Source organism: Urocampus carinirostris, chromosome 9 (assembly GCF_059441175.1).
Source record: "Urocampus carinirostris isolate Australia breed hairy pipefish chromosome 9, RoL_Ucar_1.0, whole genome shotgun sequence".
Taxonomy (NCBI): domain Eukaryota; kingdom Metazoa; phylum Chordata; class Actinopteri; order Syngnathiformes; family Syngnathidae; genus Urocampus; species Urocampus carinirostris.
Genome location: NC_142357.1, coordinates 25,066,267 through 25,179,370, shown reverse-complemented (window position 1 = coordinate 25,179,370; position 113,104 = coordinate 25,066,267). Strand labels below are relative to the sequence as shown.

Here is a 113,104-nt window from a genome sequence, read left to right as displayed (position 1 = left end):
TATCGGCTCCTTTTAGGTGAGGCTCGTGTTGTGTAATAATTTCTCAGTATTTTTCAAAATGCACGATTAAATTATGGTATATATATTTTAGCTTGTTTTCTGAATCAATATTGTTTTTTCTCTATGAATGAAGTTTTTTTAAACCACTGAGAGGCGCCAAATAATACATACTGTCCCTTTAAACTAATTTTTACTATCTAATACCTATTTTTGTTCTTATTAATTCCATTAAATATTTCTTATATTTTTTCTCTTATTTTAAGAATGACTTTTAGTAAAGTTGGTAAACGAGCAGCAAAGTAAATAGAATTATAAAATAAATATTGAAAAATTATCTGTCAGCTGAACATTTTTACTTTGAAAGATCATTATTTGACTCCCTGTTTCAATACAATTTTTTAGAAGTATTGTTAAAATGGCATCTTAAGCAGTGAACGATTGAAAATGTTATTTGACATCTGAGTCATTCAGTCGTCTTAACGGCCAACTGAGTATTGTAATTCTGTAATTCTGTTCTGCGTTCATAAAGCCCCCCATTTTCGACGTTCTGTTCGTTTAAACACGTCCAGATTTTCAAATGTTTGTTTCCTTCCTGTCTCACGGTTTATTTTCAATTTTGCCGCTGTGGATGTCATTGACCTTTAAAGAAAACACTTTTTTAAATAACGTTTTTTGTCGCTTTCATTAAAAAATTGATTCCAGATTAATATCATGTTTTCCAAATATAAATAAGTAGCAAAATACTCTTGTTTCTTCCACCATGTGTGGAAAAATCAGTCAAGTAACGGTAAAAGCTCAGCAGGCAAGTCAGCTGGGATAGGTTGTTGAGCTTCTTTTGATTATGTCATGACTGCGTAACAGATTAAAAAGGGGGATTTAGCTAACTCGTTTACCAAACAAACATATAGTTAGGTTTTTTTTCTTTTTTCCAATCAGACCCCCCCCCCCCAGATAAAAAGTAGCAGTTTTATTATTTACTATTGTACTGTTTTACAGTCACTTCTGACCAGTGTTAGCCTTGTTACTGAAAACCAGTATTTAGTTCCAGTTACTAGTAAATTCATGTAATAGGTAATTCCGTATACCCCTAGATTACAGACACCCAAAGTTGTGTGTTACTCTGAAAGGAACTATCTAGTTTCGAATTACCGTATATAGTCCCATTGAAGCCGACCGCCTAAAGTGCTTTCAAAAATCAGAAATAGCCGCATAAAAAATACAGGGAAACATGTACACCCACAGTTCAGTATAACAAAAGTAATACAAATATTTCTATTACAACTGTTTCAGAACAAGAGAGTCAAACCAGAATGGAGCAATGTAACAAAAAACAAATACTGTAAAACTTAACCATTCTACATGAATAACAAGCTGCGACCCAAATCATGAAAAAATATCCCACTTCTCTAATGTATCCCATGAAAAGATTGTACAGTTTAACTACAGATAGTAGAATCTCATTTCAAACATCAAACATTCCGGTTGTATCCAGCAACTCTGTTTGACCCTCACCCCCCTCATCAACAATTTTACCCTTCATACTTGCAAAAAAGCCCTACATCGTATAAAAGCAACCCCCAAAAACTGCTGAAAAAAGCCACATAATAAAAGAAATTCAAAATATTAAAAAGGCTGTAAGGTGTAAACACAGAGAATTATTTAATTATGTCTTTAATAAAGATTCAAATACTGATAAAAAGCTAAAAATACAACATTTTCATACAATTTACTGTACTTTCTACTAGCGCTCTTACACCAATTTCGTATTTCGCAGTCATTTCCTTCTTCGACTCGATCGTTGTTGTCACGGTGTTCCACTTTTCCTTCCCCTTATCACTAACTTTCTTGGGACCCATTATTACAGGCGCCAAAAAGGGAAATAAAACCAATCAAATTAGATGTGGTCCCTCTCAAAAGGACCGATTGACTGGACAGGTAAACGAAATTGAGCAGGACATCACTGCCGACCACTGTTAAGAAGTGTAATTCACCCTCAGTTTTTTTATTCTGCCAGGGAAAACGCCCACGACCCACTTTTTGTTCCTGACACCAGTTGATGACACCGGTTTAAATGATGTTAAACATTTCTGTAGAGGGCGCTCCAAAAAAAAGCAACTATGTTGCATATTGCAGCTGCCAGCTTTAAAGGCAAAGTGACTGGAAGGTTTTTAGATTAGCATGTTACCGCATGTTCTCATTGGTGCAGTTCTTTCTAGCACCAAACCACACAGACATCACCACAAGTTTGTATTATTTTTTATTGTAGATTATTTTTAATGTACCAACTAATAGTTTGCTCTGTCACACTGAACTGTAAAATTGTGTATTTTTGAAAATCACGTGACATTGAAAGAATAAATCGATTGAAAATATTTTTGACTGGATGTTCTGATGACTAAGGCTACACTTTCAACTGTGTTAAAAAATCTTAAAGGGACAGTGTTTGCGATTTGAGTACTAGATGTAGCTTTAATGTGTATTGCAGGGGTGCTCACACTTTCAGCATGCGAGCTACTTACAAAACGACCAAGTACGAATGATCTACCCACCTCAAAAAATGGAGATTCAAGAGAAGTCTAGTCATTGGAAAAAAGCGGCCCGGTTAGTAGAATTGAGTGCTCACAATGTTTTCTCACGCCTAAATAAATCAAATATGTTTAATCAACATCAAAAATGGAATACAATAGTTAATTAGTATTAAGATCTGATATAAGTTGTTTGTTTTTTTTTGTTGCCATTGTTTGTTGCCTATGCTACTCTTAGGCCGTACCCACCACCTTTGACTTTGAAGTACATGAAATAAAAATATTGTTTATTTTATGTTGGAATTGTGTTCATAGTTTTCAATAAATGATTTGAGAACATGTCAGGCAAAATTTGAATTTCTAATCAAAAATTAGGAGTACACGTCACACCCATATATAGTATTTCCTTCACACTCTTCTCAACTATTTAAGCCCAGACCCGTTTTCCATCCATCCATCCATTATCTGCACAGCTTATCCTCAGTAGGGTCACGGGGTTGCTGGAGCCCATCCCAGCTATCTCCGGGCAAAACCATGAATGTCACAGGCGAATTTGTAAGAAGTGTCGGGAAGGGAAAGAAAAATTCTCTGCCCTTCTGTGCCTAAACAGTGCAGCAGTAGTGCGCGTTTTCGTTTGTCCGGCATGTCGTTTGCATCGAAGATAGCTGGGATGAGCCCTAGAACCCCGGGGCCCTACTGAGGATAATGCAGATGATGGATGGATGGATGGGGGAAAATGAAATAAAATAGGTGTTGCAAAAATATTGGCCCCCTGTTCTCCCAACTTAGGCAACTAGCTTCAGAAGTTAGTCTGAATGACATGTCAACCTAAATGACCGACAAGCACAAACAAGAGCGCATTTATGTGTCATTAAGTCTCGGTTTACATGCACCTGATCTGTGATGGGCTCAGATGGCAGTGAAAATGGAACATGGGAAACAGACCGCATTATGAAAACCAAAATATACACCTTGGACATGATTGCCGATTCAGAGCATCTGTGACTGCTCCATTGGCGCCAACATCCCTCAGAGCTGATTGGCTGATGAACTCCTTTTAAACCCCCGGCTGTCAAGAGATCCCTGTCAGATCGTTATGCGAACCGTTGCTCCCAGCTCGGCAAGCTCTCACGTTCAGACTCTGTTCCTGCCCTGTTTTCTCTGCCTGATCCTAGTTGCCAACCTGTTTCCGGACCTGACTCTGCCCCGTTGTGCCTTCCCGTTATCCGATCTGTTTTGCCCCGCTACCTGCCTGACACCCGTTGCCGACCTCGTTTCCGAACTTGACACCTTCCTTATCTCATCGTCCCGGCTAACGACTTGTATTTCCTACCTGTCTTCTACCATCCTCGCTTGACACGGAAGTGCCACTTTCGCGTCTCCTGCTACCCATGTCCGTCGACCATCGGATCGCGGAAGCAAGACCTACTCTCCCTCTTTATTAATAAAAACTGAGAAAACGAGCGCTATTGGGTCCTGTGTCTGTTTCTTGTCCGTGACACACCTGCCAGGTTGCGGATAAAGATGCGGAAAAGTTCAAAGCTGGAAGGGGATACTGGACAATTCCGCAACATTCACACATCTCTGGGAGCACTGTGCAAGCAATAATATACGAAGAGAGCATAAAACCACTGCAAACCTACCAAAAACCGTTAGGTGTTTGCAAGAAGCTACACGGGGACACAAATAACATCTAGAAAAAGGTTCTCTGGACACTTGTATCCTGGAAGGGGAATAATCATGTGCGGTTCCTTCTCTCTTCATTTTCCTCATGTTGAGGTTTTTGAGTTTTTCCTTATCCTCATGTAGATTTTAGATCAGGGGATGGTATAATAATAGCCTGTGGTGTGGGCAGCCCTTTGAGACTCCTTGTGATTAAGGGCTATACAAAAAACATGACTCTACCTAGTGTGAGTTCTGGGTGTCTATTTGTGCTGCATTTATGTTCTATTTTTTGCAAATATTCCTAACTATACGAGAGGGCCAGAGACATTCTTGCTTGCCCTTGGTGGGAGAACGCGTCTCCATCCATTGATCCAGTGTGGACTCTGATTTTTACCTTTATTTTGAAACTTTGTATTAAATGTCCTCAACTGCACTTCTTCAAAGTCCAAATACTCGGTCTGGTCCCGGAAAAAAACATGGGAATGTCCTTTCACCTTCAGTAGGTAGTGTTAGGAAATAAATATTAAAAATGTACCGTTTACCAAATTGTTCTAATTAGTTATCTTACTCCATTAACCAAACACAACCTGAATTCACCTAACAATGCGTGCGCGTTTCTTGATGGGGGAATATGGACATTTCCACACAGGGGCAGATTAAATTTCTTAGACAATTTAACTGAGTGAACTCCATCGAATATATGGCAGAATTAGCCGAATTAGTGTCGCTCGAGTGTCTGTCAAGACTCCTCTCTTGATCTTCTCGCTACCTTCTCCTGGCCCACAATTTCCCCCCTGCAAGCTGGTGTGCTGGCTCCTCCCATGGGCGTGCCAGGAAAGCCCCCTCGCCTCGATGTCTGAAATGGTCAAAACATCCCCGAGTGTTTCTACGTCACCAGGGCCATCTGCGTCGAGAAGTGCTGATTATCTTATCAGCTCTTTGTCCCAGTTCCCCGCTGTTCCTGTAAACATCATTCTTCACTAGGTTGCATTGACCTCACCCCACAGCTCAGCCAGTGAATATCTTTTGGATTTAAAGGTAATTTATATTTGATCGTACAAAATCCTTTATAGTCAAATGTGTAAAAGCCTTCAGTAGGTAGGAATGTTGGTAGGCAGGCCCTAGGTAGATAGGTCAGTATGTTTGGGCGGTTGGTTGGGTGGTTTGGTTTGTGTGATTAGGTGGGCATGGAAGTAGGTAGATACCATAAATTCCGGACTATAAGCCGCTACTTTTTTCCCAAACTTTCAACCCTGCGGCTTATTCAGTGATGCGGCTTATTTATGTAATTTTTCTAACGGCCGCCAGCGGCGCTCGAGTACAAAAGGTAAGATTTAAACTCCAACTTCTTAGCTTGTGCACAAATTAAATTAGCGTAGACATATCCTCATCATGCAAATTGCAAAGAGAAAGGCACATGGCGCAACTTTCAAGCTAAACGCAATCGAGCAGTCCGGTAAAGAAGGAAACAGAGTTACGCACGTAAACTTTACTTTGCGAGCGTGATGCTAGCGTGTTTTTGATTAAGGGAGTGTGGGACGACATCTATATGCCAAAGTCTCTTTCCCATACTGAAGGAAGACGTCTTTGAGATGTCAGTTATAAGGAGGAAGATGAGAACGGTTTACCGTGCTTACTACAAGCACAGTAAGTTTTTTTAACAGAGCTGTTTACTGTATTGCGAGCGTTTTGCTAGTAGCGTTTTGCTACCCTTCACAAGCACGGTTTGAGATGACAGGTATATTATTATTAAAGCTTCGAAAACTCTCTCGGTGTAGCGTCTTTCTTTGTAAATATGTGTAACCATGTATAATATGTATTTGCAACTGTATATTTTTGTAATGTATTTATTTTAGAAACTTATTCTGATATGTTTTGTACGAGCAAAGGAGAAAGAAGGGGCGGGGCAAACGCGGGCTGACGGGAAGTGGAGTAAAGGTGAGACGTGTTTGTGGACGCGGCCGACAATAGTGGATATATATTTTTCCCACCCTTACCTTTGGAAATATACACTTTTTCCTTAGATTATTTTCAATGGGCACCTGGACTCTGCAGGTCTGCATTAAATGTTAAGTACCGGTATCAATTTTTGTTCTTTTGCCGGCTGTGTTTTTGGACTGTATCGGGTTTGAGTTAATTTCGTGTTTGCATTGCGTTTTTTTCAATGTGGGCGCATGCGGCTAATATACAGGTGCGGCTTGTGTATGTACAAAATCGGTTTTCCTCCCGAAATGTGGTGGGTGCGGCTTATAATCAGGTGCGCTCTATAGTCCGGAATTTACGGTAGATATTCTCTGGGGTTCCGTTTTTACAAAGTTTTCCATCAAAAACATTGAAAACAAATCAGTCTCTTGATGTTTTATTGATACAAAACAAAATGCTGGTTTTACAGATTTACTAACGGACCTTATGCAATTTGAACTCTCCTCAAACGTGTTTGGTCTTGCACTCAGTCGGATGTCCTCTTGCTCACTCGCGTGAAAGTCACGCCCTTTTCTCCTGGAGTGGTACACTTCTGAACAAATAAAGAAGGGAGAACAAAAGCTCTGGGAATGGTTTGATCCGAATGTCTTCATCTGTTTCGTCATCTGATGTAGTCTGAAATTTAAGTTGTTAAAATGAACGATACTCACCATGACCAACTTATCGTTCACCATTTCAGCTGAGAAGAGATACTGAGGGAATTGGACTGAGATCTTACCACTTTCCATACTGACAGGAGCCTGAAAAAACCCAGAAAAGGTTTTTTGTTCTAATTCTGAATAGATTGTCTTAGAACAGGGGTGGGCAAACTACGGCCCGGGGGCCACATGAGGTTATTAGGGCTTTTTCATTCGGCCCGTGAAATGAAAATTGTCAAAATATAATGTGTGTTTATATATATATATATATATATATATATATATATAAATAGAATACTACTAATACAAATATTTTTATGGTGCCAAATTGGTTCCTATTGTCCCTTTATGTGTGTGTGTGTGTGTGTGTGTGTGTGTGTGTGTGTGTGTACAAACAAAAATACTAAAAAGAAATACTGCAAAAATGCTACAAAACCACAACAAGACTTCTAATTTAGCGCTAAAAACAGGGACTGCATATTTTATTTTTCATTAATTTTGAAAAGAAAAAAATATACAAAAATACTACTACAGTAGTGCAACTAATTAAAAAAAATACTACTACAGAAATATTTAACCAGAATTAAACTACAGTAATTTTATAAAAATACTGAAGGAATACTACAAAAAATCCAACTCAAAAATACTTCTACAGAAATATTAAGACAGAAATACTACTAAAATGCTATGACAGAAATACAACAAAATACTACTACACAAATATTAAATAAAAAATTCTACTGTAGTAATACTACATATATACTACAAAAAAATCTACTAGATCCTACAGAAATGCTGCAAAAGTACTACTATGGAAATACTACAAAATACTACAAAAATAAAACTACAGTAATGCTACAAAAATACCACAGAAATTCGACAAAAATACGACTGCAGAAATACCACACAAATACCAAAAAAGTACAACCAAAGTAACACTAAGAAACTATCCAATTCAGTGCTTTAAACGGAGACCTTTTATATTGTTTTGCTTGAATTGTGAGTCTTTCAAAACCAATTTGATGAAACCAATCCATAAAAAAAACTATTAGAAATACAACATGTAGATGTTTCCATGTATATTTACTATAAATGGAAAAGTTGTATAGGGCTCCAGGTTCGGCTCCTCGGCCAAGATTTCCCACCCCAAGGCGGCCCACGACTCCAAATAGTTGCCCACCCCTGTATTTGAAAGTCCCACCTTGAACTTGGATCCAGTCATTGTCAGCAGCTCACATTCCTGACCAGTAGTGAACTTATTAGACCAAGTCCAGTTGGGGAGGCTTTGAGTCCACAGAAAGTTGTTCCCATCCTGAAGAACTTCAGTTACGACTTTACTGTCAGTCTTGGCACTAAAAAGTCCTAAAATCCAAAACAGTAGTATTGAACAAAAGGTTAGATTCTTATATTCCAGATGTAGGAAAAACTGAATCCAATACCGATTGCTTGGAGGAATTCTTCATAGTTTTCCTGACTCTCTAGCTCATACTTGCCCGTGAAAGACATTCTGGTGAAGGAAAAGAAAAGCGGAAGTGTCAGAAGGTGTGTACAAGACAATTCAAAAACAGGAGTGGCCGTCGACAGATTCTCCACTCTCGTTGAAACACGGCCAACTAAAACGGCATTGTGCGTACTGTGTCAGTCAGACAGCCAGGGAAAACAAACATATATTTGTATTTTTTCGTTTCTTTTTAAACATGTCGCATCAAACATCACTGTTATGATTACCGATGTGAATCACCTGTGCCCAGTCATTTGACGCCAGCCGCTGCAGGCTCTAATTGGCTCCCTGTCCCTATTTAAACCCCAGTCCTGTCACTCTCCGGTTGTCAGTCCGTCTGTGAACCTCTGTTGATACAAGGTAAGCCTTTTGATCCTGACTCCCGCCTGTCCCGTTTTTCCATCTGTCCGTTCCTGATCTCCCCGTCTGTCTCCAGCTTGACCTGTTTTTGATCCCAACCACGTCTGTTCTTCCGTCCTGGCTCACGACCCGTTTCTGACCCCGACCACGTTTTTGCTCTCCTGTCGACCTGTTTTTCCGTCCCTGACACCGCCATTGCCCGCTACGGAAGATCCACTTCCGTATTCGGATCACAATCCGAGAGCGACTTGCCTGCCGCGTCCAGCGAACACTGGATCGTGGGCGCAGCACTTCCTCTTTCTTTCAATAAAACTTGTGGTAAACGTTACGCAATTGGGTCCTGATTCCTTTCTGGTCGTGACGATCACATCACAAAATGAACAAATCACCTAAAAAGGGAAAAAGGGGATGACAGGTTAAAGCCACAGGCGTATCAGACTTACATTCCAAAAATAAGTTTGGACGCTTCTTTTATCAATTATACTAACAAATTATTATATCTTATATCATTAGAACAACCCTTCCTGTAAAATTCTCCTAGAATCCAAATCCAAGGCATACCCGAAGTAAATTGAATGCTGTTTTAACGGAAAAATATGCACGGTTTAGGCCTCTTTTGAAAGGTAACACTAAGACGTTTTTCGCAAACTGAAATAATCATTGCACCGCCACTAATAATGAGAAATCTCAATGAACAGAAACAGAAGGGTGTTATTATCACCCGATTTTCTTCTGCAATGAGATGTCCGCAGATGAGTGTAGCATGCGCATCTTACTGGAAAACATGTAAGACAATAGCTTGAAGGCATAACGAGTACCTTGTCAAATTTGATCACAATCTGAAAAACGTAACATTGTATTTTACACTTATTGCTAATGGTAAGTCTAGGTGTTTCCAAAATTGGCCATTTCGAGACGACCATTTCGAAGCTTGAACCAAACAAACGGATTTCTTATAACCAATGTTCCCTGTAATTTTCCACGGGTCTGAGCGTTCACACAAAGTCTGTGAGCAATGCTTGAAACAACAGTGAGCAACAGCAATCCCAAATGTGGCAACTAATCCATTATCAAACATGTCCAAAACTTGACATCAAGTGACATTTTGCCGAGTTTCCGGCAATGCAAAATGATTTTTCTCTTTTGAATGAATTGACTCATGTACTATTGCAAAGGTTGTACAGCCTACAAACGTCATTTGTTCTTACAATTCTTTCACAAGATATCCATTTCTTTTTATTTCCTGATATATTTTGTCGCATAATATTAACATTTTTGGGGGCTTCTTTAGTCTGTTGTAAGATACAGAACTGTACTTAATCACATTTTTTAGTGGAAGTACAATGTTGGCAACAAGATTCACTTGATATCATTGGAAATTATTTGAATGCAACACAAACTTTTTATTCTTTTTTTCCGTGGTATTTTTCTACTTTTTTTAAAATTCCTTTAAAAAAAATCTCATTTTGTTTATTTTTTCAGAGCTGTTACTTTTTTCTTTTTGTTCTCTATTTACCCTTTTCTACATTTCTTTCTTTTCTTTTTTTCTGGCTTTTTTTCTAAATTCTTCCTTCTTTTTTTCTCTTCCTTTTGTTTCTTTTTTTCTCAGCTTTTCACTACTTTTTCATTTTGGTATTTTTTTTTCTTTTATGTTTTATTCCCCCCTTCCTTTAAGTCATTTTGTGCATAATTTTACATAATATTTGGTCATGTTGGGATTAAAGAAGCAAAAATAACCTGAAGAGCCGTTTAGGACCCGAAAGAGCCGGTTCTTTTTAGTGAGCCGAGCCGAAGAAGCCGGTTCTTGACAAATTCTACTGACTTTACTTTTCAACTTCGTTCGACATTGACTTCAAAATACCGCATTTAGGACACAACGTCAGGGGAACCTATGTATTTTTACCTTCATGCACTGTAACTTTGACTTAAAAGCGACTTAAGTTAGTAAGTTAAATAAGTAGTTTTGAGCCCTCATTTTTTTGCGCTGGCTAGATTTTCTTGTGCGCTGAGAATGCGCAAGGAGTGCGGGAACACTGCTTATAACATACACAAATTAGTGCTACTCTTAACAGTCACTCCAAAAGTGACTGTAGCTTTCAACCAGGAGAAGATGTCATCAGGTGGTGTCCAACTGTGACTGGGCGTTTTGACCCTAAACCACAACGCCCTCGAGTTGGCGGGCCTGCAGTGATGGTCAGTCACTGGCCTTCTTCTCATGGTCCCCAGCTAAACTTCTCCCTCCTAATCCAGAGGCGGCTTACCCCACCAGGGTTGTGTAACAGGGGACTCTGTGGTCGAGGGGGTGCGGCAGATGCGGAGAGGTCTCCTGTACTGTGTGGTGCTTCGTGACTGGAGTCCTCCTGCGTCTTACTGAGTGTTTCCACCATGCGCTGCATATATTTTCCCCTTTCCCACAGATAGTCCTGGGTTGATGTAGCTTGAGGCGCCTTGCGTTTTTAGTGATTTTCCCGCAGTGGCACTTTGCTTCTAACATATCGCCTGGTAGTGTGGTTTGGGTTTTCCGTCTCGTCGTCTGTATTCGTGCCATAGCCGTTGCCATTCAATCCGTCCTCCTGAGTCTCTCCGGAAAACAACTCGAAAACGCAACTGCACAATTTTTGACTAAATGGAAATAAAAGTAAAAGTATATAATATCGTATAAAAGGCACACTCGGACCATAATTTTCCTTACAACTGCGGTTCCTTCTTAAGGTTTCTTTATTTTCCTCATGCTGAGGTTTTTTTTCGAGTTTTTCCCTGCCCTCATGTAGGTTTCAGATCAGTGGAGGGTATAATAATAGTCTGTAGTTTGCAATAGTCTGTGCAGCCCTTTTGAGGCTCCTTGTGATAATGGACTATACAAATAACGCTAGACAATGCTACCCAAAAGGCAAAACATGCTGTCACAATGAACAAAAGAAAACGGAAAAAAAAAAATCTGTGGGGGCTCCGGTGTATTACAGTTAGAGTATGTTATAAAGTGGTTGTATGAAATATTTTACCACCCAATATCATGATAGTAGTCTTCATTTGAGCTGCATTGAATCAAATGCAACAATGATTTGTGTAATGTGATGTTCTCAATTGGAAAGAAGTGTCCACTGATCCTAAATCACTTTAAGTCAAGTCAAGTCAAGTCAAGTCAAGTCATTTTTATTTGTATAGCCCTAAATCACGAAGAGTCTCAAAGGGCTTCACAGATTGTTACACTATATTACACAAACTATTTTCAACCGACAAGAGGAGTAGGTTATTCGTATGCAATGGAGTAGAAGTGAGTTTTAAGTTTAGATTTAAACATTTCCACTGAGGTTGCAGATCGAATCTCAGGGGGAAGAGCATTCCACAGCACCGGTGCCCGGATGGAGAACGCTCTCGAACCAGCAGAAGACTTCTTTGCTCTCGGGATCATCAGAAGACCAGCACTCTCAGATCGTAGGCTTCGGCCCGGGACATAGTGGCAGATCAGATCTGAAAGATAAGAGGGAGCAAGTCCATGTATGATTTTGTACAATACTAAGAGAACTTTGAAGTCACATCTTTGGCTAACTGGGAGCCAATGCAGGTTAGCCAAAATCGGTGTTATGTGATCGTACTTTTTTGTCCTGGTTAAGAGCCTCGCTGCGGCATTTTGTACTAGCTGAAGAGACTTGATTCTGGACTTCGGGAGACCGGAGAGTAGTGCATTGCAGTAATCGAGACGGGAGGTAACAAATGCATGAATTATTGTTTCCGCATCAGACTGAGACAGTATTGAACGGATTTTAGCAATGTTGCGAAGATGGAAGAAGGCAGTTCTAGTAATTTGTTTTACATGCATCTCAAAGGATAGTTCAGGGTCAAATATGACACCTAAATTTTTAACTGAGTCACTCTGTGTGATGTGACATTTGTCAATGTTCACAGCAGTTTTTGAGAATAAGTCCCGGCATTTAGAAGGACCAATGACTAACATTTCAGTCTTTTCAGAGTTAAGACGCAAGAAGTTGAGTGACATCCACTCTTTTATCTCAGTGAGACAGGCCTCCAAATTTCCACAGTTTAGTGTGGAAGATTCCTCCAACGGAAGATATAGTTGAGTGTCGTCTGCATAGCAATGGAAGCTGATATTGTACTTGCGAAAAATATCACCTAACGGAAGCATGTAAATGTTGAAAAGTAGGGGGCCGAGCACTGAACCCTGCGGAACACCGCAGGTAACATTAAAGGGCTCAGATGTCGTTTCACCATATTTAACACAGTGTGTCCTATCTGAGAGGTAGGATTTGAACCACGAGAGGACAGCTCCTGAGAGACCAATCCATTTTTCCAACCGTTCTAGTAGGATATTGTGGCGCACTGTGTCAAAAGCAGCACTAAGATCCAGCAGCAGCAAAAGTGATGAAGCGCCAGAATCCATTGACATTAGGAGATCATTTGTTACCTTGATCAGAGCTGTCTCAGTAGAGTGGTTAGCCCTGAATCCTGATTGCATGGATTCAAAAAGGTTATTCTCAGATATGAAAGCATTCAGCTGCTGTGCCACTACTCTTTCGAGTACTTTAGAGAGGAAAGGTAGGTTTGACACAGGTCTGTAATTACTTAAGATTTCTGGATCAAGGTTGGGTCGTTTCAGTGTGGGTTTAATAACGGCGGACTTAAAAGCTGCTGGAACTACACCTGAGGAGAGTGATGTATTTATAATATTTAGAACTGAAGGCCCAAGGACGCTAAAAAGACTTTTAATAAGTGAACCTGGGAGCGGGTCGAACTGGCAAGTTGTCGGTTTGGCCGCATTCACCACTTGTTTGAGATCATCAAGTGACAGTTCACTAAAACCGGCCATTTTCCCAGGGCAGCCACCCTGTCGTGCATCTGTAAATTTCAGTCCTTTAATACGTGTGGTACTAACAATATCTTTTGCAATTTCTTCCTGTATGCATTGAATCTTCTTAGTGAAGAAGACCATTAAGTCCTGAGCAGAGTGTGTCGAACTGTCTGCGATAGGCTGTTGCCTTGTAAGCGATGCTACAGTGTCAAAAAGGGCTTTGGGGTTGTTCTTTTGAGACGCAATCACCTTCGAAAGGTAGGCCGATTTTGCAGAGGCAAGGGCCGCTTTATACTTTAACAAGCTGTCACTGTCATGATTACCTAAGTGGAGCCACCTGGGGTAATCATCTGGAGTGCGCCTTCTGATTGGGTTATGTTCGCTATTTAAGCATTCTACACCGAGACATGGGTGTCTGAGGATTACTCCTGTATTCGAAAGACACTCCCGATTACCTGCCTTGTTGTTTACTTGATTCTGCCTGTCTGCCTTCGATCCGACCTGCTTTCGTCCCACGCTACGATCTTCTCTTCAGTCCTGGTAAACTCGACCTGCCTTCGTCCCACGCTACGATTGATCACGTCTCCCGCTAACCCTTACGCTTCCCCAAATAAAGAATTGTACGAACGCTCTGGGGTCTCCTGCTCTGTTCTGGTAATCCTCGTGACAGAATCCTCAGACCAGAATGGACCCCGCGTTCGTATATCTGCCCCCTGACGACAACGAAAGCCAGGACCAGCAGCCCAATCCCCCTTTAGAATGTACAGTTCGGCAAGTAATTTCCGACATGGCGAAATTGGCTAAGCAAGTGAGTCAGTTACGGCTCGAGTGGGATCAGTTGGGTCAGGACTGGTCCTATCTCTCCAAAGTAATTACCCATCAAGCCACTTCATCGGTGCCCAACACTGACAGCCCACCTTTGGCCTTTCCCAGTTCATTCAGCGCAGGTTTTGCTGAGCCGCGAGTGGGCACGCCAGAAAAGTTTGGGGGAGATCCCGCTCAGATCCGCCCATTCATAGTAAATTGTAGATTAATATTTGATCTCCAGCCCCGCAATTTTGCTACAGAAGCGGCTAAGGTAGCGTTTGCCATTAATCACCTCACAGGAAGAGCGCGTCTTTGGGGAACAGCCGCCTACGAGAGAGGTGCTACGGCTTGCAAGTCATTCAACCTCTTGGCTCAAGAGCTGATTAAGGTATTTGACTCTGGTTCCTCATCGGTTGACGCCGCCCGTTCAATCATGAACATCCGCCAGGGGAGACGTTCCATTGCCGACTATGCTGTTGACTTTCGTACGCTAGCAGCACAAAGTGATTGGAATGAAGAGGCGCTGGTCGATGCTTACCTCCACAGTTTGTCTGGTTATCTCAAGGATGAATTAGTGTCCCACGCTCCTCCGACAACACTTGACGAAGCTATTGACTTGACCGCCCGGATCGACCGTAGGGTTCAGGCGAGACGCCGAGAGAGGGAGGGCCCCAGCCAATCCGTCACCAGGCAAGTTCAAGAAGCTAATAATGTACCAAACCCCCGGGTTCTGTTCAGCCCCATCGTAGAAAGGATGGAGGTGGACCAGGTCCCGGTCATCCCCAACGAAGAAAGGATGGAGGTGGACCGGGTCTCTCTTTCCCCCGAGGAACGCTGGCGAAGATTTGTCTATCAATTATGTTTATACTGCGGTGGTAAGGGACATCGCGTGGCCACCTGTCCGGTAAAAGGCCAACGCTCGTCGGACGTAAGGGGCGTCCGATTGAACTCAGTCCTTGTATCTGCTCTCAAAGACGCTAGACCCGTTATCCAGGCTTCTCTCTTCCTCCCCGATTCTACGCAGACATTCCCAGCCCTGATTGACTCTGGCGCTGAGGTAAATATCCTTGATCTGTCCCTCGCACGCAAAATGGGGATACCTGTTAAACCCCTTCCTAATCCGATATCTGCTCGGGCTTTAGATGGTCACCTGTTAGGCACCGTGTCTCAAATAACTGAACCCATAGAATTACAGCTGTCTGGAAATCACCAAGAGAAGATCCGATTCCATTTACTCCACTCCCCGAGCCAACCCCTCATTTTGGGTCATCCATGGTTGGTCCAACACAACCCCCATTTCGACTGGCGCACTGGGTCAATACTGGAATGGGGCAGGGACTGTCACCAAACCTGTCTGCGAGCTGCTCCTTACCCAGGTCACTCCACTTCCATAAGAGCTTCACCCAATCTGTCCAAGGTCCCAGTTCGTTACAACCACCTACAAGAAGTCTTTAGTAAAGCTAAGGCCCCTTCCCTGTCACCCAATCGGCCTTATGACTGCGCAATGAGTCTCAGGCCTGCCTGTTTGACTCCCAAGCCTGCCTGTTTGACTCCCAAGCCTGCCTGTTTGACTCCCAAGCCTGCCTGTTCGACTCCCAAGCCTGCCTGTTCGACTCCCAAGCCTGCCTGTTCGACTCCCAAGCCTGCCTGTTCGACTCCCAAGCCTGCCTGTTCGACTCCCAAGCCTGCCTGTTCGACTCCCAAGCCTGCCTGTTCGACTCCCAAGCCTGCCTGTTCGACTCCCATGCCTGCCTGTTCGACTCCCATGCCTGCCTGTTCGACTCCCATGCCTGCCTGTTCTACTCCCATGCCTGCCTGCTCGACTCCCATGCCTGCCTGCTCGACTCCCAAGCCTGCCTGCTCGACTCCCAAGCCTGCCTGCTCGACTCCCAAGCCTGCCCGTCTGACTCCGACTCTCCGGCCTGCCACTCCGACTCCGCTGCCGGCCCTGATTCTGCCTGTTCTGATTCTGTCTTTTCTGCCTGTTCTGTTTGCCGGTTCGTATTCTGCTTGCCCTGTTTTTGCTGGTTCTGATTCTGCCTGTTCTGTCTCCGCCTCTCCTGTCTTGCCTGATCTGATTCTGCCTGTCCTGTCTGAATTGCCGGTCCTGATTCTTCCTGTTTGCCCTCCGGACCCACCCTCTGCCGCCCCTTCGGATGCTGAGGAGGGGGCTTCCCTCCATTCGGAAGGATTCTGAGAGGTACTGTGCTGTTACATAGTTCCCCGATTACCTGTGTTTCCCTGTGACGTGTCTTGGGTTAAATTTGTTATTATTTTTTTTCTGGGGGACTTCTGGAGCCGTCCCTTGAGGGGGGGGTTCTGTCATGATTACCTAAGTGGAGCCACCTGGGGTAATCATCTGGAGTGCGCCTTCTGATTGGGTTATGTTCGCTATTTAAGCATTCTACACCGAGACATGGGTGTCTGAGGATTACTCCTGTATTCGAAAGACACTCCCGATTACCTGCCTTGTTGTTTACTTGATTCTGCCTGTCTGCCTTCGATCCGACCTGCTTTCGTCCCACGCTACGATCTTCTCTTCAGTCCTGGTAAACTCGACCTGCCTTCGTCCCACGCTACGATTGATCACGTCTCCCGCTAACCCTTACGCTTCCCCAAATAAAGAATTGTACGAACGCTCTGGGGTCTCCTGCTCTGTTCTGGTAATCCTCGTGACAGTCACACCAGGTTTGATGGAAAACCTCAAGCTTGGTAGCGCGCCATTTTCTCTCCCATTTCCTGCATTCTTTTTTAAGGGTTCTAGTTTCATCAGTAAACCAAGGTGTGCGTCTTTTAGGACGTGATTTTAGTTTTATGGGCGCTATTGAATCCAGCACACTAGTCAGGGTGGTATTGAACTCATTCATGAGTGAGTCAATCGAGCCATTGTATTTAGGAAAGGACGCAACTGCTCCAGGAAGGAGTTCAAAGAGCTCAGAAACTGTGCCAGTGCTTATATTGCGTCCGCTAGATCCCTCAGCTTTATTAACTCTACATTTAGTTAGCACCTCAAATGTCACTAAATAATGATCAGAGATAACAGTAGTACACGGTAGCACCATAATTTTTGAGGTTAAAACTCCTCGAGTCAGAATCAAGTCTAGCGTGTTCCCATTTTTATGGGTTGGCAAGTCAACCAGTTGAGTAAAACCAAATGCATCAATTAGAGAACTAAACGCAATAGTAAGTGAACTGTGTGGGGAGTTCATATGAATGTTAAAGTCTCCCATAATTATAATTTTGTCTGCATAGGTTACTAGTTCAGACAAAAGTTCAGCAAATTCGTCTAAGAAAGTTGTGTATGGCCCAGGTGCACGATAGATAGTTATTACATCAATTGACAATTGAGGGGACCGCATCACAAGAGCCTCAAACGTTTTGTAATTATTAGAGGTACGTGTATTAAATTTGAGCGATTTTTCAGAGATTAGCGCAACACCACCACCCCTTTTCAGTGTGCGTGCTATATGACTACTCTCGTAGTCTGGGGGAGAGGCATAATTTAGCGCTAAGTGCTCATCCGGGCGTAACCACGTTTCACAAAGACCCATACAGTTAAGTTTATAATCACGAATAATGTTATCAACAAGTAAAGCTTTTGGAGCAAGCGATCTAATATTTAACAGACCAAATTTCAGCTTTGCTGAATCATTTGACTTAGCTGAACTCTTTGTAGTCTTTGTCGAGATCTTCAAAAGCTCCCGGCGTTGTGGCCGCTCGTGAGCGCTGAGTTCAAAGCGTCGGTTGTCCGGCGAGGAATGAATGGTGGAATTAGTTACATCCTCGCGTCCATCTTGCTGCTTGGACTTCACACGCTTCACACATCTACCTGCACGGCAACCACGTTTCTGTTTCCTTTCTTTACGGGGCCGCCGCCGCCGTTTTTTAAGAGGAATAGCTGTCCACAAGGATGCCGGGTCTCTTTGAAGTTCGCTCGGTATATCATGGGCGGTATAAAAAGTGCCCGAATAATCGAAATTTAGACGCCCACCCAACCGAATAAGTTCGTCCCTACTGTAAGTGTTTTTGGCCACACATGTGTCCAAAAGTGAAAGCAAAAAAGACAAGAGAACGGCAATAAATAGAAGATTAGCTGGAGAGCTCGCCGCAAGCATGTATCCATGCGCAGCCGCCATCTTGAATTTGTTTATTTGTATAGCCCTTAATCACAAGAAGTCTCAAATGGCTTTACAGACTAGTAATACACCATCAATAATAATATTTATGACAACAAAAAAAGAAAAAAAATACTATAGAAAAACTACAAAACTACTACTACAGTGGTACTATAATAAAAAATACTACTATAAAACTACTAAAGAAATACTACAGAAAACTATGATATTAAAATACATAGGGAGGTCATAATTTTATGACAGAAATGGTACAAAAAATACTATGGAAATACTACAAAAACACTACAGAAATACTACGAAAATACTACTTTGGAAACACTTCTACAGAAAATTGTACAAAAATACACTACAATCATAGTATTATACAAAAATACTACTAAATAATTACTAACAAAATAGTAGTACATTAAGACTGAAAAATACTATAAAAGATGAAACTACAGTAATACTAAAAATACTGTACTACAAAACTAGTAAAGAAATACTACAGAAAACCATGATAATAAAATACACCATCACAAATTTTATGACAGAAATAGTACAAAAGATATTATGGAAATACTACAGTAATCCTACGAAAATGCCACTATGGAAACACTTCTACAGAAAATTCTACAAAAATACATTACAGTCAAAGTATTATACAAAAACATTACTAAATAATTACTAACAAAATAGGAGTATATTAATACTGAGAAAATACTGCTGCAGAAATACTGCAGTACTTCCTCCCACGTTCCAAAAACATGCATTTCAGGTGAATTGGCCGGTCCAAATTGTCCCTAGGTGTGAATGAGCGAATGAGTTGTCTGTGTGTGCCCTGCGATTGGCTGGCAACCAGTTCAGGGTGTCCCCTGCCCACTGCCCGAAGATTGCTGGGATGGGCTCCAGCACCCCCGCGACCCTACTGAGGATAAGCGGTGTAGCTGATGAGATGAGACTATTAAAAAATGAATGAAAAACTATATTACTACAAAAAGATACTGTACTACAAAACTACTAAAGAAATACTACAGAAAACTCAACTCATCTCATCTCATCAGCCGTACCGCTTATCCTCACTGCGCCGCCGTGCTGCCCACTACAGAAAACTATGATACTAAAATACACCAACACAAATTTTATGACAGAAATAGTACAAAAATATATTATGGATATACTACAGAAATACTACGAAAACACTTCTACAGAGAATTCTACAAAAATACACTACATTCATAGTATTATACAAAAATACTACTAAATAATTCCTAACAAAATAGTAGTACATTAACACTGAAAAATACTATAAAAAATGAAACTACAGAAATACTAAAAATACTGTACCACAAAAATACTACAAAAATACACAAGCCAGTAGTATCGATGCACCACAGGCTCCTTCCCTGTATCGACAATATCGATATTTGAATCGACCTTTGAATTCGTCCTCTCTTCCGTCGCTATCGCGAAGCGGTCCTTCAAGTCGGTGAGCAGCAATGGCTTCAAGTTCGGCCAGAGCAAATCTATTACTGTCGACTTTGGAAAGCGACGAGTTGCAGAAGATAGTCCAACTATTGCGGAGACGAAAATTGTTGTTAGAAGGAAGGTACGGTTCGAGACAGGAGCTCCTGGCTGGCTTAACTTCTTTGCTGGGCAAGGAAGAAGCTTTCACCGTTATCAGTACTTCGCTGGAGGAGATACGTCACCCGGCAGAGGAAGAAAGTATTGGTAAATACTCTTTTGGATTTTAGCGAGTACATTAAGTCACAGCGTATTACACAATTTATTATTACTATTTTTTGGGTAGTTAACGTAATTCTTATTTTTTGGCGGTAGTTTACTTTCACTTTCGACTACGTGACGTCACTCTGAACATTGTGAGGTGGACATGAACACCGGAGATCAAATTTTGAGAGCTATTTATCAAGTCAAGTCATGTTAATTCGTATAGCCCCTGATCAAATTATCTTTGAGATGGCATGAAAACAAGCGTCATCAAGACGCCTTTGATGCTAGGCCCTTAGCTTTGCCTTGTTTTTGGACTGTGGCTTTGATGCTATGTCAGTCCTTAGCTTGGCCTTTGCCATGACCTTTGATTTTTGCAATCCGGAGATGGAATAAGAGCTTGCTCTGTCCACTCCACGCATCGGCCCGGTATTGCAGTACCTCCGGGAACGGTGCATTCGCAATGATCGCAACAAGGCTATAGGGCTAGGACCTTAGCTTAGCCTTTTGGCTGAGAGTAAGTGTCCCGGCTCCTAGGCTTTGTAGCGTATAATGAACTGACCGATAACGGATAATGGATAATGAATAACGAAGATAGATCAATAACCCTTAAACCCCCCCCCCCCTGATCTAAAACCTACATGAGGGCAAGGAACAACTCAAAAACCTCAACATGAGGTAAACGAAGAAACCTTGAGAAGGGACCGCACATGAGGTCATCCCCCTTCCAGGATACAAGTGTTTATCAATTCATTTGACAATAAACATAAAAACATGGAATTGTATGCTATACAACTACAAATATGTCTTTTCCTACCACTTTATCAGAAAACCATTTTAAATTTGGACTTACCATGCAAACAAAAAAGAAAGATCAATACATTTCAATTCATTGTAAAAAGAATAGCCACAAAAATATATGAAAAAATGTAAGCAAACCCACTTTTCAAAATTGTCAACACATTAGTTTTTTGGGTTACATTTTGGAATGTGGTCAACATTCCCAATATGAAAATGATATATGCTCATAATTTTTTTTATTTTTAAATGATTGCTCCCTCATATCTTTCAAATTTGATTTCCCCCTATGTTCCGGTCCGGAGCCTTCTCTCTGAAAATGCTGGTCTACTAGTGATCCCAAGAGCCAAGAAGAGATGGCTTAAAACACACTCATATTCTATAGATTATGAATGACCTGTATTTCACGTTGACAATGTCTGTGTATTATTTTTTATTGCAACATCTGTTGCAGCCTGATCATCCTGGAAGCGGGATTACCTTATGTGGGTCCCTTCTCAAGGTTTCCTCATTTTCTTCATGTTGAGGTTTTTGAGTTTTTCCTTGCCCTCGTGTAGGTTTTAGATCAGGGGATGGTGTAATAATAGTCTGTAGTTTGCAATAATTTGTGATCTGTGCAGCCCTTTGAGACTCCTTGTGATTTAAGGGCTATACAAATAAACATAACTTGACTTGATACAATCCTCACTGTTCCACGGTTGAATTATATTTTGTTGTGTCTATATGTGACGGGTTGTGCCTCCAACTATGGTGTGTGCAGCAACACAACGCGGTTGAGTTTGTTGGATGGATGACAAATTTCAGGTGAAAAGCACATGTTCGTCTTTTTTTATCTACAGCAACTCTATTTCCAACACTAAGTAACATGAAATCTAACGTTGTAACAATATAGTGATCGAATAGTGCAAGGGTGTCAAACTCAACTGCACAGAGGGCCAAAACTCGAACCACACATTTGGTCGCAGGGTAGAACAAGGTAAATGTTTATGGAATACGCTAGAACTTGAGTTTTTTTTTTTTTAAACATGAACATGAATTCATAACAGGAGGGCCCAGCGGCTGGGTGGTTAGCGCGCAACTCCATGTACAGGGGTTCAGGGTTCAAGTCCAGCTACCGCAACCTCCCCATGTGGAGTTTGCATGTTGTCTGTGCGTGCGTGGGTTTCCTCTGGGTACTCGGGTTTCCTCCCACATTCCAAAAAACATGCATGTCAGGTTAATTGGCCAGTCCAAATTGTCCCTAAGTGTGAATGAACGAGTGAATTGTCTGTCTCTGTGTGCCCTGTGACTGGCTGGCAACCAGTTCAGAGTGTCCCCTGCCCACTGCCTGAAGATGGCTGGGATGGGCTCCAGCAACCCCGCGACCCTACTGAAGATAAGGGGTGAAGATAATGGATTGATGGATTGATAACAGACAGGAATATTATTGCTGAACAAACAAAATTAAACGTTAAATAACTTAACATACTATGTTCTCCAAAGGAATATATTTTGTCAAAACTAAACAACTTAAAAATATGACCGAAATATAAATACAAATAAAATCTGCGCTTTTCACCAGAAATGTCTTTAGTTAACATGAATATGAATTCAAAACAGACAAAAATATTATTCCAGAATAAACAAATGTAAAAATTAAATAACTTGACATACTTCTCCATAAAATTACATCCTATCAAAACTATACAAATTTGAAATATGAAGGAAAAAAAACAGAACTACAAATACAATTTGTCCTTTTCACCCAAAATGTGTGCTTTTAACATGAACATAAATACAAAACAGACAAGATTATTATTCCATAATAAATGTAAAATTGTAAACATTTAATAACTTCACATACTTTGTTCTACATAAAAAAATGTATCCTATTGAAAGGTTCTGTTTTCTGCATTCTTATCTCTTTTGGCCAGTGTAATGGTTTAGCATCCAGATTATCCATGCCCCGAGAAATGCCCCCTGCTTGTCTCTTTTAGCCTTCCTTTGCAACGTCATGTATAGATGCTTGTCCCCGGACATCACGTTGCAGCTCCCTGACACTTAAAATTCACTTTTAACGGCCAACGTGTTGTTTGATAGTAGATTAGTTTGTTAGTTCCAACAGTTCGTCGGGCTCAAGCTAATCGATCGATGCGTGAACGTTTCCGGGAAGTCTTGGGGCGGCATCTTGCAAAGACAACAGGAGAGAACCCAAACCTAAGAGAAGAAAATTCCAACCTGTTCGAAAAGACATCCCCTTTATAATAATAATAATAATAATTTCCTTTTTATTGTCATTCTTTGTAACAATGTACACAGAACGAAATGTCGATACACCTGACCCGTTGTAGCGAGCTGATGCAGCCGCAGCCAACAGAGGGCGCCGCCATTTTAACCAATGTTATAAGTCTTAGGTATGACTCGGCCGAGGCGCGAACCAGCGACCTCCCAGTCTCAAAGCGGGCGCCCTACCATCTAGGCTAGCCCTGTTTATTAAATTTCCTAGGTTACAAAAGCAGATCCGTCCTGAGGAACATCAACATGATTGGCTGACAGTGACAATGACATGAACAGTGCATAATAGTCAAAACAACGGACAACCATGAGGTTAAATAGTAAAAATAACAAACTGGCATGCAATGCAAAATGCTTTGCAGGTTTCCAATATTTAAAAACAAAATCCACTTATCAGGGTTTGGCAAGCTAAAATGTTAAAAGAGCCATATTCGACCATAAAACAAAACAAAAAAAAAAATAGTCTAATGAATGCAAAGCATGCTGTCTGTATCTATATTACCAATATTAGCCTCCTATCAAAATAAAGTTGGATGCAGCACTTCCTGTGGATGCACTTCTCGACTACTCTGTTCTAGATACCGCCTCAAGTTCAACTTCATTAAGATCTTGATAAATGACACTATGTTTCATTGCTTTGATAAAATTAAAGAAATGCAATAGAAAAATAAATATTTAATGTCATCTTTATTTTGAAGATTCAAAAAACAACAAAAGTTAAAGTGCAATAAAACGCAGCATATATTTATAGAAACAAAATGGCAAAAAATAGCAGCTTGTGATGCTGCCCCTTTAAATGCACAGCTCTTTGAACATGGGACAGTGAAGAGAGAGGAAGAGGAGTGCAGCCCCGTAGTTTAGCATTACATCTAAGTTCTCCAGGCAGGAGTTCAAGCCAGAGAACTACGACTTCTCTTCACAATATATGACTTTGCTGCATATGAGGGGTTAACCAGGTACAAGTTGTTTGGTTTGGTTTGATTTCATACTAAGTTTGCACTCCAACTTGTAAGTTACAACTCAGTCTTTTTCCCTTCTTTGTTTTTTATTGAAATTTAAGGTGGGATGAAGGGGTTCCCGGTTGACAGTAATTGACAGGAAATTTATCAGTGGGTTGAAAGGGAGTTATCAGGTTGAAAACATCAAACACAAGAGCGGAAAAGCGACTTGTTAAGAGTACAACTTGCTTCAAGTTATATAAAAAAACAAATACATTGCTAATTATTGTAATTACAAATAACCACAAATGAAATAGATTGGCATCCAAAGCTTAGCATCAGGTGGGTTCATGGCAGACATCTCAGGTTTGAGATTGAACTAAACTAGAAGGCAAGTAACTCAAATAACCATTAAACATAAGGATTACTAATTTAACCAAAATGTACATTGAAGTAATTCAATTGATTATATTTAAACATGAGCCAAACTACAGCACGGCGGCGCAGTGGTTAGCGCGTGTGCGGCACAGTTCTGAGGTCGTGGGAACCTCCTGCGTGGGTTCGAATCCAGCTCCCGGCCTTACTGTGCGGAGTTTGTATGTTCTCCCCGTGCTTGCGTGGGTTTCCTCCGGGCACTCCGGTTTCCTCCCACATTCCAAAGACATGCATTTCAGGTGGATTGGCCGGTCCAAATTGTCCCTAGGTGTGACTGAGTGAGTGAGTTGTCTGTCACCGTGTGCCCAGCGATTGGCTGGCAACCAGTTCAGGGTGTCCCCTGCCCACTGCCCAATGATTGCTGGGATGGGCTCCAGAACCCCCGCGACCCTATTGAGGATAAGTGGTGCAGCTGATGAGATAAGATGAGCCAAACTAATATCTGGCCTCAACTTTCAAGGATCCCAAATAATCTGAGCCATCAAACAGTATTAGTTCTTCAAACTAAACATGTCAGTAAAACTACAAACCAAAGAAAGTGAAATATTTGTAATATTTAACTTAAGTAACCAATTGCAAACACAACCTGAACACACATCTTCCACATAAGTGATTAAAAGCAAAATAAAAGCTCTTAATTTTGTCATTCATCAACAGTCAATCTGAGGATTTTGCTGTTAGATTCTTCAAGCTGTGCTTGATAAACTTTTGGTTGCATTGTCTCTCGAGCACATGTTGGGTTTGAAGTCTGTATATGGTGGTTTATCAGGACGTTTCTGTCACCTGACAAGAAGTTGGGAACTTTTGTTCACGGTTGTACTGACCTCTGCAGGTCCGGATGAAGACATAAGTGTTGTGAATGAAGATGTGGGGAGTTTTCCTTGTTCAGCCAGTTGATGAACTAGTATTCCATGTTTTTACAACCCGATACCAGGAAAAGAGCCAAACAAAAATATATTTCCTAGCCCCATCTTTTTCAATTTGTAAAACTTTTCGAGAAAAGCGCCTGGGAGCCACTCAGTAGCTGCATGCGGCTCCTGAGCCAGTCGTGGGTTACACACCAAAGTACTAACCTAAATACTTTAAACATATTTACCTGCTAACTTAATTTTTTGGTTCATAATTTGTAAATGTCTGTTTTTTTGGGATGAGAAGCAGGCACCAGTGGGACCAGTACTACAAGCAAAGCCAGCGGCTGTAAGTTTTATTCGTTTTCTTCAATGACTCTTGCTGAGCAATCATTAAAGTGAGATCACATTTTATTGACATTTTATTATAATAAAGAAGTTCAGCCACATGTTTCAAATTTTGAGTCAACAGGGACTTGGTAAGGAAATCCCAAAACACTAACCGATTCGGTGCTGTATAGCAGTGGTTGGCAACCACCGTGCCGTGGACCGATAAAGTTCGTGTGCGCGTCAAACCAAGCTATATCGGGGAGAACATGCAAACTCCACACAGGAGGTTTGATCTCATGACCTCAGAACTGTGCCACACACGCGCTAACCACTGCACCGCCGTGCTGCCCTCTTGTAAGATTATACTTACATTTTGAATTTCTAGTTCAATCCAATTGTGATTTCATTTTATTTGGACTACTGATATTGTATCCGAATATTGTGCAACAAAAAAATGCCATATTTTTTTCACGATAAGACGCAACAAAAGTACCCCATTGTCAAAAATCTTTTCATATATTAAGTTGCATCGAACTATAAGGCAGATAAGACTTAAACAGATGATAAAAAAATATAATTCATATTTAAATATTAGGGAATAATAAAATTGATTTGGTTACTTCTTAAATGGTTATCATGTGTGGTAACATTTCATTATAATTACGCATCGCCGAATTTATTTACCGTTTTTACAACTGTGCAGTTCTTTGAGACATTTTGTGATTAAGGGTTATACAAATCAATTTAACTTGACTTGATTGAAAAGCGACACTTTCTGATCTCAGGCAAAATTGGAGTTTTCGTGTGCACATCATAGTCCAGAAATTACAGTATTTTAGTTTGTACAGTTTTTATATTATTTGTTACATTGCTGTTTGTTTCAATTGTTCAATGATCGGGACATTTCCAAGCGAAAAGAATCTCAAACCGATCATTATACCACCATGCATTTACTTTGTTCCTAAATTTCCCAGTATCGCCCACTCCTAGTTGTCATGAAGCATAAACGGAAAGACTTCAGTCAAAACAACATTGTTCAACGTGGGTCGGTGTGATGATGAGATAAAATGTAATGCCTTTTCCTGTTTTATCTAGATCCCTGTGGTCTAGTGATTAAACAGTGGATTTTGGGTGCTTCTTCTTCTTCTCATTATTGTTGTCGTTGTTGTTACTAAAGATTATGGGGCCTGGCAGCATAAATATGGTCAGACATTAAACCTGTTGGTAGAGAAAAGGTTGCCGATTACTGTTGAATAGAGCTACCAACATTAACTTCAACAAGTCTGTGTTTTCGATTGTTTACAAGCACTCGGAAGATTCATATCTAACTATCTAAGATTCTCTGTTGGACTTTTGTTTTTATTGTTATGCTTTTCAGATGACTACGTACAAATGCAACTTCAACGCTTGAGGCCGAAGATTTCATCACAGTTGTCTATGTCAGATTTACATGAGCTCATGGGTGATCTTGAAGGTGCCCAGGTCTTGAACTTCAGTGAAATATATGAGATGATGCGGAAGAATCCTGACCTGACACAACAAACAGAGTGCCTGATTGATCAGATTCTTCGGAAAGGCTCAGAAGCAAGCAGGAAAATGCTGTTTTTTCTCAAGCAAATAGATCCTAGTGTTTTTAAAGCGCCCGGTGAGTTGACACTTACCGTTAATGAGCATGCGTATTCATGACTGAGCCGATATTGTCATTATTTACAAAAAAAGCAACTGCAATGAATTTGTAACTGCATCTTTTTCAGTTCAAGAACCAGGCACTAGTGCAACCAGTGGAACCAGCAGCCCAAGTGACACTAGTAAGACCAAAGGTAAGTTTTCCGAATGACTTCAGCTGGGCAAAATATAAAGTGAATATATATTTGTACAGTGTTTTACAAACTATTTGGCCCCCTTAAACTTAAGATAAATGCTGTGCCACATTTCAGACTTCAAACATAAAGATATAAAACTGTCATTTCTTGTGAAGAATCAACAATAAGTGGGACACAATCATGAGTGGAACACACTTTACTGGATATTTTAAACTTTTGTAACAAATAAAAAAACGAAAAAGTGGGTGTGCAAAATTATTCAGCCCCTTTTCTTTCAGTGCAGTAAACTCTGTCCAGAAGTTCAGTGAGAATCTCTGAATTATTCAATGTCTATCTAAATGACTAACTGAATCTGTGTGCAACCAAGTCTCTGTATAAATGCACCTGCACTGTGACAGTGTTCATTTTACCTCTAAAAAGTGATGGGTCCCGGGGACTCGCATGCTCAAAAATCTATGGGTCCCACCAGAGATCTATGGGTCCCTAAAATTTAGTGTTATCGAGGTTGAAATTGTAAATTGGCGACAAATATATAAATAAATATATAAATCTATATATTCATTCAGTTGTAATCATCACACTTAATTGGTAATACAAAGAAAGCAGTTATCACTTCAAATTCTTCAGTTCACAAAAATATTGTACATTATACAAAATAATATTGCTGAAATATTAGTGTATATATTCATGCAGTTTTAAGCACTTCAGATTTTTCAGTTCATAAATTCTTTGTGGTTTGCTGTCCCGCCACAGTTGTAATGCCCTCTCAAGGTCCAAATGCAGCAACGGAATTTCCATAGCTAATTTGTGGTTTTCATTGTCGTTGTGCCAATCCAATGTGCTTTTCTGAAAGTTCGTATTGCGAAATGACTTATAAACCAGTTTTTTTTTGTCACGCTGGGTACACGCATCACAGAACATGTAGCCTCCATTATCATCCTCCTCATAGCTTAACCAGGAATATAATTGAGTCCATTTTGGCAGAAGAGTCCTTTTCTTGCTAGGAGTATTCTTTTGTTTCTCTTTCGTCGAATCGTTCGCTTCAAAACACGTGTTTTCTTTGCCTTCGCGGTCTTCTGAAGAATTTCTCCGACGTTTTTTCGTGCCGGAATTATTGCCGTTGTTACCACTTTCTGTATTGTGTTTCGACTTATTACCGACACTGAAGAAATTACCAATTTTTTGTTGATTTGCACCTAATACCAACTGTTTTTACGGAGGCTTATTTCTCTTTCACTCGACAACCACCAAAACAATGACGTAATCTCGAAGCAACGAGATCTCGTTTGCCGAGATCGGAGCGAGACCAAAACAACAATGGCGGATCTGCCTGACGAAAAGTTTGGAGTGCGGTAAATCTTTGTTAAAAAAAAAGTAATAATGACAATTTGGTGTCAAAAAAGTTGCATCCCGGGGACGCACGTTGATTTGACACAATGCGTCCCCAGGAAAAATGATGTGTCTAGCACGCAGGGACGCGGGCAAACCAGAACACTGTGTGATAGTCTCAGGGATCTGTTTAAAGCGCAGAGAGCATCATGAAGAACAATTTTATATATATATATATATATATATATATATATATATATATATATATATACAGGGATCAGAATTTTCCGCGGATCCGCGGATTTCCGTTGTTTTTGAACCCCAAAGGTCATTTCCGTAAATCGTCTAAATTTGATGAGAAAATATTTTGGGGGGTTGAGGTATGATACGTGACTGTTTCATCACACAACGTTGGTTAGCTAACAAATAGATCGACTCCTACCATTGGTTCGCTGATAACCAATCAGCGGAGCTTTTGTTCAGAGCATTGGCTTTCTCAAACATGGCGCTCCTTCCGGTCTTTTCAAACGGTTAAATGAGTGTTTGAAAAAGTAAATATGAAAATACTAAGAAAAGAAGACGAGGCTTTTGTCTCCGAGATTGATAAAGGAATCAAGAATAAATTTAAGTGGTCATGGCTGGAGAAGACTGTCACAGTTAAACTTTAAAATCGGCGCAAAGATCGAGGAAGTTACAGAAACTTTGAGCCAGTTCATCGTAAAGTGTGATGTTCCAGGGAAAGCAAAGTGTCTATACTGTGTCGATCTGATCAATTATGGTACGCGAGGTTGTGTGGCACTGATCGATCATGCTAAAACATACTTCAGAACAAGCAGAAAGCAAAAATAGCTTGCCGGCGATCAAATTATGCACTCGGATCCGCATTTAAAATCGGCAGTGAAACTAACAGTAACACCACCGGTTCAACATTATTGGCCGTTCCAAATCCTTCCACTTCAAATACAAGCAGCAGTCAACCACTGGTTCCCCTGTGTGACAGAAAATCCCAATCCGAGGTATTTATAAATCTATTTAATTATGAAATGATTTTATCTTTTGTTTTTATACAATATCTAGAACAGGATAAACAAAATTTAAAATTTGTTATAAACATGATTAAAATAAATTATTTTGTATCATCATGATCATGTTCAATATTACAAATGCTTTTAATGTCAATATATTATTATTTTTTAATAAATATATATATATATATATATATATATATAAATCTCCATTCTGATCCCTGTATATATATATATATATATATATATATATATATATATATATATATAAAACGTACCTAAACAACACTAATTACCTAATTGTGTAGGTAATAAAGGTCAATACACTGGCAAATATAAAATGTTTAAACGTTTTTTTGTACTTTCAAGCAGTGCTTCAGACACTCGTACAATATTTTCATATTTCGCTATCATTTCCTTCTTTGACTCTATCCTTGTTTTCACTTTTCATTGCCGTAATCACTAACTTTCTTGGGACCCGTTACAATTGGCAGAAGAAAAAAAAATCACCATTAAATGAAATATTGTCCTTCTCAAACACAATTGGGACAGAGGCGATTGACTTAAAGAGAAGAGATCTAACGATCTTTTCTTCTTAGCATTATCTTGCCTGGGCAGAGGCCCGCAACCCACTGAGAATGGATCCGTGACACACTTTTGTGTCCTGACCCACCAGTTGAGAAATACCGACGCAGAGGCTCCGAAACGGCTAAACCGATTTTTGCGAAAATTGACACAGTTGTACTCTAGACCTCTGCGAATGTCTTTCCTGGGGATGATTGTATGTTCTGCCTGTCTGAAATATCTAATCTGTCTTTTCCTGATTGCATCTATTTTTCAGGCTTTTCAGATTCTGCTCAAATGGAGCTTCAGAAGTTGTGGCCCGAGTTTATTTCAGAGTCGTCGTTTTCACTTTTATGTGAACTATTGGACGATCTTGACGAGGCTCATGTCTTGACTGGCAGGGAAAAGCAAGGGATCATTGTGAAGATCTCTGAAACGAGAGATCAAGCTGAGTCTCTCTTTGATCTGGTCCTCCAAAAAGGTGCAAAAACTAGCAGGAAGTTGCTGTCTTTTCTAGAGCAAAGAGATCCGGCTTATTTTAAAGTCGGTATGTATTATTTTTGTTCATATTTTTGTGTATATGCCTTAATATTGCATGTTATTACACCACTGTACCTGTGGTATTGTTTCTACATCTACACGAAGAAATACTCTTTTTGAAAGTTTTAACTGCTTGAATCAGAGTACAGTTACTAGTCTATAGTACTGACATTTGTTAATACAATAGTAGAAATGTCACTTATGTCCCCCATTATAGCAAAATATGATTTTCTATTAGTTCTGACCAAAGAATTTGTTATATTTATTTTTATTTCGGTGCCCTGAAAAGGTTTTTGACTTCATGTCCGTTGCTTTTATATCTAATGATATGACATTATCGAGCTTTGTTACACTACAAGTGATAAATTCTTGCCCCGTTTGTGATTTTGCTAAATTCAATCAATATTTTCTTATTTTAAGATTGTGATCTTTCTTTAATGAAAAGCCCTTGCTTTTAAGTGGGATTTGAACCCATATCTCCGGAGAGACTGCTATCTGAATGCATCGCCTTAGACCACTCAGCCATTCTGACTGATTTAAAGTTGAGTACACCGAACTGCACTTATGGTACGTTAGATCGAGTTGATTCCAAAACATGATTTCAGTAGTGGAAATGAACCATTCTGAAGTACTTTTAGAGATTATTTTGAACTCGTGTCAGAAGAGTGGTGCTGCTGACTACTCAGCCTCCCTGTGACTGAGCTTAGCCACATTAGATGTCATCTTCCATCATGTGCCATGGCCTTTTGAGTAAGAAAGTTTACAACACTGTAAAGTGTGTCAGAAGTGGGATTTGAACCCACGCCTTTGGGAAGTCATTGACTTGAAAAGCGCTGTATAAATGCTGATCATTTCATTCTGAAGTATGTTCCGAAATTAATTTGCACTCGTGTAAACAGAGTGGTGCTGTTTACTTAGTACACTGAATTGCATTTGCTGTACGTGAGATCAGGTTGTTTCCCAAACAAGATTTCAGTAGTGGGAATGAACCATTCTGAAGTATTTTCAGAGCCTATTTTGAACTCGTGTAAACAGAGGAATGCTGTTGACTACTCAGCCTCCCTCTGAACGCAGCGCCTTAGACCACCCGGGCATTCTGACTTGTTTTCAATGTCTGTTTTAAAGTTGAGTACACCGAACTGCACGACCTGTACGTTAGATCAAGTTGATTCCAAAACAAGAGTTCAGTACTTGGAATGAACCCTTCTGAAGTATGTTCATAGATCATATTGAACTCGTGTTAGAAGAGTGGTGCCGTTGACTACTCAGCCTCCCTGTGACCGAGCTCAGCCACATTAGATGTCTACCTCCATTGTCTGCCATGGCCTTTTGAGTAAGAAAATGTACACCACTGTGCTGTGTGTCAGAAGTGGGATTTGAACCCACGCCTCCAGAGAGACTGCGACCTGAACGCAGCGCCTTAGACCCCTCGGCCATTCTGACCTGATTTTAAAGATCTTTTCATAATTTAGGACAATGAATTGCATTTGCTGTACGTTAGATCAGGTTGTTTCCCAAACATGATTTCAGTAGTGGGAATGAACCATACTGAAGTATTTTCAGAGCCTATTTTGAACTCGTGTAAACAGAGGAGTGCTGTGCACTACTCAGCCTCCCTCTGAACGCAGCGCCTTAGACCACCCGGCCATTCTGACTTGTTTTCAATGTCTGTTTTAAAGTTGAGTACACCGAACTGCACGACCTGTACGTTAGATCGAGTTGATTCCAAAACAAGGGTTCAGTACTTGGAATGAACCATTCTGAAGTATGTTCATAGATTATTTTGAACTTGTGTTAGAAGAGTGGTGCTGTTGACTACTCAGCCTCCCTCTGAACGCAGCGCCTTAGACCACTCGGCCATTCTGACTTATTCCCAAGAACCTTTTTACAATTAAATACACCAGACTGCATGGGCTGTAAGATAAACCGAGTTGATCCCAAAACACGAATACAGTACTGGGAATGAACCATTTTGTAGTACTTTTAGAGATTATTTTGAACTCGTGTCAGAATAGTGGTGCTGCTGATTACTCAGCCTCCCTGTGACTGAGCTCAGCCACATTAGATGTCTACCTCCATTATCTGCCATGGCCTTTTGAGTAAGAAAATGTACACCACTGTACTGTGTGACAGAAGTGGGATTTGAACCCACGCCTCCAGAGAGACTGCAACCTTAACGCAGCGCCTTAGACCGCTCAGCCATTCTGACCTGTTCCCAAACTTGTTTTCATAATTGAGTAAACCGAATTGCATTTGCTGTACGTTAGATGGAGTTGTTTCCCAAACATGATTTCAGTAGTGGGAATGAACCATTTTGAAGTATTTTCAGAGCCCATTTTGAACTTGTGTAAACAGAGGAATGCTGTTGACTACTCAGCCTCCCTCTGAACGCAGCGCCTTAGACCACCCGGGCATTCTGACTTGTTTTCAATGTCTGTTTTAAAGTTGAGTACACCGAACTGCACGACCTGTACGTTAGATCGAGTTGATTCCAAAACAAGAGTTCAGTACTTGGAATGAACCCTTCTGAAGTATGTTCATAGATCATATTGAACTCGTGTTAGAAGAGTGGTGCTGTTGACTACTCAGCCTCCCTGTGACCGAGCTCAGCCACATTAGATGTCTACCTCCATTAAGTGCCACGGCCTTTTGAGTAAGAAAATCTACAACACTGTGTTGTGTGTAAGAAGTGGGAATTGAATCCATGCTTCCAGAGAGACTGCGACCTGAATGCAGCGCCTTAGACCGCTCGGCCATTCTGACCTGTTTTTAAAGATCTTTTCATAATTTAGTACACTGAATTGCATTTGCTGTACGTGAGATCAGGTTGTTTCCCAAACGTGATTTCAGTAGTGGGAATGAACCATACTGAAGTATTTTCAGAGCCTATTTTGAACTTGTGTAAACAGAGGAATGCTGTTGACAACTCAGCCTCCCTCTGAACGCAGCGCCTTAGACCACCCGGGCATTCTGACTTGTTTTCAATGTCTGTTTTAAAGTTGAGTACACCGAACTGCACGGCCTGTACGTTAGATTGAGTTGATTCCAAAACACGAGTTCAGTACTTGGAATGAACCATTCTGAAGTATGTTCATAGATCATTTTGAACTTGTGTTAGACGAGTGGTGCTGTTGACTACTCAGCCTCCCTGTGACCGAGCTCAGCCACATTAGATGTCTACCTCCATTATCTGCCATGGCCTTTTGAGTAAGAAAATGTACACCACTGTGCTGTGTGTCAGAAGTGGAATTTGAACCCACGCCTCCAGAGAGACTGCGACCTGAACGCAGCGCCTTAGACCACCCGGGCATTCTGACTTGTTTTCAATGTCTGTTTTAAAGTTGAGTACACCGAACTGCACGACCTGTACGTTAGATCGAGTTGATTCCAAAACAAGAATTCAGTACTTGGAATGAACCATTCTGAAGTATGTTCATAGATCATTTTGAACTTGTGTTAGAAGAGTGGTGCTGTTGACTACTTAGCCTCCCTGTGACCGAGCTCAGCCACATTAGATGTCTACCTCCATTATCTGCCATGGCCTTTTGAGTAGGAAATTGTACACCACTGTGTTGTGTGTCAGAAGTGGGATTTGAACCCACGCCCCCAGAGAGACTGCGACCTAAATGCAGCGCCTTAGACCACTCGGCCATTCTGACTTATTCCCAAGAATTTTTTTACAATTAAATACACCGGACTGCATGGGCTGTAAGATAAACCGAGTTGATTCCAAAACACGAATACAGTACTGGGAATGAACCATTCTGAAGTACTTTTAGAGATTATTTTGAACTCGTGTCAGAAGAGTGGTGCTGCTGACTACTCAGCCTCCCTGTGACCGAGCTCAGCCAAGTTAGATGTCTACCTCCATTATCTGCCATGGCCTTTTGAGTAAGAAAATGTACACCACTGTGCTTTTTTGTCAGAAGTAGGATTTGAACCCACGCCTCTAGAGAGACTGCGACCTTAACGCAGCGCCTTAGACCGCTCGGCCATTCTGACCTGTTTGAAACTTCTTTTCATAATTTAGTACACTGAATTGCATTTGCTGTACGTTAGATGGAGTTGTTTCCCAAACATGATTTCAGTAGTGGGAATGAACCATTCTGAAGTATTTTCAGAGCGTATTTTGAACTCGTGTAAACAGAGGAATGCTGTTGACAACTCAGCCTACCTCTGAACGCAGCGCCTTAGACCACCCGGCCATTCTGACTTGTTTTCAATGTCTGTTTTAAAGTTGAGTACACCGAACTGCACGGCCTGTACGTTAGATTGAGTTGATTCCAAAACACGAGTTCAGTACTTGGAATGAACCATTCTGAAGTATGTTCATAGATCATTTTGAACTCGTGTTAGAAGAGTGGTGCTGTTGACTACTCAGCCTCCCTGTGACCGAGCTCAGCCACATAAGATGTCTACCTCCATTATCTGCCATGGCCTTTTGAGTAAGAAAAAGTACACCACTGTGCTGTGTGTCAGAAGTGGGATTTGAACCCACGACCCCAGAGAGACTGCGATCTGAACGCAGCGCCTAAGACCACTCGGCCATTCTGACTTTTTACTAAGAACCTTTTTACAATTAAATACACCGGACTGCATGGGCTGTAAGGTAAAACGAGTTGATTCCAAAACACGAATACAGTATTGGGAATGAACCATTCTGAAGTACTTTTAGAGATTATTTTGAACTCGTGTCAGAAGAGTGGTGCTGCTGACTACTCAGCCTCCCTGTGACTGAGCTCAGCCACATTAGATGTCTACCTCCATTATCTGCCATGGCCTTTTGAGTAAGAAAATGTACACCACTGTGCTGTTTGTCAGAAGTGGGATTTGAACCCACGCCTCTAGAGAGACTGCGACCTTAACGCAGCGCGTTGGACCGCTCGGCCATTCTGACCTGTTTTCAAACTCCTTTTCATAATTGAGTACTCTGAATTGCATTTGCTGTACGTTAGAAGGAGTTGTTTCCCAAACATGATTTCAGTAGTAGGAATGAACCATTCTGAAGTATTTTCAGAGCCTATTTTGAACTCGTGTAAACAGAGGAGTGCTGTGGACTACTCAGCCTCCCTGTGACCGAGCTCAGCCACATTAGATGTCTACCTCCATTATCTGCCATGGCCTTTTGAGTAGGAAAATGTACACCACTGTGTTGTGTGTCAGAAGTGGGATTTGAACCCACGCCCCCAGAGAGACTGCGACCTAAACGCAGTGCCTTAGACCACTCGGCCATTCTGACTTATTCCCAAGAACTTTTTTACAATTAAATACACCGGACTGCATGGGCTGTAAGATAAACCGAGTTGATTCCAAAACACGAATACAGTACTGGGAATGAACCATTCTGAAGTACTTTTAGAGATTATTTTGAACTCGTGTCAGAAGAGTGGTGCTGCTGACTACTCAGCCTCCCTGTGACTGAGCTCAGCCACATTAGATGTCTACCTCCATTATCTGCCATGGCCTTTTGAGTAAAAAAATCTACACCACTGTACTGTTTATCAGAAGTGGGATTTGAACTCACGCGTCTAGAGAGACTGCGACCTTAACGCAGCGCCTTAGACCGCTCGGCCATTCTGACCTGTTTTCAAACTCCTTTTCATAATTTAGTACACTGAATTGCATCCGCTGTACGTTAGATGGAGTTGTTTCCCAAACATGATTTCAGTCGTGGGAATGAACCATTCTGAAGTATTTTCAGAGCCTATTTTGAACTCGTGTAAACAGAGGAATGCTGTTGACTACTCAGCCTCCCTCTGAACACAGCGCCTTAGAACTCCCGGCCATTCTGACTTGTTTTCAATGTCTGTTTTAAAGTTGAGTACACCGAACTGCACGGCCTGTACGTTAGATTGAGTTGATTCCAAAACACGAGTTCAGTACTTGGAATGAACCATTCTGAAGTATGTTCATAGATCATTTTGAACTCGTGTTAGAAGAATGGTGCTGTTGACTACTCAGCCTCCCTGTGACCGAGCTCAGCCACATTAGATGTCTACCTCCATTATCTGCCATGGCCTTTTGAGTAAGAAAATGTACACCACTGTGCTGTGTGTCAGAAGTGGGATTTGAACCCACGCCCCCAGAGAGACTGCGACCTAAACGCAGCGCCTTAGACCGCTCGGCCATTCTGACCTGTTTTCAAGGTTCTTTTCATAATTTATTACACTGAATTGCATATGCTGTACGTTAGATCAGGTTGTTTCCCAAACATGATTTCAGTTATAGGAATGAACCATACTGAAGTATTTTCAGAGCCTATTTTGAACTCGTGTAAACAGAGGAGTGCTGTGGACTACTCAGCCTCCCTCTGAACGCAGCGCCTTAGACCACACGGCCATTCTGACTTGTTTTCAATGTCTGTTTTAAAGTTGAGTACACCGAACTGCACGACCTGTACGTTAGATCGAGTTGATTCCAAAACAAGAGTTCAGTACTTGGAATGAACCATACTGAAGTATTTTCAGAGCCTATTTTGAACTCGTGTAAACAGAGGAGTGCTGTGGACTACTCAGCCTCCCTCTGAACGCAGCGCCTTAGACCACCCGGGCATTCTGACTTGTTTTCAATGTCTGTTTTAAAGTTGAGTACACCGAACTGCACGACCTGTACGTTAGATCGAGTTGATTCCAAAACAAGACTTCAGTACTTGGAATGAACCATTCTGAAGTATGTTCATAGATCATTTTGAACTCGTGTTAGAAGAGTGGTGCTGTTGACTACTCAGCCTCCCTGTGACCGAGCTCAGCCACATTAGATGTCTACCTCCATTATCTGCCATGGCCTTTTGAGTAAGAAAATGTACACCACTGTGCTGTGTGTCAGAAGTGGGATTTGAACCCACGACCCCAGAGAGACTACGACCTAAACGCAGCGCCTTAGACCACTTGGCCATTCTGACTTATTACTAAGAACCTTTTGACAATTAAATACACCGGACTGCATGGGCTGTAAGGTAAAACGAGTTGATTCCAAAACACGAATACAGTATTGGGAATGAACCATTCTGAAGTACTTTTAGAGATTATTTTGAACTCGTGTCAGAAGAGTGGTGCTGCTGACTACTCAGCCTCCCTGTGACTGAGCTCAGCCACATTAGATGTCTACCTCCATTATCTGCCCTGGCCTTTTGAGTAAGAAAATGTACACCACTGTGCTGTTTGTCAGAAGTGGGATTTGAACCCACGCCTCTAGAGAGACTGCGACCTTAATGCAGCGCCTTAGACCGCTCGGCCATTCTGACCTGTTTTCAAACTTCTTTTCATAATTTAGTACACTGAATTGCATCTGTTGTACGTTAGATGGAGTTGTTTCCCAAACATGATTTCAGTCGTGGGAATGAACCATTCTGAAGTATTTTCAGAGCCTATTTTGAACTCGTGTAAACAGAGGAATGCTGTTGACTACTCAGCCTCCCTCTGAACGCAGCGCCTTAGAACTCCCGGCCATTCTGACTTGTTTTCAATGTCTGTTTTAAAGTTGAGTACACCGAACTGCACGGCCTGTACGTTAGATTGAGTTGATTCCAAAACACGAGTTCAGTACTTGGAATGAACCATTCTGAAGTATGTTCATAGATCATTTTGAACTCGCGTTTGAAGAATGGTGCTGTTGACTACTCAGCCTCCCTGTGACCGAGCTCAGCCACATTAGATGTCTACCTCCATTATCTGCCATGGCCTTTTGAGGAAGAAAATGTACACCACTGTGCTGTGTGTCAGAAGTGGGATTTGAACCCACGCCTCCAGAGAGACTGCGACCTGAACGCAGCGCCTTAGACCACTCAGCCATTCTGCCTTATTCCCAACAACCTTTTTACAATTAAATACACCGGACTGCATGGGCTGTAAGGTAAAACGAGTTGATTCCAAAACACGAATACAGTATTGGGAATGAACCATTCTGAAGTACTTTTAGAGATTATTTTGAACTCGTGTCAGAAGAGTGGTGCTGTTGACTACTCAGCCTCCCTGTGACTGAGCTCAGCCACATTAGATGTCTACCTCCATTATCTGCCATGGCCTTTTGAGTAAGAAAATGTACACCACTGTGCTGTTTGTCAGAAGTGGGATTTGAACCCACGCCTCTAGAGAGACTGCGACCTTAACGCAGCGCCTTAGACCGCTCGGCCATTCTGACCTGTTTTCAAACTTCTTTTCATAATTTAGTACACTGAATTGCATCCGCTGTACGTTAGATGGAGTTGTTTCCCAAACATGATTTCAGTCGTGGGAATGAACCATTCTGAAGTATTTTCAGAGCCTATTTTGAACTCGTGTAAACAGAGGAATGCTGTTGACTACTCAGCCTCCCTCTGAACGCAGCGCCTTTGAACTCCCGGCCATTCTGACTTGTTTTCAATGTCTGTTTTAAAGTTGAGTACACCGAACTGTATGTTAGATTGAGTTGATTCCAAAACAGGAGTTCAGTACTTGGAATGAACCATTCTGAAGTATGTTCATAGATCATTTTGAACTCGTGTTAGAAGAATGGTGCTGTTGACTACTCAGCCTCCCTGTGACCGAGCTCAGCCACATTAGATGTCTACCTCCATTATCTGCCATGGCCTTTTGAGTAAGAAAATGTACACCACTGTGCTGTGTGTCAGAAGTGGGATTTGAACCCACGCCTCCAGAGGGACTGCGACCTGAGCGCAGCGCCTTAGACCACTCAGCCATTCTGCCTTATTCCCAACAACCTTTTTACAATTAAATACACCGGACTGCATGTGCTGTAAGGTAAAACGAGTTGATTCCAAAACACGAATACAGTATTGGGAATGAACCATTCTGAAGTACTTTTAGAGATTATTTTGAACTCGTGTCAGAAGAGTGGTGCTGCTGACTACTCAGCCTCCCTGTGACCGAGCTCAGCCACATTAGATGTCTACCTCCATTATCTGCCATGGCCTTTTGAGGAAGAAAATGTACACCACTGTGCTGTGTGTCAGAAGTGGGATTTGAACCCACGCCTCCAGAGAGACTGCAACCTGAACGCAGCGCCTTAGACCACTCAGCCATTCTGCCTTATTCCCAACAACCTTTTTACAATTAAATACACCGGACTGCATGGGCTGTAAGGTAAAACGAGTTGATTCCAAAACACGAATACAGTATTGGGAATGAACCATTCTGAAGTACTTTTAGAGATTATTTTGAACTCGTGTCAGAAGAGTGGTGCTGCTGACTACTCAGCGTCCCTGTGACCGAGCTCAGCCAAGTTAGATGTCTACCTCCATTATCTGCCATGGCCTTTTGAGTAAGAAAATGTACACCACTGTGCTGTAGTCAGAAGTGGGATTTGAACCCACGCCTCTAGAGAGACTGCGACCTTAACGCAGTGCCTTAGACCGCTCGGCCATTCTGACCTGTTTTCAAACATCTTTTCATAATTTAGTACACTGAATTGCATCCGCTGTACGTTAGATGGAGTTGTTTCCCAAACATGATTTCAGTCGTGGGAATGAACCATTCTGAAGTATTTTCAGAGCCTATTTTGAACTCGTGTAAACAGAGGAATGCTGTTGACTACTCAGCCTCCCTCTGAACGCAGCGCCTTAGAACTCCCGGCCATTCTGACTTGTTTTCAATGTCTGTTTTAAAGTTGAGTACACCGAACTGCACGGCCTGTATGTTAGATTGAGTTGATTCCAAAACACGAGTTCAGTACTTGGAATGAACCATTCTGAAGTATGTTCATAGATCATTTTGAACTCGTGTTAGAAGAATGGTGCTGTTGACTACTCAGCCTCCCTGTGACTGAGCTCAGCCACATTAGATGTCTACCTCCATTATCTGCCATGGCCTTTTGAGTAAGAAAATGTACACCACTGTGCTGTTTGTCAGAAGTGGGATTTGAACCCACGCCTCTAGAGAGACTGCGACCTTAACGCAGCGCCTTAGACCGCTCGGCCATTCTGACCTGTTTTCAAACTTCTTTTCATAATTTAGTACACTGAATTGCATCCGCTGTACGTTAGATGGAGTTGTTTCCCAAACATGATTTCAGTCGTGGGAATGAACCATTCTGAAGTATTTTCAGAGCCTATTTTGAACTCGTGTAAACAGAGGAATGCTGTTGACTACTCAGCCTCCCTCTGAACGCAGCGCCTTTGAACTCCCGGCCATTCTGACTTGTTTTCAATGTCTGTTTTAAAGTTGAGTACACCGAACTGTATGTTAGATTGAGTTGATTCCAAAACAGGAGTTCAGTACTTGGAATGAACCATTCTGAAGTATGTTCATAGATCATTTTGAACTCGTGTTAGAAGAATGGTGCTGTTGACTACTCAGCCTCCCTGTGACCGAGCTCAGCCACATTAGATGTCTACCTCCATTATCTGCCATGGCCTTTTGAGTAAGAAAATGTACACCACTGTGCTGTGTGTCAGAAGTGGGATTTGAACCCACGCCTCCAGAGGGACTGCGACCTGAACGCAGCGCCTTAGACCACTCAGCCATTCTGCCTTATTCCCAACAACCTTTTTACAATTAAATACACCGGACTGCATGGGCTGTAAGGTAAAACGAGTTGATTCCAAAACACGAATACAGTATTGGCAATGAACCATTCTGAAGTACTTTTAGAGATTATTTTGAACTCGTGTCAGAAGAGTGGTGCTGCTGACTACTCAGCCTCCCTGTGACTGAGCTCAGCCACATTAGATGTCTACCTCCATTATCTGCCCTGGCCTTTTGAGTAAGAAAATGTACACCACTGTGCTGTTTGTCAGAAGTGGGATTTGAACCCACGCCTCTAGAGAGACTGCGACCTTAACGCAGCGCCTTAGACCGCTCGGCCATTCTGACCTGTTTTCAATCTTCTTTTCATAATTTAGTACACTGAATTGCATCCGCTGTACGTTAGATGGAGTTGTTTCCCAAACATGATTTCAGTCGTGGGAATGAACCATTCTGAAGTATTTTCAGAGCCTATTTTGAACTCGTGTAAACAGAGGAATGCTGTTGACTACTCAGCCTCCCTCTGAACGCAGCGCCTTAGAACTCCCGGCCATTCTGACTTGTTTTCAATGTCTGTTTTAAAGTTGAGTACACCGAACTGCACGGCCTGTATGTTAGATTGAGTTGATTCCAAAACACGAGTTCAGTACTTGGAATGAACCATTCTGAAGTATGTTCATAGATCATTTTGAACTCGCGTTTGAAGAATGGTGCTGTTGACTACTCAGCCTCCCTGTGACCGAGCTCAGCCACATTAGATGTCTACCTCCATTATCTGCCCTGGCCTTTTGAGTAAGAAAATGTACACCACTGTGCTGTTTGTCAGAAGTGGGATTTGAACCCACGCCTCTAGAGAGACTGCGACCTTAACGCAGCGCCTTAGACCGCTCGGCCATTCTGACCTGTTTTCAATCTTCTTTTCATAATTTAGTACACTGAATTGCATCCGCTGTACGTTAGATGGAGTTGTTTCCCAAACATGATTTCAGTCGTGGGAATGAACCATTCTGAAGTATTTTCAGAGCCTATTTTGAACTCGTGTAAACAGAGGAATGCTGTTGACTACTCAGCCTCCCTCTGAACGCAGCGCCTTAGAACTCCCGGCCATTCTGACTTGTTTTCAATGTCTGTTTTAAAGTTGAGTACACCGAACTGCACGGCCTGTACGTTAGATTGAGTTGATTCCAAAACACGAGTTCAGTACTTGGAATGAACCATTCTGAAGTATGTTCATAGATCATTTTGAACTCGCGTTTGAAGAATGGTGCTGTTGACTACTCAGCCTCCCTGTGACCGAGCTCAGCCACATTAGATGTCTACCTCCATTATCTGCCATGGCCTTTTGAGGAAGAAAATGTACACCACTGTGCTGTGTGTCAGAAGTGGGATTTGAACCCACGCCTCCAGAGAGACTGCGACCTGAACGCAGCGCCTTAGACCACTCAGCCATTCTGCCTTATTCCCAACAACCTTTTTACAATTAAATACACCGGACTGCATGGGCTGTAAGGTAAAACGAGTTGATTCCAAAACACGAATACAGTATTGGGAATGAACCATTCTGAAGTACTTTTAGAGATTATTTTGAACTCGTGTCAGAAGAGTGGTGCTGTTGACTACTCAGCCTCCCTGTGACTGAGCTCAGCCACATTAGATGTCTACCTCCATTATCTGCCATGGCCTTTTGAGTAAGAAAATGTACACCACTGTGCTGTTTGTCAGAAGTGGGATTTGAACCCACGCCTCTAGAGAGACTGCGACCTTAACGCAGCGCCTTAGACCGCTCGGCCATTCTGACCTGTTTTCAAACTTCTTTTCATAATTTAGTACACTGAATTGCATCCGCTGTACGTTAGATGGAGTTGTTTCCCAAACATGATTTCAGTCGTGGGAATGAACCATTCTGAAGTATTTTCAGAGCCTATTTTGAACTCGTGTAAACAGAGGAATGCTGTTGACTACTCAGCCTCCCTCTGAACGCAGCGCCTTTGAACTCCCGGCCATTCTGACTTGTTTTCAATGTCTGTTTTAAAGTTGAGTACACCGAACTGTATGTTAGATTGAGTTGATTCCAAAACAGGAGTTCAGTACTTGGAATGAACCATTCTGAAGTATGTTCATAGATCATTTTGAACTCGTGTTAGAAGAATGGTGCTGTTGACTACTCAGCCTCCCTGTGACCGAGCTCAGCCACATTAGATGTCTACCTCCATTATCTGCCATGGCCTTTTGAGTAAGAAAATGTACACCACTGTGCTGTGTGTCAGAAGTGGGATTTGAACCCACGCCTCCAGAGGGACTGCGACCTGAACGCAGCGCCTTAGACCACTCAGCCATTCTGCCTTATTCCCAACAACCTTTTTACAATTAAATACACCGGACTGCATGTGCTGTAAGGTAAAACGAGTTGATTCCAAAACACGAATACAGTATTGGGAATGAACCATTCTGAAGTACTTTTAGAGATTATTTTGAACTCGTGTCAGAAGAGTGGTGCTGCTGACTACTCAGCCTCCCTGTGACCGAGCTCAGCCACATTAGATGTCTACCTCCATTATCTGCCATGGCCTTTTGAGGAAGAAAATGTACACCACTGTGCTGTGTGTCAGAAGTGGGATTTGAACCCACGCCTCCAGAGAGACTGCGACCTGAACGCAGCGCCTTAGACCACTCAGCCATTCTGCCTTATTCCCAACAACCTTTTTACAATTAAATACACCGGACTGCATGGGCTGTAAGGTAAAACGAGTTGATTCCAAAACACGAATACAGTATTGGGAATGAACCATTCTGAAGTACTTTTAGAGATTATTTTGAACTCGTGTCAGAAGAGTGGTGCTGCTGACTACTCAGCGTCCCTGTGACCGAGCTCAGCCAAGTTAGATGTCTACCTCCATTATCTGCCATGGCCTTTTGAGTAAGAAAATGTACACCACTGTGCTGTAGTCAGAAGTGGGATTTGAACCCACGCCTCTAGAGAGACTGCGACCTTAACGCAGTGCCTTAGACCGCTCGGCCATTCTGACCTGTTTTCAAACATCTTTTCATAATTTAGTACACTGAATTGCATCCGCTGTACGTTAGATGGAGTTGTTTCCCAAACATGATTTCAGTCGTGGGAATGAACCATTCTGAAGTATTTTCAGAGCCTATTTTGAACTCGTGTAAACAGAGGAATGCTGTTGACTACTCAGCCTCCCTCTGAACGCAGCGCCTTAGAACTCCCGGCCATTCTGACTTGTTTTCAATGTCTGTTTTAAAGTTGAGTACACCGAACTGCACGGCCTGTATGTTAGATTGAGTTGATTCCAAAACACGAGTTCAGTACTTGGAATGAACCATTCTGAAGTATGTTCATAGATCATTTTGAACTCGTGTTAGAAGAATGGTGCTGTTGACTACTCAGCCTCCCTGTGACTGAGCTCAGCCACATTAGATGTCTACCTCCATTATCTGCCATGGCCTTTTGAGTAAGAAAATGTACACCACTGTGCTGTTTGTCAGAAGTGGGATTTGAACCCACGCCTCTAGAGAGACTGCGACCTTAACGCAGCGCCTTAGACCGCTCGGCCATTCTGACCTGTTTTCAAACTTCTTTTCATAATTTAGTACACTGAATTGCATCCGCTGTACGTTAGATGGAGTTGTTTCCCAAACATGATTTCAGTCGTGGGAATGAACCATTCTGAAGTATTTTCAGAGCCTATTTTGAACTCGTGTAAACAGAGGAATGCTGTTGACTACTCAGCCTCCCTCTGAACGCAGCGCCTTTGAACTCCCGGCCATTCTGACTTGTTTTCAATGTCTGTTTTAAAGTTGAGTACACCGAACTGTATGTTAGATTGAGTTGATTCCAAAACAGGAGTTCAGTACTTGGAATGAACCATTCTGAAGTATGTTCATAGATCATTTTGAACTCGTGTTAGAAGAATGGTGCTGTTGACTACTCAGCCTCCCTGTGACCGAGCTCAGCCACATTAGATGTCTACCTCCATTATCTGCCATGGCCTTTTGAGTAAGAAAATGTACACCACTGTGCTGTGTGTCAGAAGTGGGATTTGAACCCACGCCTCCAGAGGGACTGCGACCTGAACGCAGCGCCTTAGACCACTCAGCCATTCTGCCTTATTCCCAACAACCTTTTTACAATTAAATACACCGGACTGCATGGGCTGTAAGGTAAAACGAGTTGATTCCAAAACACGAATACAGTATTGGCAATGAACCATTCTGAAGTACTTTTAGAGATTATTTTGAACTCGTGTCAGAAGAGTGGTGCTGCTGACTACTCAGCCTCCCTGTGACTGAGCTCAGCCACATTAGATGTCTACCTCCATTATCTGCCCTGGCCTTTTGAGTAAGAAAATGTACACCACTGTGCTGTTTGTCAGAAGTGGGATTTGAACCCACGCCTCTAGAGAGACTGCGACCTTAACGCAGCGCCTTAGACCGCTCGGCCATTCTGACCTGTTTTCAATCTTCTTTTCATAATTTAGTACACTGAATTGCATCCGCTGTACGTGAGATGGAGTTGTTTCCCAAACATGATTTCAGTCGTGGGAATGAACCATTCTGAAGTATTTTCAGAGCCTATTTTGAACTCGTGTAAACAGAGGAATGCTGTTGACTACTCAGCCTCCCTCTGAACGCAGCGCCTTAGAACTCCCGGCCATTCTGACTTGTTTTCAATGTCTGTTTTAAAGTTGAGTACACCGAACTGCACGGCCTGTATGTTAGATTGAGTTGATTCCAAAACACGAGTTCAGTACTTGGAATGAACCATTCTGAAGTATGTTCATAGATCATTTTGAACTCGCGTTTGAAGAATGGTGCTGTTGACTACTCAGCCTCCCTGTGACCGAGCTCAGCCACATTAGATGTCTACCTCCATTATCTGCCATGGCCTTTTGAGGAAGAAAATGTACACCACTGTGCTGTGTGTCAGAAGTGGGATTTGAACCCACGCCTCCAGAGAGACTGCGACCTGAACGCAGCGCCTTAGACCACTCAGCCATTCTGCCTTATTCCCAACAACCTTTTTACAATTAAATACACCGGACTGCATGGGCTGTAAGGTAAAACGAGTTGATTCCAAAACACGAATACAGTATTGGGAATGAACCATTCTGAAGTACTTTTAGAGATTATTTTGAACTCGTGTCAGAAGAGTGGTGCTGCTGACTACTCAGCCTCCCTGTGACTGAGCTCAGCCACATTAGATGTCTACCTCCATTATCTGCCATGGCCTTTTGAGTAAGAAAATGTACACCACTGTGCTGTTTGTCAGAAGTGGGATTTGAACCCACGCCTCTAGAGAGACTGCGACCTTAACGCAGCGCCTTAGACCGCTCGGCCATTCTGACCTGTTTTCAAACATCTTTGCATAATTTAGTACACTGAATTGCATCCGCTGTACGTTAGATGGAGTTGTTTCCCAAACATGATTTCAGTCGTGGGAATGAACCATTCTGAAGTATTTTCAGAGCCTATTTTGAACTCGTGTAAACAGAGGAATGCTGTTGACTACTCAGCCTCCCTCTGAACGCAGCGCCTTAGAACTCCCGGCCATTCTGACTTGTTTTCAATGTCTGTTTTAAAGTTGAGTACACCGAACTGCACGGCCTGTATGTTAGATTGAGTTGATTCCAAAACACGAGTTCAGTACTTGGAATGAACCATTCTGAAGTTTGTTCATAGATCATTTTGAACTCGTGTTAGAAGAATGGTGCTGTTGACTACTCAGCCTCCCTGTGACCGAGCTCAGCCACATTAGATGTCTACCTCCATTATCTGCCATGGCCTTTTGAGTAAGAAAATGTACACCACTGTGCTGTGTGTCAGAAGTGGGATTTGAACCCACGTCTCCAGAGAGACTGCGACCTGAACGCAGCGCCTTAGACCGCTCGGCCATTCTGACCTGTTTTCAAGGATCTTTTCATAATTTATTACACTGAATTGCATATGCTGTACGTTAGATCAGGTTGTTTCCCAAACATGATTTCAGTAATGGGAATGAACCATACTGAAGTATTTTCAGAGCCTATTTTGAACTCGTGTAAACAGAGGAGAGCTGTGGACTACTCAGCCTCCCTCTGAACGCAGCGCCTTAGACCACCCGGGCATTCTGACTTGTTTTCAATGTCTGTTTTAAAGTTGAGTACACCGAACTGCACGACCTGTACGTTAGATCGAGTTGATTCCAAAACAAGACTTCAGTACTTGGAATGAACCATTCTGAAGTATGTTCATAGATCATTTTGAACTCGTGTTAGAAGAGTGGTGCTGTTGACTACTCAGCCTCCCTGTGACCGAGCTCAGCCACATTAGATGTTTACCTCCATTATCTGCCATGGCCTTTTGAGTAAGAAAATGTACACCACCGTGTTCTGTGTCAGAAGTGGGATTTGAACCCACGCCCCCAGAGAGACTGCAACCTGAACGCAGCGCCTTAGACCACTCGGCCATTCTGACTTATTACTAAGAACCTTTTTACAATTAAATACACCGGACTGCATGGGCTGTAAGGTAAAATGAGTTGATTCCAAAACACGAATACAGTATTGGGAATGAACCATTCTGAAGTACTTTTAGAGATTATTTTGAACTCGTGTCAGAAGAGTGGTGCTGCTGACTACTCAGCGTCCCTGTGACTGACCTCAGCCACATTAGATGTCTACCTCCATTATCTGCCATGGCCTTTTGAGTAAGAAAATGTTCACCACTGTGCTGTGTGTCAGAAGTGGGATTTGAACCCACGCCTCTAGAGAGACTGCGACCTGAACGCAGCGCCTTAGACCACTCGGCCATTCTGACTTATTCCCAAGAATTTTTTTACAATTAAATACACCGGACTGCATGGGCTGTAAGGTAAAACGAGTTGATTCCAAAACACGAATACAGTAGTGGGAATGAACCATTCTGAAGTATTTTCAGAGCGTATTTTGAACTCGTGTAAACAGAGGAATGCTGTTGACTACTCAGCCTCCCTCTGAAGGCAGCGCCTTAGACCACCCGGGCATTCTGACTTGTTTTCAATGTCTGTTTTAAAGTTGAGTACACCGAACTGCACGACCTGTACGTTAGATCGAGTTGATTCCAAAACAAGAGTTCAGTACTTGGAATGAACCATTCTGAAGTATGTTCATAGATCATTTTGAACTCGTGTTAGAAGAGTGGTGCTGTTGACTACTCATCCTCCCTGTGACCGAGCTCAGCCACATTAGATGTCTACCTCCATTATCTGCCATGGCCTTTTGAGTAAGAAAATGTACACCACTGTGCTGTGTGTCAGAAGTGGGATTTGAACCCACGCCCCCAGAGAGACTGCGACCTGGACGCAGCGCCTTAGACCACTCGGCCATTCTGACTTATTCCCAAGAATATTTTTACAATTAAATACACCGGACTGCATGGGCTGTAAGGTAAAACTAGTTGATTCCAAAACACGAATACAGTATTGGGAATGAACCATTCTGAAGTACTTTTAGAGATTATTTTGAACGCGTGTCAGAAGAGTGGTGCTGCTGACTACTCAGCCTCCCTGTGACTGAGCTCAGCCACATTAGATGTCTACCTCCGTTATCTGCCATGGCCTATTGAATGAGAATATGTACACCACCGTGTTCTGTGTCAGAAGTGGGATTTGAACCCACGCCCCCAGAGAGACTGCGACCTGAACGCAGCGCCTTAGACCACTCGGCCATTCTGACTTATTCCCAACATTCTTTTTACAATTAAATACACCGGACTGCATGGGCTGTAAGGTAAAACGAGTTGATTCCAAAACACGAATACAGTACTTGGAATGAACCATTCTGAAGTATGTTCATAGATCATTTTGAACTCGTGTTAGAAGAGTGGTGCTGCTGACTACTCAGCCTCCCTGTGACTGAGCTCAGCCACATTAGATGTCTACCTCCATTATCTGCCATGGCCTTTTGAGTAAGAAAATGTACACCACTGTGCTGTGTGTCAGAAGAGGGATTTGAACCCACGCCTCTAAAGAGACTGCGATCTTAACGCAGCGCCTTAGACCGCTCGGCCATTCTGACCTGTGTTCAAAGTTTTTTCCATAATTCAGTACTCTGAATTGCATTTGCTGTACGTTAGATGGAGTTGTTTCCCAAACATGATTTCAGTAGTGGGAATGAACCATTCCGAAGTATTTTCAGAGCGTATTTTGAACTCGTGTAAACAGAGGAATGCTGTTGACTACTCAGCCTCCCTCTGAACGCAGCGCCTTAGACCACCCGGGCATTCTGACTTGTTTTCAATGTCTGTTTTAACGTTGAGTACACCGAACTGCACGACCTGTACGTTAGATCGAGTTGATTCCAAAACAAGAGTTCAGTACTTGGAATGAACCATTCTGAAGTATGTTCATAGATCATCTTGAACTCGTGTCAGAAGAGTGGTGCTGTTGACTACTCAGCCTCCCTGTGACTGAGCTCAGCCACATTAGATGTCTACCTCCATTATCTGCCATGGCCTTTTGAGTAAGAAAATGTACACCACTGTGTTGTGTGTCAGAAGTGGGAATTGAACCCACGCCTCCAGAGAGACTGCGACCTTAACGCAGCGCCTTAGACCGCTCGGACGTTCTGACCTGTTTTCAAGGTTTTTTTCATAATTGAGTACAACAAATTGCATTTGCTGTACGTTAGATCAAGTTGTTTCCCAAACATGATTTCAGTAGTGGGAATGAACCATTCTGAAGTATTTTCAGAGCCTATTTTGAACTCGTGTAAACAAAGGAATGCTGTTGACTACTCAGCCTCCCTCTGAACGCAGCGCCTTAGACCACCCGGCCATTCTGACTTGTTTTCAATGTCTGTTTTAAAGTCCAGTACACCGAACTGCACGGCCTGTACGTTAGATTGAGTTGATTCCAAAACAGGAGTTCAGTACTTGGAATGAACCATTCTGAAGTATGTTCATAGATTATTTTGAACTCATGTTAGAAGAGTGGTGCTGTTGACTACTCAGCCTCCCTGTGACTGAGCTCAGCCACATTAGATGTCTAGCTCCATTATCTGCCATGGCCTTTTGAGTAAGAAAATGTACACCACTGTGTTGTGTGCCAGAAGTGGGATTGAACCCACGCCCCCAGAGAGACTGCAATCTGAACGCAGCGCTTTAGACCACTCGGACATTCTGACTTGTACCAAGAACCTTTTTACAATTAAATACACCGGACTGCATGGGCTGTAAGATAAACCGAGTTGATTCCAAAACACGAATACAGTACTGGGAATGAACCATTCTGAAATACTTTTAGATATTATTTTGAACTCGTGTCAGAAGAGTGGTGCTGCTGACTACTCAGCCTCCCTGTGACTGAGCTCAGCCACATTAGATGTCTACCTCCGTTATCTGCCATGGCCTATTGAATGAGAATATGTACACCACCGTGTTCTGTGTCAGAAGTGGGATTTGAACCCACGCCCCCAGAGAGACTGCGACCTGAACGCAGCGCCTTAGACCACTCGGCCATTCTGACTTATTCCCAACATTCTTTTTACAATTAAATACACCGGACTGCATGGGCTGTAAGGTAAAACGAGTTGATTCCAAAACACGAATACAGTACTTGGAATGAACCATTCTGAAGTATGTTCATAGATCATTTTGAACTCGTGTTAGAAGAGTGGTGCTGCTGACTACTCAGCCTCCCTGTGACTGAGCTCAGCCACATTAGATGTCTACCTCCATTATCTGCCATGGCCTTTTGAGTAAGAAAATGTACACCACTGTGCTGTGTGTCAGAAGTGGGATTTGAACCCACGCCTCTAAAGAGACTGCGACCTTAACGCAGCGCCTTAGACCGCTCGGCCATTCTGACCTGTATTCAAAGTGTTTTCCATAATTGAGTACTCTGAATTGCATTTGCTGTACGTTAGATGGAGTTGTTTCCCAAACATGATTTCAGTAGTGGGAATGAACCATTCCGAAGTATTTTCAGAGCGTATTTTGAACTCGTGTAAACAGAGGAATGCTGTTGACTACTCAGCCTCCCTCTGAACGCAGCGCCTTAGACCACCCGGGCATTCTGACTTGTTTTCAATGTCTGTTTTAACGTTGAGTACACCGAACTGCACGACCTGTACGTTAGATCGAGTTGATTCCAAAACAAGAGTTCAGTACTTGGAATGAACCATTCTGAAGTATGTTCATAGATCATCTTGAACTCGTGTCAGAAGAGTGGTGCTGTTGACTACTCAGCCTCCCTGTGACTGAGCTCAGCCACATTAGATGTCTACCTCCATTATCTGCCATGGCCTTTTGAGTAAGAAAATGTACACCACTGTGCTGTGTGTCAGAAGTGGGAATTGAACCCACGCCTCCAGAGAGACTGCGACTTTAACGCAGCGCCTTAGACCGCTCGGACGTTCTGACCTGTTTTCAAGGTTTTTTTCATAATTGAGTACAACAAATTGCATTTGCTGTACGTTAGATCAAGTTGTTTCCCAAACATGATTTCAGTAGTGGGAATGAACCATTCTGAAGTATTTTCAGAGCCTATTTTGAACTCGTGTAAACAAAGGAATGCTGTTGACTACTCAGCCTCCCTCTGAACGCAGCGCCTTAGACCACCCCGCCATTCTGACTTGTTTTCAATGTCTGTTTTAAAGTCCAGTACACCGAACTGCACGGCCTGTACGTTAGATTGAGTTGATTCCAAAACAGGAGTTCAGTACTTGGAATGAACCATTCTGAAGTATGTTCATAGATTATTTTGAACTCATGTTAGAAGAGTGGTGCTGTTGACTACTCAGCCTCCCTGTGACTGAGCTCAGCCACATTAGATGTCTAGCTCCATTGTCTGCCATGGCCTTTTGAGTAAGAAAATGTACACCACTGTGTTGTGTGTCAGAAGTGGGATTGAACCCACGCCCCCAGAGAGACTGCAATCTGAACGCAGCGCTTTAGACCACTCGGACATTCTGACTTGTACCAAGAACCTTTTTACAATTAAATACACCGGACTGCATGGGCTGTAAGATAAACCGAGTTGATTCCAAAACACGAATACAGTACTGGGAATGAACCATTCTGAAATACTTTTAGATATTATTTTGAACTCGTGTCAGAAGAGTGGTGCTGCTGACTACTCAGCCTCCTTGTGACCGAGCTCAGCCACATTAGATGGCTACCTACATTATCTGCCATGGCCTTTTGAGTAAGAAAATCCACACCACTGTGCTGTGTGTCAGAAGTGGGATTTGAACCCACGCCTCTAAAGAGACTGCGACCTTAACGCAGCGCCTTAGACCGCTCGGCCATTCTGACCTGTTTTCAAACTTCTTTTCATAATTTACTACACTGAATTGCATTTGCTGTACGTTAGATGGAGTTGTTTCCCAAACATGATTTCAGTAGTGGGAATGAACCATTCTGAAGTATTTTCAGAGCCTATTTTGAACTCTTGTAAACAGAGGAATGCTGTTGACTACTCAGCCTCCCTCTGAACGCAGCGCCTTAGACCCCCCGGCCATTCTGACTTGTTTTCAATGTCTGTTTTAAAGTTGAGTACACCGAACTGCACGACCTGTATGTTAGATCGAGTTGATTCCAAAACAAGAGTTCAGTACTTGGAATGAACCATTCTGAAGTATGTTCATAGATCATCTTGAACTCGTGTCAGAAGAGTGGTGCTGTTGACTACTCAGCCTCCCTGTGACTGAGCTCAGCCACATTAGATGTCTACCTCCATTATCTGCCATGGCCTTTTGAGTAAGAAAATGTACACCACTGTGCTGTGTGTCAGAAGTGGGAATTGAACCCACGCCTCCAGAGAGACTGCGACCTTAACGCAGCGCCTTAGACCGCTCGGACGTTCTGACCTGTTTTCAAGGGTTTTTTTCATAATTGAGTACAACAAATTGCATTTGCTGTACGTTAGATGGAGTTGTTTCCCAAACATGATTTCAGTAGTGGGAATGAACCATTCTGAAGTATTTTCAGAGCGTATTTTGAACTCGTGTAAACAGAGGAATGCTGTTGACTACTCAGCCTCCCTCTGAACGCAGCGCCTTAGACCACCCGGGCATTCTGACTTGTTTTCAATGTCTGTTTTAACGTTGAGTACACCGAACTGCACGACCTGTACGTTAGATCGAGTTGATTCCAAAACAAGAGTTCAGTACTTGGAATGAACCATTCTGAAGTATGTTCATAGATTATTTTGAACTCATGTTAGAAGAGTGGTGCTGTTGACTACTCAGCCTCCCTGTGACTGAGCTCAGCCACATTAGATGTCTAGCTCCATTATCTGCCATGGCCTTTTGAGTAAGAAAATGTACACCACTGTGTTGTGTGCCAGAAGTGGGATTGAACCCACGCCCCCAGAGAGACTGCAATCTGAACGCAGCGCTTTAGACCACTCGGACATTCTGACTTGTACCAAGAACCTTTTTACAATTAAATACACCGGACTGCATGGGCTGTAAGATAAACCGAGTTGATTCCAAAACACGAATACAGTACTGGGAATGAACCATTCTGAAATACTTTTAGATATTATTTTGAACTCGTGTCAGAAGAGTGGTGCTGCTGACTACTCAGCCTCCCTGTGACTGAGCTCAGCCACATTAGATGTCTACCTCCGTTATCTGCCATGGCCTATTGAATGAGAATATGTACACCACCGTGTTCTGTGTCAGAAGTGGGATTTGAACCCACGCCCCCAGAGAGACTGCGACCTGAACGCAGCGCCTTAGACCACTCGGCCATTCTGACTTATTCCCAACATTCTTTTTACAATTAAATACACCGGACTGCATGGGCTGTAAGGTAAAACGAGTTGATTCCAAAACACGAATACAGTACTTGGAATGAACCATTCTGAAGTATGTTCATAGATCATTTTGAACTCGTGTTAGAAGAGTGGTGCTGCTGACTACTCAGCCTCCCTGTGACTGAGCTCAGCCACATTAGATGTCTACCTCCATTATCTGCCATGGCCTTTTGAGTAAGAAAATGTACACCACTGTGCTGTGTGTCAGAAGTGGGATTTGAACCCACGCCTCTAAAGAGACTGCGACCTTAACGCAGCGCCTTAGACCGCTCGGCCATTCTGACCTGTATTCAAAGTGTTTTCCATAATTGAGTACTCTGAATTGCATTTGCTGTACGTTAGATGGAGTTGTTTCCCAAACATGATTTCAGTAGTGGGAATGAACCATTCCGAAGTATTTTCAGAGCGTATTTTGAACTCGTGTAAACAGAGGAATGCTGTTGACTACTCAGCCTCCCTCTGAACGCAGCGCCTTAGACCACCCGGGCATTCTGACTTGTTTTCAATGTCTGTTTTAACGTTGAGTACACCGAACTGCACGACCTGTACGTTAGATCGAGTTGATTCCAAAACAAGAGTTCAGTACTTGGAATGAACCATTCTGAAGTATGTTCATAGATCATCTTGAACTCGTGTCAGAAGAGTGGTGCTGTTGACTACTCAGCCTCCCTGTGACTGAGCTCAGCCACATTAGATGTCTACCTCCATTATCTGCCATGGCCTTTTGAGTAAGAAAATGTACACCACTGTGCTGTGTGTCAGAAGTGGGAATTGAACCCACGCCTCCAGAGAGACTGCGACTTTAACGCAGCGCCTTAGACCGCTCGGACGTTCTGACCTGTTTTCAAGGTTTTTTTCATAATTGAGTACAACAAATTGCATTTGCTGTACGTTAGATCAAGTTGTTTCCCAAACATGATTTCAGTAGTGGGAATGAACCATTCTGAAGTATTTTCAGAGCCTATTTTGAACTCGTGTAAACAAAGGAATGCTGTTGACTACTCAGCCTCCCTCTGAACGCAGCGCCTTAGACCACCCGGCCATTCTGACTTGTTTTCAATGTCTGTTTTAAAGTCCAGTACACCGAACTGCACGGCCTGTACGTTAGATTGAGTTGATTCCAAAACAGGAGTTCAGTACTTGGAATGAACCATTCTGAAGTATGTTCATAGATTATTTTGAACTCATGTTAGAAGAGTGGTGCTGTTGACTACTCAGCCTCCCTGTGACTGAGCTCAGCCACATTAGATGTCTAGCTCCATTGTCTGCCATGGCCTTTTGAGTAAGAAAATGTACACCACTGTGTTGTGTGTCAGAAGTGGGATTGAACCCACGCCCCCAGAGAGACTGCAATCTGAACGCAGCGCTTTAGACCACTCGGACATTCTGACTTGTACCAAGAACCTTTTTACAATTAAATACACCGGACTGCATGGGCTGTAAGATAAACCGAGTTGATTCCAAAACACGAATACAGTACTGGGAATGAACCATTCTGAAATACTTTTAGATATTATTTTGAACTCGTGTCAGAAGAGTGGTGCTGCTGACTACTCAGCCTCCTTGTGACCGAGCTCAGCCACATTAGATGGCTACCTACATTATCTGCCATGGCCTTTTGAGTAAGAAAATCCACACCACTGTGCTGTGTGTCAGAAGTGGGATTTGAACCCACGCCTCTAAAGAGACTGCGACCTTAACGCAGCGCCTTAGACCGCTCGGCCATTCTGACCTGTTTTCAAACTTCTTTTCATAATTTAGTACACTGAATTGCATTTGCTGTACGTTAGATGGAGTTGTTTCCCAAACATGATTTCAGTAGTGGGAATGAACCATTCTGAAGTATTTTCAGAGCCTATTTTGAACTCTTGTAAACAGAGGAATGCTGTTGACTACTCAGCCTCCCTCTGAACGCAGCGCCTTAGACCCCCCGGCCATTCTGACTTGTTTTCAATGTCTGTTTTAAAGTTGAGTACACCGAACTGCACGACCTGTATGTTAGATCGAGTTGATTCCAAAACAAGAGTTCAGTACTTGGAATGAACCATTCTGAAGTATGTTCATAGATCATCTTGAACTCGTGTCAGAAGAGTGGTGCTGTTGACTACTCAGCCTCCCTGTGACTGAGCTCAGCCACATTAGATGTCTACCTCCATTATCTGCCATGGCCTTTTGAGTAAGAAAATGTACACCACTGTGCTGTGTGTCAGAAGTGGGAATTGAACCCACGCCTCCAGAGAGACTGCGACCTTAACGCAGCGCCTTAGACCGCTCGGACGTTCTGACCTGTTTTCAAGGGTTTTTTTCATAATTGAGTACAACAAATTGCATTTGCTGTACGTTAGATGGAGTTGTTTCCCAAACATGATTTCAGTAGTGGGAATGAACCATTCTGAAGTATTTTCAGAGCGTATTTTGAACTCGTGTAAACAGAGGAATGCTGTTGACTACTCAGCCTCCCTCTGAACGCAGCGCCTTAGACCACCCGGGCATTCTGACTTGTTTTCAATGTCTGTTTTAACGTTGAGTACACCGAACTGCACGACCTGTACGTTAGATCGAGTTGATTCCAAAACAAGAGTTCAGTACTTGGAATGAACCATTCTGAAGTATGTTCATAGATTATTTTGAACTCATGTTAGAAGAGTGGTGCTGTTGACTACTCAGCCTCCCTGTGACTGAGCTCAGCCACATTAGATGTCTAGCTCCATTATCTGCCATGGCCTTTTGAGTAAGAAAATGTACACCACTGTGTTGTGTGCCAGAAGTGGGATTGAACCCACGCCCCCAGAGAGACTGCAATCTGAACGCAGTGCTTTAGACCACTCGGACATTCTGACTTGTACCAAGAACCTTTTTACAATTAAATACACCGGACTGCATGGGCTGTAAGATAAACCGAGTTGATTCCAAAACACGAATACAGTACTGGGAATGAACCATTCTGAAATACTTTTAGATATTATTTTGAACTCGTGTCAGAAGAGTGGTGCTGCTGACTACTCAGCCTCCCTGTGACTGAGCTCAGCCACATTAGATGTCTACCTCCGTTATCTGCCATGGCCTATTGAATGAGAATATGTACACCACCGTGTTCTGTGTCAGAAGTGGGATTTGAACCCACGCCCCCAGAGAGACTGCGACCTGAACGCAGCGCCTTAGACCACTCGGCCATTCTGACTTACTCCCAACATTCTTTTTACAATTAAATACACCGGACTGCATGGGCTGTAAGGTAAAACGAGTTGATTCCAAAACACGAATACAGTACTTGGAATGAACCATTCTGAAGTATGTTCATAGATCATTTTGAACTCGTGTTAGAAGAGTGGTGCTGCTGACTACTCAGCCTCCCTGTGACTGAGCTCAGCCACATTAGATGTCTACCTCCATTATCTGCCATGGCCTTTTGAGTAAGAAAATGTACACCACTGTGCTGTGTGTCAGAAGTGGGATTTGAACCCACGCCTCTAAAGAGACTGCGACCTTAACGCAGCGCCTTAGACCGCTCGGCCATTCTGACCTGTATTCAAAGTGTTTTCCATAATTGAGTACTCTGAATTGCATTTGCTGTACGTTAGATGGAGTTGTTTCCCAAACATGATTTCAGTAGTGGGAATGAACCATTCCGAAGTATTTTCAGAGCGTATTTTGAACTCGTGTAAACAGAGGAATGCTGTTGACTACTCAGCCTCCCTCTGAACGCAGCGCCTTAGACCACCCGGGCATTCTGACTTGTTTTCAATGTCTGTTTTAACGTTGAGTACACCGAACTGCACGACCTGTACGTTAGATCGAGTTGATTCCAAAACAAGAGTTCAGTACTTGGAATGAACCATTCTGAAGTATGTTCATAGATCATCTTGAACTCGTGTCAGAAGAGTGGTGCTGTTGACTACTCAGCCTCCCTGTGACTGAGCTCAGCCACATTAGATGTCTACCTCCATTATCTGCCATGGCCTTTTGAGTAAGAAAATGTACACCACTGTGCTGTGTGTCAGAAGTGGGAATTGAACCCACGCCTCCAGAGAGACTGCGACTTTAACGCAGCGCCTTAGACCGCTCGGACGTTCTGACCTGTTTTCAAGGTTTTTTTCATAATTGAGTACAACAAATTGCATTTGCTGTACGTTAGATCAAGTTGTTTCCCAAACATGATTTCAGTAGTGGGAATGAACCATTCTGAAGTATTTTCAGAGCCTATTTTGAACTCGTGTAAACAAAGGAATGCTGTTGACTACTCAGCCTCCCTCTGAACGCAGCGCCTTAGACCACCCGGCCATTCTGACTTGTTTTCAATGTCTGTTTTAAAGTCCAGTACACCGAACTGCACGGCCTGTACGTTAGATTGAGTTGATTCCAAAACAGGAGTTCAGTACTTGGAATGAACCATTCTGAAGTATGTTCATAGATTATTTTGAACTCATGTTAGAAGAGTGGTGCTGTTGACTACTCAGCCTCCCTGTGACTGAGCTCAGCCACATTAGATGTCTAGCTCCATTGTCTGCCATGGCCTTTTGAGTAAGAAAATGTACACCACTGTGTTGTGTGTCAGAAGTGGGATTGAACCCACGCCCCCAGAGAGACTGCAATCTGAACGCAGCGCTTTAGACCACTCGGACATTCTGACTTGTACCAAGAACCTTTTTACAATTAAATACACCGGACTGCATGGGCTGTAAGATAAACCGAGTTGATTCCAAAACACGAATACAGTACTGGGAATGAACCATTCTGAAATACTTTTAGAGATTATTTTGAACTCGTGTCAGAAGAGTGGTGCTGCTGACTACTCAGCCTCCTTGTGACCGAGCTCAGCCACATTAGATGGCTACCTACATTATCTGCCATGGCCTTTTGAGTAAGAAAATCCACACCACTGTGCTGTGTGTCAGAAGTGGGATTTGAACCCACGCCTCTAAAGAGACTGCGACCTTAACGCAGCGCCTTAGACCGCTCGGCCATTCTGACCTGTTTTCAAACTTCTTTTCATAATTTAGTACACTGAATTGCATTTGCTGTACGTTAGATGGAGTTGTTTCCCAAACATGATTTCAGTAGTGGGAATGAACCATTCTGAAGTATTTTCAGAGCCTGTTTTGAACTCTTGTAAACAGAGGAATGCTGTTGACTACTCAGCCTCCCTCTGAACGCAGCGCCTTAGACCCCCCGGCCATTCTGACTTGTTTTCAATGTCTGTTTTAAAGTTGAGTACACCGAACTGCACGACCTGTATGTTAGATCGAGTTGATTCCAAAACAAGAGTTCAGTACTTGGAATGAACCATTCTGAAGTATGTTCATAGATCATCTTGAACTCGTGTCAGAAGAGTGGTGCTGTTGACTACTCAGCCTCCCTGTGACTGAGCTCAGCCACATTAGATGTCTACCTCCATTATCTGCCATGGCCTTTTGAGTAAGAAAATGTACACCACTGTGCTGTGTGTCAGAAGTGGGAATTGAACCCACGCCTCCAGAGAGACTGCGACCTTAACGCAGCGCCTTAGACCGCTCGGACGTTCTGACCTGTTTTCAAGGGTTTTTTTCATAATTGAGTACAACAAATTGCATTTGCTGTACGTTAGATGGAGTTGTTTCCCAAACATGATTTCAGTAGTGGGAATGAACCATTCTGAAGTATTTTCAGAGCGTATTTTGAACTCGTGTAAACAGAGGAATGCTGTTGACTACTCAGCCTCCCTCTGAACGCAGCGCCTTAGACCACCCGGGCATTCTGACTTGTTTTCAATGTCTGTTTTAACGTTGAGTACACCGAACTGCACGACCTGTACGTTAGATCGAGTTGATTCCAAAACAAGAGTTCAGTACTTGGAATGAACCATTCTGAAGTATGTTCATAGATTATTTTGAACTCATGTTAGAAGAGTGGTGCTGTTGACTACTCAGCCTCCCTGTGACTGAGCTCAGCCACATTAGATGTCTAGCTCCATTATCTGCCATGGCCTTTTGAGTAAGAAAATGTACACCACTGTGTTGTGTGTCAGAAGTGGGATTGAACCCACGCCCCCAGAGAGACTGCAATCTGAACGCAGCGCTTTAGACCACTCGGACATTCTGACTTGTACCAAGAACCTTTTTACAATTAAATACACCGGACTGCATGGGCTGTAAGATAAACCGAGTTGATTCCAAAACACGAATACAGTACTGGGAATGAACCATTCTGAAATACTTTTAGATATTATTTTGAACTCGTGTCAGAAGAGTGGTGCTGCTGACTACTCAGCCTCCTTGTGACCGAGCTCAGCCACATTAGATGGCTACCTACATTATCTGCCATGGCCTTTTGAGTAAGAAAATCCACTCCACTGTGCTGTGTGTCAGAAGTGGGATTTGAACCCACGCCTCTAAAGAGACTGCGACCTTAACGCAGTGCCTTAGACCGCTCGGCCATTCTGACCTGTTTTCAAACTTCTTTTCATAATTTAGTACACTGAATTGCATTTGCTGTACGTTAGATGGAGTTGTTTCCCAAACATGATTTCAGTAGTGGGAATGAACCATTCTGAAGTATTTTCAGAGCCTATTTTGAACTCTTGTAAACAGAGGAATGCTGTTGACTACTCAGCCTCCCTCTGAACGCAGCGCCTTAGACCCCCCGGCCATTCTGACTTGTTTTCAATGTCTGTTTTAAAGTTGAGTACACCGAACTGCACGACCTGTATGTTAGATCGAGTTGATTCCAAAACAAGAGTTCAGTACTTGGAATGAACCATTCTGAAGTATGTTCATAGATCATCTTGAACTCGTGTCAGAAGAGTGGTGCTGTTGACTACTCAGCCTCCCTGTGACTGAGCTCAGCCACATTAGATGTCTACCTCCATTATCTGCCATGGCCTTTTGAGTAAGAAAATGTACACCACTGTGCTGTGTGTCAGAAGTGGGAATTGAACCCACGCCTCCAGAGAGACTGCGACCTTAACGCAGCGCCTTAGACCGCTCGGACGTTCTGACCTGTTTTCAAGGGTTTTTTTCATAATTGAGTACAACAAATTGCATTTGCTGTACGTTAGATGGAGTTGTTTACCAAACATGATTTCAGTAGTGGGAATGAACCATTCTGAAGTATTTTCAGAGCGTATTTTGAACTCGTGTAAACAGAGGAATGCTGTTGACTACTCAGCCTCCCTCTGAACGCAGCGCCTTAGACCACCCGGGCATTCTGACTTGTTTTCAATGTCTGTTTTAACGTTGAGTACACTGAACTGCACGACCTGTACGTTAGATCGAGTTGATTCCAAAACAAGAGTTCAGTACTTGGAATGAACCATTCTGAAGTATGTTCATAGATCATCTTGAACTCGTGTCAGAAGAGTGGTGCTGTTGACTACTCAGCCTCCCTGTGACTGAGCTCAGCCACATTAGATGTCTACCTCCATTATCTGCCATGGCCTTTTGAGTAAGAAAATGTACACCACTGTGTTGTGTGTCAGAAGTGGGAATTGAACCCACGCCTCCAGAGAGACTGCGACCTTAACGCAGCGCCTTAGACCGCTCGGACGTTCTGACCTGTTTTCAAGGTTTTTTTCATAATTGAGTACAACAAATTGCATTTGCTGTACGTTAGATCAAGTTGTTTCCCAAACATGATTTCAGTAGTGGGAATGAACCATTCTGAAGTATTTTCAGAGCCTATTTTGAACTCGTGTAAACAAAGGAATGCTGTTGACTACTCAGCCTCCCTCAGAACGCAGCGCCTTAGACCACCCGGCCATTCTGACTTGTTTTCAATGTCTGTTTTAAAGTTGAGTACACCGAACTGCACGGCCTGTACGTTAGATTGAGTTGACTCCAAAACACGAGTTCAGTACTTGGAATGAACCATTCTGAAGTATGTTCATAGATCATTTTGAAATCGTGTTAGAAGAGTGGTGCTGTTGACTACTCAGCCTCCCTGTGACCGAGCTCAGCCACATTAGATGTCTACCTCCATTAAGTGCCACGGCCTTTTGAGTAAGAAAATCTACAACAGTGTGTTGTGTGTCAGAAGTGGGAATTGAACCCATGCCTCCAGAGAGACTGCAACCTAAACGCAGCGCCTTAGACCGCTCGGCCATTCTGATCTGTTTTCAAGGATCTTTTCATAAATTAGTACACTGAATTGCATTTGCTGTACATGAGATCAGGTTGTTTCCCAAATGTGATTTCAGTTGTGGGAATGAACCATACTGAAGTATTTTCAGAGGTTATTTAGAACTCGTGTAAACAGAGGAATGCTGAGGCGTGTTCAGGAGGTTGAGTGATTGCTATCGCGAGCTATCGCTAGCTTCTGAACGGCCAGTGATTATTGAGCGCTCGCGTGCCCGAGTAATCACGGGAGAAAGACCGCTTACTTTGATTTCCAACATGGCGTCGACAGTGCAGAAGATGGAGGATCTCACCCTGACGAGTGCTGTTGGCGATGTAATATATCGTCTTACATTGCCTGGTAATGTTTGTGAACAATGCAAGACAGCACTGCGTTTAGGATAACCTTAACTGAGTCAATATGTGAACTGTCGCTCATATCAGCCAACTCGCTCAAAGCAAGCTGTAGAACGAAATCCATTGTACTGTCGTAGGCCATTTTGGATCAGTAAGGCAATCACAGTGAGCGATTACAACTTGTTCAGCAGTGCGCGGCAAGCGATTAACAAGAGACTACATGTCTGATCACTCTCCTGAACACGCCTCTGTTGACTACTCAGCCTCCCTCTGAACGCAGCGCCTTAGACCACCCGGGCATTCTGACTTGTTTTCAATGTCTGTTTTAAAGTTGAGTACACCGAACTGCACGACCTGTACGTTAGATCGAGTTGATTCCAAAACAAGAGTTCAGTACTTGGAATGAACCATTCTGAAGTATGTTCATAGATCATTTTGAACTCGTGTAAACAGAGGAGTGCTGTGGACTACTCAGCCTCCCTGTGACTTAGCTCAGCCACATTAGATGTATACCTCCATTATCTGCCATGGCCTTTTGAGTAAGAAAATGTACACCACTGTGCTGTGTGTCAGAAGTGGGATTTTAACCCACGCCTCCAGAGAGACTGCGACCTGAACGCAGCGCCTTAGACCACTCGGCCATTCTGACTTATTCCAAAAAAACGTTTTACAATTCAATACACCGGACTGCATGGGCTGTAAGGTAAAACGAGTTGATTCCAAAACACGAATACAGTATTGGGAATGAACCATTCTGAAGTACTTTTAGAGATTATTTTGAACTCGTGTCAGAAGAGTGGTGCTGCTGACTACTCAGCCTCCCTGTGACTGAGCTCAGCCACATTAGATGTCTACCTCCATTATCTGCCATGGCCTTTTGAGTAAGAAAATGTATACCACTGTGCTGTGTGTCAGAAGTGGGATTTGAACCCACACCTCTAGAGAGACTGCGACCTTAACGCAGCCCCTTAGACCGCTCGGCCATTCTGACCTGTTTTCAAACTTCTTTTCATAATTTAGTACACTTTATTGCATCTCCTGTACGTTAGATGGAGTTGTTTCCCAAACATGATTTCAGTAGTGGGAATGAACCATTCTGAAGTATTTTCAGAGCCTATTTTGAACTCGTGTAAACAGAGGAATACTGTTGACTACTCAGCCTCCCTCTGAACGCAGCGCCTTAGACCTCCCGGCCATTCTGACTTGTTTTCAATGTCTGTTTTAAAGTTGAGTACACCGAACTGCACGGCCTGTACGTTAGATTGAGTTGATTCCAAAACACGAGTTCAGTACTTGGAATGAACCATTCTGAAGTATGTTCATAGATCATTTTGAACTCGTGTTAGAAGAATGGTGCTGTTGACTACTCAGCCTCCCTGTGACCGAGCTCAGCCACATTAGATGTCTACCTCCATTATCTGCCATGGCCTTTTGAGTAAGAAAATGTACAACACTGTGCTGTGTGTCAGAAGTGGGATTTGAACCCACGCCTCCAGAGATACTGCGACCTGAACGCAGCGCCTTAGACCGCTCGGCCATTCTGAACTGTTTTCAAGAATCTTTTCATAATTTAGTACACTGAATTCCATTTGCTGTACGTTAGATCAGGTTGTTTCCCAAACATGATTTCAGTAGTGGGAATGAACCATACTGAAGTATTTTCAGAGCCTATTTTGAAATCGTGTAAACATGGGCTGTAAGGTAAAACGAGTTGATTCCAAAACACAAATACAGTATTGGGAATGAACCATTTTGAAGTACTTTTAGAGATTGTTTTGAACTCGAGTCAGAAGAGTGGTGCTGTTGACTACTTAGCCTCCCTGTGACCGAGCTCAGCCACATTAGATGTCTACCTCCATTATCTGCCATGGCCTTTTGAATAAGAATATGTACACCACCGTGTTCTGTGTCAGAAGAGGGATTTGAACCTACGCCCCCAGAGAGACTGCGACCTGAACGCAGCGCCTTAGACCACTCGGCCATTCTGACTTATTCCCAACAACCTTTTTACAATTAAATACACCGGACTGCATGGGCTGTAAGGTAAAACGAGTTGATTCCAAAACACGAATACAGTATTGGGAATGAACCATTCTGAAGTACTTTTAGAGATTATTTTGAACTCGTGTCAGAAGAGTGGTGCTGTTGACTACTCAGCCTCCCTGTGACTGAGCTCAGCCACATTAGATGTCTATCTCCATTATCTGCCATGGCCTTTTGAGTAAGACAATGTACACCACTGTGCTGTGTGTCAGAAGTTGGATTTGAACCCACGCCGCTAGAGAGACTGTGACTTTAACGCAGCGCCTTAGACCACCCGGCCATTCTGACTTGTTTTCAATGTCTGTTTTAAAGTTGAGTACACCTAACTGCACGACCTGTACGTTAGATCGAGTTGATTCCAAAACACGAGTTCAGTACTTGGAATGAACCATTCTGAAGTATGTTCATAGATCATTTTGAAATCGTGTTAGAAGAGTGGTGCTGTTGACTACTCAGCCTCCCTGTGGACGAGCTCAGCCACATTAGATGTCTACCTCCATTATCTGCCATTGCCTTTTGAGTAAGAATATGTACACCACCGTATTCTGTGTCAGAAGTGGGATTTGAACCCATGCCCCCAGAGAGACTGCGACCTAAACGCAGCGCCTTAGACCACTCCGCCATTCTGACTTATTCTCAACAACATTTTTACAATTAAATACACCGGACTGCATGGGCTGTAGGTTAAGCCGAGTTGTTTCCAAAACACGAATACAGTACTGGGAATCAACCATTCTGAAGTACTTTTAGAGATTGTTTTGAACTCGAGTCAGAAGAGTGGTGCTGTTGACTACTCAGCCTCCCTGTGACTGAGCTCAGCCACATTCGATGTCTACCTCCATTATCTGCCATGGCCTTTTGAGTAAGAAAATGTACACCACTGTGCTGTGTGTCAGAAGTGGGATTTGAACCCACGCCGCTAGAGAGACTGTGACCTTAACGCAGCGCCTTAGACCGCTCGGCCATTCTGACCTGTATTAAAGTTATTTTCATAATTGAGTACTCTGAATTGCATTTGCTGTACGTTAGATGGAGTTGTTTCCCAAACATGATTTCAGTAGTGGGAATGAACCATTTTGAAGTATTTTCAGAGCCTATTTTGAACTCGTGTAAACAGAGGAATGCTGTTGACTACTCAGCCTCCCTCTGAACGGGTTCAGCCACATTAGATGTAAACCTCCATCATGTGCCTTTGCCTTTTACACATATTTACAAAGAAAGACGGCACACCGAGAGAGTTTTCAAAGCTTTAATAAAAATAATATAACTTTTATCCCAAACGGTGGCTGTGACAGGGTAGTTAATGGTAGCAACACTCGAGCGCCGCTGGTGGACGTTAGAAAAATTACATAAATTGGCCGCATCACTGAATAATCCACAGGATTGAAAGTTAGGGAAAAAAGTAGCGGCTCATAATCCGGAATTTACAGTAATTCCTCAACCTATCTACTGTATGTGATGGTTTATTTATGTTCATCTTCGAGTTAACACTATTTATCACATATGGACCAAATTTGTGTCATAGGTGCAAAATCTTTGCTTTTAAAACTCAAATCAGTGAGAACGGAACATTATCCATATCATTCTGTATTGTCTTTCAGATGCCCCTGGACCAATCAAGCTTAAACAGATGAAGCCTGTGTTCTTCTCTCGGGTGTCATTTTCACTTTTGTTTGACTTGTTGCTCCACCTTTCTACAGCTAATGTCGTAAATGTCCACGAAAGGACACACATTCTGTTTGAGATTGCTCGTAGGAGAGAACAAGCTGTGTATCTGATTGATCTGGTCCTTAGCAAGGGTCCGGAAGCAAGCAGGAAGATGTTGTTTCTCCTAAAACAAAGAAATCCTGCTTATTTAAATGTCGGTAAGTGTGTTTCTCAGTTTGTTTTAGTTTACACTAAAAAGCATGCATTATTACCTCCACTTCTAGTACTAATACTTTATCATTGATTTGATTGCATGACAATTGCTGACACAAGACTTGATAAAGCAGCAACAACTTCAAGAGATTCCAGAATTTACGCCTGATTTGATGTCCCAGAGGGTTTTGTATAAGCTGATGAAAGATCTTGTAGACGATAATTTATTGAGTTACGGGCAAAAAAGTATGATCATCTCTTCCAATCCTGACATCAGAAGCATGGCTTTTCATCTGAACCATGTAGTACACCTTAAAGGGCCAAAAGCAAGTCAGAAGATGATGTCTCACCTTAATCGCATAGAGCCTCTAATATACGGTGAGTTTTAAATTTCCTTGGTCGTCTCATTTAACTCATTTAATGCCATAATGTAGAAATACTTTTCAGAAGCATTGTCACTGGGTGCCAAAATTTTAAAATATGTTTATTTTTGTTTTCATTTATTATTAAAAAAAAACTTAGAAAGGGTTAGGCACAGCTCATCGGTAAGTATCAAGCTTCTGGGAATGTTTTCAGTATTAAAAATCACTGTTAGATGGACAGTACAGTGGTGGGTTAATCTCAGGTAGCGACCCTAAACATACAGTCAGCTAAAATATAAAATTTAACGTTTTGAAACTAACAATAAACATAGGTAAGCCAAGATCCAGACCTCAATCCTAGAGAGCATTTGTGGAAAGATCTATTAATGCTATACACAAAAGATCATCAAACAGTAAGGAACTTGAGCTGTTTTGTTAGGAAGATTAGACAAATACTTATGTTTCAAGATGTGTAATACCCAAAACGTCTTGTGGTTATGATGGCATCAAAAGTAGATTGCACAAAGTATTCACTCAAAGGGTGCTGATACTTTAGCAATGCCTACTATTATTTTTTTAAATTTATTAGCACAGTACAAAATGTTAAATCAATTTAGTTTATCTTCACAATTGTGTCTCACTTGTTGTTGAATCTTCAATTGTTTTTCTTGTTCTTTTAATCAATACTTATAAAGCCTGAAACATGGCAAGACTTTTTCAAGGCACTGTTTATATAGTTCCTACTTCATGGAAATTCACCTAATTTGGGGGTGGTTCTGGAGTGGATCAATCGCGAAAATGAGGATGTTGTGAAAATGCTATCAGTTTGGAAAGGTTATGTTTGGAACACTGATAAAAACTAATTTGAGCATATTCTATTCATAATTAGGAAATATTATATTTTCTCCCTCTTTCCACAGCGCATTGGCTTGTTGACCATTATAAAAGCATGCTGATCTCCATGGTCGAAAAGGTCGACATTATTGTAAACGATCTCATTGCGAGGGGAGTGGAAGTGAGCGAGGATATCAAAGCCATCTGCAGCCCAAGCGAGAAGATGACCAAAGTCATTGAGAATCTTAAATCTGTGGAACAGAAGCGGGTCTTTTACAGGATCCTTGAGAAACGGGAGCCAAGAACATTTAAAACACTATCCAAGAAAATGTAAGTCTGTGTGTGTAAGTCTTTTTAGATGTCTTCTTTTAAATTTTAGCTTTGAGCTGCATCATTCAGGGTTCCTAAGATGCTTGGAATCCTTGAAAATGCTTGAATTTCAATTTTGTGTTTTAAACATCTAAAAAGTTTTGGTGAAGTGCTTATAATTGCTTGGAATTGTTTGTTTCTCAACCACTCTGCTTGAAATGACCCAGACACGGCTCTTTATTCGCTTCGTTTTGCCATAGCATTTCTTCTTTGCCTATGATTAACGGCAGCTGGTATTAGTTTGTATGGTATTGTCCTATGAAGCGTCATCGCCCTCTTCGGGTTGCCCCCAAGAACACATGTGTATGCTACACCTAATTGGGGCACTATAAAATGTGTGTTAGCACGAAGATTACATATCAAATATGGACATTTGTAATGGGCCATGGAATAAATGAATGAATGAAGCATTTCCCAGCGGTCATTTTTTTCGTTAAGACGCGGCCGACAATAGTGGATATATATTTTTCCCTCTCTTACCTTTGGAAATATACAGTATTTTTCCTTGGATTACTTTCAACCGGCACCCGGACTCTGCAGGTCTGCATTAAATCTTACGTACCGGTATCATTTTCCGTTCACTTTGCCGGCTGTGTTATTTGGACTGTATCGGGTATGGGTTAATTTCGTGTTTGTATTGCGGTTTTCAATGTGGGCGCGTGCGGCTAATATACAGGTGCGGCTTGTGTATGTACAAAATCGGTTTTCCTCCCGAAATGTGGTGGCTGTGGCTTATAATCAGGTGCGCTCTATAGTCCGGAATTTACGGTATTTTATATATGATGACTTTAGTTTTTAGTACAACCTCAAAATAAAGAGAGAAGACATCAATGGATAATGAACTTGCAAGAAAAACAAGGGAGAGCCCAAACCTCTAATAAGAAATTCTAACATGTTCTAAAAGACCTCCCCTGAGCCCTGTTTTTAATATATCCTAGGTTACAAAAGCAGATCCGCCCTGAAGGGTGTGGAAATCCAAGAACAGCAACGTGGTTGGCCGATAGTGACAATTAGGTTAACAATGCATAATGGTCAAAACAACAGTGAGGTAAAATAGTCAACAAATGTACTGGCATCCTATGCAATCACCTATAGGTGTCCAATATCAAAAACTGAATAAACTTATCAATAGAACATGAGCCTCCCCTAAAGTGAGCTGACATAACTGCCCGCCATCTTGCTACTGCGGATACCCAAAACCCTCAAAAGGGCTTGACAAAAAAAGAGATGTAGAATAGTGTGTTTTAGTCACTTTAAGGCTCCGTAATTTGTGATTTTTCTTTTTTTTCTGTTGCAATAAACAACAGCAACATCTAGTGGTCAAATAATACACATTGTTTCTTTTAAGATACTAAAACTGCCTATAGGGTGCTGTACATTGTGCAATAATTAGTATTCATCCTTCAACAACAATAATAAAAAAAAATGTTAAAAAGCTTCATGGTGTGCCAAAGAATACAAATATCTTTTTAGCTAAGTTTTTAGGCTTGAACTCAATCCACGTTTTTTTTTTGTTTTCAATAGTGTCATTGTTATTTTTAAACACTTTCAGGAAAACTGAATTTTCATGGATGGAGGACGACAAAAGGACACATTTTGAAATGGACATGGTACGTATATTCTTGACCAAATGTCTTCTTTGATTCGGATCATTCACATGCTCGTAAATCACAGTAGAATACAATTTCATTTTGTAAAATTAAAGTCTGAAAAAAAAAATCCTTTGTACTCCTGTTATTGATTTTTTCTTTAACTAGGTGGAGTGGTTTACTGAAACGACAGTATTTGCTGAGGAAGGCTGGACTAAACTTGAGCCGTCAGTAAGCCAGGATGGTGGCTTGACCTGGTACAGGTAAAACACATTTGAAGTATTTACGGTCTGCTTCGAAAGAAAGACAATATGTGTGGTGGCAGAAATGAAAATAAACAGCTTTCTTGTTCTTGTATTTTATGTACAATATGTGCGGCGCAGTGGTTAGCGCTTGTGCGGCACAGTTCATGTCATGGGAACCTGTTGTGGGTTCAAATCCATCTCAAGACTTCCTGTGCGGAGTTTGTATGTTCTCCCCGTGCTTGCGTGGGTTTCCTCCGGGCAGTCCGGTTTCCTCCCACGTTCCAAAATCATGCATTTCAGGTGAATTGGCCGGTCCAAATTGTCCCTAGGTGTGAATGAGCGAATGAGTTGTCTGTCCCTGTGTGCCCTGCGATTGGCTGGCAACCAGTTCAGGGTGTCCCCTGCCCACTGCCCGGATATGGCTGGGATGGGCTCCAGCCCCCCCCGCGACCCTAATGAGGATAAGCGGTACGGCTAATGAGATGAGATGAGATGTATTAAAAAAAACTGTTATTTAGCTCATTGTTTCTTATAAAACATTGCCCACCCGTTGGCCTTTACTCGTTGTTGAATTTATTTATTAAGGTTTCCTTAAAATTATTATATTTTATTTACATTCACTAGATTTATGTCGTCCATTTTAGGAGCGTCCATTTTACCACTGAAAACTGAATATCACACAGTGTTTCTGGCAAGACGGCAGGGTTTGATTCGTCATGCCAGAGTCTCATAAACTTGTATTATTGAAAAAGATATACCATATTTTTTATCATACATAAATGTGAAGTTAATTAAAATAGCTTTTAGATTTGTTATTATATACAGCAGTGTCTGAAATAACGTCTGCCCGGACGCCCGAGGCGTGCATCTTTTAAGTCGGGCGTACAACTTATAAAACGTCTCTGCTCTGGTGGCCAACAACTTAAAAAAAAAGAAAAAAATATATATATATATATATATATTTTTTAATTTTATTTATATCAATTTGCATACTTGGCAGCCAATCAGAAGCCTGCATCGAATAACTTCCTGCTACCGGAATTTCCAGAGCCTTATAAGGTCGTACATTTGCATATCATTTTCCAAAGTAGACGCACAGAGAACACAAGAAAAATGGATTAGTGGTTAGGAATCAAGCCAAAACTTCAGCCCCAGAAGAAAGATTTAAAAGAAGCCAACAAAATTTATGGCGCTACAAACCGTAAACGTACATTAAAAGCATCGTGGAAAGAGGTGTTCACATGGCTTTTAGCAGACGACGCAACGCAAACATTGCATGAATGAAGATGAGTAAATACAGGTACATACTGATGGCAGATGGAAAACAGCGATGTCATTCACATGCAATGAATGTTATAAGTAGATTTATAACAAACCTAATTTTAAAGAGTTGCTCTGTTATATATTCTGATTATAAATCCCTAATACTTTGCAACAATGTTTCTTTTTTTGCGATTAGTCGTCTTTTTGCGTTTCAAGTTGGGAAAAATAGGGCAGGCAACTTTATGGCTGGGCAGGCAACTTTTTCAGAGTTGTCTGCCATAGTGTCCGGTAACTTTATGTCATGAGTTTCAGATATTGGTATACAGTAAATGATCGCAAACACAATGGTGTTTATTTGTGCTACATAGCTCTGACAGTCAGAAGGAATCTTGTTCATTTAGCCCCGACCCCTGCAGTAGTTGCGGTCTTTGTCCCGCCCAACCTGCACTGTGATTAGACGGCTGGGAAAAATGTGACATTGACAAGTGTCCCGTATTCCCCAATTTGAACATTTTTCACCACTTGGTGACTAGATAAAAAGGTTTGGTGCGTCGTTGCACTGTTTGGGTTTGCAAAATAGCCGAAAAATGCTGCGCTGCCTTTGTTAGCAATTAGAAACATGAGCTCAGAGCAGGAAAAAGCTTTGGCAAACACGGACTTTAACTCTGGCTCGTAACTTGCCCGTTACAATAACCTACTGTACACCATATAATAATATCGATGATTTGGTCGCTTTACCTGCCGATTTGGAACCTTAAGTTAGTCCAGCATTGGCATCGGAACAACACAAATTATTTTTTTTCTCCTTTGTGGCGGAACTGCACAGCATGCACTTACTTTTACTCAGGTAATTATTGAGATAAAGAAAATGCTTACCAAACTCAAAATCACAAAATCCAAAGACATTTTCCCTCCTCTGTGTTGAGGTAAAAGACGCAAGGCTTCCCCCTTCCACCTCCCTCACGTCAGATGTCATTTCTGCTTCTTGCCAGTAGCTTACAAGCTTTACAAACCTTCTTTCTGATTTTGGGCCAAATATATAGTTGCAGCTTGTAATTTTCAGAGTTTGATTTTCTTTTCAGTGGCAAATTGTTCAGTTTCATTTCCTTTCGCCGCAGGTCACCAAGATGTTCATTTGATGTGAGGGACTAAAGCTTTGGGAGTAAAGCTTTGTGTTTACTTTGGAGGCAAATTAAAGCTCCAGGTTTTTTTCGGGCTCGTTCATCAAATCAAGTTATTCCGCCAGGTTCGGGCGGGTTCAGGTTTATATACCCGCGACTCGTTTTTGGTCTAACTGAATTTTCTTTTAGGCCATATCTTACCTCTACTTGTGTCCCACCAGCTACCGCTGTTCACCAGGTAAATATGAGTGCCGTGTCTCGGGCATGCGCTGGATTTGTAAGGATTCCTCTTTAAGCTTCAAGTACCATTTTGGCAAATGGTGGGAGCACAAGGACACAATCGAGGCCTTGCAGTACATGCCTGCGGGACCCCTACTGGACGTCACAGTCACTGACGGGCGATTTGATGAAGTCTATCTGCCACATTGGATCCGCATAAGTCAGTGAGAAAAACAAAGACGGTGACTATGTTTACATGCAGGCAATAGTACGACTCGGATCAGATGTCAATTTTTTGGAGCAATCTGAATGAATATTTAACATAACTAGAAGCAATAACTCCATTTCCATGGCGTTTGCGAGTATTCCGATTTACAAGTGCAAGTGAGAGCGATGTCATTATGCAAATTAATGTTTTTCCACAACTTTTGACATAAAAGGGACACTCTGTAATATTTGATCAGTAGATGTTGCTGTATTGAGTAGTTCAACTAAAAAAAAAGGGCTACAAAGTACAAGTAAGAATACAAACGTCTGGCCAAAGTAGACCATTTTCTTCTTTTTCTGGGCCAGCTTTTTAGAATGGAATAGAATAGAATACATGTTTATTGTCATTGTTACAAAATGGGTTAACATATTGTGACAATGAATTTTCACAAGGTTTTGGGGTTTTAGGGGTACCCATTGCAGCAAAAGGGCGTACAATCATGGGCCTCATATTATTTAAATACCTTTATCTTAAATGCTAATTTCTTGAGCAACAAGTATTTGAAAACAGTGTGCGTTTACATGATAGTTAATGTAATTTTGCTTATTACTCAAATCAATATAGTATATATGTCTGGTAGTGTAGAAATTAACAATGGAATATTATTTGTTTTTCTTTTGTAGCTGATGATCCCGCAATTGTTAATAAGTTTGCAGTTCTGCATTCAAATTCTGATGGAGCTACAGTGGAGAACGTGTCTGATGTCACACCATCCCATGCCAAGCTTCCAAAACCAGTTTTCACTGAAAACGGAATAGTGTTTCGGTTATTTCGCTGGTTTTGTTTACCATTGTCTCTGAAGTGCAAAGTGATGGTATACAAGACCAGAAAAGCATTTCTGACGTTGCACGTGTATTTGATCCCGAGCGACCCTTCTCTTGAAACGGTAATTATCGATTTTGATGTGTTTTTTTCTTTGTCTGAAAGTATCTTTATGATTGGTGTATGGTTGTTCATAACAGAATCTACACGAAGCAGCAGAAAAGAAAGGCTTTGAATGGATTGAGAAATCTCAATATCAGGGGACCTTGAAGATGGGCGACCAGTTCGAACTGAAGACCAATGTGGATGGGGCATCGATAATTCCAAATGTATGGTTAAGCACATTTCATATATTGATAAGACTGCCTGGAAATAACACTCAACATTCTTACTCTTAGTTTCTTACTGGAAGTGCTACATTCAGGGTTAAACCTTCGAAACACAATCATATCATCGCTCTCTGCTGACAACGCTTACCAACCCGTGCACTCTTTTATATCATTTCTAACATTGTGATTTCCCCAAATTCAAAGTACTGCACTGTTGACCGAGATTTTCTGCTCGAATTGCAAATGTTTGTCCTGTTTGGAGCATTTTTTTTACAGATTATTTTTTTCGACTGATAACCGATAAAATCCTGGCTCTCGACTAGAGGCTGATACAGATGACCGATAACTTATACTATTAATACTATGTCCTCACCCAAAATCCAATTTTTTAATCTTTGTCTCTATTTTTCTTTAAAATTACAATACAATTGCAAAGGTCCAGTAAACATGTCTCCCCGGTGTTGGAGAGATTAAAGATTGACTTCAATCAATTGACTTCAATCGACTGACCGATTGATCGATCAATCAATGAACCAACCAACCAACCCTCCAACCAACCCTATCTTTGTCAATTTAATATACGTATACCAACCCTAACTTTGTCAATTTAATATATACCAACCAACCAACCCTAACTTTGTCAATTTAATATATACCAACCAAACAACCTTAACTTTTGTCAATTTAATATTTACCAACCAACCAATCCTATCTTTGTCAATCTGATATATATATAATAATAATATCCTTTGTATTGTCATTCTTTGTAACAATGTACACAGAATGAAATGTCGATACACCTGACCCGTTGTAGCGAGCCGATGCAGCCGCAGCCAACAGAGGGCGCCGCCATTTTACCAATGTTATAAGTCTTAGGAATGACCCGGCCGAGGCGCGAACCAGCGACCTCCCAGTCTCAAAGCGGGCGCCTTACCATCTAGGCTACTGAGCTGATATACCAACCAATCCTAACTTTGTCAATTTAATATACACAGGGATCAGAATTTTCCGCGGATCCGCGGATTTCCGCTGTTTTTGAACCCCAAAGGCATTCCGACTTTTTCACTTTTTCTCTTGCGTAGCAAACAAATTCAAAATCCGACTGTCTCACTCTTTCCTTTATTGCTCTGGCGCACCCTGGCGGCCGTTAGAAAAATTGGCCGCATTGTCGCACAAGCTGCAGGGACTGAACTGCATTTGAACTTATCTTGCAGTATTTCCAAAAAAATCAGTTATGTGGGCAAATTATTTTAATCTTCTAAAAATGTTACTTAAATGATAAATATAAGCATGGTTTTGGACAAGTAAATTGTCTAAAACCCAGTTTTTTTTTTTTTGGCGGTGGGGGGGGCTCCGCCCTGGTTTATTCCTGGACGCTGGCTATTTCAGCTGAAAATTAAAATCTCCATTCTGATCCCTGTATACACCAGTATTATTTACAAATGTATGCCAGTGATGAGAAAAGAGTCCAGAGCATAGAAACATTTTTGCCAAATATTTTTGACAGCTTTGAACAGATGTCCAGAACAGAAAAGTACCATGCTTGTCCCCAACAAACTTCAAAAGTGTGCTCCAGTGATAGACTTACACTATATATGGATGGATACAACTCTGGTATCGACATTTCGTTCTGTGTACATTGTTACAAAGAATGACAATACAAAGGAAATTATTATTATTATTATTATTATTACTATGTATAGATAATTCCACCTGTAGCATTTTTGCCTTGGGGACATCTCGTTCGTTAATAGGGCTGCATCTGTATTGGTTGGATAATTATCGTGCATCTCTAATTTATTGATCATGTGATGCAATATTGCTTGTTGCATTCATCAGTTAGACCTACAAACATTAAGTTTACACAGATAAGGAAACAGTGTTTGGGACCCTGAGTGCTTGTTTATGTTGATGACTTGATTGTTTTTGTTTTATTTTTTTCCTACCCAGATGTGCGTGTTTTTTAAAAATGTATTGTTTACAGAAATTCCTGTTCACAAATGAAGATGGAGATCCTAACTTCATTGAGGTGTTCCTGCAGAATCCTGGGTATACATTCTCTCTAACACTGAATAATAATGGTGAAAAAGTGTGGAGATGTGAAATCCGACAAGGTAAAATAACACGACCAACATTAACCACTTAGCATTAACTCATTCACCATAATTGAATGCTGTGGACGTCAAAGATTCAAGTTAAATCACGTTCCATTGACGGCCATGGACATCAACCCTCCATGAGTTAACTGGGTGGGCAGGAAAAGAGTTAGGATAGTTACTAATCTTTTTTTCTCCCCCAGGTGATTACTCAGGTCCTGGACCTATTGTGTCTGAAATGATGAAATATGGTAATGGTATTTTTATGTTTTTGCTTTTGCTGGATTCTATTCATTATTATTGCATTATTATTATCATTATTAGTGCTCTAGTTTTTCAGTGGCCTGCATGTGTTTTATAAATTATATAAAGAGTTTTTCAAATATCCAGACAGGCAAATTTCTATTTTTACTCTTGAAATTGATAGCTAGTTCTTTCCTGGGGCGGCACGGCAGGTGAGTGGTTAGTGCTCTGCGGCACAGTTCTGGGTCAAATCGGAGCTACTAGCCTTCCGGTGCGGGGTTTGCATAATTCTCCCCATGCTTGGATGGGTTTCCTCCAGTTCAGGGTGTCCCCTGTCCACTGGCCGAAGACGGCTTGGATTTGCTCCAGCATGTCTACCAAAAAAGCATTGGAAAACTCGCGTGCCAGTATTTTATAAGACATGGGTGTGGTTTGAAAGAGAGTAAATGCAGAGTAAATATTGAGAATGTTCTGGCAAAGGTCCAGATACAACTCATTAGTAAATGTTTCTTTTAAATACATAGGTAATCAGGTAGTGTATTAACTACAACCAAATTAATAATATAATTATTTAAATTGTCATATGAATATAACTGGAAAAGTCGTACAATTATGACTAGATACAGTGACATTTTACAGTATTCAAGCAAAATCAGGTTTCTCTCATCCTTTTTCTGTTGAAATTCTTGTCTATCCCTATAGAAAGTTTTGTGTTTAGGAAAACCAAATCAATAAAGGGTTTAGTCCAGTTGAATTTTCCAAAAGGAAAATTACTTTACAACTTGTGACATCATAGCTCACCTTGGTAGCATTTTTATTTGACTCGGAGGGTTTCGTGAAAAAGCACTGCTGTGCCGTTAAAACAGTTTCCAGTTGCTTCATCTTTTCACAGCGTTCGTTTCCTGATAGCTTTTTGTAGTCGGCATGCTTCTTATGTCAGTGCCTCTTGATATTATAACCAATGAAAACATCCACAAACTCTTGGCAAATTAAGGAGCTGCAGTTGTTTCAGATTTCGGTGAAAAAACACTCCAATTTCCACTGGAAGTGGTAGACCTCACAGTCAACGTTCCTTTTTTTAAATATACAGTCGCCATGTCGGAAATGGGGTGGGCTAAAATTCTTACAGAAAACCAAGAGCAAGGTGGTCAAAGGGCTACCTATTATTATCTGGTGAAATGGTAATTTTTTTTTTTACAACATTAACATATTATTGATTTTATGACACAGTCTGCATGCCAGTAAAATTTTTATCAAGCGCGGTAATTGGCCCCCGCTCCTGACTTTGGACCTGCATAGTCTAAACCTTCGGAACAACCAAGGAGAAAACTAATCAAACAAGAAACCGAGAGGGCGCATGATCACATAGGATGTCCTGCAGGCAAACACAGCTGAGGTGTGACAATCAGTGCATAAGTCACTTAGAACTTATTCTGCATAAATATGCCCTTTATGAAAGAGTGGCAAGAAGAAAGCCCACTCTGAAAGAATTTCATCAAAAGGCCCCTTTGGACATGTGAAACAAGGTGCTCTGGTCTGATGAGACAAAAAATAAACTTTTTGAGCTGAATGCAAAGCGTTACAATTGGCGTAAAGGTAACACTGCACATCACCCTGAAAACACCATCCCCACTGTCAAACATGGCTGTGGCAGCATCAATCTCTGGGGTTGCTTTACTGTAGCAAAGCAGAGGAAATTAGTTAGAGATGATGGGAAGATGAATGGAGCCAAGTACAAGTCCTTTCTGGCAGAAATTATGTTGTAGTCTGCAAGAGACCTGAGAATAGGGCTCAGGTTCACTTTCCAACAGGACAATTAACCAGAGCTCAAATCGAAATATACAATGGAATGGTTTAAAACTAACAATATAAAGGTGTTAGAATGATAAAGGTAAAGTCAAGACCTCAATCCTATAGAGCCGGGGTCGGGATGCTTTCTCCTCTCTTGCACCCGCCTACTGTGCTTAAGGGAAATGAAGCAGGAAACTTTATTGTTTGCAGTATTTTGTGATATTTTTTACAAAAGAACTGCTTGCACCTTTTTTTGAAACCATTATTTACGAAAATAAAATAAAGGTCGAAGTGAGCCTCTATGATCTTAAGTAACTGCGGGAGAGAGACAGTACTAAAGGCAAGGCACTGTACATAACATTAACCTCACTTAGAGGTAGGTGACATATTTGTCTGACATCTTGCTGCTACAGGTAACCAAATACCAAGCTAAAAGCTGGGCAAATTTCGCATGGTTTGGTCACTTTGAGCTCCTTAGTGGTATTTTTCCTCATGATTTTAAGGACTACACAATACAGTGATATCTAGTAGTCAAGTAACACTGTCCCTGATGAAGTATTAAAATTTAAGGAAACTTCATTTTCTGCTTCCAGATGACAAGCTTCTCAGTGTAAGGACCAACTTTCTGGACCGAGTCAACCTGGAAATTACTAATCAGTTGTTGGACGATCTTTTAGGTGTACCTCTGAATAAAGGTGAGAGAGAGGCAATAATAGCCAAACATGAAATCCCCAGGAACAGAGCAAGCGCACTTATCGACACTATATGGAGTAAAGGACCCGAAGCTTCACGGATGATGATCTATCATCTCCAGCGCAGGGACCCCACCCTTCACGGCTTTCTGGGATTGCCCTCCGTCTTGCGCCTCTAAAAGATCAGCATGCTTGTTCTGCCCCCAAGAATTAGTCAAGAATAGATGCAATTTACTTTTTGACAAATGAAATGAAATGAAGTGATCTGCATTTATATAGCGCTTTTCAAGTCAATGACTTCCCAAAGCGCTTTACATTTCGCTTCACATTTACCAATAGCGGCCGTGATCTGGGCAGCCATGTAAGGCGCGAACCTGCTTATTGGAGGTAGTTGGGGATTCAATGTCATGTAACACGGACAAACCGGGGTTTGAACTGGGATCCCTTAATCCTAAAACAATCGCTCAACCTCCTGAGCTACTGCCTTTGATAATACAAAGCGAGAAAGCAAATCGAAGGTCCTCAGAATGCTCCCTTTGGGAGCGAGTCATAAGCCAGAATAGGAGAGAAGAGTTAGTCGGGGGCAAAAAGAGGTCGGAAGCCGGGACGGGAGAGCAGACGTGGTCAGGATAAAAAATGGGTCGAAGCCAGGGACAGACTGGAGCAGAAAACGGGAACGGTGGGAGTCAGGGTTGAAAAAGGCTTGCCTAGTGTTCACTGAGGTTCGCAGATGGACTGACCACAGGGGATTGACAGGACTGGGTTCAAATAGTTACAGGGAGCCAATCAGAACCCGCGGCGGGTGGTGCCAAATGAGTGGGCACAGGTGAGTCACATCAGTAATCATGACAAAGGATCATCTTTAGCACTGTGCAAAGAGAGGAAACAAGTCAACAAGAGAAAAGAGCCTCACCATCATAGAGGATGGTGTCATGAATATTGGAGGGCACCTAAGATATTCCTCTCTTGATCTGGAGGTCAAGAATCACATCATCCTCCCAAAGGAACATCATGTAAAGAAAATATAAAGCATTTTCACACAAAAAAAAATAAAGCACTAAGGGCAAAAACTCACGTAAGGAACAATCAGAGACTCTGGCTGGTGGATAATCTCCGGGAAAATATTATTTGGCTCCATCAATAAAGAGGACATTGTTTGGCAGAAGGTAAGAGGCAAGATGGCAGAACGAAAGATGGCACATCTTCCACCCGAACGCTTGAGCACTTCCCCTCCTTTCACATACCTAGGTCTGGACATTTTTGGCCCATGGTCAGTGGTTACCAGACGCACCAGAGGAGGTTCTCCTCAAAGCAAACGGTAGGCCGTACTGTTCACATGTATGAGTAACAATGGGGTACACATTGAAGTCATCAAGTCCATGGACACCACCAGCTGCATAAATGCCCTGCAAAGATTCTTGGCTGTGAAAAGACCAGCAAAACAGCTGAGATCTGATTGAGGGACTAATTTCATTGGGGCTATCCAAGAACTGGGCATGGGACACAAAAGACAGGCATCAAACCAAAATCTTGAAATACTAGCATGACACCGGCTGTACGTGTGTATTTAACTTGCCGCATGATTCCATGTTGCAGCAGAATAAACACTCTTACTCATGACGTTCTTAGCACTCTGACGGCAGAAGTGTCAACAATCATCAACGCAGGATTGGTGTCCTCCGATCCCGCTCCCTCCTTCCTGTTGACTCCAGCTATGTTGCTAATGCAAAAACTGGGACTACCTGCTCTAACCATCGATGTAACAAGGAAGGATCTCTTCACGTGTTAATGAAAACAAGTAAAAGCACTGGCAAATGAGTTCTGGTCCCGCTGGAGAAGGGAATCACCTCAGCACGCTCCAACCAAGAAGCAAGTATTATGAAGAAAAAAGGAACCTCCAAGATGGTGTTACTGAAAGAGTCACTTGCCTCAAAATGCGTGATCTATTGGAGTTGATACCTCAACTTTTCTAAGCAGTAAGGGGAAGGTCTGGAAGGTAGAAGTAAGAATAACATCTCAAGGAATAGCAAATACATACCTCAGACCAATTTCAGAAGTCGTTCTACTCCTTCAAAAGGACGACAGTCGGTTCTTGAGAGACTCTTAATTTAGTGGCATCTGAAACTGCCAGGCAGGGAGTGTTCTGCCCCCAAGAATTTATCAAGAATAGATGCAATTTACGTTTTGAACGCTAGGTGGTAGCATAGCCTCTTTTTGAAATTTTACATTTTGCACCGGAAAGAAGATAAAAAAAAGTATTCGAACTCAGTGGAACGTTTACGTGTGCTGCGTCAATATATTTTATTTTCGTTTGAAGCCACTGAAAGCAATGCATGTAAGTTTGTTTTTATACATTATCTTTTTGGCGATCTGTATTGAAAAGTTCTATCTATTTATCTACCCTGGTCACCTGGTGACCTACAGCAAGACAAACGCATACAAAACCAAAGAAAATAAAAAAGGGAAAAAGCAGCAAAAAACACACAAAAATCTTTTTGGACCATGGCCAACCCAAATGCCCAAACACCCAAACAAGTTTAGCACCTCGGCACCCAAGTCAGTCATGTTTTTGTACCTCCAGATGAAACGGGACACAAGAAAGCGGCCATGTCACTCGGTTCAACAGCAGGGCCCGACAACTTTGACTGGTTTACCCCTGCCACATCATACCCATCCCTTAGAACCTGTCCAAACATCCCACTATCCTTTTACAACACCTCTCCACTCATTCCTATCACCAACAAGAGCTCTAGCTTCCACTATATATGGACCTCTTTCCTGCAGTGCACTCATAACACCGTCCATCCACGTCAATCGTGGCCTTCCTCTTGGTCTCCTTCCATCTACTTCTGCTCTGTAGATCCTCTTCAACATTCGCTCCTCATCCACCATCTCCATGTGTCCAAACCAACTGAGTAATCTCTTATATTGACAAGTTCACTTTGATAATATGTTATGTTTGCTTGCCAAGAGAAAAATGCCATATCTGTTATAGTTTTCAATGTAAGCTAAAATATCGTGTCTGACTGAATTGCTTGATAATTTATGTTTGAACACATTTAGGTTTAATGTCAATCTCTGATGCAAAAAAATGTATATTTGTTTTATTTAGTTTCACTCTCTGTCATTTGTTAAGAATTATATTTTGAGATATCATTAAAGGAGCAAGTACGCTCGTTCCCTGGCTCTTGAAGAGAGTTTGGCTTGCTGTTTATCCGCGTTCAACACTTGCTAAAATTAAACACGTAGAGGAAACCGTACAATGCTTCCAGGTAGTCTGGGAATCAGAGAGGAAATGTTTACCTTATGATGACTAGTGATAGTGACACAGTGTGAAGGGTTAGCAATATAGATCCTGACTGAAATAGCTTGTATAATATTTTTCTTATTAGGAAGGTTTTTTTTCATCTTTTTACAAATGACATGAGCCACATTAAATAGAAATGGTTTTATTGTCATTGATAAAACATAGTGAACATTGCACGTCAAAATGTGCTCTGCTGAGCCACCTGGAGAAACCGCGAGCTATGTCAGGATGTTCTTCTTGGTCTTCAGGCCAGCTTTTTACACCACCATACCAGAGATCCTGGTGGAAAAAGTTTCCCAATTAGGGTCCTCCTTCTTTATCTGCCGCTGGATTATGGACTTTCTGTCTGATCACCCACAGTCTTTCAAATTTGGCCACAGACAAGCTATGTCAGTATGCTCTTCCTGGACTTCAGATACGTGTCCAACATGATCATTCCGGAGATCCTGGTGGAGAAACTCCTATCTAAGGCTCTCCTCCCTCTGCAGATGGATTATGTACTTTCTTCTTAACTTCCCACATTCGTTGAAACCTGGCAACGACATCTGTTCCACCCTAATTCTGAGCACTAGCTCCTCCAAGGATGTGTGCTGAGTCCTCTGCTGTTTTACCCTCTATATCTTGATTTGTTCCCCCGACCCGCTGTAAACAATGTGCATTATGTTGTCTTCAATGACATTATATTAGACAATTCTAATTACGAGATTAGTTATGGCAGTCCGGGATTAACATGTAATAAAATACTTAAAAAAAAAAGTAAGATCAAATATATTTAGTGTGAATAGTCATACATCAACAAGCTAGTATTTGAGGACTGTTATAAAAGTTATAAATGCATCAGAACAGTAGTGCAATGAAAAATATTTGTATGACATTAGCAGCAACATATTTCCAAATTAAGAGTTTCAAAATTAAATCGGAATATACCTTTGTCTATACACATGCAAATACATTATTTTAAAATCTAAATCGGTATGGTCACGACCAGAACAGAAGTAGGACACAGGTGAGTAGCGTTACTCACAAGTTTATTGAAATATAGACGAAAGCCAGCGCCAGCGATCCGGTGCTCGCTGGACGCGGGAAGCAAGCCGCTCACAGGGTCGCAGCGTTTTCCGAATGCGGAAGTGGATCTTCCAGAGCGGGAGATCGTAGCGTAGTTAGACGGAAAAACAGGTCGTTAGGCGGGACGGGAGATCTGAACGTGGTCGGGGTCAAAAAACAGGTCGTAGCAAGAGACAAACGGGGAAATCAGGAACGGAAGAGTGGAAAACGGGTGACAAAACGGGATTGACTGGAGTCAAAAATGCTTGCCATGTGAAAACAGAGGGTCGCTGACGGACTGACAACAGGCGAGTGAAACGACTGAGCTTAAATAAGACAGGGAACCAATCAGGTAACCAGCAGCAACTGGCGCCAAACGAGTAGGCACAGGTGAGTGTCATGAGTAATCATGACAGGTATATATATCTTGTGAAAAGAAATTCATTAGTAGTTGTACCTATTTCATGTGTGTAAATGTATACCTTTTTCAGTGTATTTATCAGACTGCTCACTTATTTTACAGATTTGATGATTATTTTCATTTTTAGAAAAGGGAAATAATACATAAGGTGCCCATCTAATGTGGCGGAGCTCAGAATAGTTGGCTCATTTTAGGTGCAATTTGTTTTATTTTACTAAAGGTATTTTAGTGCTCCTATTTCAAAAAGAGGTATCTCCATTTTTGGGGGCTTGCAATTTTTTCAATTTTAATATTCCATTCTTGCAAAAGACTAAAACGGAGATCAGTCATTTTAAAATGGAATGATTCAAAATAAATCATATGCCTATTGAACGAGTCCATCTTAATTGGAAAGATTATCAATTCACTTAATTTACCACCCTTTCCCCCACAATTTTCTAATTGGACATTTTAAAGTGTCACTTTTTCCTGTAAATGCTGCAGGCCTTTCAAATATGCTCAGCAGCCAGCAAATGGCCCTGGACCGTAGATTGAGCACGGCTTTTACACGAAAGTCAAAAGACTGCAAGATACTCAATAAGTTATTGCGTGATTGCAATTGTGTCATCCTTATTAGTGGCTTGTGTGAAAATTACCTCTCAGTAAAAAGTGAAAAGTTCAGTATCAGACGGGGGATTTACGCTTTTTTAAAAATCATTTAATAAAAATATAAACTACTACTTCTTTACTCGCATACATTTTATAATACCATGATTTAAGCAACGGATAGAGGAAGAAGTAAATTGTAAATTTCGTTCAGTTGAGTTTTACTACTTTGACCTATAAAGAATGCAATGTTATTAGTTTATATTGAGTTCTTATGGTACCATTTTAATGATTATACTGGGTTATTTATGGGTATTGGGTTTTATCGATTTTTTCCTGATACTTGTTTTGTGGATCTTTGCATTTTCTTCTTACTGGAAATGAATGACTGGACTACATACTCCAAACTGTTTCGTTGCCCTTTTTACAATTACAATAAATACTCTGAATCTAATATATGTTTTTATTTAAAATATATTTGCGGTTGAAATATTTTGTTTTGGGGCCTGCAATACTTGGTTTAATCTCATATGCAAATACCTGCATAAATATTCTATATTTTAACACCCCAAACTAGATTTTAAGATCTAAATACTTATAATACTGCAGATAGAAATGTCTTTGCCAGACACACGAGGACGCTGTTTGATAATGTTTGAGACTCCTGAGTCGCTCTCGCCTCTTTCCTCTCTTCCTGTGTTTTGGTTTTGTTTTGGACTGTTATTTTGTTAGCAGTGCAAAAGCAGACCCCACAAAAATGTGATCAAGAGTCAATTTCAATCAGATTAAGCACAAAAATCACTGATCACTTTTTTAAGTTTTATTTTTTTAAAGGTGTCTGGTTCAGCATTTCACACCTATGCCTTCAGTAGTGTTATGTCTGAATCAATCCAACCTTCAAGAACTATTTTATGGCTATAAAACATTTACTGCAGCTACAAGTGCAGTACATCTATAAAGCACCAATAACAAACTCATGAAACTGCTCTATTATTTAGAAATATAACCACATTTTACACTCAGAGAAAATTCTTTATTTGTGCACAAAATCTATCCCCCTTTCTTACTGCAAAATTTTTAATTGCCCTGTCATAGAGATTATCTGTACGTAGTCAAGAAGTTGTTTTCTATCGCCAACGAGGCTAATGCTGAAAGTCAACCCTTTCATGTCATATTTCTGGAATAAGTTCTTATTCCATTTGCGGCTGAAAAAGTCCTTTTGGGAGAAGCAGTGGACACAGGGATTTTTGTCTTTTCATTTTGATACTTCCATTGCTGCCATCTAGGCAATCATAGTTGGTGAAACCGTTTCCCAAGGCCTGCTAGCAGGCGGTGACCCTCCAATTTTGAATCTAATTGGCTCAACCAAACGCTTTATTGAACATTGATGTCATGCTACCAGACCTTCAGAATTGTTTTTGAAGGCTTCCGGGTAAATTTCCGAGCCTGGCAACAAGAAATGGCTGAAAAGTGATTGGTTAAATGCTTAAATATGAAACACACATCTGAAAGGGGCTCAACCAGAGAAAAAGCAAGGTAAGGGAGCCGACGATTTGGAATTATTTAATAAGTATTGACGGAGAAAATAAAATCAATGTCACATGACTCAGATATTTTTTAAAGAAAGCAGAGAAGGCTTTGAAGACCCTCACGGCCTATGGCTGTGTGAATCAAAAATGCCATTCAGCCCAAACTCATCTTCCAGTAGATACTATTTATTATATTTGGCTTAATGTCAACCTTTTTGAAGCGGAGAGCTATTTTTTTGTTAATATTTAGTGGGAAAGCAAAATTTGACAAACATAATTGGCTGTACTTTTATCTTAAAACCTAGCTTTATGTGTTGATAACGATTCACATCCAGTTGCTGTCATGATTACTGATGTGATTCATCTGCGCCCGCTCATTTGGCGCCAACTGCTGCGGGCTCTGATTGGCTCCCTGTCCCTATTTAAACCCAGTCCTGTCAATCCCCTGTTGTCAGTCCGTTTGCGAAGCTCAGTACTAGGCAAGCCTTTTTCGACCCTGACTCCCACCTGTCCCGTTTTTGCTCCCGTCTGTCTCTGGCTACGACCCGTTTTGATCCTTATCACGTCTACTCTCCCGTTCTGGCTTACGACTCGTTTCCGACCCGACCACGCCGTGCTCTCCCAGTCCCGGCTACTGACCCGTTTTTCCGTCCCTGACACCGCCATCGCTCGCTACGGAAAATCCACTTCCGAGTACAAGAGCGACTTATTTCCCGCGTTAGTGGGCGCAGCCCTTCCTCTCTCCTTCAATAAAACTTATGAGAAACGTAACGCAATTGGGTCCTGTTTCCGTTCTGGTCCTGACAGCTAGCTGAAAATGGAAGGGGTCCGCAACCAGGCACTTTGACACTCCTTAGTGGCTCCCTGGCACACTTTCAAAAATGTTTCATAATAGGAAATTGTCATGTCCTGCACGGTCGTCATGGCACCCAGCTGGCCCCGCCCCTTGACACCGGCTGAGACGCATTGAATTGATTGCTTGTGGAGTACTTAAACGCTCCTTTTGGGACTGCCTGTTGCCAGACCATTGCTTAATGTTGAGGAAAACCTGTTCATGCCTGTTTGTTCTGAGTAAATGCCTAGTTTGTAATTTTGATTGCCTTTAAGCCTGTTTTGTTTTGTCTTTGGTCCGTTTGTGTTGGACAACTTTTCTTTCCTAAATTAAAGTGACAGATCGTCTACGCATTTGAGTTCATACTTCCTGCTTCCTGGCCCGTTTCTTGACAGGAAATTATATGATCTCTGTAGGAGGACAAAATTACATGAATATTAACGTTTTCAAATGAATATAGATGTATTCAGTATGTTTTGTCTTCTTCACGATGTTTATATAAGCGGCACAGCAGCGCAGTGGTTAGCGTGTGTGTGGCACAGTTCTGAGGTCATGGGTTCAAATCCAGCTACCAGCCTTCCTATGCGGAGTTTGCATGTTCTCCCAGTGCTTGTGTGGGTTTCTTCCCACATTCCAAAAAACATGCATGTCAGAGTAATTTCTCCGTCTAAATTGTCCCCTGGTGTGAATGAGTGAGTTGTCTGTCTCTGTGTGCCCTGCAATTGGCTGGCAACCAGTTCAGGGTGTCCCCTGCCCACCGCCCGAAGATAGCTGGGATGGGCTCCAGAACCCCTGCCACCCTACTGAGGATAACGGATGATGATGTTTATATCAAGCTTTTAATTTTTTGCCACTCAAAACATGTTTTATTCCTGGGTCCACTTTGGCTCTTTCAACATTTTGGCTACACTAAGCAAACACTGGCCCCATCTAACAACGGCAGCGCAGTGGTTAGCGCATGTGCGGCACAGTTCATGTCTTGGGAACCCACTTGCGTGGGTTCAAGTCCAGCTCCAGACTTCCTGTGCGGAGTTTGTATGTTCTCCCCCTGCTTGCGTGGGTTTCCTCCGGGCACTCCGGTTTCCTCCCACATTCCAAAAACATGCATTTCAGGTAAATTGGCCGGTCTAAATTGTCCCTAGGTGTGAATGAGCGAGTGAGTTGTCTGTCCCTGTGTGTCCTGCGATTGGCTGGCAACCAGTTCAGGGTGTCCTCTGCCCACTGCCCGATGATTGCTGGGATGGGCTCCAACACCCCCGCGACCCTACTGAGGATAAGCGGTGTAGCTAATGAGATATATTTATATGTATATATACATCGGCTCATTGCGTTCTGTGTGCATGGTTACAAAGAATGACAATAAAAGTAAATTCTATTCTATTTTGTAACACACCTTGAGTCTTTATATTTCTTTCTGATCCCGGTCCCTACGAAAAATAGGACGTTTGAATTTGCAAAACAAAATCTTGGCTCGTCCTCTGTACACGTTCAAAGGTTGTTTGCATTAAAAGACACATTAGCCTATGTTCGCAAAACTCTCACAATAGAAGGATGAAGGTTAATATGATAATTGCGGTAATATGCTAATTGTTAAAACTAATTTTCTTTCACAGCGAGGGACCTTAAAGGCCCTGGAGGTGAATACAAGGTACAGGGCATTTGTCATTGTTTTCCCTTGTGCCTTATGCATCAGCATTCTTGTCAAGTTAAAACATATATATTACAGTGCCTTGCAAAAAAATTGGCCCACCAAGAAATTGTTGACATATTGCCATATTTCAACCTTGTCCTGAATAAAAATTGCAAAATATTTTCTAAGATCCAACAAGATGGGAGACACGATCGTGAAAAGGAACCAAATTTATTCAACATTTTAAAATATTTGGGCTATATATATGTATATATATATATATATATATATATATATATATATATATATAAATGGGGCAGCACGGCGGCGTAGTGGTTAGCGCTTGTGCGGTACAGTTCTGAGGTCATGAGATCGAACCTCCTGTCTAGAGTTTGCATGTTCTCCCCGTGCATGCATGGGTTTTCACCGGTCACTCCAGTTCCCTCCCACATTCCAAAACACATGCTTGTCAGGTTAATTGGCCGGTCCAAATTGTCCCTAAGTGTGAATGAGGGAGTGAGTTGTCTGTCCATGTGTGCCCTGCGACTGGCTGGCTACCAGTTCGGAGTGTCCCCGGCCCACTGCCCGGAGATAGCTGGGATGGGCTCCAGCACCCCCGTGACCCTACTGAGGATAAGCGGTGCAGATAATGGATGGAGGGATGGATGGATAGATAAAATGTTGGTATGTGTCACAGTTGCCATGGCACCCAATTGGCCTTGCCCATGTGGCGCCAGCTGCGGCTCGTTGACAGATTGGCTTTCCGTCTATTTAATCTCAGTGCTCTCACTCTTCCTTTGTCAGCTGACCTGACGACGCAACGAACCTCTGCCCCGCAAGACGTGGGTTCTGACTCGGTCCTGTCTCCTGTTGGTATATCTTGTCCGGTATTGTTCCCGTTTATTTTGTCCTGTTTAATATCAGTTTCCAGTTTTCGTTCCCGTCTAGTTTGTCCTGCTTAATTTCGATATCCTGTTTCAATATCAATCCTGTCTGTCCCGTCCTGTCCGGTATCGACCCCATCTGTCCGATATCTGCTCGGGCAATTGGTGTCGATCACGTCGGTCTCTGGCTTCCTGTCTTTCCACCCCAGACCACTGCCTAACTTGCATGACTCCCCATTTCCCGTAAAATAAAAGCTTGTGTGCGAAAGGTCACGCATTTGGGTCCTGATCCTGTTCCGGTTCATGACAGCATGTGTATATTTAAATATGTGTATGTGAACATGTATGCATATATATATATATATATATATTTATCCATGTGAAAGTATACATATAGGATTATATGAGTTTATATACATGTAGGATTGTATACGTTTTTATGCATGTATTTCGGTGTATATATGTACATATATTCATATTTGTTTTGTTTTTGTTAAAGGGTGAGAGGTAATAAGCTATGCTTCTCACTCTTTTCTGAATATGTCTTTTGTTTTCTATTACTTCGTTTTGTGGTCTATGTAGCTTCCTCATATTCTTAATTATTTTCCCCCCATTTGTACATGTTTTCATTTCCCGAACTTTTTTGACAATGATCAGGACGCCTTGCACTGCTTGTGATGCATATTAAGAATAAATAAATGACAAGAAGAAGAAGAAGTCTGTTTTGGGTATGTTTTGCACATCTTGAAATGGAAATATTTGCCCATTCTTCCTTAAAAAGTATACCTTAAGGTCAATAGTGATCATTTGCACACAGCATTTTTCAGATCTTTCCACAATTTCTCTATAGCTGGGGTCGGGAACCAATGGCTCGTGAGCCATATATGGCTCTTCTCATAAGAACGTACGTTTCGGCGAACAAATAGAACTAGTGCATTTTTTAAAAATATTGTTACGTGCACAGAGCTTTTTGTCGCTCATGCGAAGCCGAGACATTACTGATGCGCTAAAGGTTTGGTCCAGTATACATAGGACACGATTTTAACTACAGTTTACATTCAGGCTGTCACACCAGCAGACCTCGTGGAGGCTGTAAATGCTAAATAATCCCTTATATAGAAGGTCATTAAGCAATCCGTTTTCATTGATGAGACACTTTATGATGAAAAACCACAGAACCAACTTTAACACAAAACAAATTTTTTACCTAAAAACTCTAGCAAAGCACCTAGAGTAATAAAAAAAAAACAAAAAAAAACTTAGTGGTTGTAGATACAGTAAAACTCAGTTAATCCGGATTCAAATGGACTGGAAAAATTACCTGGATTGTCCGAGTATCCGGATTAGCCGATGTTCAGTTATACCAGACCCCGTGACCTCAAAATGATGATTAGTATAAAATACATGAATAACCCATCTGGTTCTGATTGAACATGAATTCACGCATTTATATTCACACAGAAAAAATGAGAATTGTTTCGTGTAAGAACGGAAGTCTGAGGCGGAGTAATAAATGTTGGAGCAAACAAGAAGAGCTTTATATACATACATACCTGTCAAGCTCCAGGGCTCCATGCCCTTACAAACTGTCGTATTTTCCCTTACGAAATAATCTTACCCCATTTTTTTCCCAAACGTGTTTATTTATGTCGTTTAACATGTTATAGCCACAAACCTGTCTTTTTTCCTTTTATTCTTCCTCTTTTTTTAACTTCTTTATACAACATAATAATTCGTAGAGCAAGTGAGCCGTTTGAGAGCCGGCTCTCTTTAATGATTCGAGCCGGAAAAGCCGGTTCCCCAAAAAGAGACGGACTTCCTTTCACTACATAACTAACACATGATATCCGAGGCGACAGATGCATGGGCACAGTAGCATCAAACCACCTGCTTCGTTTGCAACGAAAACAAACGATACCCAGATAGAGGCTACCGCGGCAAACTCGTTTGACTTGATTGATTTGCCGTTTCATCATAGTCGGTGTGTACCGGAAGGTACCCATAATTGACAAATTTGCGTTTTTCCTTACAGATTTTCTTGTACGTCATACACGTCTTAAAATGCTTGATAAACTTACTTTGTACGACAAAAATGTACAGGTTGACAGGTATGTAATTGACAAATTTGTGTTTTTCTGTCCAGAATTTCTCTTAAGTCAAACACGTCTTAAAATGCTAATAAACGTACTTTGTACGGCAAAAACGTACAGGCTGACAGGTATGTACATAGCTCTTCAAAACAGGGCACTACAACAATAGCATGTTGCAGTCTCTTAAACAGGAAAAAGGGACAGCGCAACTTCCTAACCTGTCCCACTGGTACTCTCTACTCAACGACTGTTCCGTGGGTGAATTATGTAAACTTACTAGAGAATATTAATGACACATACGTACCGCGTTTTTCAGCATATCCGACTATGTTTCATGTGAAAATAAGCCGCGATTGTCATGATTACCCAAGTGGAGCCACCTGGGGTAATCATCTGGCGCGCTGGAATGCGCTTCCTGATTGGTTTATGTTCCCTATTTAAGCATGCTACGCGGAGACCTCTTCGTCGGAGGATACTTCTGTACCCCGTATGACTCTCCCGATTAACTGTGCCTTCTTGTTTACCTGATTCTGCCTGCCTGCCTCCGATCCGACCTGCTTCCGTTCCACGCTACGATCTTCTCTCCAGTCCTGGTAAACTCGACCTGCTTCCGTCCCACGCTACGATTGGCTACGTGTTCCGAAGTTGTCTTCACGGCGTTGCTGCTGACGTTCGACGGTCATCGCGTCTCCCGCTAACCCTGTACGCTTCCCCAAATAAGACTTGTAACGAACGCTCTGGGGTCTCCTGCTCTGTTCTGGTCCTCCCTGACAGAATCCTCCGACCAGAATGGACCCCGCGTTCGTACATCTGCCCCCTGACGACTATGAAAGCCAGAACCAGCAGCCCAATTCCCCTTTAGAATGTGCAGTTCGGCAAGTCATTTCCGACGTGGCGAAATTGGCTAAGGCACCTTCGGCCTTGTGACTGCGCATGCCTGCCTGTTCGACTCTCCGCGGCCTGCCTGTTCGATTCCGACTCCGCGGCCTGCCTGTTCGACTCCGACTCCGCGGCCTGCCAGTCTGACTCCGACTCCGTGGCCTGCCAGTCCGACTTCGACTCTCCGGTCTGCCACTCCAACTCTGCTGCCTGCCAGTCCTGATTCCGACTCTCCTGATTCTCCTGTCCTGTTTGCCGGTTCTGAGTCGACTCTCCTGTCTTGCCGGTTCTGAGTCGACTCTCCTGTTTTGCCGGTTCTGATTCTGCCTGTCCTGTTTGCCGGTTCTGAGTCGACTCTCCTGTCTTGCCGGTTCTGATTCTGCCTGTCCTGAGTTGACTCTCCTGATTTACCTGTGTTTCCCTGTGACGTGTCTTGGGTTTATTTTTTTTTTCCTGGGGGACTTCTGGAGCCGTCCCTTGAGGGGGGGGTTCTGTCATGATTACCCAAGTTGAGCCACCTGGGGTAATCATCTGGCGTGCTGGAATGCGCTTACTGATTGGTTTATGTTCCCTTTTTAAGCATGCTACGCGGAGACCTCTTCGTCGGAGGATACTTCTGTACCCCGTATGACTCTCCCGATTAACTGTGCCTTCTTGTTTACCTGATTCTGCCTGCCTGCCTCCGATCCGACCTGCTTCCGTTCCACGCTACGATTTTCTCTCCAGTCCCGGTAAACTCGACCTGCTTCCGTCCCACGCTACGATTGGCTACGTGTTCCGAAGTTGTCTTCACGGCGTTGCTGCTGACGTTCGACGGTCATCGCGTCTCCCGCTAACCCTGTAATAAAAGACTTGTAACGAACGCTCTGGGGTCTCCTGCTCTGTTCTGGTCCTCCCTGACAGCGATATCTTTCTTCTTCATGCCAGTGTGATTGTTACAGTATTGTATGATCTTTAACTTTTCTTCTAATGTTTGGTTCTCTCAACTCCTCTTCTTCACTAATGCCATGATGTGACAGCGTAGTTTCCTTCAATGTGGTTTTGCACGGATCGATCACAACTTTAATCGAAGCACAATGAGATAGAGTCAGTCAGTAACCGGAAAGACGTCCCACGAAGACGAACGCATAGAGAAACGTGTTTGTCTTTGGACAAAAGGATGGCATACACTTTCCGGGAAAGTTGCGTCATCCAGCCTCTTTCGGGAGAAAGACGTCAAAGACGGCATGTCTATTTAGAATACAACTCTGGAATAGACATAGGAATGGATCGAAATGACTAAGATTTTCATCAGGAATAATTGAAGACCCTTGATAATGAAATGAGGAATATGCATAGATTTTTCGTAAGAAATACATCCAGACTCAACATTTTATTCGGATTTCACAAAGAAATAAACCGAATCTGGTTTAACCGAGTTTTACTATTATGTTCAGGGTTGGGTAGGGTTACTTTAACTGGATTACTTTCAATTACTTTTGGATTACTCCAATACCAAATATGCTAATAAAAGACAAAAGAAACAAAATATGAATAAAATTACTAAATTTTGTGCAGGCTTGGGGAGTAACGGAATACATGGAACGGCAAAAATGATGTTGGCGAGCTGTTTGGATTTATTTTCATTTTGTTTCTGTGGCATTTTATGTTAGTTTTGCCGGAGATCAAAGAGATCAAAGCCAGGAGAGAAAGCTTACCACGTGTTGTGAGTCATCATTTTATTCATATTTAGTTTCTTTTGTCTTTTATTAGCATATTTGGTATTGGAGTCATCCAAAAGTAATTGAAAGTAATCCAGTTAAAGTAACCCTACCCAACCCTGATCATGTTATATGTTTTCCCCATATTTTAGACGTTTTTTTGACCGTTTTAAATTGTAACTTTGTACAGAAAAATGTTCTCGTCTTGCACTTTTCAGCTGTAATCCAGATCGTCACGGTCACTTGTAGCGGATGACAACATTATCGTAGGTTGCTTATATTCTCGTTGTATTATACATAGTCTGTCTTGCTGCAAACAGGTGCCATGTTGTGATTGTAAGGTTTATTATTGCTCAACTCATTCAATGCCAGATGTTTCTCATTGATGGGAAGTGCGGGTGGCCAGCCAATTTTGGCTGTTTTACTTCTGCATAGGACATATAATAAGAAAGCTTGTACTCTTATATTTCATTAGAAAAAAGTATGTTTCTAGCTTTTTCTAGCTTTTTCTAGCCATTGTTTAGTAAACAATGATTGAACATTGGGAAGTTTCTTGAAAATACTCGTTTACAAAAAAAAAAAGTTTTTGGGTGAAAGGGTGCATTTCAAGTAGAACATTTACTTCAATATTTTTGGGGGGGGATCAGTCATACCTCCGATATCTAAACAATGCTTTTCATAAAGATATGGGCACTGTGCTTGCAAAATAAACTTTATTGCGAGAACACTTAATTTATGCATGAACTTTGCAAAAACTTTTAGCACCGATGTTTCCAGTGATGTGATCACATGATTTTGGTCACCATGGCGATCATTTTCCTGCAGACGTGCACGGAACATCATCCCTCTCCGTCCCGACGGTGAGAAAATCATCTTTTTTTTTTTTTTTAGAAAGAAAAAGCTCTGTTGACGCGTTAACTGTCTGTACTTATCAATATTGGGCTGCTCATACACTTCAATCGGCAGTTATAGGAAGTAACACTAAGAAGAGGGGGCTTCCTCGATGTGTGGACAAAGCTCTGATCAGAGCCACTCTTGCCATCTAATGGTAATTTATCGTATTGAAATAATTAACAATGCTTGATACTTACCGATTAGCTGTGTCAAACCCTTTGTAATATTTAAATAAAAAAGAAAACAAAATTTATTTTATTATTTTGGCCACTTCAAGCCCCAGTGTGTAATGTTTGACCACTAAAGGGAACTGTTATCTAATATGAAGGTAAATATAATATAATATAATGTGTTTTTAAATACACCAATTGTTCAGTTTCTAAATTTCCCAAAAACTTTTTTACCTGTTTGAATAGGGGATGCCAAACCTCTTGAAATTATTTAGATTTACTAGGCTAAGTTAATCATTCTCAAATCACAACAATACAGTGGTCACAGGATGTATTTTGAGCAACAATTAACTGCAAAATAGTCAAGTCATGTCTATTTGCATAGCCCTTAATCACAATAAGTCTCAAAGGGCTGCACAGATCACAGACTATTCCAAACTACACCATCTCCTGATCTAAAATCTTCATGAGGGCCAGGCAAAACTCCTCAACATGAGGAGATTGAAGAAAACTTGAAAACGGACCGCACATGAGGTTATCCCCCTTCCAGGATGACCAAGCTGCAATGGATGTTGCAATACACATACACAACTTGAAATATAGTTCGTTTATGAACTATAGAACAGAAGTGTGTTTTAAGCTTTGATTTAAACAGTTCCTCTAAGGTTGCAGATCAAATCTGAGGGGGGAGGATGGAGAACGCTCTTGAACTGCGGATTTCTTCTTAGCTCATGGGGCACTAGCAGACCAGCATTTTTCGAGCGAAGGCTCTGAGCAGGAACATCTGGGGAAAAATATATCTGAAAGATATAAGGGGGCAAGTCCATACACAATGTTGTATAATACCAACGGAACCTTAAAATCACATCCTAATATGACATGGAGCCAAAGGAAGATGCACATTATATTTACTAAATGTCCCTGAACGCATCACTAGCAAGTAACTTTGCTGCCCATGCACGTTAGTAGCTTGCGCCAATTCAACTAGAGTGCTACGTTGAAGGAGAAATAAAAAACTGACAAAAAGAAAAGTGATTTTACCTGCAACACAGGTAAAATTGTGGTGGTGAGGTGCAATCTGTGCATTACAGACAGGACCGACCAAAGCCTTCATGGGGCCCTAAGCAAAATTAGATTTGGGGCCCCCTCTTACTTGTTAATTTGAATACCTTCTGGAATTCATTCCATGCTATACTCCAGGGGTGGGCAACTATTTGGAGTTGGGGGCCGCCATGTGGCATGTTATACTTCTTTTTAAATAGATTAGTTTCATCAAATTGGTTTTAAAAAGACCACAATTACAGCAAAATAGTATATTAGTTCCCTGTTTTAAGCACGTACTGAAGTTGTCGTTCGTTTTGAAGTATTACTGTAGGTTTTTTTCTTTTTTAGTTTTTTTTCTAGTATTTCTGAAGTCGCCTTTTTATTGAAGTTCTGTAGTTTTTTGTAGTGTTACTATAGTTTTATTTTTGTACTGTTTCTGTAGTATTTCCGTAGGCGTATTTTTTTGTATTTCTGTAGATTTTTTTTTTGTAATTTTGTCCCATTTCTGTTGTATTTTGTAGTATTTCCGTATAAGAATGTTTGTTGTATATCTTTTGTATTTCTGTAGTATTTTTTGTAGTACAGTGTTACTGTAGTTTTATTTTTGTAGTTTTTTTTTTTTTACATTTCCGTAGAATATTTGTATTATCGCTATAGGTGTAATTGCAGTATTTTTGTTGTAAACCTCTTGTAGTAGTATTTTTGTAATAATATTTCTCCAGTAGTTTTTTCCATTATATATATTTTTAGTATTTCAATAGAAGTATTATTGATGTACAGTAATCCCTCCGTTATTGCGGTTAATGGGGACCAAAACTACCCCCGAAAAGTGAAAATCCGCGAAGTAGCGACGCCCCTTCAAAAATGCTTAAAAAAAAAACTTTAAAAAAATAAAATTATTTTATTTAATTATTATTTTTTAGACCTGGTTAATGGGGCCCAAAACCACCCGCGAAAAGTGAAAATCTGCGAAGTAGTGACGCCCCTTCAAAAATGCTTAAAAAAAATATATATATTTTTTTAATTTTTATTCTATTATTATTATTATTTTTCAGACCCGCGAAGCTCTGAACCCGCGAACGTGGAACCGCGAAGTAGCGAGGTCCCACTGTATTTCCAAAGCAGTATTTTAGTATTATTTTTGTAGAATGTTTGAAGTATTTCCATAGTAGTATTTTTCTCATTTCTTTCGTATTTTTGTAATATTACTGTATTTTTCTTTTTGTATTATTTTTGGAGTAAATCAGTAGTAGTATTTTGTAATATAGTATTATTGTAGTAGTATTTTTGTAGTAATTCTATCCTTTTTTTTTTTAATTTTCAGAATTAAAGCAAAATAACATGAGGTCCCTGTTTTAAGCAATATATTTGATATTTAGTTTTGTAGTTAATGTGCAGTATTTTTGTTGTATTTCTGTAGAAGTATTTTTGAGTGGACACACAAAGTGACTATGTTGGCACCAAAAAAAGTTAACAAAACCTGGGGGGCCCCCTAGTGGTTGTGGGACCCGAAGCAGCCGTTTAGCTCGCTTATGTCTTGACTACAGATACAGCCAGCGAAAGTAGCTCCTGTTTGTGTGCTCACCTAATTTCTTTCTGTCTCTCCCATGTCAGTGTTTGAAGTTATGACACAATCGGCGCATTGTGTATACGAAATATAGTTTAAAAAAAAATAATTGTTTTCTTGCAACGTAATCCTTATTTTAACTAAATGTACCTGTGATTTGATTCCGTCTTTTTTTCTTTATCTTGATTACGTAACGCCGTAACATGTATTCCATCCATAACTACCCAACCTTGGTTGTACCATTCTGCATCCACCTCAGCCACAAAAACTACCAAAACATTGCTTAAAACACTGGTTCCTTCTTGGACTTATTAACATGTAAAATAATATGGCGACCGGCTTGCTGGGGTGCTCCGATGGCGTAAAGATGACAAAGAGATGCTGTCTTCAAAATGCGTAACCTCGGAAATTAATCGGAACATACAGATGAAATGTCTACAGATTCAATCCCAAAACCATATACCGTATTTTCTGGACTATAAGGCGCACCTAAAAAAACAACTTTGCCAAAAATTAGAAAGCACGCCTTATTATCTGATGCGCCTTGTAGACTGGAAATACAGTAAATAAAATCAGTAATACATAACAATACAAATAAATTCTTCATAAATTAACCACTTATGGACAAATCAAGTTAATTTTGCTGTAAAATTCGATTTCCAATTTTTGAACTATGTTTTTTTTTTAAGTTTTCAGATTTTTTTTTTATGTAGTTTTAATTTTATACACCTAATAGTCACAGATAGGCTTAAAAAATGAAATAAATAGCTCACAGATGAATATTTTAAAGGTGCGCCTTATAATCAAGTGCGCCTTATAGTCCAAAAATACGGTACTATTTCCTCACATTTTGCATTTTTAAGAATTTGTAATTACCTTCAAGGATAGTATTTCTTGTTCAAGAAACAAGTTATTTATTTTTATTTTCTTTTACAGTGGGCCAGCCAACAGTGATTCAACATGCCAAGGCCGAAGGGGGGACCCTCCGAGAATTCCTGCATCGGCCCCCTAGGGTCGGAACAATTCCTTGTTTGCTGCACCGCAGGTGACGTCCACATCGTAAAAATGTTTAAAAAAAAAAAAATCCTGCACTGGCCTGCTTTAGTTCCCACCCCCACCAGTCTTCAAAAATCTCCTGAAGCAGGTTTTCAAGACTCTGGACCGGAACAAGGGAATTGGACCTAGTACCGATGCGGTGTACATATCCAAATGCTGCTGCTGCCTTGTGTTGAACTGCTGGTTCTGTTTGTGTTAATAATGTTTACGTGAACCACTCGAGTATCAGGGACTTGAAGATTACTTGAATATTACATTGGAACATGCCATAGCTTTTTTTGGTATTTATAATCTTTTGGTTTTTATATTTTTGTACCGTCATGCAGGCTCAGGTTACAAGCTATAACGTGCGCTAGAATGCTTGAAATCCGGGTTAAGGCACTGACCAGTCGTGCGTTTCCAAAAATATTGAGGAGGGATTGTTATGAAATCATTTACTGCCAGCTAACACTGTGAAGACAAATTCTAGCGTAGTTAAAGGGACAGTTTGTGTTATTTTGCGCTGCCTAGGGGGAAAAAACAACCATTCATTAAAAAAGACAGTATCGTTTTGAATACTCTAATAAGGAAAATACATCAACCATCTTATAAAACTGCATTTTGTTTAACTACTTGGAAGTTGAGAAATTTGCCTTAATTTTACATACATTAGGCTTTTCCTTCTGTGTTTTCTCCTTTTTAATTATCTTCTTTTTTACTTTTTCTTTTTCTCGACTTTTTCTTATTTTTCTCTTTTCTTCACAAACAGCTGGGCAAAAAAATGGTCACTTTGAATTTCAGTAAATTGTGTTCTCCCATGTGCTTTTTAGCACTCGTTTTTCAGTTACATGACACAATACAGTGACTTCTAGTGGTCAAATGTTACACACTTTCCCTTTAACTTATTTACTGCTTGCTCATAATGTGAAAAATAATCTTAAAACATAGTTATCATCTGATTTGGCGGATCATTATGCTCATTTTAAACATTTTAATTGATGTCATTTTCGCTATTCCCTCTTCTTGGGGGCGGGGTTGTTTTAATTTATTCCTTTAAAGTGACAGCGTGTATTTTTTGACCACCAGAGGCACTGTATCATGTCATGTAACAAAAAAAGAGTGCTTTAGAGCAAAAAGAAGAATACCTTCCTAGGCGGGATGTGTTGTAGGCGTCGGGTCGTGCAAAACAAAAGCTGTGGAGATGAGCAGATATTTCATAGTTTTTATTACAGAATATTCTGGGCAAATTAGCTACAAATGAATGGCTGCATTTTCACGAGGGCACAGTCAAATTGGCTAACAATTTCTATAGTGACACGGCGGTCCATGACAGTGTACTCTTTAACAACTAGAGGTTGCTGTATTGCTTCGCAAAGCAGGAAATAAGTGCTAAAAAGCACAAGGAAGAATACAAAGTACAGCGACTCAAAGTGACCAAACCACTAAATTTTACTTTTCATTTTTTTCCCCAGCCTTTTTTAAGTTTTGGGGTGTTTGTCGCAACAAGATGGCAGACACTCTTATCGGCTCCTTTTAGGTGAGGCTCGTGTTGTGTAATAATTTCTCAGTATTTTTCAAAATGCACGATTAAATTATGGTATATATATTTTAGCTTGTTTTCTGAATCAATATTGTTTTTTCTCTATGAATGAAGTTTTTTTAAACCACTGAGAGGCGCCAAATAATACATACTGTCCCTTTAAACTAATTTTTACTATTTAATACCTATTTTTGTTCTTATTAATTCCATTAAATATTTCTTATATTTTTTCTCTTATTTTAAGAATGACTTTTAGTAAAGTTGGTAAACGAGCAGCAAAGTAAATAGAATTATAAAATAAATATTGAAAAATTATCTGTCAGCTGAACATTTTTACTTTGAAAGATCATTATTTGACTCCCTGTTTCAATACAATTTTTTAGAAGTATTGTTAAAATGGCATCTTAAGCAGTGAACGATTGAAAATGTTATTTGACATCTGAGTCATTCAGTCGTCTTAACGGCCAACTGAGTATTGTAATTCTGTAATTCTGTTCTGCGTTCATAAAGCCCCCCATTTTCGACGTTCTGTTCGTTTAAACACGTCCAGATTTTCAAATGTTTGTTTCCTTCCTGTCTCACGGTTTATTTTCAATTTTGCCGCTGTGGATGTCATTGACCTTTAAAGAAAACACTTTTTTAAATAACGTTTTTTGTCGCTTTCATTAAAAAATTGATTCCAGATTAATATCATGTTTTCCAAATATAAATAAGTAGCAAAATACTCTTGTTTCTTCCACCATGTGTGGAAAAATCAGTCAAGTAACTGTGAAAGCTCAACAGGCAAGTCAGCTGGGATTGGTTGTTGAGCTTCTTTTGATTATGTCATGACTGCGTAACAGATTAAAAAGGGGGATTTAGCTAACCCGTTTACCAAACAAACATATAGTTAGGTTTTTTTTCTTTTTTCAATCAGACCCCCCCCAGATAAAAAGTAGCAGTTTTATTATTTACTATTGTACTGTTTTACAGTCACTTCTGACCAGTGTTAGCCTTGTTACTGAAAACCAGTATTTAGTTCCAGTTACTAGTAACTTCATGTAATAGGTAATTCCGTATACCCCTAGATTACAGACACCCAAAAGTTGTGTGTTACTCTGAAAGGAACTATCTAGTTTCGAATTACCGTATATAGTCCCATTGAAGCCGACCGCCTAAAGTGCTTTCAAAAATCAGAAATAGCCGCATAAAAAATACAGGGAAACATGTACACCCACAGTTCAGTATAACAAAAGTAATACAAATATTTCTATTACAACTGTTTCAGAACAAGAGTCAAACCAGAATGGAGCAATGTAACAAAAACAAATACTGTAAAACTAACCATTCTACATGAATAACAAGCTGCGACCCAAATCATGAAAAAAAATCCCACTTCTCTAATGTATCCCATGAAAAGATTGTACAGTTTAACTACAGATAGTAGAATCTCATTTCAAACATCAAACATTCCGGTTGTATCCAGCAACTCTGTTTACCCCAAAACAAGATGACCAGCAAAATCAAAATGACTTGTACAGTACATACTTGCTAGAGGTAAAATCTTAGGCCTGAGTCCGACCAGAGGCTGACATGAAATTGGAGTCGGGCCTTAAATGTTAATCATGTTCGGGTGCGGGATGGGTCGGGCTTCTCTACTTGTCATTGTTTTTTGTTTCTTTTTCTGTGTGGAGGATCTGCGTGATGAATTCCGCCGCCCCCATCTGCACGCTCGGACCCTCCACAAAGAAAAATACTAAGAACAATGACAGGTGGATCATTTTTCTCAAAAGTCAATTAAGACTTAATAAAACATTTCCCACAAATAGAATATTACAATTTGTGTTTGCTTGGTCCCCCAAATTAAGTTAATTTTTCCGAATCGACCTGGTTCAGGCTTTAATGCTCTAGGGCCGCCTTGGGCTGGATTTGTTGTGACCTAATTTTACCCTTCATACTTGCATAAAAGCCCTACATCGTATATAAGCAACCCCCAAAAACTGCTGAAAAAAGCCACATAATAAAATAAATTCAAAATATTAAAAAGGCTGTAAGGTGTAAACACAGAGAATTATTTAATTATGTCTTTAATAAAGATTCAAATACTGATAAAAAGCTAAAAATACAACATTTTCATACAATTTACTGTACTTTCTACTAGCGCTCTTACACCAATTTCGTATTTCGCAGTCATTTCCTTCTTCGACTCGATCATTGTTGTCACGGTGTTCCACTTTTCCTTCCCCTTATCACTAACTTTCTTGGGACCCATTATTACGGGCACCAAAAAAGGAAATAAAACCAATCAAATTAGATGTGGTCCCTCTCAAAAGGACCGATTGACTGGACAGGTAAACGAAATTGAGCAGGACATCACTGCCGACCACTGTTAAGAAGTGTAATTGACCCTCAGTTTTTTTATTCTGCCAGGGAAAACGCCCACGACCCAATTTTTGTTCCTGACACCAGTTGATGACACCGGTTTAAATGATGTTAAACATTTCTGTAGAGGGCGCTCCAAGAACAAAGCAACTGTGTTGCATATTGCAGCTGCCAGCTTTAAAGGCAAAGTGACTGGAAGGTTTTTAGATTAGCATGTGACCGCATGTTCTCATTGGTGCAGTTCTTTCTAGCACCAAACCACACAGACATCACCACGAGTTTGTATTATTTTTTATTGTAGATTATTTTTAATGTACCAACTAATAGTTTGCTCTGTCACACTGAACTGTAAAATTGTGTATTTTTGAAAATCACGTGACATTGAAAGAATAAATCGATTGAAAATATTTTTGACTGGATGTTCTGATGACTAAGGCTACACTTTCAACTGTGTTAAAAAATCTTAAAGGGACAGTGTTTGCGATTTGAGTACTAGATGTAGCTTTAATGTGTATTGCAGGGGTGCTCACACTTTCAGCACGCGAGCTACTTACAAGTCCGAACGATCTACCCACCTCAAAAACTGCAGATTAGAAGAGCAGTCTAGTCATTTTTAAAAAAGTGTCACGGTTAGTAGAATTGAGTGCTCACAATATTTTCTCACGCCTAAATAAATCAAATATGTTTAATCAACATCAAAAATGGAACACAATAGTTAATTAGTATTAAGTGTTAACTCCTTTATCTGATTTAAGTTGTTTGTTTTTTTGTTGCCATTGTTTGTTGCCTATGCTACTGTTCGGCCGTACCCTCCACCTTTGACTTTGAAGTACATGAAATAAAAATATTGTTTATTTCATGTTGGAATTGTGTTCATAGTTTTCAGATTCAGATATACTTTATTGTCATTCTTGTACACGTGTATACAGAACGAAATGTCGATACATCTGACCCGCACAGTTTTCTTGAATGTACAGATTTAAATAAATGTTGTACTGAGTTAGAGTATTGGAGTACTAATAATATGCTAAATAATTTATAGCTATGTATAGTATTATACAGTAGTGCAAAGAGTGCAAGAGGAGCAGCTAACCAGATGTGCAAAATGGGCAGTCAGGTAAACAAGTCATTATACAATAACAATAAATGATTTGAGAACAAGTCAGGCAAAATTTAAATTTTATTATCAAAAATTAGGAGTACGCGTCACACCCAAATATAGTATTTCCTTCACACTCTTCTCAACTAATTAAGCCCAGACCCGTTTTCTATCCATCCATCAATTATCTGCACAGCTTATCCTCAGTAGAGTCACGGGGTTGCTGGAGCCATCCCAGCTATCTTTGGGCAAAACCATGAATGTCAGGTCGAAGATAGCTGGGATGAGCCCTAGCACCCCCGGGGTCCTAATGAGGATAATGCAGATGATGGCTGGATGGGGGAAAATGAAATAAAATAGGTGTTGCAAAAATATTGGCCCCCTGTTCTCCCAACTTGGGCAACTAGCTTCAGAAGTTAGCTGATGATTTTTGAATGACATGTCAACCTAAATGACTGACAAGCACAAACAAGAGAGCATTTATGTGTCATTAAGTCTCGGTTCAAATGCACCTGATTTGTGATGGGCTCAGATGGCAGTGAAAATGGAACGTTGAGAACAGACAGCATTATGAAAACCATTATGAACTCCTTTTAAACCCCCGGCTGTCAAGAGATCCCTGTCAGATTGTTATGCGAACCGTTGCTCCCAGCTCGGCAAGCTCTCGCGTTCAGACTCTGTTCCTGCCCTGTTTTCTCTGCCTGATCCTAGTTGCCAACCTGTTTCCGGACCTGACTCTGCCCCGTTCTGCCTTCCCGTTATCCGATCTGTTTTGCCCCGCTACCTGCCTAACACCCGTTGCCGACCTCGTTTCCGAACTTGACACACCTTCCTTATCTCATCGTCCCAGCTAACGACTTGTATTTCCTACCTGTCTTCGACCATCCTCGCTGAACACGGAAGTGCCACTTTCGCGTCTCCTGCTACCTTTGTCCGTCAACCATCGGATCGTGGAAGCAAGCCCTACTCTCCCTCTTTATTGATAAAAACTGAGAAAACGGCAGCTATTGGGTCCTGTGTCTGTTTCTTGTCTGTGACACACCTGCCAGGTCCCGGATAAAGATGCGGAAAAGTTCAAAGCTGGAATGGGATACTGGACAATTCGGCAACATTCACACATCTCTGGGAGCACTGTGCAAGCAATAATATACGGAGAGAGCATAAAACCTCTGCAAACCTACCAAAAACCGTTAGGTGTTTGCAAGAAGCTACACGGGGACACAAATAACATCTAGAAAAAGGTTCTCTGGACACTTGTATCCTGGAAGGGGAATAATCATGTGCGGTTCCTTCTCTCTTCATTTTCCTCATGTTGAGGTTTTTGAGTTTTTCCTTATCCTCGTGTAGATTTTAGATCAGGGGATGGTATAATAATAGCCTGTGGTGTGGGCAGCCCTTTGAGACTCCTTGTGATTAAGGGCTATACAAAAAACATGACTCTACCTAGTGTGAGTTCTGGGTGTCTATTTGTGCTGCATTTATGTTCTATTTTTTGCAAATATTCCTAACTATACGACGAGAGGGCCAGAGACATTCTTGCGTGCCCTTGGTGGGAGAACGCGTCTCCATCCATTGATCCAGTGTGGACTCTGATTTTTACCTTTATTTTGAAACTTTGTATTAAATGTCCTCAACTGCACTTCTTCAAAGTCCAAATACTCGGTCTGGTCCCGGAAAACAACATGGGAATGTCCTTTCACCTTCAGTAGGTAGTGATAGGAAATAAATATTAAAAATGCACCGTTTACCAAATTGTTCTAATTAGTTATCTGACTCCATTAACCAAACACAACCTGAATTCACCTAACAATGCGTGCGCGTTTCTTGATGGGGAAATATGGACAAGAGACTGTAATTTCCACACAGGGGCAGATTAAATTTCTTAGGCAATTTAACTGAGTGAACTCCATCGAATATATGGCAGAATTAGCCGGATTAGTGTCGCTCGAGTGTCTGTCAAGACTCCTCTCTTGATCTTCTCGCTACCTTCTCCTGGCCCACAATTTCCCCCCCGCAAGCTGGTGTGCCGGCTCCTTCCATGGGCGTGCCAGGAAAGCCTCCTCGCCTCGATGTCTGAAATGGTCAAAACATCCCCGAGTGTTTCTACGTCACCAGGGCCATCTGCGTCGAGAAGTGCTGATTATCTTATCAGCTCTTTGTCCCAGTTCCCCGCGGTTCCTGTAAACATCATTCTTCACTAGGTTGCATTGACCTCACCCCACAGCTCAGCCAGTGAATATCTTTTGCATTTAAAGGTAATTTATATTTGATCGTACAAAATCCTTTATAGTCAAATGTGTAAAAGTCTTCAGTAGGTAGGAATGTTGGTAGGCAGGCCCTAGGTAGATAGGTCAGTATGTTTGGGTGGTTTGGTTTGTGTGATTAGGTGGGCATGGAAGTAGGTAGATACCATAAATTCCGGACTATAAGCCGCTACTTTTTTCCCAAACTTTCAACCCTGCGGCTTATTCAGTGATGCGGCTTATTTATGTAATTTTTCTAACGGCCGCCAGCGGCGCTCGAGTACAAAAGGTAAGATTTAAACTCCAACTTCTTAGCTTGTGCACAAATTAAATTAGCGTAGACATATCCTCATCATGCAAATTGCAAAGAGAAAGGCACATGGCGCAACTTTCAAGCTAAACGCAATCAGGCAGTCCGGTAAAGAAGGAAACAGAGTTACGCACGTAAACTTTACTTTGCGAGCGTGATGCTAGCGTGTTTTTGATTAAGGGAGTGTGGGACGACATCTATATGCCAAAGTCTCTTTCCCATACTGAAGGAAGACGTCTTTGATGATGTCAGTTATAAGGAGGAAGATGAGAACGGTTTACCGTGCTTACTACAAGCACAGTAAGTTTTTTTTAACAGAGCTGTTTACTGTATTGCGAGCGTTTTGCTAGTAGCGTTTTGCTACCCTTCACAAGCACGGTTTGAGATGACAGGTATAATATTATTATTAAAGCTTCGAAAACTCTCTCGGTGTACCGTCTTTCTTTGTAAATATATGTAACCATGTATAATATGTATTTGCAACTGTATATTTTTGTAATGTATTTATTTTAGAAACTTATTCTGATATGTTTTGTACGAGCAAATGAGAAAGAAGGGGCGGGGCAAACGCGGGCTGACAGGAAGTGGAGTAAAGGTGAGACGTGTTTGTGGACGTGGCCGACAATAGTGGATATATATTTTTCCCACCCTTACCTTTGGAAATATACCCTTTTTTTCCTTGGATTACTTTCAATGGGCACCTGGACTAATGTGGTGGGTGCGGCTTATAATCAGGTGCGCTCTATAGTCCGGAATTTAGGGTAGATATTCTCTGGGGTTCCGTTTTTACAAAGTTTTCCATCAAAAAAATTGAAAACAAATCAGTCTCTTGATGTTTTATTGATACAAAACAAAATGCTGGTTTTACAGATTTACTAACGGACCTTATGCAATTTGAACTCTCCTCAAACGTGTTTGGTCTTGCACTCAGTCGGATGTCCTCTTGCTCACTCGCGTGAAAGTCACGCCCTTTTCTCCTGGAGTGGTACACTTCTGAACAAATCAAGAAGGGAAAACAAAAGCTCTGGGAATGGTTTGATCCGAATGTCTTCATCTGTTTCGTCATCTGATGAAGTCTGAAATGTAAGTTGTTAAAATGAACGATACTCACCATGACCAACTTATCGTTCACCATTTCAGCTGAGAAGAGATACTGAGGGAATTGGACTGAGATCTTCCCACTTTCCATACTGACAGGAGCCTGAAAAAACCCAGAAAAGGTTTTTTGTTCTAATTCTGATAAGTTTGTCTTAGAACAGGGGTGGGCAAACTACGGCCCGGGGGCCACATGCGGTTATTAGGGCTTTTTCATTCGGCCTGCAAAATTAAAATTGTCAAAATATAATGTGTGTATATATATATATATATATATATATATATATATATATATATATATATATAGAATAAATAGAATACTACTAATACAAATATTTTTATGGTGCCAAATTGGTCCCTATTGTCCCTTTATGTGTGTGTGTGTGTGTCTACAAACGAAAACACTTAAAAGAAATACTGCAAAAATGCTACAAAACCACAACAAAACTTAAAAATCTAATTTAGCGCTAAAAACAGGGACTGCATATTTTATTTTGCTTTAATTCTGAAAATAAAAAATATACAAAGATACTACTACAGTAGTGCAATTAATTAAAAAAAATACTACAGAAATATTTAACCAAAATGAAACTACAGTAATTTTATAGAAATACTAAAAGAATACTACAAAAAATCCAACTCAAAAATACTTCTACAGAAATATTAAGTCAGAAATACTACTAAAATGCTATGAGAGAAATACAACAAAATACTACTACACAAATATTAAATCAAACATTCCACTGTAGTAATACTACATATATACTTCAAAAAAATCTGCCAGATCCTACAGAAATGCTGCAAAAGTATTACTATGGAAATACTACAAAAATAAAACTACAGTAATGCTACAAAAATACCACAGAAATTCGACAAAAATACGACTGCAGAAATACCACACAAATACCAAAAAAGTACAACCAAAGTAACACTAAGAAACTATCCAATTCAGTGCTTTAAACGGAGACCTTTTATATCGTTTTGCTTAAAGTGTGAGTCCTATAAAGAAATACAACATGTAGATCTTTCCATGTATATTTACCATTAAATGAAAAAATTGTATAGGGTTCCAGGTTCGGCTCCTCGGCCAAGATTTCCCACCCCAGGCGGCCCACGACTCCATATAGTTGCCCACCCCTGTATTTGAAAGTCCCACCTTGAACTTGGATCCAGTCATTGTCAGCAGCTCACATTCCTGACCAGTAGTGAACTTATTAGACCAAGTCCAGTTGGGGATGCTTTGAGTCCACAGAAAGTTGTTCCCATCCTGAAGAACTTCAGTTACGACTTTACTGTCAGTCTTGGCACTAAGAAGTCCTAAAATCCAAAACAGTAGTATTGAACAAAAGGTTAGATTCTTATATTCCAGATGTAGGAAGAACTGAATCCAATACCGATTGCTTGGAGGAATTCTTCATAGTTTTCCTGACTCTCTAGCTCATACTTGCCCGTGAAAGACATTCTGGTGAAGGAAAAGAGAAGCGGAAGTGTCAGAAGGTGTGTACAAGACAATTCAAAAACAGGAGTGGCCGTCGACAGATTCTCCACTCTCGTTGAAACACAGCCAACTAAAACGGCATTGTGCGTACTGTGTCAGTCAGACAGCCAGGGAAAACAAACATATATTTGTATTTTTTCGTTTCTTTTTAAACATGTCGCATCAAACATCACTGTTATGATTACCGATGTGAATCACCTGTGCCCAGTCATTTGACGCCAGCCGCTGCAGGCTCTAATTGGCTCCCTGTCCCTATTTAAACCCCAGTCCTGTCACTCTCCGGTTGTCAGTCCGTCTGTGAACCTCTGTTGATACAAGGCAGGCTTTTTGATCCTGACTCCCGCCTGTCCCGTTTTTGCTCCCGTTTTTCCATCTGTCCGTTCCTGATCTCCCCGTCTGTCTCCAGCTACGACCTATTTTTGATCCCAACCACGTCTGTTCTTCCGTCCTGGCTTACGACCCGTTTCTGACCCGACCACGTTTTTGCTCTCCTGTCAACCTGTTTTCCCGTCCCTGACACCGCCATTGCCCGCTACGGAAGATCCACTTCCGTATTCGGATCACAATCCGAGAGCGACTTGCCTGCCGCGTCTAGCGAACACTGGATCGTGGGCGCAGCACTTCCTCTTTCTTTCAATAAAACTTGTGGTAAACGTTACGCAATTGGGTCCTGATTCCTTTCTGGTCGTGACGATCACATCACAAAATGAACAAATCACCTAAAAAGGGAAAAAGGGGATGACAGGTTAAAGCCACAGGCGTATAAGACTTACATTCCAAAAATAAGTTTGGACGCTTCTTTTATCAATTATACTAACAAATTATTATATCTTATATCATTAGAACAACCCTTCCTGTAAAATTCTCCTAGAATCCAAATCCAAGGCATACCCGAAGTAAATTGAATGCTGTTTTAACGGAAAAATATGCACGGTTTAGGCCTCTTTTGGAAGGTAACACTAAGACGTTTTTCGCAAACTGAAATAATCATTGCACCGCCACTAATAATGAGAAATCTCAATGAACAGAAACAGAAGGGTGTTATTATCACCCGATTTTCTTCTGCAATGAGATGTCTGCAGATGAGTGTAGCATGCGCATCTTACTGGAAAACATGTAAGACAATAGCTTGAAGGCATAACGAGTACCTTGTCAAATTTGATCACAATCTGAAAAACGTAACATTGTATTTTACACTTATTGCTAATGGTAAGTCTAGGTGTTTCCAAAATTGGCCATTTCGAGACGACCATTTCGAAGCTTGAACCACACAAACGGGTTACTTATAACCAATGTTCCCTCTAATTTTCCACGGGTCTGAGCATTCACACAAAGTCTGTGAGCAATGCTTGAAACAACAGTGAGCAACAGCAATCCCAAATGTGGCAACTAATCCATTATCAAACATGTCCAAAACTTGACATCAAGTGACATTTTGCCGAGTTTCCGGCAATGCAAAATTATTTTTCTCTTTTGAATGAATTGACTCATGTACTATTGCAAAGGTTGTACAGCCTACAAACGTCGTTTGTTCTTACAATTCTTTCACAAGATATCCATTTCTTTTTATTTCCTGATATATTTTGTCGCATAATATTAACATTTTTGGGGGCTTATTTAGTCGGTTGTAATATACAGAACTGTACTTAATCACATTTTTTAGTGGAAGTACAATGTTGGCAACAAGATTCACTTGATATCATTGGAAATTATTTGAATGCAACACAAACTTTTTATTCTTTTTTCTGTGTTTTTTTTCTACTTTTTTGAAAATTCCTTTAAAAAAAATCTCATTGTGTTTATTTTTTTCAGAGCTGTTACTTTTTTCTTTTTGTTCTCTATTTACCCTTTTCCTACATTTCTTTCTTTTCTTTTTTTCTGGCTTTTTTCCAAATTCTTCCTTCTTTTTTTCTCTTCCTTTTGTTTCTTTTTTTCTCAGCTTTTCACTACTTTTTCATTTTGGTATTTTTTTTCTTTTTTTTGTTCTATTCCCCCCTTCCTTTAAGTCATTTTGTGCATAATTTTACATAATATTTGGTCATGTTGGGATTAAAGAAGCAAAAATAACCTGAAGAGCCGTTTAGGACCCGAAAGAGGCGGGTCCTTTTAGTGAGCCGAGCCGAAGAAGCCGAATTCTTGACAAATTCTACTGACTTTACTTTTCAACTTTGTTCGACATTGACTTCAAAATACCGCATTTAGGACGTCAGGGGAACCCATGTATTTTTACCTTCATGCACTGTAACTTTGACTTAAAAGCGACTTAAGTTAATAAGTTAAATAAGTAATTTTGAGCCCTCATTTTTTTGCGCTGGCTAGATTTTCTTGTGCGCTGAGAATGCGCGAGCAGTGCGCAATTGCGCACGCGCGCAGCTTAGAGGGAACACTGCTTATAACATACACAAATTAGTGCTACTCTTAACAGTCACTCCAAAAGTGACTGTAGCTTTCAACCAGGAGAAGATGTCATCAGGTGGTGTCCAACTGTCATTGGGCGTTTCGACCCTGAACCACTACGCCCTCAAGTTGTCAGGCCGGCAGTGATGGCCAGTCACTGCCCATCTTCTCTTGGTCCCCAGCTAAACTTCTCCCTCCTAATCCAGAGCTTACCCGGTTTACCCCACCAGGGTTGTGTAACAGGGGACTCTGTGCTTTACAGAAATGGCAAAGAGACAGGTTGAAAACACATAATTAAATTAGTGCTACTCTTAACAGTCACTCCAAAAGTGACTGTAGCTTTCAACCAGGAGAAGATGTCATCAGGTGGTGTCCAACTGTGACTGGGCGTTTTGACCCTAAACCACAACGCCCTCGAGTTGGCGGGCCTGCAGTGATGGTCAGTCACTGGCCTTCTTCTCATGGTCCCCAGCTAAACTTCTCCCTCCTAATCCAGAGGCGGCTTACCCCACCAGGGTTGTGTAACAGGGGACTCTGTGGTCGAGGGGGTGCGGCAGATGCGGAGAGGTCTCCTGTACTGTGTGGTGCTTCGTGACTGGAGTCCTCCTACGTCTCACTGAGTGTTTCCACCATGCGCTGCATATATTTTCCCCTTTCCCACAGATAGTCCTGGGTTGATGTAGCTTGAGGCGCCTTGCGTTTTTAGTGATTTTCCCGCAGTGGCACTTTGCTTCTAACATATCGCCTGGTAGTGTGGTTTGGGTTTTCCGTCTCGTCGTCTGTATTCGTGCCATAACCGTTGCCATTCAATCCGTCCTCCTGAGTCTCTCCGGAAAACAACTCGAAAACGCAACTGCACAATTTTTGACTAAATGGAAATAAAAGTAAAAGTATATAATATCGTATAAAAGGCACACTCGGACCATAATTTTCCTTACAACTGCGGTTCCTTCTTAAGGTTTCTTTATTTTCCTCATGCTGAGGTTTTTTTTCGAGTTTTTCCCTGCCCTCATGTAGGTTTCAGATCAGTGGAGGGTATAATAATAGTCTGTAGTTTGCAATAGTCTGTGCAGCCCTTTTGAGGCTCCTTGTGATTATGGGCTATACAAATAAACATGAATAGACGAATGATGAATAACGCTAGACAATGCTACCCAAAGGCAAAACATGCTGTCACAATGAACAAAAGAAAACGGAAAAAAAAAAATCTGTGGGGGCTCCGGTGTATTACAGTTAGAGTATGTTATAAAGTGGTTGTATGAAATATTTTACCACCCAATATCATGATAGTAGTCTTCATTTGAGCTGCATTGAATCAAATGCAACAATGATTTGTGTAATGTGATGTTCTCAATTGGAAAGAAGTGTCCACTGATCCTAAATCACTTTAAGTCAAGTCATGTTTATCTGTATAGCCCTTAATCACAAGAAGTCTCAAATGGCTTTACAGACTAGTAATACACCATCAATAATAATATTTATGACAACAAAAAAAGAAAAAAAATACTATAGAAAAACTACAAAACTACTACTACAGTGGTACTATAATAAAAAATACTACTATAAAACTACTAAAGAAATACTACAGAAAACTATGATATTAAAATACATAGGGAGGTCATAATTTTATGACAGAAATGGTACAAAAAATACTATGGAAATACTACAAAAACACTACAGAAATACTACGAAAATACTACTTTGGAAACACTTCTACAGAAAATTGTACAAAAATACACTACAATCATAGTATTATACAAAAATACTACTAAATAATTACTAACAAAATAGTAGTACATTAAGACTGAAAAATACTATAAAAGATGAAACTACAGTAATACTAAAAATACTGTACTACAAAACTAGTAAAGAAATACTACAGAAAACCATGATAATAAAATACACCATCACAAATTTTATGACAGAAATAGTACAAAAGATATTATGGAAATACTACAGTAATCCTACGAAAATGCCACTATGGAAACACTTCTACAGAAAATTCTACAAAAATACATTACAGTCATAGTATTATACAAAAACATTACTAAATAATTACTAACAAAATAGTAGTATATTAATACTGAGAAAATACTGCTGCAGAAATACTGCAGTACTTCCTCCCACGTTC

General features: G+C 41.2%; 2 protein-coding genes, 40 non-coding genes and 3 pseudogenes across 43 annotated transcripts; 3 read left to right on the top strand and 42 right to left on the bottom strand.

The window, feature by feature from the left end:
• Positions 1–6,533: 6,533 nt before the first annotated feature.
• LOC148359803 (gastrotropin-like) lies at positions 6,534–8,329 on the bottom strand (annotated as a pseudogene). Its single transcript, XR_015851335.1, has 4 exons — positions 8,251–8,329; positions 8,013–8,173; positions 6,824–6,913; positions 6,534–6,705 (listed from the first exon to the last, which is right to left on the bottom strand). The product of XR_015851335.1 is annotated as a gastrotropin-like (transcript).
• Positions 8,330–15,267: 6,938 nt separating this feature from the next.
• LOC148359802 (uncharacterized) lies at positions 15,268–16,954 on the top strand. The gene is made up of 2 exons (XM_088343332.1): positions 15,268–16,486; positions 16,687–16,954. Exon 1 carries the CDS (start codon positions 15,377–15,379, stop codon positions 16,481–16,483), a length of 1,107 nt encoding a protein of 368 aa, XP_088199458.1. The 5' UTR covers positions 15,268–15,376; the 3' UTR covers positions 16,484–16,486; positions 16,687–16,954.
• A 2,946-nt stretch (positions 16,955–19,900) lies between these two features.
• On the top strand, positions 19,901–82,012 carry LOC148359760 (uncharacterized). Its single transcript, XM_088344376.1, has 16 exons — positions 19,901–20,132; positions 25,730–25,771; positions 27,131–27,397; positions 27,507–27,572; positions 30,771–31,040; positions 66,378–66,641; positions 66,757–67,014; positions 67,919–68,162; positions 69,754–69,811; positions 69,959–70,053; positions 72,641–72,858; positions 73,530–73,792; positions 73,869–73,997; positions 75,982–76,111; positions 76,297–76,344; positions 78,721–82,012. The coding sequence occupies exons 1-16, from the start codon at positions 19,901–19,903 to the stop codon at positions 78,996–78,998; spliced, it is 2,862 nt and encodes a 953-aa protein (XP_088200502.1). The 3' UTR covers positions 78,999–82,012.
• Positions 20,473–20,592, top strand: LOC148359801 (U2 spliceosomal RNA; annotated as a pseudogene).
• Positions 32,395–32,476, bottom strand: trnal-cag (transfer RNA leucine (anticodon CAG)). Its single transcript has one exon. It is a non-coding gene; the product is annotated as a tRNA-Leu (tRNA).
• trnal-uag (transfer RNA leucine (anticodon UAG)) lies at positions 34,611–34,692 on the bottom strand. The gene has a single exon. It is a non-coding gene; the product is annotated as a tRNA-Leu (tRNA).
• trnal-cag (transfer RNA leucine (anticodon CAG)) lies at positions 35,507–35,588 on the bottom strand. The gene has a single exon. It is a non-coding gene; the product is annotated as a tRNA-Leu (tRNA).
• trnal-uag (transfer RNA leucine (anticodon UAG)) lies at positions 36,191–36,272 on the bottom strand. The gene has a single exon. It is a non-coding gene; the product is annotated as a tRNA-Leu (tRNA).
• trnal-uag (transfer RNA leucine (anticodon UAG)) lies at positions 37,087–37,168 on the bottom strand. The gene has a single exon. It is a non-coding gene; the product is annotated as a tRNA-Leu (tRNA).
• On the bottom strand, positions 37,853–37,934 carry trnal-uag (transfer RNA leucine (anticodon UAG)). The gene has a single exon. It is a non-coding gene; the product is annotated as a tRNA-Leu (tRNA).
• Positions 38,749–38,830, bottom strand: trnal-cag (transfer RNA leucine (anticodon CAG)). Its single transcript has one exon. It is a non-coding gene; the product is annotated as a tRNA-Leu (tRNA).
• trnal-aag (transfer RNA leucine (anticodon AAG)) lies at positions 39,091–39,172 on the bottom strand. The gene has a single exon. It is a non-coding gene; the product is annotated as a tRNA-Leu (tRNA).
• On the bottom strand, positions 39,636–39,717 carry trnal-cag (transfer RNA leucine (anticodon CAG)). Its single transcript has one exon. It is a non-coding gene; the product is annotated as a tRNA-Leu (tRNA).
• On the bottom strand, positions 40,873–40,954 carry trnal-aag (transfer RNA leucine (anticodon AAG)). Its single transcript has one exon. It is a non-coding gene; the product is annotated as a tRNA-Leu (tRNA).
• Positions 41,760–41,841, bottom strand: trnal-aag (transfer RNA leucine (anticodon AAG)). The gene has a single exon. It is a non-coding gene; the product is annotated as a tRNA-Leu (tRNA).
• Positions 42,314–42,395, bottom strand: trnal-aag (transfer RNA leucine (anticodon AAG)). The gene has a single exon. It is a non-coding gene; the product is annotated as a tRNA-Leu (tRNA).
• Positions 42,868–42,949, bottom strand: trnal-cag (transfer RNA leucine (anticodon CAG)). The gene has a single exon. It is a non-coding gene; the product is annotated as a tRNA-Leu (tRNA).
• Positions 43,210–43,291, bottom strand: trnal-aag (transfer RNA leucine (anticodon AAG)). The gene has a single exon. It is a non-coding gene; the product is annotated as a tRNA-Leu (tRNA).
• trnal-cag (transfer RNA leucine (anticodon CAG)) lies at positions 44,097–44,178 on the bottom strand. Its single transcript has one exon. It is a non-coding gene; the product is annotated as a tRNA-Leu (tRNA).
• trnal-aag (transfer RNA leucine (anticodon AAG)) lies at positions 44,992–45,073 on the bottom strand. Its single transcript has one exon. It is a non-coding gene; the product is annotated as a tRNA-Leu (tRNA).
• trnal-aag (transfer RNA leucine (anticodon AAG)) lies at positions 45,879–45,960 on the bottom strand. Its single transcript has one exon. It is a non-coding gene; the product is annotated as a tRNA-Leu (tRNA).
• On the bottom strand, positions 46,775–46,856 carry trnal-aag (transfer RNA leucine (anticodon AAG)). The gene has a single exon. It is a non-coding gene; the product is annotated as a tRNA-Leu (tRNA).
• On the bottom strand, positions 47,329–47,410 carry trnal-cag (transfer RNA leucine (anticodon CAG)). The gene has a single exon. It is a non-coding gene; the product is annotated as a tRNA-Leu (tRNA).
• On the bottom strand, positions 47,883–47,964 carry trnal-cag (transfer RNA leucine (anticodon CAG)). The gene has a single exon. It is a non-coding gene; the product is annotated as a tRNA-Leu (tRNA).
• Positions 48,225–48,306, bottom strand: trnal-cag (transfer RNA leucine (anticodon CAG)). The gene has a single exon. It is a non-coding gene; the product is annotated as a tRNA-Leu (tRNA).
• trnal-cag (transfer RNA leucine (anticodon CAG)) lies at positions 48,779–48,860 on the bottom strand. The gene has a single exon. It is a non-coding gene; the product is annotated as a tRNA-Leu (tRNA).
• On the bottom strand, positions 49,121–49,202 carry trnal-cag (transfer RNA leucine (anticodon CAG)). The gene has a single exon. It is a non-coding gene; the product is annotated as a tRNA-Leu (tRNA).
• trnal-aag (transfer RNA leucine (anticodon AAG)) lies at positions 49,463–49,544 on the bottom strand. Its single transcript has one exon. It is a non-coding gene; the product is annotated as a tRNA-Leu (tRNA).
• Positions 50,911–50,992, bottom strand: trnal-cag (transfer RNA leucine (anticodon CAG)). Its single transcript has one exon. It is a non-coding gene; the product is annotated as a tRNA-Leu (tRNA).
• On the bottom strand, positions 51,253–51,334 carry trnal-aag (transfer RNA leucine (anticodon AAG)). The gene has a single exon. It is a non-coding gene; the product is annotated as a tRNA-Leu (tRNA).
• Positions 51,807–51,888, bottom strand: trnaf-aaa (transfer RNA phenylalanine (anticodon AAA)). Its single transcript has one exon. It is a non-coding gene; the product is annotated as a tRNA-Phe (tRNA).
• trnal-aag (transfer RNA leucine (anticodon AAG)) lies at positions 52,701–52,782 on the bottom strand. Its single transcript has one exon. It is a non-coding gene; the product is annotated as a tRNA-Leu (tRNA).
• On the bottom strand, positions 54,150–54,231 carry trnal-cag (transfer RNA leucine (anticodon CAG)). The gene has a single exon. It is a non-coding gene; the product is annotated as a tRNA-Leu (tRNA).
• On the bottom strand, positions 54,492–54,573 carry trnal-aag (transfer RNA leucine (anticodon AAG)). Its single transcript has one exon. It is a non-coding gene; the product is annotated as a tRNA-Leu (tRNA).
• On the bottom strand, positions 55,046–55,127 carry trnaf-aaa (transfer RNA phenylalanine (anticodon AAA)). Its single transcript has one exon. It is a non-coding gene; the product is annotated as a tRNA-Phe (tRNA).
• Positions 55,940–56,021, bottom strand: trnal-aag (transfer RNA leucine (anticodon AAG)). Its single transcript has one exon. It is a non-coding gene; the product is annotated as a tRNA-Leu (tRNA).
• Positions 57,389–57,470, bottom strand: trnal-cag (transfer RNA leucine (anticodon CAG)). Its single transcript has one exon. It is a non-coding gene; the product is annotated as a tRNA-Leu (tRNA).
• Positions 57,731–57,812, bottom strand: trnal-aag (transfer RNA leucine (anticodon AAG)). The gene has a single exon. It is a non-coding gene; the product is annotated as a tRNA-Leu (tRNA).
• On the bottom strand, positions 58,285–58,366 carry trnaf-aaa (transfer RNA phenylalanine (anticodon AAA)). The gene has a single exon. It is a non-coding gene; the product is annotated as a tRNA-Phe (tRNA).
• On the bottom strand, positions 59,179–59,260 carry trnal-aag (transfer RNA leucine (anticodon AAG)). Its single transcript has one exon. It is a non-coding gene; the product is annotated as a tRNA-Leu (tRNA).
• On the bottom strand, positions 60,628–60,709 carry trnal-aag (transfer RNA leucine (anticodon AAG)). Its single transcript has one exon. It is a non-coding gene; the product is annotated as a tRNA-Leu (tRNA).
• On the bottom strand, positions 62,291–62,372 carry trnal-uag (transfer RNA leucine (anticodon UAG)). Its single transcript has one exon. It is a non-coding gene; the product is annotated as a tRNA-Leu (tRNA).
• trnal-cag (transfer RNA leucine (anticodon CAG)) lies at positions 63,301–63,382 on the bottom strand. The gene has a single exon. It is a non-coding gene; the product is annotated as a tRNA-Leu (tRNA).
• On the bottom strand, positions 65,325–65,406 carry trnal-uag (transfer RNA leucine (anticodon UAG)). Its single transcript has one exon. It is a non-coding gene; the product is annotated as a tRNA-Leu (tRNA).
• Positions 82,013–106,804: 24,792 nt separating the features above from the next.
• On the bottom strand, positions 106,805–108,591 carry LOC148359759 (gastrotropin-like; annotated as a pseudogene).
• Positions 108,592–113,104: the final 4,513 nt, after the last annotated feature.

Excerpts from the sequence above, each read along its gene's own strand:
- LOC148359802 (XM_088343332.1), top strand. The coding sequence starts at position 15,377 with ATGGGGATACCTGTTAAACCCCTTCCTAATCCGATATCTGCTCGGGCT.
- LOC148359760 (XM_088344376.1), top strand. The coding sequence starts at position 19,901 with ATGGCTTCAAGTTCGGCCAGAGCAAATCTATTACTGTCGACTTTGGAA. Across the intron at positions 27,398-27,506 it reads TAGTGTTTTTAAAGCGCCCG|TTCAAGAACCAGGCACTAGT; the intron begins GTGAGTTGACAC and ends CATCTTTTTCAG. Across the intron at positions 67,015-67,918 it reads CATAGAGCCTCTAATATACG|CGCATTGGCTTGTTGACCAT; the intron begins GTGAGTTTTAAA and ends CTCTTTCCACAG.